This window comes from Natrix helvetica (genome assembly GCF_964273705.1).
Source record: "Natrix helvetica genome assembly, chromosome: 2".
Classification (NCBI taxonomy): Eukaryota; Metazoa; Chordata; class Lepidosauria; order Squamata; family Natricidae; genus Natrix; species Natrix helvetica.
The window spans coordinates 298,145,635-298,284,111 of NC_138552.1; the positions used below are offsets into that span (position 1 = coordinate 298,145,635).

The 138,477-nt window shown below is 53.2% G+C and overlaps 5 protein-coding genes across 6 annotated transcripts in view; 2 read left to right on the top strand and 3 right to left on the bottom strand.

The window, feature by feature from the left end:
* Positions 1-3,953, top strand: part of UNC119 (unc-119 lipid binding chaperone) — a 19,286-nt gene extending 15,333 nt beyond the window's left edge. The window contains exons 3-5 of the mRNA XM_081942832.1: positions 1,781-1,883; positions 2,898-3,070; positions 3,195-3,953. Coding sequence (XP_081798958.1) covers positions 1,781-1,883; positions 2,898-3,070; positions 3,195-3,307 — 389 coding nt within the window. The 3' untranslated portion in view covers positions 3,308-3,953. The remainder of the gene's footprint in view (positions 1-1,780; positions 1,884-2,897; positions 3,071-3,194) is intronic.
* A 7,115-nt stretch (positions 3,954-11,068) lies between these two features.
* FOXN1 (forkhead box N1) lies at positions 11,069-58,456 on the bottom strand. The gene is made up of 10 exons (XM_081944006.1): positions 58,367-58,456; positions 36,737-36,876; positions 34,298-34,714; positions 33,005-33,112; positions 27,174-27,301; positions 26,214-26,310; positions 18,118-18,325; positions 13,841-13,954; positions 13,423-13,593; positions 11,069-12,371 (listed from the first exon to the last, which is right to left on the bottom strand). Exons 2-10 carry the CDS (start codon positions 36,854-36,856, stop codon positions 12,106-12,108), a joined length of 1,629 nt encoding a protein of 542 aa, XP_081800132.1. The 5' UTR covers positions 36,857-36,876; positions 58,367-58,456; the 3' UTR covers positions 11,069-12,105.
* A 13,887-nt stretch (positions 58,457-72,343) lies between these two features.
* On the bottom strand, positions 72,344-99,423 carry SLC13A2 (solute carrier family 13 member 2). 2 transcript variants are annotated; one of them, XM_081944907.1, is made up of 12 exons: positions 99,316-99,423; positions 89,822-89,950; positions 89,209-89,345; positions 88,105-88,313; positions 80,832-81,039; positions 79,397-79,519; positions 78,846-79,067; positions 78,569-78,666; positions 74,475-74,596; positions 74,012-74,173; positions 73,604-73,741; positions 72,344-73,251 (listed from the first exon to the last, which is right to left on the bottom strand). In XM_081944907.1, the coding sequence occupies exons 1-12, from the start codon at positions 99,406-99,408 to the stop codon at positions 73,120-73,122; spliced, it is 1,773 nt and encodes a 590-aa protein (XP_081801033.1). In that variant the 5' UTR covers positions 99,409-99,423; the 3' UTR covers positions 72,344-73,119. The 2 variants fall into 2 exon arrangements, 1 of the variants encoding a protein (XP_081801033.1); XR_014174700.1 differs by having other exon boundaries at positions 73,240-73,251; positions 74,012-74,596.
* A 21,258-nt stretch (positions 99,424-120,681) lies between these two features.
* On the top strand, positions 120,682-128,756 carry SLC46A1 (solute carrier family 46 member 1). Its single transcript, XM_081945523.1, has 5 exons — positions 120,682-121,004; positions 125,347-126,199; positions 127,023-127,106; positions 127,329-127,485; positions 128,093-128,756. Exons 1-5 carry the CDS (start codon positions 120,729-120,731, stop codon positions 128,187-128,189), a joined length of 1,467 nt encoding a protein of 488 aa, XP_081801649.1. The 5' UTR covers positions 120,682-120,728; the 3' UTR covers positions 128,190-128,756.
* A 1,209-nt stretch (positions 128,757-129,965) lies between these two features.
* The window catches only part of SARM1 (sterile alpha and TIR motif containing 1), an 11,489-nt gene continuing 2,977 nt past the window's right edge, over positions 129,966-138,477 (bottom strand). The window contains exons 2-9 of the mRNA XM_081945522.1: positions 138,148-138,477; positions 137,492-137,704; positions 136,571-136,662; positions 136,151-136,386; positions 133,425-133,524; positions 132,216-132,405; positions 131,884-132,005; positions 129,966-131,351 (exon numbers count right to left, since the gene is read on the bottom strand). The exon at positions 138,148-138,477 is cut by the window's right edge and continues 289 nt beyond it. Coding sequence (XP_081801648.1) covers positions 131,222-131,351; positions 131,884-132,005; positions 132,216-132,405; positions 133,425-133,524; positions 136,151-136,386; positions 136,571-136,662; positions 137,492-137,704; positions 138,148-138,477 — 1,413 coding nt within the window. The 3' untranslated portion in view covers positions 129,966-131,221. The remainder of the gene's footprint in view (positions 131,352-131,883; positions 132,006-132,215; positions 132,406-133,424; positions 133,525-136,150; positions 136,387-136,570; positions 136,663-137,491; positions 137,705-138,147) is intronic.

Consider the following 138,477-nt stretch of genomic DNA (forward strand, 5'->3'; position numbering starts at 1 on the left):
TTCTTTCAATTCTTGTATAGGTTTAAGTTCACCCTCAGTATTCAATAATTCAGCATATCTAACTGTTTCTTCCCTTTTATATACTATTGGATATGAAAAAGCTTCAATAGTTGATATCCAGACTGGAATTTTCAAGTAGTGCAACCTCTTAACCTTCTCCCAATTTGATAACAGAGCCTCTCTTATAAAATGATCTCTAAAATAACCATGCTCTTTAGCTCCTTTATACCATAAGTATGCATGCCACCCCAACAGCAGGTCGTGACCCTCTAAATTCAAAAGCCTACCATTTCTTAGCATTATCCATTCCTTAATCCACATCAAACTAGCTGCCTGGTAGTATAACTCCCAATCGGGTAGGCCCCACCCTCCCCTTGATTTGGCATCTTGCAACAGTTTACATTTTATTCTTGCTTTTTTCCCTTGCCATATGAATTTCAACACCGTTTTATTTAATTCTTCAAAATAGTCTTTCAGGGAAGGCTTCTTGAGTAAGGGTCTCACAACCGCCTCTTTCAAGGCGGCCGGTAAGAACCCCTCGCCCAATGAAGCGTTCACTAGCACCAAGAGCCAGTCTCGTGTAAACTCCCAGGATGCCAGTACAAGCCAGGAGGGACACGGGTCCAATGAACATGTGGTGGCTCGTAGTCGCCCGCGTAACCTGTCCAAATCCTCGATGGCCACCGAGTCAAACTCCTCCCAGGATGGTCTCTCAAGACTCGCCTGGGGCATCCCTCCTAGCCCACTGAGTGGGACCCATTCCCTCCGGATTTGATCGATTTTATCCTGCAGATATTTCCCAAATTCCTCTGCCCTGCCCTGTAAAGGGGCTTCCCGCGGTCTCTGTGAAAGAAGAGAGCGGGTCACCCGGAACAGGGCGGCAGGGCGGTTATCTGCGGACGCAATAAGGGCGGCACAATGTCGACGTTTGGCCGCTCTTATTGCCACAAGGTATGTCCTTAAGTGGGTTCGTACCTGTGTTCGGTCAAGTTTGGAACGGGAGGATCTCCATTGGCTCTCTAGGCGTCTCTTGTGGCGTTTCATCACCCTTAGCTCCTCGGTAAACCAAGGGGCCAGGGTGGTTCGTTGCCGCAGGAGAGGCCGCAAAGGCGCCACCCGGTCTAAGGCCCCGGCAGCAAACAAACAAATAAGTACAAATAAGCACAGGCCAATTGCCGAGGGTCTGAATTTTGCTGCAACTGTCATGTGAAAAATGGTCCTGTCGCTTTTTTCAAATGGACACTAAACGAATGGTCGTAAGTCGTGGATTCCTTGCACTGCAGAATGATTTTAGAGGGTCTATTTTGGGTGGGAAAATGAGCTCATTTCCTTTTTGCACCATAAAATAGAGGAGGTGAAATACGACAGACGGACGAAATATCCTTGCACTTGGACCCCCAACCCTTGTAGCTGGAGCGACTCATCCTGGTTACTCCTGTGCCCCCTCGGAGCTCAGGGTTGGCAGGCCTGTGCCACCCTTAGCTGCCCGCAGCCTCTCTTAGGCCAAGGCTCTATAACCTTGGGCACGTTAAGACTGGTGGACTTCAACTCCCAGAATTCCCCAGCCGGCACTGGGAGTTGAAGTGCCCAAGGTTATACAGCGCTGCCTTAGGCCTCCATTTTACCCTGCTGGGCTTCATCTCTGGTGCCACAAACCGTGCCAGTCCTGTCATGCCAGGGCATCCCCTTTGGCAGGAGGGGAGGGGAGGGGAGGGGTGCAGGAACGGCTTTCCAGCAGAGGCCACGGGGGCAACCGGGCACCTCTCTTCTCTCCTCGCAGAACGTGAGCGCAGCGAAAAGAAGGAGGGCGACCCCAACGCCGGACGGTTTGTGCGCTACCAATTCACCCCGGCGTTTCTGCGGTTGCGGCAGGTGGGAGCCACGTAAGTTGCTGCAGGGAAGCACCTTAGGCGTGAAAGGGATGGCCTTGCTTTAGTCCCCCCAGGCCCGTCTTTCACAAGTGCCCACGTGGAAGGACCTCAGAGGTCATCTAGCCCAACCCCCTGCTCAAGCAGGGGACCCTAGACCAGGCCAGGCCAATGGCTGTCCCAACTTGAAAACCTCCAGGGATGGGGCACCCAGAGTGTTTCAGGCCTGGGGCTTCCCAGGGGTACTGGACTACAGTGCCCATCGTTCCCAGACAGGATCTGTGCCCCCTCCCTGTGTTGGCCCTGTTTTCTGCTCAAAAGGATTCTGGGCCAATGTTGTTTGGCTGGCTGGAATTCCCCTGAGTGCCCCTGCCCCCCCCCCCCAGCTCCATTCCTGACGGGGCCCAATTGCAGCTCTGAGTGCGAGTGTCGCGCAGCAATCTCTACCAGGGATTTTGCCCCCCTGCGGGCTGAAGGATCCGGTCTGAGCTCTTAGGGTGGGATGTGCAAAATAAGGCAACCGTGGAAAGGAATCAGACCCTTTTTCTTCTTTTCATTCTCATTCCCTCCCTACCTTCTTTCTCTCTCTTTTTTCTTCCCTCCCCCCCTCCCTCTTTCTTTCTCTCTCTCTCCATTTCACTTTTTTCTTCCCTTCCCCTACTCTCTCTCTCTCTTTCCATCCATCTTGCTCTTTTTCTTCCCTCCCTCCCTTTTTCCTTCCTTCCTTCCTTCTTTCTTTCTCTCTCCCTCCCTCTTTCTTTTCTTCTTTCCTTCTTTCTTTCTTTCCTTCCTTCCTTCCTTCCTTCCTTCCTTCCTTTTTTCTTTCTTTCTTTCTTTCTTTCTTTCTTTCTTTCTTTCTTTCTTTCTTTCCTTCCTTCCTTCCTTCTTTCTTTCTTTCTCTCTCCCTCCCTCTTTCTTTCCTTCTTTCTTCTTTCCTTCTTTCTTTCTTTCTTTCTTTCTTTCTTTCTTTCTTTCCTTCCTTCTTTATTCCTTCTTTCTTTCTTTCTTTCCTTCTCCCTCCCTTCGCAGCGTGGAGTTCACCGTGGGGGAGAAGCCCATCAGCAACTTCCGAATGATCGAGAGACACTATTTCCGGGACCAGCTGCTGAAGAGCTTCGACTTCCAGTTCGGCTTCTGCATCCCGACCAGCAAGAACACCTGCGAGCACATCTACGAGTTTCCCCAGCTCTCCGAGGACCTCAGTAAGAGAGGGGGAGGGGCAGCGGGGGAGGGGGGGCGGGTTGTGGCGCTTCGGGTCTGGGCCGCCTGCGGTCAAGCGGCCATGGCTGACCCCCCCCCTGACCCCCCTCCCGGCTTCTCTCCCAGTCCAGGAAATGATCCTCCACCCCTACGAGACGCAGTCGGACAGCTTCTACTTCGTGGACAACAAGCTCGTCATGCACAACAAGGCCGACTACTCTTACAGTGGGGGCCCCTGATCCCAGACCCCCCCACTCCCCTCCCCTCCCGACGGAGGTCAAGGAGCCTCGACTCACCAGCCGGCTGCAAGAGGGGCCACCGGACTGGACTCTGAGACGGACTAGCTGAAGCTTCCCCTCCCCCCTGGCGCCCACCCACCCACCCACCCACCGGACTTTGGAGGCAGCGCCCCTCCTCCCCTGCCTTGTGGGGGGGAGACCGTGACCCCCCCCCCACCTCCGTAGCTGCCGGGCATTGCGGCTTTCCCAGTAGTCTCCCTATTGTTGGGGAAGGGTCTTCCTCGAAGCCCCTCTCATGCTTGGGGGGGTCATTTTGGTAGGAATTCTGCTCCCCCCCCCCCACCCAAGAATGGGGTGCTGAAGATCAGCAGGAATCGTGGGAGCTCTGGAATGACACAGCCCCCCTCCCCCCCCCGTTCCCAGCTGCGAACGTCCATGGGCAAAGACCCCAGACCCATTTCTTTTGCTTGCCGTGTTTGGCTCAGCCCTTCTCCAAGGGTGACCAAGGGCAGCGTGGGGGCAGCGAAGACTCTGCTGGGAGGCTCTCTCCTGGTGGGCCCCCTTTGTCGTCTTGGGGGGGGGGAAGGGGAAGGGGGTTCTGCTGCTGCTGCAAAAGGGCTCATGAAACCATGTTTGATGTGGTGGTGGGTGAATAGAAGACATGCTTTCTCCAACCCTTCTCCTTGGACTCTTCCTGCCCCCCAAAATAACTGCCTGGCTCTGTGGGTGTCCGTCTTCGGAAAGGAACAGGCTCTGCCTCCTCTCCTTCCTGCGGGGGGGGGGAGCTGGGGGGGGCGTCTTTTTTAAGAGAAAGAGGCCTGGGTCCCCTCCCTGAGCCGCTCTTGTCTTGCATTTGGGGAAGGGTCTTCCAAAATGGGTGGGTGGGGGAGCAGCTCTTCCCTGGGTTCCTGGGAGAGTTGCTTTCCCAGGGAAGGTCTGGGGTTGCTTCAGTTGGGGCCCCGCTGTGGTGTTGTCTTCGGAGTGTGATGGGTCCGGAGTGCGGCCTTTGCCGGGTGTGATTTACAAAGTCCATTTGGTGGGCACCGCAATGCAGTCAAACACAAGAGGCCCAACTTTGATCGTGCCATCCAAGTGTGACTTTCTCCATCCCCTGCAGACACCCCTGATCGACACTTGTGGTTGTGTTACATCCAACACAATCTGCGTGTGTGCATCACCCGTAAAAGCTGACTTTCCTCCCTCAACAGAGACAGCCTGTGAATTGGGTGGGGGGGAGAGGGGGAGGGCTCCTTGGGGCGTGTGGCACAAGCTGAGAAGCTGCCACTTTCTTCGGGGGGGGGCACTTGGGCAAAGGCAGCCCACCCCCCACCTCAGAGATCAGGGCTGGGGGAGCCAGGGAGCCTCTTGCAAGGGGGGGGGCTTCTCAATATTTGGGGGATGCTGAATCTGACTTCTGTGGGTCTCTTGGGGCTGCCCTTTGGGAAGGTCCAGGAAGGTTCGGCCAGGCAGAGGGGACCAAAACCTATGAAGAAGAACAGTTGCAGGACCTGGGCGTGGCCGGTCTAGAGAAAAGAAGGACATGAGAGCATCTTCCAATAATTGAGGGGCTGCAACAAAGGAGAAGGGGGGGGGGTCAACTTGTTCCCCAAAACACCTGAAGGCAGGACAAGAAGCAACGGGTGGAAACTGAGGAAGAAGAGAGGCAACCTGGAACTAATTTACTGACAATTCCAGTTAACCAGTGGAACTACTTGCCACCAGAAGTCGTGGGTAGCTCCAGCACTGGAGCTTTTTAGGAAGAGATTGGACAACCACCTGTCTGAAATGTTCTAGGGCAGGTGTGTCAAACCCGTGTCGTCACGGCGTCATCACATGAAGTATCGTGACTTTCCCCCCCTAAACTCGGCATGGGCGTGGCCAGGGTGTGACGCATCTGGCCTGATGTAGGATGGTCTAGAAGACCTCCAAGGTCCCTTCCAACTCTAGGATTCTGTGAGGAAGGAAGGAAAGAAGGGTGGGCAACGGATGGAAACTAATCAAGGAGAGAAGCAACCTGGAATTAAGAGGAAACTTTCCTAACAGGGAGGACAATTAACCAGTGGAACCACTTGCCACCAGAAATCCTGGGTGCTCCATCACTGGAGGCTTTTAAGAAGAGACTGGACAAGTCACTTGTCTGAAATGGAATAGGTTCTCCTGCTTGAGCAGGGGGCTGGACTAGAGGACCTCCAAGGTCCATTCCAGCTGTATTCTGTTTCTGATTCGGAATCAAAATCACATGAAGATGCCTGAAGGTTGAAGCGTTGCAACTCAACTGATCTTTCAACCTTCAGAGGTCTTTGCCTGGAGGATGGAGAGCCGTCATGGACATTTTGCAATGCACTTGGGGGAAGAAACCCCCGGAGGTTGGTGTGGCTGGAGCTGGCCCACTCTTAACAGTCTCTGGCCACCCACCTTGCTCAGACGGAGGAAGCGGCCTGGATGGGCAGGGAAACGTCTCAAAGGTGCTTTTTTTTCAAGAGGCCATTGGGACTTTCTGGTCTTTCTTGGAAGACGTTTCACTTCTCATCCAAGGAGCTTCTTCAGCTCTGACTGGGGGGGGGGGAAGGAAGGGTTTCTACTCCTTGCAAACAGCTGGTCATTGGCGTCCTTTTTAGAGTCGTTGAGGCCACCTGGAGATTTATCTGTGTCACCTGAGAGGTGCAGGTCTCTGAAACTCAAAATTAGTCCAGTTGCAACGATTCAATCTTCAGACAGCTTCAGATGCATTTGGAGACGTGGTCAGCGCCCCCCCCCCCACGGCAGTCGCCTTGTGCTGCAGGAAGCCCAAATAAAAATGGGGGAGTGGGGAGGACTGTAGTTTGTAGGGAGGAGGAGGAGGAGGAGGAAGAGGAAACAATTGTAGGGTCCTGGGTGCTCTCTCAGCTTGGTGGTTTTCTTGCAGATGTTTCATAACCCAACTGAGTAACGTCATCAATGCTAGAAGAGAAGGAGGAAGGAGATGGGAAGGGTGGGTGGGTTTGGGAGGTTTTATGAAGGGATTGTCACTTGTCTGAAATGGTATGGGGTCTCCTGCTTGAGCAAGGGGTGGGACCAGAAGACTCCAAGCTTCTTTCCAAAGTTATGAGGGAGGGAAGAAGGAAGGAAGGAAGGAAAAGAAAAAAGAAGGCTCCCTCCACTCCTCCCTTTCTGTGCCTGTGCTGCCAATGGTGGCTTGCAACGACCCGGTTTATTTTTGCAAGGCTTGCCCCCTGGGGAGGCGGCTGAGCAGGTAGCCCAATTCTTTATCCCAAGCTGAGTTGGGAGGCACTTCCTTCCCTTCCCTCGGGCAGCTGAGAGGCTCAGGCAGGGAGGGGCTAAAAATAGCCGCCTGGGGCTGCCAGCGGTTGTGGGTCACCCAGGCAGGTGCCCGGCAGAGCCTCGCCAATCCCAGCATGCCAGCCTTCTAGCTGGCCCGAGAGCCTTGCTTGCCAGCGGATGCAAAGTAACCTTCAGGGAGAGAGATGGAAGCGCAAAGCCTTGTTCGGTAGCCAAAGAGGCCTTGGAAACGAACCAAAACGGAGGGGAAGAGAAGAAGGAGTCTCGGTCTGGGTGGCCCTGAAGGCGGGCAAGGGGGCATGGTCTTGGGCTGCCTGAAGACAAAGAGGGAGCCATCCATCTGCTCCAGCCTCTCCTGCCCAGTTGGCCTTTGGACGGGGCTGATGTCCAAGGGGAGGAGAGCCAGGGGGAGCTGTTGGTGGTGGGGGGGGCACCTGCCATCCAGCTGGGTCCCTCCTGGTGCAAGGAGCTCTTCTTTCCCCATTTCAGAGATTAGCTGCCTGGCATTGAGAGGTTGAGGGCATGGGGGGTCCTGGGCATTGCTTAAGGCTGGGAGGGGCTCTTCGGATGAGAAAGCCAATATCCATGGGAGGGGTCTGTTGGGGGTGGTTGCCTTTGAGATCCTCCTTGCTGCTGTTTGAGGATGTTTCCCCCCCCCCCATCTCTCGACCAGATTCTGAGTCAGCAGAAGGTACAGGATAAGAGAGTTGGAGGGGACCCTGGAGGTCTTCTAGTTCAGCCCCCTGCTCAAGCAGGAGACCCTGGACCATTCCAGACAAATGCTTGTTCCGTCTCTTCTTGAAAACCTCCAGGGATAGAATCAATTGTCCTCGGGGTGATTTTGTGTGTGTGTGTGTGTGTGTGTGTGTGTGTGTGTGCATGCGCACACATTTGGTGGGACTTGTGTTGGTTGCAGAGGGTTTCAGACCCTCCAGTGGGATGCTGAGGAGGGGGCCTCGAAGCAGAGGGGCACTGCGATGCCCTGGATTTAGAAAGTGCCCATGGTGTGTGTCCCTCCCCCACAGCCCTGCTGGTCAGGTGTCCACTGCTGGATTCCGCTGGGCAGCCCCATCTTGAGCCCTTCCAAAGCAGATAACCTTCGCCAGCTGGGTGCCCAGATAATCCAGCGAGGGAGGATAATTCAACCAGGATTAAAGTGGATGGGCAGCCACCTTCCTTGCAGGGGGGGGGGGGTGAAGGGTGTGAGAGCCCAAAATACAAGGCCAGGCACGCAAGGCGACCTTGGCTGCCCTCCCACTCCTGAGTAATGGGGAGGGCTTTTCACCCCTCGCCAAATGTGACCTGGACAAGCAAAGCATCGCTTTGGCAAAATAAGAAAACCAGCCCTCCCGTCTGTTTTTAAGCCCCCGCGGTAAACATTTGTCCTATTTGCACGAATAATGTTCCCTAGTTGGGTCATGAAACGTCTGCAAGAGAGCACCAAGCGGCCCCCAATTCAGCCCTGGGCTATAAATATTCTCCTTTATTGCCTGTTTTGTTGTGCTGTCCACCTGCCAGGGAGAAAACTCCCCATTGCCTGGCTGTACCCGCTGGGCCCTTTTGCCACAGCAGCACCACCGGCTGGGCGGGGGGGCTCCCTTATTTGGAAACGGAGTGAGACATCCTGTCTTTCAAGGCCTCCGGGCCTCTCTCCCGGGGGAGGGAAATGGTGGCTGTTCTCCAGAGGTCTCACCGTCCTGCCTGTTCGTAGCCTGAAGATGCACATGGGTGGGTGATTGGGGGGCAACAGCCAAGGGGGCACAGACCCTTGATGCTGGAGAGGCCGTGGAGGAAACAGGCTAAAGAGAGAGAGCAGTTTTCCTCAACCGTGGGAACTTGGAAGATGTGTGGACTGCTGGCTGGGGAATTCTGGGAGTTGCAGTCCACACACCTCCAAGTTCCCACTGTTTAAAAGCATTACTTTAAAGCATGTCACTGCATTTCCAGAACAAGCACCCCCGGAAATCTCCCCTGCGTCTTTTAGCAGATCTCAATTAAACGTTATTTTAAAATGATTTGTTTATTATTTTCTCAAACGAAAACCCTCCTGGGACTTTTGCCTCTTGGTCAGGGGCTCCCTGGCTGAAAGACATTTAAACACTATTGTAAGTTGCCATCTCTATAGGAGTTTGAGCCCCTCCTCAGCCTGAAACGCCCCCCTCCCCGAAAAAACCCTGAAGGTGGTTTAAAGTCTCTCATAGTTATGTAAAAGCACAACCGGGATAATCCACGAACCGGTGTTGACTCCCTCTGCTCTGAGACCTTGTTTGACTAGGGCGGAGACCATTTTCTTACAAAAAAGATTAATATATATTTAAAGCTGTAATAAAAAGAAGCATGTCAACCAGGCAGCCTGTCCTTGGAGTTTGGTTTTGAAAAAGGAAGTGGGCCCCAAAGTGTCACCCCATCAGCTGCTCTCCACCACCTCCCCACCACCTCTTCATTGGCTGTGGCTTATGGGTCTGGAGTGGGGCATGTTTGCTTGGGCCATGAGACCCCCTGGCTGCATCCCATCTTAAGAGCAACTTCATGAATTTCAAGGCAAATAAAAATTTAAGAATGTTGGCTAGAACAATCTTTCCTTCCTTCCTTCCTTCCTTTTTCTTTCTTCTTTCTTTCTTTCTTTCTTTCTTTCTTTCTTTCTTTCTTTCTTTCTTTCTTTCTTCTTTCTTTCTTCTGTCCTTCCTTCCCTTCCCTTCTTCCTCTTCTTATCCTCCTTCCTTTTTCTTTCTCCTCCTCCTTCTCCCCCAACTTCAGATGCCAAGGGAAGTACACATTCTAACAGGTAGTGCTTGGGGGGGGGATAGGATGTAAGATACAACAGAGGTTTTCCTGCCCATCCTTACATCTGCCCCCCAAAATATCTGCCCCCTTCAGTTGGGGTCACCATACTGCCAACACACCCCAACCCTTTTGATAGTGAAGGAGCCCCCAAACCTCTCCATGAACCTATTGCTCAGACCTGCTAGTGGGGGGTGAGGCTGTCCTTCATTTGGGGGTGAACCAGGGTGGGCCTCCCTCACCCCTGAGGCGGTTGTCCTTGCGGTGTGTGTGTGGGGGGCAGTTGCTGCTCCTTAGGGACTGGCTCGCTTATGGGTCAGTGCGCTGAGCTGCTGCCGATGACCTCACGCATTGCATCAATCCAGTTATGGGATTAACGGGGGGGGGGGGGGCGTCTCTAGCCCTGACCTGCTTGTCCCTGTGTGACTTCAGGTCTCTGATGGATGCTTGGAACACACACACACACACACACACACACACAGACAGACAGTTTGCTGAGGCCCCTGAAGAGGACGATGCCAGGGAACTGGGGAGGAGGGGCAGGTAGCCAGTCTTAGAAGAAAGTAGAATAGAGCTGGAAGGGTCTTCTACTCCAGCCCCCTTCTCAAGGAGGAGAACCTAGACCATTTCAGACAAATGACTGTCCGGTCTCTTCTTAAAAGCCTCTGGTGATGAAGCCCCCATGATTTCTGGTGGCATGCAGTTCCACTGGTCCTCACTGTCTAAGCAAGCAGAGGGTTAATTGGGCCCCCTTGAGTCCCACATCTCAGCTCTCTTGGCTCGAGCCAGATGCTCCTTTGTGGGGGGCACTCCTTGCATGCCTTGGGGCAGAGGGGCACCAGCAGATCAAGGCAAACTGGCACCTTGGCCCTGGGCTTTGCTGCCCTCTGCCTCGTCTTGATTCTTTGGGGTAGAGCCTGAAGGGGCCCCCAGGCATCTGCTCAAAGGGGGGACATCAGGACAGGACCCCTGCTCCTTCCAGAGGAAAATCCCCCCTCCCCCCTCTGCTTCGTCCCAAGAAAAGCAAATATGAAAACTAAAACCCAGGCAAGACGGTCGCAGGACTTGGGTATGGCCAGTTGAGAGGGAGAAAGGAGTAGGGGGGACATGAGAATAGGGTTTCAGTACTTGTGGGGCTGCCCCAAAGAAGAGGAGGTCAACTTAGCTTCCAGAGAGCAGGACAAGAAGAAGCAACAGGTGAAAAGTAACCAAGGAGAGAAGCAACCTGGAATTAAGGATACATTTCCTAACAGGGAGAACAATTAGCCAGTGGAACTACCTGCCTTCAGAAGTTGTAGGTGCCCTATCACTGGGGGCTTTTAAGAAGAGGTTGAACATTTGTCTGGAATGGTATAGACTAGAGTCACCTAGTTGCACAGGGGGTTGGACTTCTAATTCTGTTATTCTGTAATCCCAGATCAATTAGCCAGTGGAACTACTTGCCTCCAGAAGTTGTGGGCGCCCCATCACTGGAGGCTTTTAAGAAGAGATTATAAATCACTTACTTGAAATGGTAAAGGTTCTCCTGCTTGAGCAGGGGGCTGGACTAGAAGACTTCCAAAGTCCGCTTGAGCTCTATTCTGTTCTAACTGTCGCGCTTCCCCAAAGAGGCCACTAGATGGCACCAAAGGACATCTACAGTGACATCCGCAGCCTCACCAGCCAGTAGCTCCACTAGGGGGCAGCCTTCCCTTTAAAATGAACGGTGCAAATAAAGAATTTATTGTGCTGAGTTTTGACAACATCTAGAGTGATGGGAAGTGGAAGAAAACAAACCGTGAAACGAGTGAAACCTTTGCAGGGTTTCGTTGAAGGTGAAAACTGAGATTGTTGTACATGAATCAAGCATCACGTGGGTGTGAAGCAGGCGGGGGTGGGGGGTGTCCGTCCAACCTGGGCCCCTTGAAGACTTGTGGACTTCAACTCCCAGAATTCCCTAGCTAGCTAGACCGAGCACGTGCAATGCTGGCAGCTTGAAGGATTGTGGACTTTCAACTCCCAGGTCTTTAAGTGGCCCGGGTTGCCCACACCTTGGAGATGCCAATTGCATAAATAAAATTCATTTGAAGGTCTTCCCAAAGGTTTTGCCCCTTTCTTCACCACTTTCAAACCTACTTTTGTCTTTGTAAGATTCGAACGGCCCGGAGGGCGAATACTTTAGTCCGAAGTTCTTCTACATTCATAATCCGTAAGAACCTTTTATACAGTTGCTAAACTCCTGGGAAGTTTGGCCCCTCTTCGCTGTCTGCCTCTGGAGTGCCAGGTGCTCGGTGGGAGTCAGTTTTCCTTGGCTATGGTGCCTAGTTTCCTCCTGGCGCTACATCTTCCTCCGTGCCAGCCTTACCCGAGTGAGTTGGGTCTTCTTCAGCCATCTGAGTAAGGCAGCCTCTCCTTCCTCCCCTGCCTGGGCTGGGAAAGGGTGGAGGCCTGAACTCCTGAACAACACAGGTGAATTGAATGGGACAGCGGCTGCCTTCAGAAGAAACAAAAGCCGTCCCTGCGGCCGGACAGGGGCAGCCAAAGGGCCAGGTCTGCTCTGCAGTCTCGGCCAAAGGGCTTTCTGTGGTGAGCCTTTTCTTGGTCCCTGGCGTCGGGAGCTGGTGCAGGGGGGCATTTCAAGAGGCACTTAGGTAGGATCGGAGGGTCGGGTGGCCCCGTTGCTGGGAAGCCGGACTTTCGGTTTGCACAACCGGGTGAAGGATTTCAGCCAAACTGCCCCACAGCCCCCCCCTCAGGGTCTAAACCAGAGCAAGGGGTGTGGAGCCCGGAGGGGGGCTGAGGTAGGCGGGGGCCGGTCCCGTCTCCAGCTCCAGGAAGGCAGAGTACAGCGTGGTCAGCTGGATGTCGGGTAAGCTGTGGTGCTGGGGGAGCTTGTCTCCGCCATGGTTAGCATCCGCCGGGCAGGGGGCCAGGAAGTCCGGCTGGGCAGCGGTTGGGGAGGCCGAGATGAGCCCCAGGGGCTCCACCGCCAGGCTGTCGTCCTTCAGCGCCTCCCAAAGGTTCCCTGTTGTTGACCAGAGAGCAGGAGGGGTTCAGGTAAGAGGTGGGGAGATCAGCTTCCTCTCCCCCCCCAAGGAAAGCAGGAAAGGGGTCAGTGGGGGGGGGAAAGGGGCATACAGTGCAGGTAGTCCTTGACTTATAACCATTCATTTAATGACTGTTCAAAGGAGTGGTGGGGTGGCCTGGAGGTGGAGCTCTATCAATCAGGAGGTTTGTGAGTTCGATCCTAGGTAGAGGCAGATATTTCTTTCTCTGGGCACAATGAGAATATAATGTATCTGCTGAACAAAACTCCGCATTGGCGACAGGAAGGGCATCTGGCCAGGAAACACTCAGCTAGCTCCAGTCAGTTGCCCAGACTCCACCCCGCAGGGGATTGGCCATATGGGGTTGTTAAATAAAGATGATGATGATTTAGTGACCGTTAAAATTACCATGGGAGTGAAAAAAGTGACACATATGGCCACTGCAGCATTTCCATGGCCATGTGATCAAATGCTCGGCCACTGACTCGTATTTATGACAGTCGCAGTGTCCTGGGGTCACGTGATCCCCTCTTGCCAACTTCTGACCAGGAAAGTTAATTGGGCAGCCAGATTCACTTAAAAGCCGTGTTACTAACTGAACAGTTGCAGGGATTCACTTAATGACCCACGCCAGGAAAGGTATACAATGGGGCAAAATTCACTTAGCGTCTCGCTTAGTATTTTGGGCCTGAATTGTGGTCGTAAGTTGAGGACTACCTATATGGAGAAAGGGGGGGGATTGGCAGTCCTCGCCAAAGTGCATTTGTGAATGAATGCCCCCCCCCTTGAGCCTCTGTGCCAGCCATAAAAAGAGAGCTTCCATTGTGCCACCGTCTCCCCCCCCCCCCCCCGTGGCTTCCCTGGACAGGGCTGACCGGATGACAGTCAGGCCTGACAAGCAGAGACAGCCTGCCCCCCCCCCCACTTTCTCTCAGCCGCTCCCTGCAAATTGCTTTGGGAAGGGGGTGGGGCCAAGAGGCAGGCTTGTGGGGGGGGGGGTCCTGAGGGCCATCCAGAGGGAAGGGCTACCTTGGAGGTCGAACCCGGTGATGGAGGGGTTCAAGGCATCGACATCCATGCTGAGGTCGCCATCCAGCAGCAGCAGCTCCGGCCGGGAGGGAGCCAGCATCTTCATCCCACATGTCGGGGGGCTCTGGGCCGGCAGAGGGGAGGGAAGAGCCCCCTGCCCATTCTGGGCGTCTAGAGTGGGGGGAGAACACAGTGAGTGTCCAGCAATGGTTGTGGTGCGGGGCCCCTCCCAGGCTCCCTCCTCCCCGCTTCCCTGAAAGGGGGGTGGGCCCACTCCCCTGCTCCCACTCCCCACTGCCTCCAGGATGGATGGGCCCACGCCCTGGCTCCCCACTCCCTTGGAGGAAGGCTGGGGCTGCTCCCCCCCACCCACTCCCTGTGCTGGGGGAGGGCCCGCAGCCAGTGGACGGAGGCTCACAGAGAGGCAGTGGCTGGAGCGGCATCTGGCCGGAGACGGAGGGACCCCCAGTGCCCGACGGACTGCAGGACAGGCGTTTCTCCGGCTTGTCCCCGATCAACACCTCCAGTTCTTCTACAAAATGGAAAGGAAACTCAGCATCAAAGAAGGCTCCCCAGGGTGAGTCTGTTGTCCTCTTCTGACCTGTCAAAGCCTCCTGCTCCTGTGCCCGAGACCCCTCGGAAGCCCCCCCCCAGGAGGCAGAGACTTACCCAAAGCTTCCTTTTTTCAAAAGGCAGTTGGACGTTCTTGGTTTGTTTCCTTGAAGACGTTTCACTTCTCATTCAAGAGCTTCATCGGTTCTGACTGAAGAGTGGAGAATGGAACCGAAGAGGAACTGAAGAAGCTTCTTTGGTGAGAAGTGAAACATCTTAAAGGGGGAAAAAACTAAGAAAGCCTTTTTGGGGGAAAAGCACCTTTCAGCCAACCAGGTGGCCTGGATGCCGGAGAATCTCTGTAGAGAATGTGGGGTTACCTGTTGAGTGAATTCTCTTTCTACCTGCTTGCTTTGACTAATTCCTAAATTGGTCACAGTATCAAATTAGCTCCCTGATTGGCTTTGCCAGTTCAATTCCTTGATTGGTTATTGTTAAATTAGCTCCCTGGTTGGCTAGGCGAGAGGCATTCTCAGAAAACGGGGGGTGACTTTGTGGTTCTCCCTGGCTGCCCCCCTGTTTCCCCCTCGCTTGGGCCTCCTTAGATGACGGGGACTCATTTGCCCTGGGGTTCCTGGCAAATGAAGTCATAAAAAATGGATGGGGAAGGACCTGCTTCTCTTGCCTTCCCAGCTGCCCCCAAAGGGGGACCCTGTTAAGGGACGGGTGATTGAATGGCTGACCAGCTGCTCTAAGGCTGTAAACTGAGATGATGCAATGGGGAGTCAGCAGGGTTACTGTCACTTTAAGAGGCTGCCTATATAAGAGAGGCCCTGCGAGGGCGGTTTCTCCTCTCTGTGTGTGCTTCCGTGTTATACTTGAAGATTGCTTGATTGCCTGGCTTTGCCTAGTACGTGTATGTATATATAGACGCCGTGGTTTACCCCTCGTGGAAATGTGCCCACCGGGTTTCCGGGCATTCCATCAGCCCCGGGCCCTGGGTAAGGGTGGTGGGGTGGCGGTGGTTATTCGGGAATGTTTAGAGCCGAGGGAGTTCACTGTCCCTCAGATACCCGGGTGTGAGTCCCTCGGTGTGAACTGGGGCCCAGGGAGGCAGTGGGGCTTGCTGATTGTATACTTGGCTCCTCGCTATGCATCAGCAGCCCTGCCCGAGCTCCTCGAGCTAATCTCAGCGACGGCAGCTGAGACTCCCAGACTTTTGGTCATGGGGGACTTCAACTTGCCGTCGACGGGAGCGGCTTCCGAGGTGGCTCGGGAGTTCATGGCCTCCATGACGGCCATGGACCTGACCCAATTAGTTCAGGGCCCCACTCACGAAGGGGGCCACACACTGGACCTCATTTTTGTATCTGAACAGTGGACGAGTGATCTGGGAATAGGGGACTTAGTCATCACGCCCCTGTCATGGTCAGATCACTCATCCCTCCGGCTGGACTTCCCTGGCGCTATCCCCCACCCCGAGGAGGCGGAACCAGACTCTACAAGCTGGTACCGCCCCAGGCACCTGATGGAATCGGACAGATTCCAGACGGAGCTTGGGCCAATACCTGTAGCCCTGTCCCGCTCCCGCTCCGAGGACCTAGTGACTGCCTGGAATAGGGCGACGACTGGGGCCTTGGACCGGGTTGCGCCTTTGCGACCTCTCCTGCGGCATCGACCCACCCGGGCTCCTTGGTTTACTGAGGAGCTAAGGGTGATGAAGCGCCACAGGAGACGTCTAGAGAGCAGGTGGAGGTCCTCACGCTCCGAATCTGACCGAACACAGGTAAGAGCCTATTTGCGGACTTACCTTGTGGCAATAAGAGCGGCCAAGAGTAGGCATTGTGCCGCCCTTATTGCGTCCGCGGATAACCGCCCTGCCGCCCTGTTTCGGGTGACCCGCTCCCTTTTATCGCAGGGGACGCGGGAGACACCCTTACAGGGAAGAGCAGAGGAGTTTGGGGAATATCTTCAGGACAAAATTGATCAGATCCGGAGCGGATGGACCTCCGTCAGTGGACCAGACGAGCCGTCAACAGCGAGTCTTGAGAGACCATTCTGGGAGGAGTTTGACTCTGTTGCCCCCGAGGATTTGGACAGGTTGCGTGGACGGCTGCGGCCCACCACATGTTCAATGGACCCGTGTCCCTCCTGGCTGGTACTGGCAGCCTGGGAGGTGACACGAGGCTGGCTTCTGGGCCTGGTGAACGCCTCATTGGGTGAGGGATACTTACCAACCGCCTTGAAAGAGGCGGTGGTGAGACCCTTGCTCAAGAGACCTTCGCTCGACCCAATGGAGCTAGCTAATTACCGTCCAGTCTCCAACCTCCCCTTCTTGGCGAAGGTTGTTGAGAATGTGGTGGCGCAGCAGTTCCCACGACACCTAGACGAATCCGACTATCTAGACCCACGCCAGTCCGGCTTCCGACCCGGGCACTGCACAGAGACAGCCTTGGTCGCGTTGGTCGATGATCTCTGGAGGGCCAGAGATAGGGGTTGTTCCTCTATCCTGGTCCTATTAGACCTCTCGGCGGCTTTTGATACCATCGACCATGGTATCCTATTGCGCCGGTTGGAGGGGATGGGAGTCGGAGGCACCGTTTTGCGGTGTTTCGGCTCCTACCTCTCCGACCGGAAGCAATGTGTGTTGACAGGGGGGCAGAGGTCGTCCCTGAGGCCACTCACTTGTGGGGTGCCTCAGGGGTCGGTCCTCTCGCCTCTCCTGTTCAACGCATATGTGAAGCCGCTGGGTGAGATCATCCGTGGTTTTGGGGTTGAGTACCACCTGTACGCTGATGACACTCAGCTGTACATTTCAACCCCAAACCACCCCAACGAGGCTGTCGAAGTGATGTCCCGGTGTTTGGAAGCCGTCGGGGTCTGGATGGGGGACAACAGACTCAAACTCAACCCCTCCAAGACCGAGTGGCTGTGGATGCCGGCACCTCGGTTCAGCCAGCTGACACCATCGCTGGCCATAGGGGGCAAACAACTGTCCCCTGTGGAACGGGCGCGCAATTTGGGCGTCCTCCTTGATGCCCGGCTGTCAATGGAGGACCATGTGGCAGCCGTGGCAAGGGGGGCGTTCCACCAGGTTCGCCTGGTGTGCCAATTGCGCCCCCTATTGGACCGGAGTGCCCTGCGCACGGTCACTCATGCGCTGGTGACGTCTTGCCTGGACTACTGCAACGCTCTCTACATGGGGTTCCCCTTGGGATGTACCCGAAGACTACAGCTAGTTCAGAACGCAGCCGCGCGGGTTATCATGGGGAGTACAAGATACTCCCACGTAACACCCCTCCTGCGCGAGCTGCACTGGCTACCTGTGGCCTTTCGGGTGCGTTTCAAGGTATTGATTACCATCTTTAAAGCGCTCCATGGCATAGGACCTAGTTATCTGCAGGATCGCATCCTACCACACACGTCCCTACGACCAATCTGTTCACACAGGGAGGGACTCCTCCTGGTGCCGTCCGCTAGGCAATGCCAGCGGGCGACACCAAGGAGTAGGTCCTTCTCTGTGATGGGCCCAACCCTCTGGAATGACCTCCCCCCCCGACATCCGAACTACCACCGACCTCCGCTCCTTCTGTCAAAAATTAAAGACTCACCTGTTTCAATCAGCTGGCCTGGCACTCTCTTAGTTTTGTCTCCCGGGGATATATTTTAATTGGGTTTGGGTATTTTAATTGGGGATGTTTTTTAGGGTTTCTATAGTATATTTATTTCTTGTACAGTCTTATCTCCTCCATCCAAATGTTTAGTATTTAATTGTTTTATATTATTGTATTTTATCTGCATTTTATTTGACTGTACACCGCCCCGAGTCCCTTTTTGGGAGAGGGGGCGGTTTAGAAATCCAAGAAATAAATAAATAAATAAATTGTAGATCAACCACTGTTGGAAAGACAAAACCTCTGCGTACTGCATTTTGCTTCTGGGGTGTCTCAAAAGAGTAGTCACACTGTGCACACTCTGACAGACCGCCCCCCCCAAACCGGGGCTGCTACGGGGGGGGACCCCAAGTCCCTCCCACCCCTCCTGCCTCTGCTTCAGCGCCTGGCACTCGGGGGGGGGCTGCTTCCCAGCGAGGTCCCTCTGGCGCCCGGGGCACGGAGGCCGTCTCTGCCAAGGGGCCCCTACCTGGCTTGGCCATGCTTTTGCGGACGGCCACTGGGTCCTTCCTCCTCCACTTCTGCAGCTCCTCCTGCATCTTGTCGATCTTGGCTGGGTTGAGGGCCCACAGGCAGCCCTTCCTGGAGGAGCTGCCCGTCTTGTTCTCCACTTTCTCAAAGCATTTGTTCAGCGACAGGTTGTGCCTCACGGAGTTTTTCCAACCGTCCGGAGCTGTCTGGGGCAAGAGGGCAGAAACACAACGCTCAAGGCAGCTGCAGGGGGAGGGGAGGTTGGCTCCTAGTGGTCCTGCAGCGAAGGCACCCGGCTAGAAATCAGGTGGCTGTGAGTTCTAGAGCCCAGCCTCAAGTATGAAAGCCCACTGGGTGTCTTTGGGCCGAACACCAGGAGACGGTGAGTTCTAGTCCTGCCTTAGGCATGGGAACCAGCTGGGTGATTTTAAGCCAATCACCGGGTGATGGTAAGTTCTAGTTCCACCTTTGGCACGGAATCCAGCTGGGTTACTCTGGGCCAGTCGCACTCTCGTTCCTTGTTTTCAGTTTCGAGCAAAAGTCCAGAATTCATTTGCAAGCAAAAAGCAAACCCAGATAAAGTATTTTATTTAATTAAAACAATCAACTTCACCATCTCTGCTCACTCCCTTTGCCATCCAATCTTTTTGTTGTGGGAATTTGTGAGTCTTTGTGTCTTTGTGTCTACAGGATTCTCACTCTGTCAATATATAGAATAGCAACGTTCCTATAAAAGCCAAATAAACGTGATAAAAATTGACCTCTTCAAGTGAATTGCAACCCCCCCAACCCCACCCCAGGAGGGGCTCACCTCTTAAAGCCTTGCCCTGACCCCAATTTTATTCTTTGAACTGCCAAACGCTTGCAACAAAAGTCAGCATGGGGGGGGGGGGTGTACCAAGAAAAAAAATGACTATAAAAAATGGAAAATAATGGAAGAAAATAAATTGCCTGAAAGTGAAAACCAAGTTATTATATAAAATCGATTATGTAAAAGAGAGAACTGTTCAACACTTTGTTTCTATCATACGTGTAAAGTTTTATTAAAAAATAAATAAATCAAAAACTTTTTTTAAAAAAATGTCAGCACAGGGGCTTCCCCTGCCTGGAGGCCACGCCCCACACAGGAAGGGTCCGAGGTGTGCAGAGCATACTCTGGCGGGGGGGGGAGTCTCTTAAACATGACCCCTCAGTCGTGAGGGTGGTGGTGGAATGGGGCGGGAGAAAGGGAGATGGGGAGCAGAGAAGGCAGCCTGCCAGAGAGACGGGAGTTGTGCAATTGTCAGAGCTAGAATTGGCTTGTGCTGCTCCGTTTCTACACACCAGCATTCCCAATTCTTCCCCTCTTCTGGGTCCTGCTTGGGGGGCCCCTGGGAGGAAGGGCCACACAAGGTTTTCCTCAGCTGGAGAGGAATTCCAATGGAAGAGAAGGTCTGTGGGGGCTCTCTGAGCTTGGTGGTTTTCTTACAGACCTTTCATGACCCAGCTGGGAAACAACTTCAGTGCTAGAAGGGGGAGGTTTGCAGCCTTGCAGGGGGGAGGGGGAGGGGGAGGGGGAAAGGGACTGTGGAGTCCTTGGGGCTTTCTGAACTTGTTTTCTTGCAGACTTTTCATTACTCAATATTGTGAAGATTTTCCCAGTTGGGTCATGAAATGTTTGCAAAAAAGCTATCAAAGTCTGAGAACATCAAGGACCCCACAGTCTTCCTCCTCCTCCTCCTCCTCCTCCTCCTCCTCCTCCTCCTCCTCCTCCTCCTCCTCCTCCAGACTCCCTTCCAGGATGCCTTTAAAGACAGCAGCTGCACCTTCTGCTACTCCCAAAGATACACCTGTCTGCATCCTTTGGGACAAGGAGATGCTTGCCCAGGTCCCACCAAGGATGGTGAGGTTGTCATTGTTGTTTATACAGATGGTCCCTAATGCTTTTTCCCCCTCTCACAATAACAAGGAATAACTAAGTCATAATTGCAGAATTCTGAGACCAAAAGTCATCAGATGACATGATAGAAGCTGGCATGGGAAAACCTGCTGATGAGTCAAAGGACCTTAAAAGCCACGGATGCTCAAATCCCAGCTTAAGACCAGCTAGCGAACACTCCTGGGTAGACAAGGTGACAACATAGTACTAACAGATGGGTCCAATCTGAGATTGGGGTTGGACTAGATGACCTCTAGGGTCTGCTCCAACTCTATGATTCCCTGGAAAAGCGAAGGATTCACAGCGAGGCCAAGGAAAGAGCAAAGGCTGCATTGAGAAGCTGGGCCAGGGCACCATTCAGATGAGCAGAAACACTTGAACATCCGGGGAAGGGAAGAGACTTCTTTGTCTCCCACAAAGTGGAGTCCCTTGCAGCTTGATCAGAAAGTGCCTGCCCACTCAACACACTGCACCACAGCCAACACAAACTGTGAAATACATCCAAGATATCCCAGAAACAACCAACAGGCCGAGCAGGCAGCAACAAAAGCCCCCCAAAGACCCTAAGTAAATCGAAAGGCTCAGAGGTTCCAGAAGAAGAAGAAAACAAAAATTATGTGTAACATACAGCGTGTAAATACTGCAACAGCCACTAAGTGGGATGAAGGTGAAATGGGTGGAAATTTATCAAAGGGAGAATAATTAACCAGTGGAGTGGCTTGCTGTCTGAAGTTGGGGGAGAGCCCCCCAAAACTGGAGGTGTAAAGAAGAGAGTAGACAGCCACCTGTCTGAAATGGTATAGACTAGAGTCTCCTACTTGAGCAGGGGGTTGGACTAGAGGACCTCCAAGTCCTTTCCCGCTATGTTATTCTGTTATAAACCACATCCACGCACCCCAATTAGGCCTGTGAAGACAGGATAAAACCTCCTTCATTTCACAACACAGGGAAAGATTTAACCATAGTTTCAGCTGGGACCGCCTGAGATCAAGCCAAGTCAACTGGAGAATTCCTGGAAGCCCGGCCCTCAGACCAATCGGCCATCCACAGGCACACCGAGATAAATGACATTTGCATACCATTCCAAAGAAACAGAAAGGAAACACAAGGACCAAAACTCCTCCTCACCCGCGATCGGCACCCAGATAAGCAGAGATGAAAACCAAGATTTACCTTTTAAACCAGCCATCAAGAAGCAAACAAAATCAAGGAACTGCCAACTCAGACAAACAACAGTAAACAACAGCCTACTCAAGGAACCACCAACGGTACTCCCACCAACAGGGCAACTAGCTTGCAGATAAGCAGAGGGCAAACCCCCCTCCCTTCTAGCACTGGTGGTGTTACCTAGTTTGGCAATGAAATGTCTTCAAGAAAACCACTAAGCACCAAAGGCTCCATAGTCCTCCTCCTCCCCCCTTCCTCCTCCTCTCTCTACCCCCCATTCCCTTCTACAACTGATGGTGTTACATAGTCGGGTAACTGGAAGAAATCAACCAAGCTCAGAGAGCACCAAGGACCCAGAATTGTTCTCCCTCCCTCTCCTCTTCCTCCTCCTCCTGCTCCCAAACCTCACCCTCAACTAGCAATGATAAGATTGCCTAGTTTGGTAATGAAATGTCTGCGAGAAACCACCAAACTCAGGGAGCGCCAAGGACCCCACAGTCCTCCCCCTCCTCCTCCTCCCTTCTAGCATTGATGGTGTTGCCTAGTGAGGTAATTAAACATCTGGAAACAAACCACCCAGCTGAGAGAGCACCAACCAGCCCTCATGTCAACCCTGAGCTACCAATCGCCTCCTCTATCAGCGCTGGACCTCCGCCTGCCGCCTGCCAGGGACACCCAAAGGCTGGCAATGATTGCGCAGTAGATGGCATTACCTGGGAAGGAGAGCCTGCCCGCTGCTGGCCCGCAGGGCAAAAACAGGAGGTGGTGTTTTTTGTTTTGTTTTTGCTGGAAAAGGTGCGCTAATTACACCTCCTCCCCTGCACTCCCTCCCGCTGGAAGTGCGCTTTCTTCCTTCCCGGTTAATGGGAGCTGCAAAGGCTGCCCTGCCCTCCCTTCCCCTCCCCTGCCCTCCCCTGGGGGCAGCTGGAGATTAAGCCCAATCCCACAGGCCATTAGTCACAAAGCAGGCAGCCCCGTCTGCAAAAAAGGTGCTAGGAAGACGGAGGAGCCCAGCAGCTGCCGGCAGCCTGGAACGATTAACGCGGGAAGGTCCCGATCCTTAGGATAAGAAACAGGAAAGCCCTCGACTTACACAGCCACAATTGAGCCTGGCGTTTTAAGTGAGTGGCACCTCATTTTAGGGCCTTTTACGCTAAGTGAATCACTGCAGTCGTTAAGTGAGTCATGCAGTCATTAAGTGAAAGCCCGCTGGGAAGATTGCAAATGGGGGTCACGTGATCCCAGGAGACTTTGGCCCCACTGAGGATTCTTCCCCAAATTTGGGTTGTTTTTATTATGTTACATTAATCATATTAATTATATCCTATTACAGTGCATAGCAGCGTATTGTTTTATATTGTATCGTACAGGTAGTCCTCGACTTACGACTACAATTGAGCCCCAAATTTCTGTTGCTAAGCGAGACAGCTGTGAAGTGAGTTTTGCCTCATTTTACGGCCTTTCTTGACGCAGTTGTTAAGTGAATCATTGCAGTTGTTAAATTAATAACATGGTTGTTAAGTGGATCTGGCTTCCCCATTGACTCTGCTTGCCAGAGGTCGCAAAAGGGGATGACATTATTTTGGGACACTGTGACCGTCATAAATAGGAGTCAGTTGTCTGATCACATGTCTGTGGGGTTGCTACAATGGTCGTAAGTGTGAAAACCGGTCATAACTCACTTTTCAGTACCATTATAACTTCTAATGGTCACTAAAGGAACGGTTATAAGTCAAGGACCACCTTTATTGCACCGCATTCTCTTACAGGTACCATAATCCTCGACTTACGACCTTTCGTTTAATATCTACTCACAACAGCACTGAAAAAAGTGACTTATGACCGTTTTTCACACTTATGTCCTCTCTGTCTTTGCATGATCAGAATTCAGGGGCTTGGCGACTGACTCGTGTTTACGACGGTTGTGGCGTCCCAGAGTCACGCGATCCCCACTTGCGACCTTCTGACCAGCACAGACCCCGGGGAAGCCGGATTCACTTAAGACTCAAGTGTGATTCACTTACCAACTGCAGGGATTCACTACACAACGGTGGCAAGAAAAGTCATAAAGCAGGGCGCGACTTACTTAACCATGGCCTCGCTTTGCAACAGAAATGCTCGGTTCAATTGTGGTCCTAAGGCAAGGACTGCTGCGCATGACATGTCAATATTAGATATATATATATATAATTCTCCATGAATTCTGGGAGTTGAAGTCCACAAGTCTTAAAGTTCCCAAGATTGGACATCCCTGCGCTAGAGCCATGATGGCAATGCCAGAAGTGGCACGCAGAGCCCTCTCTTTAGGCACCTGTGCCGTTGCCAACTGCTCTTCTGCTCTCTGTGTGGGCATGCACACCGGCCACCTGATTTCCGCATGGGCCGGAGCACGGGGGAGCCAAAGAGGAGCTGGCCGGTGCAAATGTGCACACCGGCCACCTTCCCGGGGCTCCAGCACTTGCAAAGAGCAGCTGGCCGGCGTGTGTCTGTGCCCAGGCCAACTGGTCTTCAGGTTTCCAGGGCTCTGGCAATGCCCATGCGCTCCAGTTTGGGCACTCACTGTGCTGGAGCCTGTGGACTTTGACTTCCAGAGTTCTGGGAATCCTCCGGGTTGAGGGCCACAGGTCTTAAGGTTGCCAAGGTTGCAGAGCCCTGTGCTGGAGGAAGGGTCCAAACTGCGGGCAGCTCTTTCCTGTGCCAGGGTGACCCGGAGAAGGCAGCCCCTTCCTGCCCCTTCCGATGCCAGCGGAGAGGCTCCTGCCAGGGCAGAGGTGCCTCTCCATTCCGGGGCTGCTGCAAGCAGGATTAATTGGGCGTTTCCTCCCTGGGAAGGGAGGGGCGGCCACGGTGCCCTCCAGAGATTCCCAGGGGATTTTTCTTCCACGCAGGGTGTGGCCGCTGGCACGCCTTCAGGGAGGCAGCCTGCCAGAATGGTCCTCCTTTTGGGCGAGGCCAAAGGGAGGGTAAGAGCTGAGCCTCCAGATGTTCCCAAAGTCCAGCGCAGGGAAGCAGCAGAACGGGTCCCCCAGGCAGGCTCAGCGGGGCCTGAGCTCTTTGTCACAGGATGGGAGACCACCAGGAAGCCCTAGGAGCATAAAACTGGGTTTGGAAGGGGGGGAGATCTCTCTTGCCCTCACGGGGGTCGTCCTCTGCCTCCCTCCAACCCTTTGCCTTCTAGGATCCGAAGCCTCCTGCTCCTGCATGGCTGAGGAAAATCCAGGGAGGGGTCTGCATAATGGGGAGGGGGGGTCAGGGTCTTCTCTCAGCTTAGCGGAGGAGGGGGCTTGAGTTTGCCTGCAGCCCCTCCTGGTTTTTCTGGCTGGAGGGAGAGCAAAACCCTCCTGATTCAGGCTGGGGGATTCATTCCTTCTGCCAGTCCTCTCAAGGGAAAAAGCAGAGGGAGTGGGACTCTCCCCTCCTTCACGCTGCCAAAGGGGGCCAGGGTCAGATGGTCTCCCCCGCCCCCCAGAGAGAAGCCAGAGCAGAAGCCGGAAGAGGGAGGCCAGATTTCCCACCAGGAGCCCCGAGGTCCAGGCTGACCTTGCCAGCAAAAGACCAGGAAGAGCAGCGGGTGGGTGGTAGCCCCCCAAGGGAGGGGGAGCAGAAAGATGCTGGGCCTGAGGGCTGATGCCCGTCCCCAAATTCAGACTGGCCTTTGTGTGCCTTTCTGCCCACCAAGCCCCTTGGGCCTGGCATCAGCTCAGCCGCTGCCTGTCACCCGTGAAGGCCCTCCACACCTCAGCGGTGGAAAGAAAGGGGACAAGAGGAAGAAGGCCGGACCCCTTCCCAGCCAGGGAGGATTTATTTCCCTATTTGAAAAGGGTGGACTCCAACTCCCAGAATCCCCCATCCGGCATGTTGGCTGGGGAATTCTGGGACTTGAAGTCCATGCATGTAAAGGTTGAGAATGGCTGTTCCTGGCTGTCTCTCCCTCCGCCCTCTGAACAGGAAATGTCCTCTCTTGCGCAAGGCCCCCCCGCCCCCCCACCTTCCGAGGAACAGGGCTGGGTGCTTCAAAGAGGCTGCCGGACGGACGTAGGAGTTGAGCTGAGCTGCCTGTTGCATCACTGCCCCCCTTGCAAGGGAGGCCCGGCAGCCGGGAGGAGCTCTCTGTGTCATTGGGGTGTTTCCCCCAGTGGCATCTTTGCTGCTCGTGCCAATTAATTTTGCCTCCACCCCTTGGCGCTGGGAGCCCCTGCCCGCTCTCCTAGGATCTCTGCGATTTTGGAAGGAAAAGAGCAGACCGGCTCGAGGCTCTCCTCTGCGCCCTGCAGACATGCTTTGAACATGCATGAACACTGCAGAAGGAGAGAGAGGGCGGCCGGCAGCCGAAAAGCAGGCTGGGACTCTTTGATCAAAACACCCAATTGCTGTTTTCCCTCACTAGCGACCTCTGTGGTCTTTGGGGAGGGGAGATAGAAGGCATGAGGGGTCCCTTCCCTTTGCTTCCCCTCCCACTGGGTGTCCGCCCCGTCCTCCCCCAGTGCTGGGGCTGGGCTGGGTGAAGGGAGCAGGGTGCAGCGCTGGGCAGGCCGGGCCTCAGCTGCTTGTTGTCTGCCTGGGGTCCCCTAGCCCAGGGGTCCCCAACCTTGCCCACTTTAAGACTTGTGGACTGCGACTCCCAGAATTCCCCAGCCAGCAATCTAAAAGAATTTTTTTTTCTTTACTGGATGTAATATTCCAAGGGTGGCCTTCCCAGGGCCTTCTAAGGTGGTAGGAACATCTAGTCTTGATTCTCTCCCTCTGTTGATGCAGCCTAGGACTGCGTTGGCTTTTTTGGCAGCTGCTGCCCACGGCTGGCTCCTATTTAAGTGGTTGTCCCCCTAGGACTCCAAGGTCCCTGATTCACAGTTGCTGGCCCTGAGCCAGGGCTCTCACCTAATCTGTACCTGGGCATTTGGCATTTCCCTGCCTTCCTTTTCTCACCATGGAACTGCATTTTGTTCCCTGGGACTCTGCTGGGGTCTCTGCTGGTGAGGAGAGGCTCCTCCAGAGACCAGGTGACTCACCTTGAAGTAAGGGAAGTGTTCAGTCATGAAGTTGTAAATCTCGCTGACAGGCAGACTCCCCGTTTTGCTGTTCTTGAGTGCCATAAATATGAGGATGCTGGGGAGGAGGGGGAGGAAACCACGGTTAGCATCCTTGCTTTGCTACCTGGATGGGGGCAGGTGGGGGGGGTGATGGGGGAAAGGACTCCAGCATGGTGGAGAAGACCCGTTGAGCACCTGAGGTCTTGGCAGGGGTGGGTTCCTCCACCAGTTGGCACCAGTTGGTACTGCTTCACTCACACGAGTGCCCAGCGCACATTGCTCGTGCATGCTCGGTTGTCTGAAAAGGGTTCTGCGCATGTGCAGAAACAGGCCAGCAACGGCAGGAGGCACTGGGGAACCGGTTCGGAGGTCCGGCTGGCGTGGATTGCTGCCGGTTCTGTGACCCAGGCCAAATCAGCGCTACTGGTTCAGCCGAAGCGGACCAAACAGGGAGCACCCAAGCTCTGGGTCTTTGGGACTGAGCAGGGCAATGCAGAGCCACCTCTGAGGCCACAGAGGGTCCAGGATGAGGGAAGAATATATATAGTTTATTTACATAACGGCTTTAGAAATGTTGCGTAGGGAATCATAAACTGACTAATCCAGGTCTCCAACAAATGACTGTTTAAGAGCCTCCAACGTTTGTTAAACGCTTATTTCAAATTGTAAACACACACAAGGAAAAACACACAACTCGACTAACACAGGCTAAACCTAGCGATGACCACATTCAAAGGAAGGGACTCCATCTACCCCCCTCGGCCTAATCAGCCCTTTCTCGGGGGGGGGGGGTCAACATCTATGGACACCTTTGCCCCTCAAGTGCCACCCTAGAAGCAGCTCGTACACCAGACTCCCACCAAGGACAAGTCTGGTGCCCCCACCGAATTCCCTGGAGCAGCCGAGAGGAAGCGAGTGCGAATGCTGGGGAGCACTTACCTGTAAGAGTAGATGGGCTTTGGAAAGAGAGGGGGCGGCTGCTGGTGGTGGCCTGGGGGTCCCATCCTCTGGTAGGGGTGGTGGGGAGCCGAGAGGAAGGGGAGCGGAAGGCCACTGCTGCCGTGATACTGAAAGAAGAAGAAGAAGAAGAGGAGAAATGCAGCTGGGCTCGCTTTCTCGGTCAGATTTTTGTGGTCAAACAGTGATCAGCTTTTTAAAGGTAAGGAACGAAAAGATTTACCTGTGGGAGGTTTATCTTGGATTGTCAAACCCTACAAAGAACCCCAGTCCCCCCCCCCACCTCCCCACCCCCGTGGTGTTCGCCTCGCAGCCTCCTGCTCTCCTATGCATGTAGTCCTCAACATACAACCACAATTGGGACTGGGATTTTTGTTACTAAGCGAGATGGTTGCTAAGTGAATTGCTCCTGATTTTGCAACCTTTTTTGACAGCTATTAAGCAAATTGCCCCAGTGTCATGTGGGCATTAAGTGAATCAAGTGAGGATTGGCCATAAATCACTTTTCCAGTGCTTTTGTAACTTCAAATGGTTTGCTAAATGAGGGGTAGAGAGGCTGTGCCCACCGCTGGCCCTGGCAGCTCTCAGGGTCTATTGGTCCTGCGGTTCCCACAGTGCACAGCCGGCGTGGCCTTCCCTCCGGGTCTGGAAAGGGCCGTGCAAGGATGTTCTGGCCACTAGGGGACATAGAAGTGCATAAATAACAGAGTCACGGAGTTGGAAGGGACCTTGGAGGTCTTCCTAGTCCAACCCTCTGCTCAAGCAGACCTTCTACCATTTCACACATTGACTCTTCTTAAAATCCCCCAGTGCTGAAGCACTCACAACTTCTGGTGGCAAGTTGTTCCACTGGTTAACTGTTCCCACTGTCAGGAAATTTCTCTTTAGTTCCAGGTTGCTTCTCTCCTTGGTCAGTTTCCATCCGTTGCTTCTTCTTTTGCCTTCGGGGGCTCTTTAGAGAATAGCCGGAGCCCCTCCTCTTGGGGGCGGCCCCTGAGATATTGGTCCAGTCAATCCCATTTCATATTTTTATAACTGTTGGGGTGAACAGGTGAGTTGGAACGCCTCTCAGACCTGCCAGGGGTCCAAAAGGGGGAGGGACAGGCAGTGCCTTAGAGCTTGGCTATAGAGTTTCCCCCAAAATAAGACAGGGTCATATTTCCTTTTGACCCCCGAAATAAGCACTTGGCCTTATTTTCGCGGAGGTCTTATTATTTTTGCGGTGCAGGAAGCGGTGAGCGTGGTCACTTCTTGGATTCTGCTGCGCTGCAGTATTTTCGGGGAGGGCTTATTTTAGTGCATGCGCTCATGCGCATGGGCTCAGTTGTGGTCGTAAACCGAGGACTACCTGTACAATTAGTCTTTGACTTACAACCGTTCATTTAGTGACAGTCCGAAGCCGAGAAAAGGGACTTTTGACCATTTTTCACACCCACAACCCTAATCCCATGGGCACATGTTCAAAATTCAGCCACCAGGCAACTGACTCATATTTATGACGGGTGCAGTGTCCAGGGGTCACGTGGTCATCTTTTGTGACCTTCTGACCAGCAAGATCAATGCCGGGGGGGGGGCAATTTCCCTTAACAGCTGTGTTACTAACTTAATGACTGCAGTGATAAATGACTGTGGCATGAAGGGTGGTAAAATGGGGAGAAAACTCACTTAACAACCCTCTTACTTAGCAACACAAATTCTGGACTCAATTGTGGACGTAAGTGGGGGACTAGAGCAAAAGGAATCCGTACAAGATGTGGTTGGTAAAATACCCAGGTTTGTACTCGGGCTTTGAGACCCCTCCCAACTCCGTGGAGACCATGATGAAGAGGGGCAGGAGGGCGGGGGTCCTGAAAGCAGGTGAGCCCTATTGGCTGGTGTCTGCCAGCTATGACCTGGGAAGGATGGGTCAGCTAGTCTAGGGAAGAGGGGAGCAGCCTTCCAATACTTGAGGGGCTGCCACAGAGAGGAGGAAGGGGGTCAAGCTATTCTCCAAAGCACCTGAAGGCCAGAGAAGGAAGAATGGATGGAAACTGAGCAAGGAGCGATTCAACCTGGAAACAAGGAGAAATTTTCCTGACAGGGAGAACAATCAACTGATGGAATAGAGGTTTCCTTCGGAAGTTGTGGGAGCTTCATCCATGGAGGCTTTCAAGAAGGGACTGGACTGCCCTCTGTCAGAAATGGTGTAGGGTCTCCTGCTTGGGCAGGGGGCTGGACTAGAAGACCTCCAATGTCCCTTCCAATTCTGTTCATTTGTATTTGTATCTAAAAGGATAGTTTGATAAGCAGCAGATAATCTGATAAGGTGAGCAGCAAATAATGGTGTAGGGTCTGCTTGGGTGAGGGGTTGGACTGGATGACCTACAAGGTCCCTTCCAACTCTGTTTATCTCTATCTGCATCTATGATCCATCAGAACGGGAAGAAGGGATGATGGGCTCCTCAGGCGAAGCGATGGCCCAAGTCTAACCAAACCAGTTCCAAAGCTGATACCAACTTACCCGTGGGCTTTGGGGCAGGCGTCTTCAACCTTGTTGTCCTGCAAAAGCCTCACCTTCGTGGCCCACAATCCCCAGCCTGTCCTGGCCTGCCCTCCCCCTCCCAATCCCCAGAATTGCAGAAGTTGAATCCAAGGGAAATCAGGAGACCCCAACAACACGCAGGGCAAAATAAATATCATCTTTATTGTCATCGTACTTAAATACAACGCAAATGGCCCTTCATCAGAAGGCTTGGACAACTGCAGGAGGAGTGGGAGGGGTGGAGACCCCCCTCCTCGCCCCATGGCTGAGAAGCCCAGGCCAAAGTCCCTGAAGGCAGGAGAAGAAGCAACAGAGGGAAACTAATCAAGGAGAGATCCGGTCTAGAGCTAAGGAGGAATTTCATGAGAACAATTAACCGGTGGAACCTCCTGCCACCAGAAGTTGTAGATGCTCTAACACTGGAGGTTTTGAAGGAGCGACTGGGCAGCGATTTGTCTGGGGTAGAATAGGAGCCTTGGGAACTGTTTAAGACTGTTGGACTTCTGTTGGAGAGGAGGAGCCAACATCGCGATGATACGGACGTGCGGTCTCAAAGCTCCGAGACCACAGCCGATACTCTTGCCGCTGGGTGGTCCAATCGGACCTAAACCATCCCGTAGAGATGGTGAACATACGTCTTGCTGATCTCAGGGACATCGTAAAGTCCCTGATCGATCCGAGAGAAATTCTTCAAGCTGGTGACAAAATGTCCAGCCACCAGGCTGATGAAGTCGGGGCAGCTCCAAAATGGGAGGATACGAAAAGAGAAAGTGTTTCCAGCTGGTGAGGAATTTTTGCCGTTTTAAAAGAGACTGCCTATAAAAAACTTAAAGTTAATTTAAATTTGAGAACAGAAGAAATAAGTGGCGGAATTAAGCTTTGAATGGTTTTGGACAGTGGGTTATCTTACTTTTTAAATGTTACTTTCATGGATGGAATTTATGCAAGCTTTTTAAAATGAATGGATTAAGTTTTCTTCTTCATTTTTCATTATTATTTTTTCCAACCTATGGACTAAAATTCTCCTTCTTCATTACTGCATGTGTTTTTCCCTTTTTCTTCTCTATTTCATTCAAGAATTTGACTTTTTTTAAAACTTGGAATAAAGATAAAGATACAAAAAGCAACAAAGAAAATTGAAACAACAGAGGGAAAGATGACACTGCTACTCGGAGGCTGGAGGTTTGTGTATTGGAAATGAAACACTTTTACTTTCCTCACTGATTATTCTGGCTTGGCACTTCAAGGTCTCACTGTTTTGTCTATAGAGAGTGATAAGAAGAAAAGCATACAGATGTTCTTGAAGTATATCTTTAACCAGAGAAAAGTGAAAATAAGACCTTATTGTGAATTTATGCTTAATCTTGTAAAAGCCTTCCAAGCCAGAGCAGCAGTGTTTGTCAGCTGGAGATAATGGCACAATCTCAACAGCAGAAAGAAACTTTAAGTTTGCAAAAGATATTGTTAGAAATTCAGAAATTATCAAACACATTTGAGAGGACGGAGAAGAAGTTGGGAAATCTAGAGCATCTAATAGTAAAATATGATGAAGAAGTTAGAGATGTTTATCAAGTGGAAAAAGTGGATGTTAGAATCCTAAAAACCGAAGAGAAAAATGATTACAAAGAAATTAAATCCGCTGATATCTATGATGATTGGTTTGTGTCTGGAAATGGAAAGAGTGGAATACGGAAAGAGGAATTAAATGGAGGGGAACTCTACCCCAGATGGCAAGATACAGAAGAAGAAAAAATAAAAGAATTTATGGATTTAAAGAGAGAGATTTTGTTAGCAACACCATTGAAAACACCACTGACAATTAAAGATAAGCTGATTAAGGAAACAGAAAAAGGGCATCGAAATTACATGAGAGATTTTATAAGCAAGGAGTTGCTAAGAGGAGTCCATACAAATTTGATTAAGGAGATGATTAGAGGACCGATACCACAAATGGCAGAAGACATGAAATTGTTTTGCTACTGGAAAGATACAGGTTGATAGATGAAAGGGTATAATCTAAAACTAGTTAAACTTAGTGAAATTTAGTGACAATAGATATAGTTAAATAAATAATTGATAATGATAATAATGTATACATGTGTATTGCTATGATAAGTAATAATTGGATATGAATATTGAATGGTACCTATGAAAGGAAGATTAGAATTTTTTTTGGTTATATATAAAAGTTAATAAAAAAGAACTAAGAAATTTAGCTAAGTTTTGTTTATTAGGGGGGAAAATGTTATAAAGGACACAGTCAAATGAAGGAGGGATAATTATAACAATGTATATATATGCATGGGTACAACATAAGGAAAGTAGATGTAAATTGTAAACAGTGATTTTAAGGCACCCGAGGGTAGAACAAGAAGCAATGGGTGGAAACTAATCAAGGAGAGAAGCAACTTAGAACTGAGGAGAAATTTCCTGACAGTTAGAACAATTAATCAGTGGAACAGAAGTTGCCTCCAGAAGTTGTGAATGCCCCAACACCCCAAGTCTTTAAGAAGATGTTGGATAGCTATTTGTCTGAAACAGTATAGGGTTTCCTGCCTAGGCAGGGGGTTGGACTAGAAGACCTCCAAGGTCCCTTCCAACTCTACTATTGTATTATTGTATTATTGATTTGGAAAGGAGGATTAGAAAACTTTGTTATTAAATATTATGGATGTTTAGCCAGAATAGGCCATAAGGATTCAGTGTTATGGAGGATATTAGAAATAGCAAATGAAATGCCAGTATGTGGTTATGTTTTAAATATTGGTATATTTTATGATGAAGGACGTTTAAACAATTATAGTCAAATGAAAATGGAGGTATGATGATGGTAATATGTATAAATATAACTTAATTAAAATACTTGAGTTAATATGAATTACGTTTCTTGACTGTGGAAGAGATGCACGAAAGTCTTTTGTAACCAACTGATACACTTTCTACAGTATGTAAAGGAGGATTCTTTGTGTCCTGTCTGTTTTGAAATACACACACACACACACACACACTGTTGGACTTCAACTCCAGAATCCCCCAGCCAGTGTTGCTGGCTTGGGAATTCTGGGAGTTGAAGTCTTAGCAGTCTTAGTTCTAAGGTTGGACATTCCTAAAAGAGGAATGAGCAGAGGGTTGGACTAGAAGACCTCCAAGGTCCCTTCCAGCTCCATGATTCTGCCTAATCAGGATTCCTTTCAAGACCATTCCTCTGAGTCGGCTGAGAAGGAACTGGGCACGGGGGTACCCAGCCTTCTCCTGGGCCCCCCAAGAGTGCCATCTTTCCTTCTGCCCTTACCTGGTGAAAGGGGTGGGGGGCGCAGTACTCTGGTGGTCTGTGAGGCTGGCAGCAGAAGGGGCCGGGCTGCTCTTCCAGGGGGGCCGTCTTCAGCCTGGCATCTGCCTCCTGTGGGGAAGAGGAGATGGGGGTGCTTGAGGGCTCCCCAAAGGACCAAGTCCTCTTCTGCCCTGGTCTGGGAGGGGAGGAAGTGGATGCCCAACCCAGAACTCCAAGGGAGCCCTGGAGAAAAACCTATCCTACCTTTTGGACTCCATCCTCCATTATCCACTGCCCTTGACCTCAGTTTTAAGGGTTGTTTGCTACCACTCTTCCATGTGGCTCTGGGGGTCCTTCCACCCAGAAGGGGCACGGAGGGATCGATGCCCACCTGCCCTTTCTTGTAGGAATGCCTGACTCCTTGAGCACAGCATTATAGGAGGTCCTCGACTTACAACCGTTCATTTAGTGTCCGTTCAAAGTTACACCACCACTGAAAAAAGTGGCTTAAGACCGTTTTTCACACTTACGACCACTGCAGCGTCCCCCAGGGCCACGTGATAAAAATTTGGACACTTGGTAACCGGCTCATATTTATGACGGTTGCAGTATCTGGGGGTCAAGTGATTCCCTTTCAAATTTCTATCACTAAATGAGACAGTTGCTAAGTGAGTTCTGCTCCATTTGATGTCCACGGTTTCATCAAACCTTTCTTGCCACGGTTGTTAAGTGAATCACTGCAATTGTTAAGTTAGTAACTTGGTTGTGGAGCGAATCTGACTTCCTGCTTGGCAGAAGGTCGCAAAAGTGGATCACATTTTTATCATGTGACCATGGGGGAGGTTGTTACGGCCGTAAGTGTGAAAAATGGTCATATGTCAATTTTTTTCAGTGCTGTTGTAAATTTGAACGGTCACTAAATGAACTATTGTAAATCGAGGACCTGTATATGAAAATGGGATTAAGAATGAAGCGTTCAGGGAAGACTAAGAAAAGGTAACGTAACACTGCAAGAATGTGAACAAAACTTCGATGGAATAAGGGAGGGTCAGACTAGAAGACCTCTGAGGTCCCTCCGACCTTAGCATTCTTGAATTCATGCAAGGAACTGCCTAGAAAGAATGGGAAACTTCTCCAGGCTCCTGCCTGCCCCCTCTCAGGCTCAGCAGCTGGGGCGGGGGGCGGGGGGGGGGGGGCGTATAGACGGAGCCTGGCTGGGGGACCCGGGAGTTGAACTGCAAGCTGCTGAGGCTACTAGGAACCAAGCCCATCTTCCCCAGCGCTGGCTTTCGGCTGGACATCCAGAGGACTCACCAGGGCCCGCTGGACGTGGGGCTCCTGCCCCAGGCGGCTGTAGTGCACGGCGTTGCTCCAGGCCGGGTCGGGGCCGAGGTGGGGCAGCTGTGGGGGGAACCCCGGCAGCCCCGTCGTCTCCTCGAAGCCCTCCTGGGCAGCGCCGGGGAAGGGCTCCTCCGGCACCTGTCGCTGGTACGGGTGGAAGGGGGTCCGCAGGGCGCCCTTGGGGAAGCGGCCGCAGGGGTCGCCCTCCTCGTAGGCCGAGCGCCGGAATTGCTCGGCCGTCTCCCGGGAAAGGGGCTGCCCCGCTGGAAAGCGGGAGAAGAGCTGCTCGGGGCAGGAGGGAGAAGCGCCGGAGCTGGGCGGGGATCCAGGAGGGTTTCGGTCCATCCGTCCGTGTCCGTCGGGAGGCTGACGGTGGAAGGCTGGATGCTCCTGTGGGGAGGAAGAGCCACGGTGGGGTGTGAGGGACCCCCAGAGAAGAAGAAGGAGAAGGGAAGAGAAGAGAAAATGGCGTAGGAGTAGGACAGAAGAAAGAATAGAATAGAATAGAATAGAATAGAATAGGGAATAGGGAATAGGGAATAGAAAAGAACAGAATTAGAGTAGAGTAGAATAATAAAATTTAGAATGGAATAGAATAGAATATAGAATAGAATAGAATAGAATAGATTAGAATAGGGAATAGGGAATAGGGAATAGAAAAGAACAGAATTAGAGTAGAGTAGAATAGAATAATAAAACTTAGAATGGAATAGAATAGAATATAGAATAGAATTGAATAGAATAGAATAGATTAGGGAATAGGGAATAGGGAATAGGGAATAGAAAAGAACAGAATTAGAGTAGAGTAGAATAGAATAATAAAACTTAGAATGGAATAGAATAGAATATAGAATAGAATTGAATAGAATAGAATAGATTAGGGAATAGGGAATAGGGAATAGAAAAGAACAGAATTAGAGTAGAGTAGAATAATAAAATTTAGAATGGAATAGAATAGAATATAGAATAGAATAGAATAGATTAGAATAGGGAATAGGGAATAGGGAATAGAAAAGAACAGAATTAGAGTAGAGTAGAATAGAATAATAAAACTTAGAATGGAATAGAATAGAATATAGAATAGAATTGAATAGAATAGAATAGATTAGGGAATAGGGAATAGGGAATAGAAAAGAACAGAATTAGAGTAGAGTAGAATAATAAAATTTAGAATGGAATAGAATAGAATATAGAATAGAATAGAATAGATTAGAATAGGGAATAGGGAATAGGGAATAGAAAAGAACAGAATTAGAGTAGAGTAGAATAGAATAATAAAACTTAGAATGGAATAGAATAGAATATAGAATAGAATTGAATAGAATAGAATAGATTAGGGAATAGGGAATAGGGAATAGAAAAGAACAGAATTAGAGTAGAGTAGAATAATAAAACTTAGAATGGAATAGAATAGAATATAGAATAGAATTGAATAGAATAGAATAGATTAGGGAATAGGGAATAGAAAAGAACAGAATTAGAGTAGAGTAGAATAATAAAGCTTAGAATGGAATAGAATAGAATATAGAATCTCGAAGGGACCTTGGAGGTCTTCTAGTCTAGGAGACTTTATGCCATTTCAGACTCTTCAGACCCTGCCAATCTCTTCTTAAAAACATCTTTTTTAAAAGCATGGAGCCCAAAGGGCAAGCCCTCTATTGTTTGGTGGGACCCACCCCCCTCCGGTGGGACCCAGGTCAATATTTGGGACATGCAGGCAGGAAGGGGGCCCTTGGAGACCCTCCCTGACTCAGCAGGAGCCACTTCAATCACTCCCCAGATGGCCAGTTCTCTTGAGAACAGGGGAGGGGGGCTTCTCCCTGTTGACCAAGACCCAGTCCATCTGCTGGCTCCCCCTGCCTGCCAGTCCCCCTTCTGCCATGGGGCTGCAGCAGAGGTTCTGACCAGTTCTGGAGAACCAGTAGCAGAAATGTTGAGTAGTTTGAGTAGTCACCTCTGACTGGCTCTGCCCCCATCTATTCTCTGCCTCTGAGTCCCAGCTGATCTGGAGGGAATGGGGATTTTACAGTTTCCGTCCCCTGCCACGCCCACCAAGCCACGCCCACCAAGCCACGCCCACAGAACTGGCACTAAAAAAATTGAATCCCACTCCTGGTGCAGAACGGGAGGGCCCAAGATCTCTCCCCACCCCCTCCTTGGAGGAAGTTGCCAAATTTCCCAGTTGGTGGGTGGGAAGCTGGGGGAAACCTTGCAGGGTCCCATCTGGGACCACCAACACCCCTGGTTCCCAGAGGAGGGGCAGCCTCTCCAGCCCCCTCCCCAACTTCAGCAGCCCTCCCCTCTCCAGCTCAGGTGAAGAAGGAGAGAGCTCAGCTTGGGATGGGGGCTGCAAGGTTCCCCGTCCCTCCATCTCTGGGCTGTCTGGAAAGGTGGCCAAGCAGTGATGTTCACCTGCTGGGCGGAGGCCCCTGACTCTTCACAGGCCTGCATTCGGTCACTGCATGGGCTGCTCTCCAGGGGATCCAGAGAAGGAAACTTGATCCTAGCTTGATCCTGGAGCAAGGAAACCATTGCCGAACTCGGCTGGGGATCTGTGGCAAGAAAAAACAGACAGATTGGGATGCAGGAAGGAAACCAGATTTTTTTTGGGGGGGGGGAAGAGAGGAAAGGGCTCCTCGGTCGGAGCTCTGCTTCGGAAGGGTTCCAGAGCAAGGCCCTTCCAGGCAAAAGGCCTCTGGCTCAGCTGGCTGGACACCCCCAACTATGAGCCACGGTGGCATAGGGGTTAGAGTGCAGTACTCCAGGCTGTTCCGCTGCCTGCCATTTGGCAGTTCAAATCCCACTCAGCCTTCCATTTATTTATTTTATTGATTCCATCAAGCCTGCATTCTACGTTCCCTCTAAGGTGCACGGCTGCGCTAGCGCGCAGGTGGCAAGAAGACACCGCGCAGCAGTTTTCAACTGCCACGCAGTGATTTCTATTGCCACAGGCTTTGGAAGCTGGGGAGGTCCTTTGCAGGCAGCTAGAACGGGCCGCCTGCAAAGGACTTCCCCAGACTTGCTTTGAGGAGCACGGGGCGACTGAGGCTAGTTGTGAAGCCCCAAAGCCCCCACCGCCACCGGAAGAACTGCTGCCACCTCCTCCTCCTCCTCCTCCTCTAACAGGCAGCACTGCCGGATTTGCCGCCCGGCGCTGCGGCTGAGATGAAGCCGGCAAAGCTCCAGCCGGCATCTCTGCGCATGGCAGCGGCGCCTCCCCTCTGCTCGGAGCACCTGAGCTCAGTCAGCGCTGGGTTACCCCTGCCTGCCCCCTCCTCCTCCTCCGCCGTGCTTTTGAAGAGCCATGAGGCTGCAGGAGACAGTAGGAAGGTGGGGAGGGAGCAGGGGGGGAAAAAGCCTCATGGTTCTTCAAAAGCACGGAGGAGGAGGAGCGGGCACGGGTTACCCAGCGCTGAGCTCAGGAGCAAATCTGGTGGTGCTGTTGGAGGAGGAGGAGGTAGTGTTGGATCTGGGCAACGAGAGACAGACTCCGGACACGTAGTGACTTAACAGCTCTTTATTAGTAGTAGTAATGATCCAGCTTGCTCTGTGGTCGGAGGGTTCCCCTTTTATAGGGATCGGGTACGCCCCTCGACCAATCAGAACGATACCTGTTTCCCGCTGTGGCAGCGGACCAGAGGGGAGACTTACTACGATATATGCTAATATCTAACACCCCTCCCCTCCTAGATGGAACGTTGCGGTAGGTAACATAGTCTTTTAGGTATGTGGGTGTTTGTCTTGCTCGGGAGGAGCGTCGTAGTTCGGGCTGGTTAGAAATGGTTGCAGGATCAGGTGCTTTTCCTGTTTCACGTTCGGGAGGTTTTGTGTCTTCGTTGCTAAGGCGTTCTGGAGTCTGCTCGGTTGCGTTGTCTGGGGTTTGCTCTGCTTCGTGCGTGTTTTCTTGTTCCAAACTTGGTTCGCAGGTGTCGTGGTTTTCTATGATGGGGCTCTCGCGTGGTTGACTTTCTGTAGGCAGGGACATCTCGTCTTCGTTTCGAAGGTCTGAGTGTGCTAGGCGACCCCGAAGTTGATCGATGTGCCTTTTCCAGTTCCGCCCATCTTCTAGTTCCAGCAAATACGATCGTGGACCCGTGATGCCAATGACCCTTGCCGGCATCCACAATGTTCCCCCTGCATAGTTGTGGGCGTATACTGAATCCCCTATGCTGAAAGACCGAATTTTACTTGTGGAGTCTGGGGGAGCTGTGGCAGAGTAATTTGGGTGAAGACGGTCCAGGTGAGACCGTAGACGGCGGCCCATAAGTAGTTCAGCAGGACTCCTACCCGTCGTTGCGCTTGGGGTAATATGCTGAATTAGGAGGTAATGGTCAATGCGTGTTTGCCAATCACCTGGACCCATCCTAGCGAGGGCCTCTTTTGCGAATCGCACCATTCTCTCCGCCTGTCCGTTTGATGCCGGATGGAATGGCGCGACGAGGGCATGCCGAATTCCCTGACCTGCTAAAAACGTTTCGAAATGCATGGCCGTGAATTGGGGCCCGTTATCGGAGACTAGGAGGTCGGGCAGGCCATGAGTGGCGAAAAGTCGCCGTAGAACCTTAATGACTGCCTCTGCCGTGGTTGAAGTCATTAGGACTACATCTAGCCATTTTGAGTATGCATCCACAACTATAAGGAAAGTCTGACCTTGGAATGGCCCTGCGAAGTCGATGTGTATTCGCGACCAGGGTGCTTTAGGTTTCTCCCATTCTGTGGCGGGCGCTTCCGGGGGTGCTGGTCTCGATTCCTGGCATGGGTTGCAAGTGGCCACCCACTCTTCTATTTCTTTGTCCATGTTTGGCCACCAAACGTAACTTCTTGCTAACGCCTTCATTCTAACAATCCCCGGATGACCCACATGTAAAGCCTCTAATACATTCCTACGTAAAACATACGGAATAACAACTCGATCCCCCCACAATAAACAACCTTGTAACACTGAGAGTTTGTCCCGTTTTGACCAAAACATTTTGAATTCCGGGCCCACGTTTCCCTTCGGCCATCCCCTCCAAACCCAAGTTTGAACTTGCTTTATTACATTGTCTTTAGAGGAGAATCTTGCAACGTCGTATGAAGAAACCGGTCCAGAGTCCAAACAGTCAATGAGCAATACCGGTACTTCTGGAGTGGGGTCTGGCAGAATGTCAGGTAATGGGCAACGGCTGAGTGCGTCTGCGTGTCCGAGAGTGGAGCCCGGTCGATGAATCAATTTGTATGAATACGCAGCCAGGAAAACAGTCCACCTGGTCATGCGTGGAGAAAGGGAGATCGGGGTGGGGCGGTTTCCCGCCAAAAGTCCCAACAACGGTTTGTGATCTGTAATTAGTTCAAAATCGCGGCCGTAGAGGTATTCGTGGAAACGCTTTACTCCAGCTACAGCAGCCAGCGCTTCCCTGTCCATTTGGCTGTAATTCCTTTCGGCCGATGAAAGAGTTCTGGAGTAGAAGGCGATGGGTGCTTCTTTTCCGTCGGGCATCCTGTGGCTGAGGACTGCTCCAACTCCGAAAGGTGATGCGTCGCAGGTCAATACCAGCGGTAGGGTCTGGCTGTATTGAACAAGTAGTGAGTCAGTGGTGAGCAGGCCCTTTACCCCGGCGAAAGCTGCAGCTTCGGATTGTCCCCATTTCCATGGTGCGTTCCTCTGGAGTAGACGGTGTAGTGGCTCAGCAACGGTCGCCTTCTGCCTCAGAAAAACGCTGTAGAAGTTAAGTAATCCGAGGAAGGCCTGCAACTCGGTCTGATTTCGTGGTGTGGGGGCGTCCTGGATCGCCTTAATTTTCTTTGAAGTGGGGTGTATTCCCTGACCATCGATTCTATAACCCAGGAATTCTACGCTAGGCACGTTAATTTGGCATTTTTCCTTTTTAAGGCGGAGACCCTTTTCTCTGATTCTGGCCAAAACAGTTCTGACTCTTTTATTTAATTGCTCCTCGTTTGCAGCGGACACCAAGATGTCGTCAAAATAGGGGACGACTCCCGGTATCCCTTGCAAAAGTCGTTCCATGACGCTCTGGAACAATCCTGGGGCAATGCTCACGCCGAATTGTAGCCGGTTGCATTTGAATGCTCCTCTATGCGTCACTATAGTTTGGGCCTCCGCTGTGGCGCTATCAACTGGCAGTTGCTGGTAAGCTTGTGCCATGTCTAACTTAGCAAATACCTTTCCTGGCCCCAACGAGTGCAATAAGTGCTGCACTACAGGCACAGGATATGCGCTCTGTTGTAGCGCGACATTAATTGTGCATTTATAGTCCGCGCAGATGCGGACTGATCCGTCTGGTTTGACTGGGGTCACGATGGGTGTTTCCCAACGCGCGTGATCCACCGGCTCAAGGATTCCTTGCTCCACTAACTTATCTATTTCCTTATCTATTTTTGGGCGGAGTGCAAAAGGCACTCGTCTCGGTTTAAGTCGGATTGGCGCCACTTTGGGGTCTAAATTGAATGATATTGGTTTACCCACATACTTACCAAGACCGGGGCTGAACACGTCCTCGAACTCCTTAAAAATCTGATCAGCGCTGCTGTTTCTCACGGCGTTTATTCCGGTGACTTCTAACCCCAGGGCTTCAAACCAATCAAGCCCCAGAAGGTTCTGTAATGGCGCGCTGGCGATGGTCACGGGCAGCTGGGCTTCGATGTCCTTGAAACGGATGTGGAATGTGCCTTGGCCCACGATGGGGACTTGGTTCCCCTGGTAGTCTCGCAGTAGGACGTCTGGAGCGCGGAGTTGGCTCTTTCTGAGGCTAGGGATAGCCTGTTGCATGGATGCCCATGAAATAATCGTCAGGGTCGATCCTGTGTCAACTTCTAGCTCGCAGGGTGAGCCCTCCAAGAGGACTGTGACTCTCAGCCTTTTTGGTCGCTTAGGGCGGACCTGATGTATTGTGGTGAGATACGTTCGCAACTCCTCTCTCTGGGTCAACTCTATCTCATCGTCTACATCCTGAAAATACTCTCGTTGAGCGTCTTGATAGAACGCTCTTTCAGCTCTTTGTGTGTATTCTCTCTGGGGATACGCTCGCTCAGCTCTTTGGGAATTTTCTCTCTGGGTAAACACTTGTGGATTTCTCTCTGGGCGCCCTTTTTGATTTCGCCAAGCCCCTGGGTTGGGCTTCTGTTGGCGGTACATGGGTGGCTGCCGTGAGGCAGGGACTCCGCTCCGGCACACTCGTGCGATGTGCCCAAGTTTGTTGCAGTGCGAACAAACAACGTTCCTGAACCTACAAGTAGACCTGGGGTGATTCCCTCCGCAACTTGCGCAGGGTGGCAAGCGGGATCCGGGTCTCCCCCCAGGCCTCATGTGACTGCTCCGCATCATGTGACTGTCCTCGAACTCGGGATTCTCGTAGTAGTCGGGGCTTGTGTCCTCGTAGTGTACTCTGGTTTGCCTCGGTGCTGGCTGATTTACGTTGGCCCCTCGTTGTATGGTCACCGATGATTTCTCTGCTGACTCTGACGCTCTTGCTTCGTTCAGCGCTATCTGTAGGGTTAAATTCGGGTTTGCCAACAGCTTCTTTTGTAGAGAAATGTCTCTTAACCCACAGATGAGCTGCGCTAAGATGTGCTCGTCCAGATCCCTGAACTCGCAGTGAGTTGCTGCTTTTCGTAGGGCTGCAACATATTGATTGATGGATTCTCCCGCCTTCTGGTTCCTCGTGTTGAATTCCTTGCGGCAGACATGGTGGGAAGGTTTTGGCGCGTAATGAGTTTGCAGGGCCTGTTGCAACGCCGTCCACGATACTGCCTGTATTGGAGTAGGCGCGGTGAGGTCTCTGGCCGTATTGAAGACTTCCTTTCCGCAGTAGCCGAGGAAGATGTTTTTCTTCCTCGCATCGGTGATCCCCGTGTATTCGTTTGCTTCGAGGAAACACTCGAAACGAATCATGAAGGCTTCCCATTCGTCGTTTGCTGGGTCGAAAGGAGCGGGGGGAGCATGCATCGCCATCTTCTCTGTTTGAATTTGCCGCGCTGCGGTGATCTGAGATGGCTGCCGGAATGTCTGCCGAATTCCTGGGCTGGATCAAATCCGGAGATTCTGGAGGTAGCGTTCTTCGTCCTATCTGCCTCTCGATCCCACCCTCGTCGCCAATGTTGGATCTGGGCAACGAGAGACAGACTCCGGACACGTAGTGACTTAACAGCTCTTTATTAGTAGTAGTAATGATCCAGCTTGCTCTGTGGTCGGAGGGTTCCCCTTTTATAGGGATCGGGTACGCCCCTCGACCAATCAGAACGATACCTGTTTCCCACTGTGGCAGCGGACCAGAGGGGAGACTTACTACGATATATGCTAATATTTAACAGGTAGCAGCAGTTATTCTGCTGGCAACTCGTCGGCAACTTCAGCAGCAGCCCTGCCCACAATGAAGAAAGCAGAGATGGAGCAGATCCACGCAGATGACGTCGCTGCAACATGACTGGAGGAGGAATTCTGGGAGTTGAAGTCCACAAGTGTTAAAGCTGTCAGGTTTGAAGAGCTCTGCATTTTTTTTCTAGGGGTGGAAGGGTCTTGTAACTTGACAGCTTTAAGACTTCCATGCTTCAAATGCCAGAGTTCCTGAGCCAACAGGACTGGAGGAGAAATTCTGGGAGTTGAAGTCCACAAATCTTAAAGCTGTCAGGTTTGAAGACCCCTGGGGGTTTTTTCCCCTAAAGGGTTAGGGGTGCAAGGGTCTTGTAACTTGACAGCTTTAAGAGTTGCGTGCTTCAAATGCCAGAGTTTCTGAGCCAACATTTTGGTTGCTAAGCAGGAGCGTTGTTAAGTGATACTGATATTATATAACACTTTGAATTAAGCGGGTACCTTGAAGAAACATAACTTTGAGTTTCAAATAACACTGATTTCGTTGTTGTCTTAGGTGACATCTGTGAAAAAAATTCGGGTGCTCAGGCATGAAAATGTGCCGCTCAAACACTATACTTTTCTGCTCACATCGGAAAAAAATTAGAGGGAACATTGCCTGCATTATATAACATATACAAGTGTAAATATGAAATGGATACGAATAAAAAGGGACATTGGGAGAGGGACGCTTATGCAGGCCCCCTGCAGACCTCTTAGGAATGGGGTGAGATCAAATGTCTAAGGTTAAAGGTTTGGAGGTTTGGGGAAGAAAGCACTGAGTCGGGCAGAGCATTCCAGGCGTCGGCCACTCTGTGGCTGAAGTCGTATTTTCTGCAAGCGAGTTTGGAGCGGTTTCCCTTGAGTTTGTACAGCTATTGTGTGCTTTTGTGTTGTTGTGGTTGAAGCTGAAGCAGTCGTTGACAGGTAGGACGTTGCAGCAGATAATTTCGTGTGCTATGCTTAGGTCAGACCGAAGACGGCATAGTTCTAGGTTGTCCCAGCCCAAAATTTCACCCAGCCTGGTGGCATAAGGGATTCTGTTACGAGCAGAGGAGCGGAGGACTCGTCTCCTGAAATACCTCTGGAGTCGCTCCGTTAACGTCCGATATGCCGTGAGGCTCCCAGGCGGAAGAGCCGCATTCGGGAATCGGTCTGGCAAAGGTTTTCTATGCTCTGGTTAGCAGAGAAGAAGAAGCTACTCGGGATTAGGTTGAGAGCCCTTTGGGGCAACGCTGTCGCAGGGGGCTCTGGGGCTTAAAGGGGCATTGGAGACGAGGAGGACTCTGAGGTCCTTGACAGGGTGGGGGGGGGTCGTCTACGAGGTCGTGTCCACCCAGCTTGCATTTGGTGACCTTTTTTTTTGCCAGTGTGTAGGACAGAGCATTTGTTGGTTGAGCCTTCCGAGGTGGGTCAAATGGGGAGCCAGGCTGCTGGGCGCCAGAGGCTGACTCTGTAAACCGCCTAGAGAGGGGCTGGTGGAAAGCACCGTGAAGCGGGATATAAGTCCCAGGGGTGCTGCTGTTGCTATCCCTCCATCCTCTCTCTGGCAAAGCGGCAGCCCAGCAGAGCCCCTCCTTGAGGGAGATGATGAGGGACGTCTAGAAACACGAACTATACATAAAGAAAAGAGAAGAGAAGCCCCCTCCCCCAATTCGCCACCCTCGTGGGGAGGGCTGAGTGCCACGGAGGGCAGGGGGGAGGAAAGGGGTCCGGAAATGATAGGCAGCGGCAACCACTGAGAGACTCTGAGTTCTAATCCTGCCCTAGACATGGCGTGCTGGGTGGGGAATTCTGGGAGTTGAAGTTTACGTTTGAGAAACGCTGACTTATACGAGGCAGGGAAAAAACATAAAAGAAATCCCCTATGGAAGCCCCCCACCCCAAGGGGAGCATTCCAACCTTCGGGACTCCCCGCCTCCCCCCTTAACACCTGCAGAAATGGGGGCCCGGGAAGAGAAGCGCAGGGACGGGTGCTTGGAGGGGGGGCGTGTTCCGAGGGGACAGCGTGACCCCCCTAGAAGTGTCCGAGGGGAAACAGTCCTGGCGCTCGCTGCTGCTCCCTTGTTTCCCCGAGGGAAATAGGGGGAAATGCCCCCCCCGCCGCTTTTGTAGTTCAAAAGTGGGGAGAACCGAACCCGCGCGAAGCCCCCGAAAGTGAGTCATGGGGGGGGGGGCATTCCAAGCCGGCGGGGGCTGCGCGCAGCTGCTTGGCGGAGCTGGCGGCGGTGCGCACACGCTTCCACTTGTGGGGTGGGGGGCGGCAGCGGCGAGAGTCTCGCCCCTGGATCTAGCTTCTGCCGACAAGGCTGGCGGGGATGACAGGCGGCTCCCCACCCCCGTTTTCTCAAGGCAGGCAGGTGCAAGGGAGCCGAGCTGGGTGAAATAAAAAAAGGGGGGGTCAATTCAGCCCCAGGAACATAAACCGGGCAAAGGTGTTCGGCGAGGGCTGATTGGGGGACACCTGTCTGCGAAACGGGGGGGGGATCAAAGAGAGCGGGCGCTCAGTTGCTTTCTCAGTGGGATTTCCCCTCTACCTGCCGGGGAAGGAGAGAGCACGCGAGCGCATCTGCAGGAACCGCTTTGCTCTCCCGGAGGAGACCCCGCCGCCAACGGTCTCCTGCTCTGGCCATCGGAGGAACGGGAAGGGGCCGGGGGTACGGGGGAGCCGGAGAGGGCGAGCCCCAAGCCCTAAAAAGAGAGGCAGGGGGGGGGGCGCTCCGTGCCCTCGGCTAAAAGCTGTCGGGAGTCGCTCGACAGTCAGATGCGGCGGCGTAATTATTTCCCCAATAACTTTAAATTAAAACAACTGAGCGGGTCTCGTGCTGAAGTCGCCCCCTTCCATCCCAGGCAGGGATCCCGGCCTCCGGGGACTGAGGGCAGCCGGGATCGGATCTGGGATGGGGGAGGGCAGGAGGACGGAGACCCCCGGCGCTGCTGGGGAGGGGAGGCTGGAGCAGAGTCGCCCCTCGGCTTCCAGGGGCTTCCATGCGGCTCCCTGCGCTGAGCCGGGCCGGGCCTGGCCCCTTCCCAGCCTGGGAGTCTTTCCCCGCTTCCCGGGGACCTAGACGCTCCGTTGCCCCCGCAGCCCCTGGGAGACGGCGCCCGGCTGGGTTAGGTGAGCCTCGGCTGCACCCGACGGTTTAGAGGGGACCCCCCCTTTTCCTTCCCAGCCCTGAGGAGAGCTGGGTTTGCGGGCGTTGGGCTCCCCGGGGGCCCCTTAAGTGCCGGGCCGGTCTGGCGCCTCCCTGCCCCGCAAACGATGCGCGACCATCTCGGTCCCGGCAGGCGAGGCCCGCCGCCCTTCTCCCGGGCTGAGCGTGGCTTGACGGGCGGGGACCGGCCTTGCTGGCGCCGGGCCTCGACCGCAAGAACCCGCCGCCCGGGTTGCTCGCTCGCCCGGCCTTCGGGGCTGCAGGAGCGCTCCGTTCTCGCTGCCGAGCGCCCGGGGCTGCCATCCCTGGCAAGGGCGGCCGGTGCCCTGCAGCCTCCTAAGCCGTCCGGCCTCCCTGCACCGCCGCCCGGAGAACGGCGGGACCCCGCTTGGCGCACGCTTGGTCAAGTTCTTCTCCAGAGCCCCCCGAAGGCCAGAGAAGGAAGAATGGAGGGAAACCGGCTAAGGAGAGATTCAACCTGGAAACGAGGAGAAACTTCCTGAGGGTGAGAAGAACCATCAGCCCAAGGAGCAGAAGTTGCCTTCGGAAGTTGTGGGAGCTTCCTGGCTGGAGACTTTCAAGAAGAGGCTGGAGAAAAATGGTGTAGGGTCCCCTGCTTGGGTGGGGGGTTGGAGTAGATGACCTGCAAGGTCCCTTCCAACTCTGTTATTCTGTGCTTGCTTCCTGTAGGGAAATCCTGAGCCCTGGTCCAGAATAGTCACTTTCACACAAACAAGGAATAAGACTGATAGCAGGTTGTGTGAAGGGGGGGGAGGGGGGGGCTTTTGCTGACCTGGCTCTTCATTGCAGGCTGCGGAGAGCTCGCTTCGGGGAGCCCTGGGGCAAATGAGGGGGGCACTAAAATGGGACCCCCATGTGCCTATTAGTGGCACTCCCATGCTCCCACGCCCTATAAATGTGGAGCAAGCCATTTGCATACAGGGAGTCCTCGACTTACAATAGTTCATTTAGTGACCATTCAAAGTTACAACGGCACCGGAAAAAAGAACGTACAACCATTTTTCACACTTGTGACCGTTGCATCATCCCCAAGGTCAGGTGATCCAAATTCAGACGCTTGGCAACTGACTTGTACTTATGACGGCGATCCCCTTTTGAGACCTTCTGGCAAGCCAAGTCAAGGGAGGAAGCTGGATTCAGGTTGGTAAGTTAAGAACTGCAGTGTTTCACTTGACAAGCGTGGCAAGAAAAGTCGTAAAATGGGAAAAAATTAATGTAACAAATTTCTCACTTAAGCAACATAAATTTTGCATTCAATTGTGGTCGTACGTTGAGGACTACCTATGTATGCAAAAGTGCAGTAACGGTTATCCTGGGGGGTGGGGGGGTGCCTGGTCTAATTTCTCCTGCCCTGGGGTCTGGCCATTCTTTATCCTTCAGGGCCCCCCCCCCCACCTTTTAAGGGTCTTCTGTCCAGGTAAATGTCGGATAAGGGGCCGTCAATGTCATTCTGTCTAGGGAGACCCAAAGGTGCTTTTTCAAAAGACACCTGGACCCTCTTGGTTTTTTCCCTTGAAAACGTTTCGCTTCTAATCAAAATGAATATAAATCCTTCTGTGCCCCACCATTCAGTCAGAACAGAAGAAGCTCCTTGGACAAGAAGGGAAACATTTTCGAGGGAAAAATAAACAAGAAAGTCCAGTTGGAAAACCAAAAGCACTTTTGGGACAAGGCATCACCTGGAGGGTTAAGCATTTCCATAGATGTCCCGGAGAGAAAAAGGCCAGTCTAATTTCTAACTGCCATTCAATTTCAAGAGCCCCTCCTGCACTCACTTCTGGCGGAATATAACAGAATAACAGTTGGAAGGGACCTTAGAGGTCTTCTGGTCCAACCCCCTTGCTCAGACATATACCATTCCAGACAAAAGTTAAAAACTTCCAGGGTGGGAGCATTCACAACTTCTGGAGGCAAACTGGCCATTATTTATCCTTAAGCCCAGCCCCCCTTCCAAGACACGGAAGGGACCCTAGAGGTCTTCTAGTCCAACTCCCTGCTCGAGCAGCAGATCTTATTCCAGGGTGTCCAATCACCTCCACCGGTTGGGGTGGGGAGGATTTCTGTCCAGGCGGCTTTGGCTAAAATGAGCAGGCAGGCAGTGGGTGCCCCCCACCCACCCACCCACCCAAGGGCCTGGTCTTCTGACTCACCCCTGCGACACCCCTGCGTTGCTTCCCTGGAACAGGATCTGGTCTCCCAACTCTTCCTGGGGAGATGCCCCAAGCAAAGGAGGGACTTGAAAGCCAGATTCAGTCCTGCAGGGGTGGGGGTGGCCCCTGGAGGCGGCCCAGCCCACACCGTCTTCTGCAGAAGAGGAGACGGGTTGATAAGGAAGCCGCCAGCTGCTGGGGCTGCCTGCCCAGAGTGGCAGAGCCAAGAGAGAGCCACGCCTGGGCCCTATCTGGGCCCCAGATCTGCACACCTCAGGGAAAACCTCTGCCCAGCTGTTGCACTGCAGCACCCTTTCTGGTTTGAGCCCCACCCCTCTCTCTATCAGAGATGTCCCTCCTTGGACCTTGAAGACAAGAGGACTTCCAACTCCTAGAAGCTGTGCTGGCTGAGGGATTCTGGGATTTGAAGTCCACAAGTCTTAAAGTTCCCAAGGTTACCCTTACTCTGCCCCATTCTGGAGAAATGGCTGCCCGGTTTCTTCTTGAAAACCTCCAGAGCCCCCATAACCTCTGGTGACAAGCCGTCCCACTGATTAATTATGTTTAATTCCGCATTTAAATAGCCCCAAAATACCAGAGAATCAGGACAGAATAAACCCAGCTTTTTAGTCACAACCACTCAGAAGTCCCCTGCCCCCCCATTCCAGCTGCATCTTCTGCCTCCCTGATTCCCCCCCCTGAACCAGAAGCCCCCTGAGATCAGTGGGGCCGAAGGAGGGTCTTTGCAAAGCCACCGTGATGGGGGATCTCCCCAGCCCTGTAACCCCGGGGGTAACCTTAATAAATTCCTAATTGTGGTGGGGGAGCAAGGGAAGGCCTCCGTTGCAGTGGGCCTCTCTGCCCCAGAAGCAGAAGAGAACTTCTCACCCATCCAGGCCCTGCTTGTTCCACAGGGGCTTCTCCAAAAGGCAGCTGGACTCCCAGTTCCCTTCAGGCCCTTCTGTTTCTCACCCAAGGACTGAAGGAGCTTCTTGGATGAGAGGTTTTCCAGTATTTGAGGGGCTACCCAGAGAAGAGGAGGGGTCAGCCTGTTCCCCCCAAGCCCCCGAGGACAGGAGAAGAAGCAACAGAAACAGAAAGTGAGCAAGGAGAGAAGCAACCTGGAATTAAGGAGGAATTTTCTGACAGTGAGAACAATTAACCAGGGGAACAGCTTGCCACCAGAAGTTGTGGAAGATGCTCCATCACTGGAGGCTTTTAAGAAGAGTCATTTTTGTGAAATGGTAGAAGGTCTCCTGCTTGAGCAGAGGGTTGGACTAGAAGACCTCCAAGGTCCCTTCCACCTCTATCCTAATTGATTGATTAAGAAGTGAAATGTTTTCAAAGGGAAAAAACCCCAGAAACTCCAGTTGCCTTTGGGGACAAGAGAAGGGAAGGTGCTTAGGGCAGCCTTGGACAGACCTGGTGGGGGTCTCTCCTTGCCCTATTGGGTTGGGGGTGGTTGGGTCTTGCTTGTGTGTGTGTGGGGGGGCTCCTGAGTGTGGCCGAGGGGGGAGGTGAGTGGGCAGCCCTGGTCTGCAGGGGGCCACTTTCCATGCAAAGCGAGAGGGAAGAACGGGGGGGGGGGGTTGGTTCCTACTCACCACTTCATTTCTAGGCTTGCTGTGAAGCTGACCCCCCTGTACGCCCAGCGCCTTCAGCGTCCCACTAAACAGGGCAAGGGGAGACCCCCGCCAGGCCTGGTCCAGGGCTGCCCTGAGGGGTCTCCAGCCCGGACGCCCCCTGCCCTCCTGCAGCCACCGTGGGTGTCATGCCGGCCCCTGTTTTCCTGCGCTGCCCTGGCTGCTGGGCTGATGCCATGTGCCTCCTTTTATGAGGAAGGCGTGTGGGTGACCCGCCCAGGTGGTTTCTGTTGCTGCCTTGTCCCAGGCTGGGCATGGGGCCCTGGCTGCCTCCTCTGGGAGCCCCACCCGTGGCCACTCCCTCCCGCCCACTGGGATTCGCCCACAAGGAGCTTTGCAATTACCTTCATTTGATCTGTGGGGCGGATTTGGGAACTTCATGGGCAAAGGAGCTGAGTAGGAAGAAAACATGGACGGCTGATTCAGGGAGCAGCAGGCGGGGGGGGGAGAACGGAGGGGGGGGCTGCTAGGAAGGCTGAGCTTTGCAGCCCCAGGTCCAGTTAGGGAAGGCTTGAGTGTAGGAAGGACGGGGGAGCCCCTGGGCATGTGCAAAATGTTCTCTACCTCTCTCTGCTGCAACCCCACGGACCCACCGAGCATGAAACGATGAGTTGGCCCCTCCAGCTGGGTTTGAGTAAAAACGTGACTACCGCAGCTCAGGGGTGACATGAGGGGCCCTTGGTGCTCTCTGAGCTTGGTGGGCTTCTGGCAAACCTTTCATTACCAAACTTGGTAGCTTCACCAATGCTAGAAGGGAGGGGGGTTGTGAAAAGGAGGAGGAGGAGGAGGAGGAAGATTGTTGGGTCCTTGGTGTTCTCTGATTTTGGTGATTTTCTTGCAGATGTTTCATTACCCCACTAGGTAATATCATCAGTGTTAGAAGGAAGGGGGAGTTGCAAAGAGGAAGAGGAGGAGGATTTTGGGGACTTGGTTGTTTTCTGGCAGACGTTTCATGACCCAACTAGGGAACATTATCAGTGCTAGTCCAAGGACAAAGGACCCCACCTTACTACTTAACGGTGCCCTAATCCCCCCATAGGCCCCTGTCTTGGGGGGGAGGGGAGGGGGGCAGAGGCTGAGCCGAAAACCTCTGTTGATTCATTGTCTCACAGGTAAAGACCACGCCCCCTCTTTTGTCTGCTGTTGAATTCAACCCCTCAGAGACCTGGTGTGGGGAAGGGAAGGCTACCCTCCCCCCTCCTCCCCGCATGTCACCAGGCACGGCCGTGGGCAGAAAGGCTGTTGAGCCTGGCAGGAGCATCAGAGGTGGTGGGCTGCTTCAGAGGAAGCCCCTCACTTTTCTCTTGAGGCCACAAAGCCTTTGGTCCTCCATCAGTCTCTCTGACTGGCACCCACCATGGGCACCCCTTCCCTGCAGCTCCAATTCTACTTCCCATCTCTGCCTCACAGAACCAACCCTCCACCCAGGTGCCCCCTGATTCCCAGAGTCCGAGGGTCTGGAGGGCCACAGCAGCATCCTGCTCCAAAGCCTTCCAAGACCCACCTGCTCCCAGGTCCACCTCATATGGGGAGCACCCCCTTCCAGCCCTTGCAGCCGTGACACAGAGGACTTGCACCGTCCCCCTGGAACGGGGGCCAACCATGGCACGTGTCCACACCCACATTTGGGGAAACGAGAGAGGGGGGCAGAGCAGCAGACCAGGAGGGGGGGGTGAAGGAGAGATCTCAGCCAGCCAGAAACAAACGGTCATCCGGTGGGTGCCTGGGAGGAGCTGGGGCAGGGGGGTGAAGACCAGAGGGGGCTACTACTTGGTGCCAGACCTGAGGTGCCAGCCAAGCATTTAGGAAGATGCTTCCAAAGCCAATTCTTGCCCTTCAATTCCAAATTCTCTTGGTGTCCATGCTAAGTTTTCTTCCTCAGTAAAATAGGATGGGTGACATGTTGTGACCCCAGGAGAGACCCCCTTCCTTGGAGGCCATTGGGGCACCCCTCCTACAGGCTGTGGGGAGGGGGTGCTTAGGAAGAAGCTGCTGCATCTCTTGTGGTTGTCTGAACATTGCCACGCTGTGAGGTTTGTTTTGTTATTGACACTTTTCTGCGCACTGTTTTCTTAGCAGCCCCCGGCATACCAACTGGCTCCTTCCACCGGAATTCACGCACCAATGCCCAATTCTAGCCACAACCTTCCCTCTCTCTGGCTGGGATAAAACTGGCCACTTTCTGACTTTGTGTAGTCAAAGGGAGGGTTTTTCCAGGAGGGAAAGATGGCCAAGAGAATTGGCACCGAAGAACGGATGCTTTTGAATTGGGGTGCTGGAGGGTCCCTTGGACCGCAAGGAGATCCAGCCAGTTGATCCTAAAGGAAAGGAACCCTGACCGTCCTTTGGAAGGGCAGATCCTGAAGTGGAATTGCTTTGGCCACCAACTGAGCAGGGGGGAGGGGGCTCCTTGGGGAAGACCCCGAGGTTGGGAAAGAGGGAAGGCAAAATAAGAAGGGGATGGCAGAGGAAGAGAATAGGAATAGGAATAGAATGGAATGGGAATGGAAGAGGAAGAGGAAGAGGAAGAGGAGAGGGTAGGATATGAATAGAATAGAATAAAGCTGGAAGGGACCTTGGAGGTCTTCTAGTCCAACCCCTGCTCAAGCAGGAGAGCCTGTACCATTTCAGACAAATGTTTCTCCAGTCTCTTCTTAAAAGCCTCCAGTGTTGGAGCAGCCCCCATGTCTGGTATCAAGCTGTTCCGCTGGTTAATTGTTCTCCCTGTCGGGGAAGATCTCCTTAGTTCTAGGTTGCTTCTCCCCTTCATCAGCTCCCATCCATGCTCGGATGGTGCCATGCAATCGGGGCTTTGGGCAAACTCCAAGAGGCTGAGGAGCAGCAGGGAGCCTGGCATGCGGGGGTCCACGGGGTCACAAGGAGGTGGGCATGGTCCCCCGGCTGCCCCCGTCTCTGGCTGCCTGCCTCAAGGCTTCCAGGGCGCCCAGAGAGGAGAGCTGGCCTGGGAGGACGGGTCCTTGCATCCCCCAAAGCGTCTGAAACCCTGTCCGGGAGGGGCCCCTCCCTTCTCCTCTTGCACACCTGGTTCCGCAGGTGCAAGGAGACAACGCTTGCAAAGTGTCGCTCCGGCACGCACCATTAGCAAGGAACAAGGCCTGAGCACAGGGAGGGCTGCCCCGGCTGAGGGGTGAAGGAAGCCCCAGGAAGGGCTCCGTCCCAGCAGGGTCCCTGCCAGCGTGTGCTGGCCGTGCAAACACTCCAGTTGCACAAAACAGGCACCGGTGATGAGCTCTTTAGTGGTGCGTGGTGCCCCCTCCCCTCCCCTCCCCTCCCCAGCTCCAGCCTTCCCTCTCCCTCTGGAGCATCTGAAGCCCCTTTGCAGCAGGGAAGGGAGCTCGGCCCACGGAAGCTGAAGCCAGTGCAGGTCTGGTCCCCAGAGGCCGGGGGTCCCTTCTGGTGCAAGGGGCCTTGTGGGGGGGTCTCTTTTGCTCCGGACTGAATGGAGCCTCTCGGGCGGTTTGGAGCAGGGTAGAAAGAGGCGCCGCAGAATCCGAGCCACAGAGTTGGAGGGGACCTTGGGGGGGGTCTTCTTGCCCAATCTTCTGCTTGAGCAGGAGACCCTCCGCCAGGGGTATCCAACCTTGGAACCTGAAGACTTGTGGATGCCAATTCCCAGAATTCCCCAGCCAACGGGGGATTCTGGGAGGTTAAAAATCCACAAGACTTAAAAGTTCTCGAACTTGGGCCTGCTTCCCTTTCCCATTCCAGACAGGCGGCTCTCCAGTCTCTTCTTAAAGACCCCCAGTGATGGAGCACCCACCACGTCTGGTGGTCAGTTGTGGTTGATTGTCCTCCCTGTCAGGAAGCTCCTCCTTAATTCCAGGTAGCTTCTCTCTTCAATCGGTTTCCATCCGTTGCTTCTTGTCCTGCCTTCAGGGCCTTTGGGGAATAGGTTGGCCCCCTCTTCTGTGGGGCAGCCCCCCAGATATTGGAAATCTGTCTGTCATGATCCTCCTCATTGACCTTCTCGGAGCCAGTTCTGGTTTCCCTGGGTCCTGCTTGAACTGGACACTCTTGTCCAGGAGAGGCTGGAGTGGAATTGCCCTGGAGACGTTGCTGGGGAGGGACCCTCCTGTTATGCCTGCAAGGAAGCCTTCCCTGCTCCTTCCCTCCTCCTTTCTGGCCCCCCTTTCTCCTGGGGAGGAATGGAAGGAGAGAAGGGCCCCAATGCAGGGATGGGCAGAGCCTGGGAGCCTGGCTGGACAGGTGAGGAAGCCGAGGCAGGCTGGAGGGAAAGGGGGGCTTCAAAGCCCACAGTTTTATTTTCTTCTCTTTTTAAGGGTGGAAACACCTCCGCTGCTGATGCCGCCGTCATAACCCTGGGCCATCAACTGGGGACTGGTACAGGGACCACCACCCTCCCTGTGGGCATTCCAGGGCTGCAGGTGAGTTGACCCACAGAGTCGTGCCAAGGTTTGGCAAAAGGGATGAAGTCCCTTTTGGAAGGCTGGTTGGAAGCACCAGAAACGATGAAGGGTCTCTTCCATCCTTGCCAGTCAGCCTTTGGGGCAGAACTGTGCAGATGGGACCTTCCTTGTAGCGGGGGCGGGGGGCAGAGGGTGAGGGTGGGGCTCTTCTCTGTGTGCAGCATCCTGAGCTCCGGCCCTGGCATCTTCTGGGGCAGCCGAGCTCTGCCAGCCTAAGTGAACTTCCCTGATTCTCCCAGGCGGCCAACGGAGCCTTGTGCCCTGGAAGGAAAGGCTGGCACTTTTCCTGGGAGAACAGGTTCTTCCTTTCAACTCCTGCCTGCCCCTCATGCAGGGCATGAGAGTGCTGCCAGGGCTTGCCTCAGCAGGCCTGAGGAACTGGCACTGATTGGCACCAGGAGGGCAGGAAGCCGAACTGCCACAGAGCAAAGTCAACAGGGGGTGGTGGTGGTGGTGATTCCCAAAGCCCCCTTCTTGGGTTCCCTGAGTCTTTCTCTACGAGGGGCATCGGGTTTTCTCTCGGCACCCCCTCCCAGGCCTTGGCACTGGTTGCTCTGCAGATCCTACGACCAAGCAGGCTGGTGAGGAAAGAGCCCAGCAAGAGAACCGGGCAGGGCAGGGCAGAGGGCACGGCCGTCCTCCAGCCCCCTCTTTGCACTGGCAGAGCCAAGCCTGCCTTAGAGCCCAGTGGGGAGGGGGGAGTCCAAGGGAGGCCCCAGAGACTGACTCTGTGAAAGGGCTTAGGGAGGGCTGGGAAGCTGGGCCTGAGGGGCTACTACGGCCACAGCTGTTATGCAGGAGGGGACAGTTCCCACCTCTTCAGCCCTTCATCCCCAACCAAGATCCCTTTGGGGAAGTTGAGGCATGGGGGCAAAAGGGCTGCCACCCTCAGAAAGGCCAAGGAAGGCTGGGGGGAAGCTGGGGAAATCGGGCTCTCTTTTTGGGGCATTGCAAGGTGGGATTTCCCAAAGGGAGGCTGGGAAAGACAAGAATAGCAAGGGCACCAAGCTGGTTTTCATCTGGGCCCCCGATTGTGTGGGCACAGGAGCCCCACGGCACTTTCTTCCCCAAGGAAGGAATGGCCAGCCTCAGCAGGGACTCCTCCTTGCCACAGACTCCCCTCCTCTCTAACACTGATGACGTTACCTAGTTGGGTCATGAAATATCTGCCATAAAATAGCCAAGCTGAGAGCACCAAAGATGCCACAGTCCTTGTTGTTGTCTTCCTCCTCCTCCTCCTCCTCCTCCTCCTCCTCCTCCTCCTGCATCCTCTTTCTTCTCTCTTCCCCTCTCCCTCTCCCTCCTTCTCCTCTTCCTCCTCCATCTTCTTCCTTCTCTCCCACCTCCTCCCACTCTCCCCCTCCTCTTCCTCCTCCTCTTCTTCCTCCATCTCCTTCCTTCTCCCCCTCCCCCTCTCCCCCTCCTCCTGGGGTGAGAAAGCAGTAGGAACTGTGGAGCTCTCCAGAGGCCTATCGCATCTCCTGCCCATTGACTTATGCGTGTCTGGAGGAGGAGCTGAATTTGCACCAGGGCCCCCAAGTGCTGCATGGACCGAGCCCCGAGCCCCTCCCCCTGGCAGGCCCTGCACCCAGGCAAGGCAAGCTCTCCCCCAATGCACAGCAGGCATCAGCCTTGAGGGGAGGGCAGAGGCCAGGCCACAGAGACACACCTGTGCTCCGCCTGCCCCACCTGTGAAGGGCCAAAGAAAAGCTCTCCCATGGGGGGCCCTGACCTGGGCCCCCACCTCCACTCCACAGAGCCTTCCGGAGAACAGGACCGGACCCCTTCCTCTCTCTGCCTGGACGGGTCACCAGAGCTAGGAAACATCTCTGCACCCCCTTCAGAAGCCTGGACCTGGGGGGGAGGTGCCTATCCCCCCCTTCCAGGGAAATCCAGTTTGCCTAAAGATAGGGCTTCCCACCCCATTCGATTCCACATCTTTTCATGCCCTGTCACCCTCCAGATGTAGGGGGGACCTCCGCACCCATCTTCCCCAGCCCACCAAGCACTTTGAGAGGGCAGCGGCTGGTCAGAGGAAGCTGTAACATTACAGTTAGTCCTCGACTTACAACCACTCATTTAATGACCATTCAAAATCCCAACAATACTGAAAAAGTGACCGAGGACCACTTTTGACATTTCACGACCATTAAAACAACCCCAAATATTTCCACAAATGTTGAAAACGATCAACATTCACACACACTGGGCAACTGACTCATATTTATGACCGTCGCAGCGTCCCGTGGGTCCCCAAAGGTCGTAAAACGGGGCAAAGCTCACTGGACAACCGCCTCACTCAGTAACAGGACTACCTGGAAGAAGCCAGGGGGAAAATCCAAGGCCATTAAGGAAGGTGTGGAGCCGCAGTTCCTTCCCCATCAGCTTCTCCCCTTTGAGAGTCTTTGGCACTTATTTTGGGCCGGGCGTTTTGCCAGCGACGGGATTCTTTTACATCTCCGGCTGTCTTAATTTCACAAATTGTGACCCGCTTTCAACTTTTCCCCTCGGAGTAGCCTCTGGTCTGACGTTGACTCAGCCCAATTCCAAAGAATAGAATAACAGATCTGGAAGGGACCTCGGAAGGTCCTCTAGTCCAACCCCCAGCTGGAGCAGGAGACCCTGGACCACCAATGTCCAAGCTTTAAGGGAACTTTAAGCCTTGTGGACTTCAACTCCCGGAATTCCGCAGCCATAAGTCTTAAACTTCCAAAGGTTGGGTACTCTTGCCCTATATCAGGGGTCCCCGAACCCCAGTCCACGGCATGCCAGCAAGCAACTGGACCAGGCAAAGGAGTGAAGCCCCATCTGTGGGATGCAGGCAGCATGCAAAACCACGACCCCCCCACCCCCATCCTCGTCCGTGGAAAAAACTTTCTCCCTGGAACCAGTCCCTGGCCCCCAAAAAGTTGGGGAGGGGGCACTGCCCTCTACCATTCCAGAGACAAAAGGCTGTCCACTCTCTGCAGCCACAACATCTGGAAGCACAACAAGACAATAAATCAACTGCCCTCCTTCATTGGCTGATCAGAGTGGACCTGGGAGAGGAAGCGGGCGGGGGGGGGGGGCATTTTCCTTTTGGGGGACGAGGCTTTTTCTCCAGGTACACCCGATCCAAGCACACATGCAGCCCTCCCTTCCAGCCCCCCCCCCCAGGAATCCTGCATGGGTGGGCTTCCCCACTTGGGTCTTTTCTCTGGTGCCTGGCCCCATGGCTGCTTCCCCTCCCCCCTCCGAAGGAGGATCAAAGAGGTGTGGCCCCGCTTGGGGAGGGAGGGCTTGCAGGCCTGACCAGATTTAACAGAGTTGGGAGGGTCCTTGTAGGTCATCTAGTCCAACCCTCCGCCCAAGCAGGAGACCCTACACCACTTCTGACAGGCAGCAACCCTGTCTGTCAGCTTCACGAATCCTTTAGCTTTTGCTTCCTTCTCTATCAAAGTTTCTGCCCAAGTTTCTGCCCAGTTCCTCTGCTTGGCGTTCGGTTCCGAGCAGGGCAGGGCCCAGAGTAGGGAGGTCTGCCCCCTCCCCACTCTGAGCAAAGCAGCCCAGCAAGGGGGGATGCTGCACACACACACACACACACACAAACACACGTGCGCGCAAGCGGCGCAGGGCAGCGGGGAAACAGACAAATCGCGGCGCTCAGTCCAATGCGGGCGCGCTCCTTGAGCTGCTGGGGTCATTTCAGCCACGAGCGCGACAGAAGCCGGCTCAAAGAAGCGGTCTCCGGCCGTGCCCTGTCCGGAAGGAGCGGGCTGGGGACGAAGCCGAGTGCCGGGGCTGGAGGGGGCACCTGGCGCGCTGCAACAGAAGAGATGCCCCCGCATCTTGGCGCTCGCTTGTGCCAGTCGGGCGGAGCTGAGACGGTCTTCTCTGGGGGGCCAAAGGCGAGGGAGGGAGGGAATGAAGGAGGGGGCTTCAGCGGCCCTCGGGCACCGCTCCTGGCGCTCCCGGCAGAGCCCCCGCCTTCGCCCGCTGCCTGCAGGACCTTTGCCCGCCCTGCCGGCGGAAGCAGGGACTCCTCGCTGCGCTTCCCGGTTCCAGCCCGCCGCCCTCTGCCTGCCTGCCGGCTGCGGGCTCCCGACCGGCTGCGCAGAGCCCTCGGGACGGTCCCTCCCGGGAGAGCGGCGTTGCAGCTACTGCTGCTGCTAGTCTGCGCTGCTCAGGGCTGGCCGCTCCCACCGGTCCGAGTCCAGGTCGGCGTTGCCCCCTCCCGCCCGGTGCCCCCCAGGGCCGCCTCCTCCTGCCCTGCGTGCCGCGGCGCCCTTTCTCTCCTACCTGCCGTTGCCGCGGGAGGGCGGGGGTCCCGGTGCGGCGAGTCAGGCGCGGAGGGCCCGCGCGAGGCCGGGCAGCGGACGGAGGCTGGGCGCACAGTGCGGGCGCTGGCCGGACGCTGCCTGCGCTTCCCATTCCGGGAGGCGGGAAGGCACCTGGCGGGGCAGGGCAGCCCTAATTAGTAGCTCCGCCGCTACGCCGCGCCTCGGGCCATCCCGCGCCTAGGCGGGCCGCGAGAGGGAAGGCAGCGCGCAGCGGCAGCTGTGACTAAGCGGCCGGGCGGGGGTCGCCGGCAACCCCCGAGCCTTGGGGGCAGCGGAGCTCCGAAGGGCGCCCAGATGACGCGGAGGATTTGGTGAGAATTTGGAACTGGTCAGAGCCAAAAACGGCCAAGCTAGTCAGGCCTTTGATGGAGCCACTGGTTTCTTTTAGCAGTTTGGACAGGTAGTCCTCAACTTATGGCCACAACCGGGACCCGAATTTCTGTTGCTATTCAAGACAGTTCTGCCTGACAGTTCTGTAAGTCATTTCTGCCCCATTTTATAATCTTTCTTGCCACTGTCGTTAAGCGAATCACTGCAAGTTGATAAGTTAGTAGCCCCCTTATGATGTGAGTCTGCCTTCCCCACTGACTCGGCTTGTTAAAAGGGGGCAAAAGGGGATCACGTGACCCCGGGACCCTGCAACCATCATGGGTGGGAGTCAGTTGCCAAGCCTTTGAATTGATATCACAGGTCATATGTGTGAAAAGCGGCCCTGAGCCATTTCTTTCAGTGCTGTTGCAACTTTGAAAGAACTGTTATAAGTCAAGGACTCTCTGCATGCTCCTCACTTGCCAGATTTCCCGGGGGGGGGGGCTTAGAACAGCATTCCAAGCACCCAGAGAGGTCCTTTGCTGTCCCCTCCCCTGCCCCAGTCTAAGGCCCCCTGCTCCAAAGTTCTACAAAGCAGAGCCATTGCCACCAATTCCCAGAAGAGGAAGGGGAGGCGATCCCCCTATTTCAGAGGAGGGGGAACTGCCTGTCATTGAGCTGTCATCGCTGAAGGGCAGACCTCCTGTGAGCTGGGATTCCCCCCCCTGCCACATCTTTTCCCAGGCAGATTCTCCATGGGGAGGGAGGGGGCCTAGTGGAATAAGGTTTTAGGGGTCTTCCCCAACTCCTCATAGGGGTCCTTGAAGCCCACCAGCAGTCTGGGCAGCTTCACAGAGCAGGCAGTCTTTCATTCAACCAAGGGTCTCCAACCTTGGCCACTTGAAGACTTGTGGACTTCAACTCCCAGAGTTCCTCAGACAGCAAAGGAACTCTGGGAGTTGAAGTCCACAAGCCTTCAAGTGGCAAAGGTTGGAGACCCCTGAGCTAAGACCAGTGGACCAGCAGGCTGCAGCTTCCAAAGAGTCTCCAAGGGTAGCCCCACGAAATTAGTGTCGTCCAAGAGAGGACCAAGATGTAAGTTCCCACCTTCGGTGCCTCCTGGCCAGGAAAGGGGGCAGTTGGTGTCCCTTGCCAAGGTGGCCCCCCAGGTCTCCCAGCCGAGGCTCCCACCTCTCTGCATCCACTTTCACCTCACCTCTAAAGCCTCTTTGAGTCTGAAAAGGACCTCCAGAGAACCCCCAGAGTTCTAAGGGAAATGGGGGAGATGAAACGCACCCTGGGAAGAAGGGAAGCACCCGGAGGTGATTTGTGTTGCCCAAAAGCGCTGAGCGGATCTCTTTTTCTGCCTGTGAGTTCATAATTGCTAGTTCAGGAGAGCAGCCAGGATAACCCTCCAGGATCCCAGCCTTCTCTCACTGCCGATGCTTCCAGGGCCTGAAATTTAACCTTTTAGACAAGCGTGGTTCTAGTCCTCAGGGTTCATCACAACCGATAATTTAAGGCATTAAGAGAGACATTTTGCAATTAGAAGGCCCTCGCGGGGGCTGCCGTCTGAGCAGAAAGGTGACTCAAAAAATCATTTGAAAATGAAGGTCCCCTGGACAGGAGGAGAGGGAGGAAATCATGTCAAACCAGGGCTTTCTCCAATTTCTTCGGCCGGTGGGACCGGAAGCAACTCCAGGTTTTAGCCTGGAGCAAACCCAGCTTGGACCAGGCGGGTATGTGAGGGTCCTCCCCGGCCAGCCGCCCTAGCTGCACCTTTGCATTAGAAATGAATTTCCCCCCCTTATCCTTGTAGGGAATAAGGAAAACATTGGAATGTTCAGAAATGAACAGATGAACATGAGCAATGAAGGAGAAAAAAGAGCAAACTGAATATTATAGGATTTGGGAAGCATTTTACCAATGGTTGGAGAGAAAAAAGAAGTTGGGAAATGAAGAAAGCTAAAAAATAAGTAGATAATACACTTAGATAAAGATATAAAACAGTGCATGCCTGTGTATGTCAAGAATAATGATGTTTAGTGTTGATATATTATTACTAGAATATATTAAGAAGGAAAATGGAGAGTTCTGTCATGTTTAAATGCTCAATATATTATCATACTAAACTTAGTGAAATAATGTTATTATGAATGGGAAAGATGTGGCAAAAGAGGAACGATGTGGCACCCGGAGGTTTGTACCCAGACGACACACTGCAGAAGGAAAGAGGGAATGTCTATTCTTGTAACTAAAAAATAATAAAACTCTTTCAATAATGTTCTTTTTAAGAAGTTTCATTTTTGTTGTGCCCTATGAACTTGTGAAGTCCCTTGATTCCAGCTGCCTGTTGGGGCACAACGGGTGCAAATATTTTAAAAAAATGGATTGAGGGGAGGGCTTGGAGGTGGTCTTACCTGGATATGGCCGGTGCCTGGGCAGGAGTGGGTGGGTGGGCTGACCATTGAGGTTTCAGGCCTCCTTGGGCAGGAAATGTGGAATGAGGGCTTGAGTAGGCTGATTAGTTGGGGGGGTCAGTTGGGGGCTTGGTGAGCTGCGCTGATTGCCAGTTTGCTTCCAGACGTGATGGGGGGAGAGGGCTACAGACCCTGCATGGAGCAAGGCCCGGTCATCTGAGGGACCACCTGGGGTCTGGCATTGTATCCCATTGCAAACCACCCTCTCTCCTGCATTGGGGCAGGGGGTGAAGAGAATGGATCAGATAATAGAAATCCCCACCCACTGCACAGCAGACAGGGACCCTCCCTTTATCAGACCCTCCCCAACCCCAAATGGGTCGACCCAGCTGAGAAAGAAATTGGGTAGAGGGGAGTATTTTGCCAGTATTAATTACGGGAAAATCCTCAGGGACGATTTCTTTGCCCTCCTACCATGGGGAAGGAGTTGGAGAAGCAGAGGCAGGCGCTCAAAGAGGCTGAAGGGCAGTTTCCATCCGTGGGCTGTCAGGCTCCTGAGTGAGAAGTAACCTCCTAACTACGTAGCACAATGGACTTGCAGGGCCGGCCCAACGTGTAACACACTCACACTGGTGCAATGGGACTGATTTATTGGGTCAGGGATTTTCTGTCTCCACTGTGAGTTGTATTGTGTTGGAGGAAGGTGCACGGAGGGAGCTCAACCAATCTCATTGTACAGATGTGCACTGACAAATAAAGAATTATGATTTTTCAAAGAAAGCTGCAACTTGCAAAGTTTTGGCCCGTTTTCCAGCTGAGACACCAGGATGGGCGGTGATTCCCCCCCCAAGCCCCTTCCCCATTGCTCTAGAGTATTCAAGGGGGTCAAAATGGGAGGTGGCCCTTCCTTCTCTCCCCCTCACCGCCCAATAACCCCCCCCCGAGGGCAGGAGCACCAGTCAGGACCCGGAGGACGCTTGATCCGCCCCCAGCCAGCCTCATCCACCGAGCCCCCTGGGGCCAATGCCAGGTGAACGCCCTTCCTTCCTCGTGGCCCCAAGAACCCACCCTGACCAACCCCCAGAACAGGGTCTGCCCTGCCCTCCACTTATGGCACTTTGGCAGAGTGGGTTGCTCCCGGTTTGGCCCAGTTTGGCTGAACCGGGAGTGGTATTTTGGCCTGGGTCGCAGAACCGACAGCAACACAGGCTGGCCACGCCCCTGAACCAGCTACCCAGTTGCCGCTGCTGTTAGCAGCATGTTGTTTAGTAGTGTGTGCGCAGTTCACTGTAAATTGTTCTGTGCAAGCACGAAGTGAACCGGTAGTAAAACCGGGAGCAACCCACCTCTGGACTGCGGAGTGGGACAGCTGAAACAGGGACTCCGAAGGGAACCAAGTCCGTTTTCTGAATGTCTCTGTCTGTCTGTCTGTGTCGCTTTAAAGTTAATATTTCCTGCTTGAGCAAGGGTTGGTCTAGAAGACCTCCATGGTCCCTTCCAACTCTGTCATTCTGTTAATCCAGACTGGGCCTCATCTGGCCCTTTGGCTGCCTCTCTCCGGACAGTGAATTTGCTCGTATGGATAGACAGCTTACAACCATTTGTTTAATAACCACTCAAAGTTACAACAGCACTGAAAAATGTGACTTATGACCGTTTTTCACAGCTTTCATGTGATCAGAATTCAGATGCTTGACAACTGAGTTGTGTTTGGTGACGGTCACAGTGTCCTGGTGTCACAAGATCCCCTTTTGCGACGTTCTGACAAACGAAGTCAAGGGGGAATCCAGTTTCACAACAACCAGGTGACTAACTTAAGCCCTTAAGCACTGATTCACTTAATCAGATTCACCACAACTGTGGCAAGAAAACACTCACTTAACAAATATCCCACAATAGTAGAAATGTTGGGCTCAATTACGGCCACTATTTTGAAGGCAACTGCCGTTTTGGGTTTCTTCTTTAGTTATGTGCCGGTGTTTGTGCCTACACACCTTCACAGCCCCCACTGGGCACTGAAAAATGTTGGCAGTCAATGCTTATTTTTCCCCCTTTCCCCTCTTCCTACCCCTCCCTTCCCCCCCCCTTCTTCTCCTTTTTAGTTGCATTTACATTTTATATTATGACAATTTTAGAAAAAAAATCTTCATAAAAGAAAGAAAGGAAGGCAGCTCTTTAAAGGAGACCCCCCCACTGAAGATTCTGGGGAGGAATTGTGGGCAAAAGGGATCCTAGGCGCCCCCTTCTTTCCCTGCCCCCCAAAGCCCCCTCCCCCCCGGAGGGCAGGAGGTTCCATCCCAAAGAGACCCCTCCCCTGGTATCCTTTTGCTTTTCTGCTCAACAGAGAAGGTGGAGCCCCCCCCCCCCCCCCTGGGCAGGGAGGGGATGTCAGCCTTGCCCATAACAAAGGGGTGAAATTCCCATTGAAGTCAGGACTGTCTAAGCAGTTCTCCTGGCCCATCCCTGCCCCCACCCCCTTCCGCCCTGAATATTACCCTCCAAGGCTCTTAAGAGAAATAACCAGATCCAGCCTAACTTAGAAAGCTTGCATTTTTTTATTTTTCTGCCAACGTGTGTCTTTCTTCCCGGCACTTAATTCCACCACAACTGCTTTTGTGTCTGTGCCAACAAGCCGGTATTCTCGGTTTTCTTCCTATTAATCTCTACCAGGCCTCCTTCTGGGTACCTGGCCCTCTGATGTGGAGACGGGACAGATAAATCAAGGAACAGGAGGAAGAGGCAGACAACCAGAGGCCGAGGGCAGCTCTGGGGCTCCGGGTGCCAATTCTACCAGCAAGGTGCCAATGTTCCCATGGCACTTGGCCTCTCAGGGGGGCACAGCTCAGAGTGACAGAAGGGGGCCTTGGAGGTCTTCTAGTCCAACCCCCTGCTCAGGCGGGAGATGCTATCCCAGTGATGGCAAATCTTTTCGGCACTGAGTGCCCAAACAGGAGCGTGTGCCTGCCTGGTCTTTTGGTTTCTGGCATGCGTACCGGCCAGCTGGTCTTCGGATTCCCAGCACAGCTGGCAACGGCACACGTGCCTACATACGGGGCTCTATGTGCCACCTCTGGTACGCCCACTGTGCCATAGGTTCCCATTCCAGCCCAAGGTCTCTCCAGCCTCTTCTGAAAAGCCCCTGGTGATGGGGCAGCCACAATTTCTGGTGGAAAGATCTCCCAATGGTTAACTGTCAGGAAATTCCTCCTTAGTTCCAGGTAGCTTCTCTCCTGGATCAGTTTCCACCCGTTGCTTCTTGTCCTGCCTTCAGGTGCTTTGGAGAACAGCTTGAGTCCCTCTTCTTTGGGGCAGCCCCTGAGATATTGGAAGGCTGCTATCTTGTTTCCCCCCCCCCCCCCCGGTCCTTCTTTTTAATAAATTAGACATTCCTGCAACCGTTCCTTATATGTTTTAGCCTCCAGTCCCCTAAATTCATCTTTGTTGCTCTTCTCTGCACTCAACATCTTTTTTACAACATGGCAGCCAAAGCTGGATGCAGAATATTCCAGGCGTGGCCTTCCCAAGGCCTTGTAAAGTGGTACTAACACTTCACCTGATCTAGATTCTATCCCTGTCTGTTGATGCAGCCCAGGATTCCGTTGGCCCTTTGGGCAGCTGGCTCTCTTTAAGGGATTGTCCGCTAGGAATTCTCAACCCGGACTTCAGCTCCTGCTGTACCCACAAATTCCCAGCCCCGGAGGGGGGAGGACAGTCCTTGCCCAGGTGGGAATTCTGTCCTGACATTTGGGGAGGGTTGATTGAGGTAGGGGGAATTGAGATCAAAGGCTTCCAAGGTGTGTCCCCCCCCCCGGAAGGTGTCTAGATGGGCAGGAGGACCCTCCTGGCCCCCTACCTTGTGCAGCGGGGGGGGGGGGACTGGTGTGAACTCTCCTTTGCGAGTTCATTTCATTGGTGCAGAGATCTTGGGGGTGGGTGGGTGGAGTTTCTCTGTGCCATCCGGTCCCTGCCATCTCTGAGTGACCAACAGGCAGGTTTTCTGCCTTTTGCTAGAGGCTGCCAAACTGGCATCGGCCCATAAGAGGGCTGGACTAGATGCTCTCTTAGGCCACTTCCAACTCTAGAACTCTATGAACTGTAAAGGCAGCAGCACCACTCAGTCTTGTGGCAGTGAGTTCCACTTTCTGCAGCCCAATGGCTCCATTTCAGGAAGGGCATTGTGGAGCCGGAAAAAGTTGCCTGATGATGAGGCAGGAGACCAGAGGTGAGTTGCTACTGGAATTACTGCAGGTTCAGCACACAAGATTTTTTGGCATGCTGGCTTGTAGGCCAGACCAGGATGCTCGCCTGCTCTGAAGTGGGGTGAGCCGTGGCCCCTCGCCAGATCCCACAAAGAGCCTAACTCTGGATGCTGCATTCCCACAAGTTGGGAGCCAATGCCCGTGTTTGCTTATGAGTTTTTTCTAAAAGGTGAGTGGGAGGTGTGGAACCTCCAGCTGCCAAGGAAGTCTACCTCCCCTGCGTGATGAACATATGGGGACCTGCAGAGAGGGGCTTTTCTTCCACGGGGATGCTGGATGAGGCCATCTCCTCCTCCTCCTCCTCCTTCTCTTCCATGCCTGGGCCTTTGGGCTCCGGAGGCCCCTACACAACCTTCCTGCGAGGGTGTTTTCCGTGGGAGGCTCTGCCAGAGGAATCAGCTGAACTGCCAGACCCGAAGAAAGCCGAGGCGACTGACCCCACCCCCTCCGTCCTGAGAAACTCTGCTCTTCTTAATGAATCCAAATTAATCCTTCAGATGCTTTGCCTGCGGGAAGGGAGAGGGAGGGAGAAGGCACCCAGGGAGACGATGAGGACCGGAAGCATGAAGGGCAAGGCACTCCGGAATCACCAGGGTCCTTTCAGCCTCACCCTGTGCAGGGCCCAGAGGGGATTCCTTCCTTCCTTCCCCTCTTTGTCCTGTTCTCTCCCTCCCTCCCTTCTCTTTCTTCCTTTCTCTTCCTTCCTTCCTTCCATCCACCCATCTCCTCTTTGTCCCTTTCCCTTCCTTTTCATCCCTCCCTCCCCTTTCCTTTCCTTCCCCCCACCATTCTTCCTTCCTTTCCTTTCTCCTTCCTTCTTTCCATCCACTATTCTTCCTTCTTCCCCCTTCCTTCTCATTCCTCCTCCCTCTTTCCTTCCTTCCACCATTCTTCCATTCTTTCTTTCCTTTCTCCTTCCTCCCTCCCTCTATTCTTCCTTCCTCCCTCCTTCCCTTCCTTCCTTCCATCCATCCATTTCCTATTTATCCCGTTTCCTTCCTTCCTTCTCATCCCTCCCTTCTTCCTCCCACCATTCTTCCATCTTCCTCTATTCTTCCTCCCTCCCTCTATTCTTCCTTCCCTCCTTTCCTTCCTTCTATTCTTCTTTCCTTCCTTCCTTCCTTCCTTCCTTCCTTCCTTCCTTCCATCTCTTCTTGCTTCCTTCCTCTATCCTTGCTTCCTCTAATTCTTCCTTCTTTCCTCTATTCTTTCTCCCTCCTTCCTTCTATTCATTCTTCCTTCCTTCCTCTATTCTTGCTTCCTTCCTTTATTCTTCCTGCCATCCTTCCTCTATCTTCCCTTCCTTCCTTCCCTCCTTCCTTCCTTCCTTCCTTCCTTCCTCTAACCTTCTCTCCTTCCTTCCTCTATCCATCCATCCTTCCTCCCTCCCTCCCTTCCTTGGGAGGGGGCTTCTGGCTACATGGGAGTTGCAAGCAGCCCCCCCCCCCCAGGCTCCCCTCTACAGAGCCGAGCCATCCTAGAGCAAAGCCCTCAAAGGACCCCATGGGGTCGAGGGGGGGGGTGCAGCTGCCTGGCTGGCAATTTGTTATTTTCTCAGTAAACACGTCCTTGTCTTTGTAATTATTGTGATTAAATGCCTGCCGGGAGGAGCCCCGCCCCGCTGCCCGGCCCTGCCAAGCCCAGCCCTGCCCTGCCCTTTCCCGGCTGCTTTTCTGGTGCAACAGGTGAATCTCTCCACCGCAAAGAGCCGCTCCGCCTCCCCCTGCCCCTCCCGCAGCCCAACGGGGCTCTGCGTGGCCTGGGAGCGCCCGTTGGCCTCCCTGCCCCGCTGCTGCTCCCCCGGCTCCACCCGCAGCCGCTGCCCCCCACCCTCTGCCACCCCCCCCCCGAGGGAGGGTCTCAACCCCCCCCGGGCCGTGGCTGCCCCAAAGGGGCTTTTCCTCCAAAGGGCGACGGGACTTCCTTGGTTTTTCCTTGAAGACGCTTCGCTTCTCGCCCAGGAAGCTTCTTCGGTTCTCCAGAAAGCGAAACGTTTTCAAGGAAGAAACCAAGCCCAGGGGGAAAAGGCACCGTTGGGGGGTGCAGAGCGGAGGGACCCCAGCCCTCGCCCAGCTTCCTCCCCAGCCGTGCTGGCCTTTCTCGCGTGCTGCTGGGGAGCCCTGGATTTCCACGCTGCCGAGGGGAGGGGGTTGCAGAATGGGGGGGGGGGCGTCCGACCGCGAGGAGGAACTCAAGAGCCCTTCTCTTCTTTAGCCAAGAGGGGGTGGGGTAACGCCACGAGTGGGACGACCCCTCTGACAGACAGACAGCATTTTTCCACAAGAAAACCTACCATGAGATCTAGCTTGGTCTCGTCGTTAAGATATAGGCTAGAAACTAGGAGACTGGGAGTTCTAGTCCTTCCTTAGGGATGAAAGACTTCTAGATGATCTGGCACCGGTCACCAGGAGATGGGGAATTCTAGTTCCATCTTAATCATGAAAGCCGACTGGGTGACTTTGGGCCACTCATTAGGTCTAGGAGATGGTGAATTCTAGTTCCACCTTAGCCACGAAAGCCAGCTAGGTGTCTTTGAGCCAGTCCCCCCCCCTCTCGCTCTCTCAGCCCAACTCACAGGGTTGCCATGGGGAAAATAAGAGGGGGGGGAGGAGTATTAGGTAAGTTCAGCACCCTGATTTATTTGTAAAGCTAAGAAAGGGAGGGATATAAATATCAAGGAGAGGAGAAGTCAGTTGGGGACTTTTATGTCCTCAAAGGTTTAGCAGCTTGACTGTCTGTTGGGGAGGGAAGAGAATAAAGTTTTCTAATTGCAAAATTTTGCATCCTCTTCGCTGGCAGCTGTGCCCAGTTGTGGATGCCAGTGGGGTTCTTGCCTGGAGGTGTCAAACTGCTCATAATTTGATAAAGAAAGAAACTTGTTGCTTTGTAATTTCAAGAGATGGAGGGAAAATGTTTCTGGGATCCTGAATAAAACCGCAGTAGAAGAACTGGGATAGTTGATTATGGCAGCAAAAAGCCAAGAGGAATCAGGCCTTTTAAAGCTCACTCAGACATTGATGCAGTGGAGTAAAGGTAAGACAGGGGAGCTCACTTCATTCAATGAAATGGGGGGGGGGGGTGTTTTCCAACCTTGCCAGCTTTAAAACTTGTGGACATCAACTCCCAAAATTCCCCAACCAGCAGAGGCGGGAGTGGAAATCCACAGGTCTTAAAGTTTCCAAGTTTGGAGACCCCTGGAATAAAGGATTGAGATCAATTGGTGGGGAGGGGGCTCGGTTTACTTCCTCCTAAAGCACAGACATTGTATTTGAGGGGTCTTTGTTAGGGCGGATCCTTGGTGATCATTACTGGGCTTTTTAAAAAAAATCTCACTTTCTCTCTCCTAGTCTATCCATCCATCATCTGTCATCTTTCTCTTTCTCTCTATCTATATATAATCTATAACTATCTATTTAGCATCTATCAGCTCTTTCTGTATATCTATTTCTAATCTATCTGTCCATCCATCCATCCATCCATCCATCCATATATCATCTACTATCTATTTAATTTATAATGCACCCAACTTGTTATCCAAAGCAACTCTACCACTCTTGGCTAATATTAAGTAATAGTTTAATTGCTCTAATGTGTTGTTACCATCTGGTGCCACCTTTGCAATAGAGACCAATTTAATAACTTAATTAGAGCAGAGGACCATGAATAAAGGAAGTGGAAGAGCTCCAGGTGTGAGAAGTGGGGCCAGTCAATGGGGGGGGGAGCTGCTCCCCGGGAGAGGAATGATTGATGGGGGCCTGTCTTCTGCAGGGGGGGGGGGGAGGCCTCAGCCTCAGAAGTTGAGACACAAGTCAAGTGTGCTCTGGGGGACGCATGGCAACTGGTGCTGCAGCCGACGGAAACCTTCTGGAATCCTCTGCAAGTCTCATCAGGAAGGGCCCTGCAGCCCAGGGCTGTTGGGGGGGCTGGGGGGGCTGGGGGTGAGGGGAGAGGCCCCTGCAACTCCTCCGCCGTCCTTGGCCTGGCAGAGGCTGCTTCAAAGGGGCTCCTCCCCCTCCATCTCCCCTCAGCAGGAGGAACCTCCCCTTCCCTGAAGTGGGACAGATAGTCCTCGACTTATGACCACAAGGGACCCCAAAATTTCCACTGCTAAGCAAGACCGTTGTTAGAGTTGAGTTGTACCCCGACTGACAATTCTGCTTAGGACTTCCCTCGCTTCTTTTACGACCTTCCCGGGGGCTGTCTATTTACCGCCGATTTGGAGAGCTTCCCTTGGGTCAAACAGGGACTTTGCGATATCCCTGTGACCACCAAGGATTTGCCTCCCTTTCACCGTCTCTTCGGGACGGCTTAGGTCCATACGGACCGTTACAGCGGCAAAAGAATCAACGGCGGTCTCGGACTATTGAGACCGCACATTGTGTCGTCGCGACGCCTGGCTCACGAATCCGACTTTGCTTGTCTGAGGGTCGCAAAAAGGTATTCTGCAACCTCCGGACGCTGCAGCCGTCATAAGGACAGGCTGGTTGTCAAAAGGGTCTGAATTTTGATCACGTGGCTACGAGGATTCTGCGGTGGTGATAAGTGTGAAAACCGGACAAAAGTGACTTTCTTCAGCGTCGCCGTAACTTCGGCCACTAAATGAATGATTGTAAGTCAAGGACGGCTTTTACAGCCTGCAGAGGAGGGAAGCCACATCCGTGCCCGGCGCCATCTGGGGGGGGGGGTGCACAGGCCTGGTCTGCATTCTTGTGAAATGGGAGGCATTCTGACCTAGTCTGCACTCCACCCCCCTGCAGACCCCTGACCCCTTTTTCCGAAGCTCCAGCAAAGTCCTGGGAAACCGTCTTTCCAGGGTGAATTTACAACCACAGACCTTATCAGGCTTGGAGAGCTGCCAGGCCAAGATCTTCCAAACGCTGTACAGGAAAATGCTTGGCAAAGAGTCTCTGAGAGTCAGGAACAAATCTTCACACTAAGTGAACTAAGTGTCTCCTGCAAACTCCTCCCCCCTTTCCTTCCTCTTCATTCCCTATGGGAGGGGCCATTCACCGTCCACCTGTGCCTTTACTCCCAAGTCAGCCCTTGTTCCTTAACTCTTCCCTTCTCCTGGCAGCTCTGTGCATGCGCACATCAGGAACAGGCTCCAGCTGTTCTTCTGCCCCACTGATCTCTGACTCTGAAGGCAGCTGAGAACTGTCGGATGGCCCTGGCCCCCCCTCTGCCTCTGACGCAGAGCCCTCGTCCGAGCCTTCCCCAGACTCCAGGACTGGCCCAGGTTCCTCCCCAACCTCCTCACTGTCCAAATCTGTTGCCAGCTCCGCTGGCCACTGGCGAGCCACAACAGGGAGAAACTGATGCGGCATTCCCAGGGTGAAGGGAGAAATCCCCCCTGCAGCCTTCAGGGGTCCCCCAATGACTGCCACTAAGCGTGTCAGCCTCTTCTTCCCCAAAGAGAGCCGTTTCCTGGAGAGCCAACTTGTGCCCCAAACTCTCATAGCCCTTAGACTTCCATACCGCTGCACAGGCCTTCCCAGCCCTCTCTAAGCGGTTTACAGAACCAGGACGTTGACCCCAACCGCCTGGGTCCTCATTTCGGGGTGGACGTGCAATGGTGAGAAGGGCCTTGGGGTCCTAGTGGACGATCCCTTAAATATGAGCCAGCCGTGTGTGGCACTTCTGGCAGGCGGGCCATAGGTTCACCATCACGGGTATAGGGTATCCTGCCTGAGCAGGGGGCTGGACTAGAGGACCTTCAAAGCACCTTCAGCTCTGTTGTTCTCCATCCCAGCATCAAATCACCGGAGGCTTCAAAAATAGCCTGGAACACCATTTAACAGGGATGGTTTGAGGATTTCTGCCTTGAGCAGGGGGTTGGACTGGATGACCTCCAGGGTCCCTAGGATTCTGTTCTTGGAAGAGATTGGAGGTCTTGGGAGGAACTAGACGCTGGGGCTCATCCTGCACCCCAAACCTTTTGCAACTTCTGGGTGAGGCAGCTGATCTTCTCATGGGCAGCGGGACTTATGAAGGTGCCCGGGGTCAGCGGCCCCTGCTGCTTCCCTTGGGGGGGGGGACCCGCTCCCCGTACCGAATAGGGACTCACTCAACCTGCCCAGGAGGGTTATTAGAGGGGGGAGGGTGCAGGGAGAGGGAGGGAGGGGAAGGGAGGTGTGGCTTGGCACAGGGATGTTTATGCCAAGGTGCCCAATGCAGGCGGAGGTTATGGAGAGAAGGGATCCATGTTTTCTGCCTGTGTGGCTGTTCGATTGGGTTTATGTTATTCTGGGCTACAAATCGGCGAAATCAGCCGTGTGCAACCTGGAGCCCCTTTAAGGCTTGTGGACCTCAATTCCCAGAATTCCTTAGCCAGAGGAACGCTGGGAGTCGAAGTCCACAAGTCTTAAAGAGCCCCCCCCTCTGGGCTGAGTGATTCACATGGAGTTGTGTTACTTGTGCAGACTTTGCACTCGTTGAGCCTTGCCAGCAAAGTGAGAAGGACCGCAGGCCCAGCAGAGTTGGGGTGCAGAGTCAGGGCTGGAGGGTCCCTCTAGTAATAGTTTGGGCCCAGGGGGTCCTCTAGTCCAGGAGTCACCAACCTTGGCAACTTTAAGCCTGGTGGACTTTAACTCCCAGAATTCCCGTCAGCTTTGTGACCCCCTGCTCTAGTCTGCCTCCCCCACCCCTCAAAGCAAAGCCAGCAAGACTCCCTTCGCCTCCCCCGCCCCTGTTGGGGAGGGGAGCAGCAGGGATTTGGGGGTGCAAAATAGCAATTCTCTTCTGACTAGGGAGCCATCTCCCCCCCCCCTCCCCAGCACCTCTCCTTGGCCCTCTCTCTTTCCCCAAACTCTGTCCCGGGGGGCCTCCCTCCTGCTGGGCCTTTTGTGACCCCCTGGGCTACAGAAGTCCTTGACTTACGACTGTTCGTTTAGCGACCATTCAAAGTTACAACCGAAAAAAGAGACTTTCAAAGCACTGAAAAAAGTGACTTATTACCATTATTCACACTTTTGGTCACATGGTCACATGATCAAACGTCAGACGCATGGCAACTGACTCATATTTATGACGGTTGCAGTGTCCCAGGGTCACGTGATCCCCTTTTGCGACCTTCCGACAACCAAAGTCAATGGGGAAGCCGGATTCACTTAACAACCGTGTGCCTAACAATTGCAGTGATTCACTTAACAACAGTGGTAAGAAAGGTTGTGAAATGGGGCAGAATTCACTTAGCAATGATCTTGCTTTGCAATGGACATTGTGGTCGTTAAGTCGAGGACTGCCTGTATTTTCAACACCCGGAAATTCCCATGAAGTGGCATCTGCCCAGGAAGGAGTGGCTGGGAACCGGTATATTTGACCGAGTGCCGGTCTCCTTGTGCCCTGGCCTGAGACTCTGCAGCCCAGCCGAGAGGGGAAACGCCAGGCCGGGGTCTGGGCATGCAGCTGCATCCAGATGTTGGGGGCCTGGCCTGGAGGGGGGAACTTTGAAAATGACTGCGGCTGGCACAGGGATGCCCTGCAGAAGCCGCTCCACAAGCGGGCACATTGGCAGCCCCCCAAGCCTTGCACCAGGCCGCCTCTAGGTTGCTGACCGTGAGCTGTTTAGGCAGGAAATCCTTCATCCTTCAGGGCAAGGGAGGCTGGTGCCCAAAGGTGCTGAGAGACCCCTGGGCCCATCGTGCTCCCAGAGGCAACGGGATGCCCAAGAAACCAGCTCAGGGCCGGGCAAGCTGCTCTGAGTTCAGGTGACCCTCTTCCTCCCGTCAGCATTGGGTGGCGTTGGCGTGTGCCCAGGCTGGAAACTGGTGCAGGTTGAACATGGAAATCCCCCAGGTGTTGATGGCCAGCATGATGGTCAAGACCCCCAGGATGTTCAGCATGAACCCGGCTTTGACCTGGGAGGGGGGGGCAAGAAAGAGCACTTCAGAATCGAGCAGGGAAAAGGGCGTGGAGCCTCCGTATCCAAGGACAGTCTACCCCCGGCTGTTTTGGGAAGGAAAGGAGGCAGCTGCTCCAGCCCACAAGCTGGGCAGGAAAATTCCTCTCCCCTGTGGAAGCTTTGGCATGGGGGGTTCAGAGAGAAGCTGCCGGTCGCTGGAGGCTCCGTGGAGAAGGAAGCGACTGGGCAGCTTTCTGGCTTTCCTGCCCTGCTGAGGGTGGAGGGTTGGCTCTGCTTCTGCAGGACCAGGAAAGGACCCCCGTTTCACCCCCCCCCTCCCTCCCTCCCACCCAAGGGACGGGGCTCACCATGTCGATGACACGGAGGTTGCCGTAGGAGAAGACGATGGCGTTGGGCGGGGTGGCCACCGGCAGCATGAAGGCCAGGGAGGCCGCGAGGGTGCAGGGCAGCATCACGTAGAGGGGGTTCAGCTCAATGGCCTGGGCCTGCAGGGAAGAAGGGGGGGGCAGACGGGGTCTCCGTGGGTTCCTGCTTCTCTTCCCTTTTCCTCTTCTCTCCTCCCTCCTTTCTCCAATATTCCCTCCTTCTTCCTACATTCTCCAAGTCTCCCTCCCCCCCCTTCCCTTTTCCTCTCCCCTCCCTCCCTGGGGAATCCTTTAGGGCAGCCGGGGAGGCTCTGGCCGAGCGGAGACGGAGGGGGAGTGTGTGTGTGTGTGTGTGTGTGCCCGTGGGTGGGTGCGCGCCCCCTCCCTCACCATGGAGGCCAGGATGGGCAGGAAGAGGGTGGTGGTGGCGACGTTGCTGGTGCACTCGGTGAAGACGGCCACGAGCAGGCAGAGGATGAAGGCGATGGCCGGGTGGGGGATGCTCTGCAGCGGCGTCAGCTTGTTCCCCAGCCAGGCGGAGAGGCCCGCGACCTGGAAGGCCCCCGGAGGGGAGGGAGGGAGGGAGTGAAGGGGGCGGAGGGGGCCCCGGGCCAGCCCCCCTCCCTTCGGGCCGCCCGGACTTTCCCACGCGCCCAGAGCCCGACTCCAGGCCACGGCGTGGGTATGGCAGGCCTCGGGCGCCCCCTGGTGGCGGGAAAGGGCTTTTCTCCCTTTCCTCGCTTGCGGGTTCCTGCGGGTGCCCAACAGGCGGCTCGCGGGCGCCCGCTTCTGCCTCCGGGGACGATCGGGAGGAAAGAAACGCCCCCCGCCCGCTGCGTTTCCCAGCCCTGACCTCGCTGCCTTTGGCCAAGGCGAAGCCCCCTCCCAGGAGGATGACGATATTCCAGGGCATGTGCCGGTTGACGGTGGTCCAGTCCAGGAGGGCGGGGGGAGCGCGGATCTGCCCCGGGCTGCCTGCAAGAGAAGCGGGGAGGGGAGGAAGCAACTCCGCTCCGGGAAGGCCGGGGAGAAAAGGCCAATCCGTCCTTGGCGGAGGCCATTCACTCCCCCCACCCACAAACCACTTTCCCCTTGATCTTCCCTCCTGGTGATGCTGCGTTAACTGGGGGGGGGGGGGGTGTCTTCCTCTCAAGACCGAACCAGTCGCCCCACTTCGCCTCTCCTCCCAAAGTCCTCAGGGGCAAAACTGGGCTGGTGTGGGCAGAAGTGGCCCAATGCCTTCCTGCGTTTTTTGGGTGGGAATATGGGGGGGCGGGGTCTCCAAAGCTGGCCACTTTGCAACTGGTGGGCTTCAATTTCCAGAATTTCTTGGGCAGCTGGCTGGGGAATTCTGGGAGTTGAAGTCCACAAGTGTTAAAGTGGTCAAGGTTGGGGACCCCCAGAATAAATCAGAGTGTCTCCTTCTTGGGATCCTCCTTTTATTTATTTATTTATTTATTATTCATATTTATAGACCGCCCCCTCTCCCGAAAGGGACTCGGGGCGGTGTACAGTCACTAAAATACGTTATAAAATACATACAAAACAGTTAAATAATTAAATACGTAGGTGGAGGAGGTTGCAAGACTGTACATAGAATAATAAATATTAAATATAGTATATAGTGTATTAAAAACTTTTTAAAACCCCAAACCCAATTAAAATGAATAAATCCCCGGGAGGTAGAACTAAGAAAGTGCCAGGCCAGCTGATTGAAATAGGTGAGTCTTTAACTTTTGCCGGAAGGAACGGAGGTCGGTGGTAGTTCGAATGTCAGGGGGGAGGTCATTCCAGAGGGTTGGGCCCATCACAGAGAAGGATCTACTCCTAGGTGTCGCCCGCTGGCATTGACTAGCAGACGGCACCAGGAGGAGCCCCTCTCTGTGTGAGCGGATAGGTCGCAGGGACGTGTGTGGTAGGATGCGATCCTGCAGGTAACTAGGTCCACTGCCATGGAGCGCTTTAAAGATGGTGATCAATACCTTGAAACGCACCCGAAAGGCCACAGGTAGCCAGTGCAGCTCGCGCAGGAGAGGTGTTACGTGGGAGTAACGTGTACTTCCCATAATAACCCGCGCGGCTGCGTTCTGAACTAGCTGCAGTCTCCGGACGCGTCCCAAGGGAAGCCCCATGTAGAGAGCATTGCAGTAGTCCAGGCGAGACGTCACCAGCGCATGAGTGACCGTGCGCAGGGCACTCCGGTCCAGTAGGGGGCGCAATTGGCGCACCAGGCGAACCTGGTGGAACGCCCCCCTTGCCACGGCTGCCACATGGTCCTCCATTGACAGCCGGGCATCAAGGAGGACGCCCAAATTGCGCGCCCGCTCCACAGGGGACAATTGTTCGCCCCCTATGGCCAGCGATGGAGTCAGCTGGCTGAACCGAGGCGCCGGTAACCACAGCCACTCGGTCTTGGAGGGTTGAGTTTAAGTCTGTTGTCCCCCATCCAGACCCCGACGGCTTCCAAACACCGGGACATCACTTCGACAGCCTCGTTGGGGTGGTTTGGGGTTGAAATATACAGCTGAGTATCATCAGCGTAAAGATGGTACTCAACCCCAAAACCACGGATGATCTCACCCAGCGGCTTCACATATGCGTTGAACAGGAGAGGCGAGAGGACCGACCCCTGTGGCACCCCACAAGTGAGTGGCCTCAAGGACGATCTCTGCCCCCCTGTCAACACACATTGCTTCCGGTCGGAGAGGTAGGAGCCGAACCACCGCAAAACGGTGCCTCCGACTCCCATCCCCTCCAACCGGCGCAATAGGATACCATGGTCGATGGTATCAAAAGCCGCCGAGAGGTCTAATAGGACCAGGATAGAGGAGCAACCCCTATCTCTGGCCCTCCAGAGATCATCGACCAACGCGACCAAGGCTGTCTCAGTGCTGTGCCCGGGTCGGAAGCCGGACTGGCGTGGGTCTAGATAGTCGGATTCGTCCAGGTGTCGCGGGAGCTGCTGCGCCACCACATTCTCGACAACCTTCGCCAGAAAGGGGAGGTTGGAGACTGGACGATAGTTAGCTAGCTCCATTGGGTCGAGCGCAGGCCTCTTGAGCAAGGGTCTCACCACCGCCTCTTTCAAGGCGGTTGGTAAGTATCCCTCACTCAGTGAGGCGCTCACCAGGCCCAGGAGCCAGCCTTGTGTCACCTCCCAGGCTGCCAGTACCAGCCAGGAGGGGCACGGGTCCGTTAAACAAGTGGTGGGTCGCAGCCGTCCACGCAGCCTGTCCAAATCCTCGGGGGCAACAGAGTCAAACTCCTCCCAGAATGGTCCCTCAAGACTCGCTGTTGGCGGCTCGTCTGGTCCACTGACGGAGGTCCACCCGCTCCGGATCTGATCGATTTTGTCCTGAAGATATTCCCCAAACTCCTCTGCTCTACCCTGTAAGGGTGTCTCCCGCGCCCCCTGCGATAAGAGGGAGCGAGTCACCCTAAACAGGGCGGCAGGGCGGTTATCCGCGGACGCAATAAGAGCAGCACAATGCCTACTCTTGGCCGCTCTTATTGCCACAAGGTAAGTCCGCAAATAGGCTCTTACCTGTGTTCGGTCAGATTCGGAGCGTGAGGACCTCCACCTGCTCTCTAGACGTCTCCTGTGGCGCTTCATCACCCTAAGCTCCTCAGTGAACCAAGGAGCCCGGGTGGGTCGATGCCGCAGGAGAGGTCGCAACGGCGCAACCCGGTCCAAGGCCCCAGTCGTCGCCCTATTCCAGGCAGTCACTAGGTCCTCGGAACGGGAGCGGGACAAGGCTACAGGTATTGGCCCAAGCTCCGTCAGGAATCTATCAGATTCCATCAGGTGCCTGGGGCGGTACCAGTTTATAGAGTCTGGTTCCGCCTCCTCGCGGTGGGGGATAGCGCCAGGGAAGTCCAGCCGGAGGGATGAGTGGTCTGACCATGACAGGGGCGTGATAGCTAAATCCCCTATTCCCAGATCACTCGTCCACTGTTCAGATACAAAAATGAGGTCCAGTGTGTGGCCCCCTTCGTGAGTGGGGCCCTGCACTAATTGGGTCAGGTCCATGGCCGTCATGGAAGCCATGAACTCCCGAGCCACCTCAGAAGCCGCTCCCGTTGACGGCAAGTTGAAGTCCCCCATGACCAAAAGTCTGGGAGTCTCAACTGCCGTCGCTGCGATTAGCTCGAGGAGCTCGGGCAGGGCTGCTGATGCATAGCGAGGAGCCAAGTATACAATCAGCAAGCCCCACTGCCTCCCTGGGCCCCAGTTCACACCAAGGGACTCACACCCGGGTATCTGAGGAACAGTGAACTCCCTCGGCTCTAAACATTCCCGCATAACCACCGCCACCCCACCACCCTTACCCAGGGCCCGAGGCTGATGGAATGCTTGAAAACCCGGTGGGCACATTTCCACGAGGGGTAAACCACCTTCGTGGCCCAACCAGGTCTCCGTTATCCCTGCAAGGTCTAGCTCCCCCTCTGAGATCAACTCATTAATGAGGGGGGCCTTGTTGATGACAGACCTTGCGTTGCAAAGCATCAGCCGCAGGCCCTGGCTCTGTAGCACCTGTCCACCTAGGCTGCAGGGGTTGGTACAAGCGACCGGGCGTAACCAGCAGCCTGAATCTAAACTTCAAATTCTGTCCTTGAAGTTTTCTCCGCTCTCTGCCCCCCCCCCCATTTAGTTTTGGTTAGTACAAGTTTTAGATGGGCAGCTGGGAGAGGGGGGGAGACCAACAATTCCCCCTCCTTGCCTCAAAGACCAGGGAATCTGGACCAAATGTTACCCGACTGCCAGAAAGGAATCACAAATGTTGAAGGAGGCAGAAGTTGCTCCCCCAGGTCCCTTCTGATCTCGGGGGTCCTAAGTGAGGGGCCAGCCCAGTGTAGGAGCTCCAGGCCGCTTGAGCCTTTCCCGGGGGCCTGCCAGGGTGTCTCCCCCAGGCGGCTCCCTCTGCCAGCCTGGCACGCTCTGCTTACCCTCCTGCTGGGCCCTGCAAGGACATCTGGGCAATTCGGAGGGGATCACAAACATCAGCAGCGAGATGAAGATGACCACAGTGGCGTCCGTGATGTGGCTGTAAGATGGAGTCCAGTGTCACTCACCCCCATGGCTGAGACGGGTTGGAGGGAGAGGCCTGAGGGACTGGGGGGGAGGGCGGGGGTCTTCGGCTGCCTCAAACGCAGCCCTGGGGAGTGGGGGGGAGGAGGGGCAAGGGGCTCCGAGACCTCCACCCGAGCTGGGCCCCCTCCTCACCTCTTCCCCCTCTGGCTGAAGAGGGCGTTGGCCCAGCCTGGCATGAAGCCGGGCTCCCGGGTGAACCAAAGGACCACCAGGGCGATGAAGAGGGTGAGGACAGCCCCCTCGGAGAACTTCATGCGGCCCAACGCCCGGTATTCGCTCCGGATGATGCTGTAGGCCTGCTCCAACTTCCGCTTCTCCGCCTCACTGGTGCCACAGCCGAAGTTCTTTTTGAAGCTGGGAGGTTGAGGGGGGGGGGGGAAGGATGTGAGGCAGCCAGCAGAGGGGATTCTCCCCCCCCTCCTCCCGTGCCTTGTCCTGGAAGGGTCACTTGGCCGGAGGTCTCTGTGGACAGGCTGCCCCTCCCTCCCTCCCTCCCTCCCTCCCTCCGCTCAGGGCCTCTGGTGGCCGACCGAGTCCCTCTGCCTACTGGCACCCCTATCCTGGAGACCAAGTACAGCCCCCAACCCAATTAAGGGGGCAGGAGGGAACCCAGTGGCCTCTTCCATGAGCCCCCTCCCCACCGGTTCCCCCCCCCCAGGGCCAAAGGAGCACCAGAGACTCACTCCAAGCCCAGGAACATCACCAGCAGCCACAGCCAGGAGAGGACCAACAGCACCAGCATGGCGGGGAAGGCGAAGGTGAACCAGGAGGCAAAATTCACCACGTTGTCATTGCGGCAGAAGAGCCTGGCAAGGAGAGACCCTCCCTGTCATTGTGTGCCCTCGGGAAGCCCCCCCTCCCAGCCCCTGCCTCCAGAAACTGCCCATGACGGTGTTTCCCTGCCTCAGGTGGGCAGCTGGGGACAGGAGGTCTGGCCACTGAAACACCCCCCACCCCCCGTCTGGAAGTGACCAAGGCTAAGGAGGGTTCTGGTCTGCAGGTGGCACAATGGCAGCGCCAGGAAATGTGCATCCACAGTCGACCATCTTCCTTGGGGGGGGGGGACTTAAGAGAAGCAACCTGGAACTAGGGAGGGATTTCCTGACAATGAGAAGAATTAACGGGTGGAATGGCTTCCCTCCAGAAGTGACAAAGTCTCCAACACGGGAAGCTTTTAAGGAGAGCCATTGGTCCAGAAAGGTCCAGGGTCTCCTGCCTGAGCAGGGGGTTGGACTAGAAGACCTCCAAGGTCCCTTCCAACCCCAGGATTCTAGGATTCAGGAAGGAAAGGAAGGAGATGGGAAGGAGAAGGAGGGAGGCTAGGAAGGAAGGAAGGAAGAATGGTGGAAGGAAGGAGGGAGGGAGGGAGGGATGAGAAGAAAGAAAGGGGAGGGGACAAAGAGGAGATGGATGGATTGAAGGAAGGAAAGATTGAGCGAGGGGGGATGAGAAGAAGAAAGCAAGGAAGGAGGGAAGAAGGAAGAATGGTGGAAGAAAGAGGGAGGGAGGGAGGATGAGAAGAAAGGAAGGAAAAGCAATGGATGGAAACTGATCAAGATGAGATGCAACTTCGAATGAAGGAATTTCCTGACAGAAAAATGAACCCCTGGGGAAGTTCATTGCAGCTGATCCAGCACTTGTTAAAAATAGACTGGACAGCCATTTGACCGGTATGGCATAAGGTAAGGTCTCCTGCTTGAGCAGGGGGTTGGACTAGAAGATCTCTGGGGTCCCTTCCAGCCCTAGGATTCTATTTCTATTTCAGCAGCTGGTGCAAGGCAAGGAAAGCTTCAGAATGCAGAATAAGAGAGCTGGAAGGGGACCCTGGAGGTCTTCTAGTCCAACCCCCTGCTGAAGCATTCAAGAAGAAAAACCCCCACCCCCACGCAGTCACCCCTTTGGGGAGGAGGGGTCTCTTCTACAGAAGCAAAGGATCCCCCATCCCTTAGTGAGGGGCTTCTGCTGGCAGGCAGAGACTGGCCGTCTGGAACCTGGGAAGGAGCGATGGGGAAAGGAGCAGAGAGACCCCCAAGGACTCTGGGGGAAAAAGCCGGCAATGGGGCCATGCCAGGAGAAGCTTGGCAACATAGGAACCCCCCTCTTCTAGGGGAGACTCACTCGTCCATCTGCCCCTTCATCACCAGGTTGGGGGTGGTGCCCGTCAGGGTGGCGATGCCGCCGATGCTGGCGGAGTAGCAGACGGCCAGGCTCATCCCCTTGCAGAAGGTCTGGTGTTTCTGCTGCAGCTGCTGCCGGTCTTCCTCCAGCTTCTGCTCGGCCTCCTCCGGCAGCTTCTCCTTCACCACCACCTGCAGGTGGGCGTTGCCTGGGGGTCCATGAGAGGGGGAAGGGTCCATCAGCAAGCTGGGTGGGAGGGCGGCGGGCGAGAGACCACCCCCTACCTGGCTCCTGGACTCTGCTGCTTTGCCCAGGGTCCCCGTTGCACAGGACAAGGGGCAGACCCCTCCCCAGCTGAGGCTGACCCAGAGCCACACCAGAGGAGGGGACTGGCAGTGCCCTGTGGTGGAGACGCTTAGTGGGCACCTGGCCCAGCTCTGAAAAAAGGCCTCTGGGAGCCTCCTGGGGGCCTGGCAGCTTCAGATGAGGAGTCGTTGATACCAAGGGAGTCTGGGCAGTTCAGGGTGGAACTGCGGGGTCCTTTGCGCTCTCTGAGCTTGGCGGTTTTCTTGCAGACGTTTCATGACCCAACTAGGGAACATCAACAGGGCCAGTTTGATAATTAAGTGGCTGAAAACAAAGCACCAGGCTCTGAGAACACCAAGGACCCCATAGCCTTCCTCCTCTTCCTCCTCCCAGCAACCTGCCTCTCTTCTAGCACTGACGCTGTTACCTAGTTGGGTCATGAAATGTCTGCAAGAAGAAGAGGTTACAATGATACAATATAGAGCGATGGAATTTGAGAATAAGAGGCCTGAAAGAAAATAACCAAGAAAACCTGAGAGAGATTTTTGCAGAAGCTTTTGCTCTATTAATTGGCAAACCAAAAGCAGAATGTGATTGACAGATGGACAAAATTTACGGTGTTAATTCATGGATTGCCAGACAGAGACAACTACCAAGAGATATTGTAATCTATTTTGTCACCAGGAAAACAAGGAATGGAATATTACATGCGACTTATAAAAACAAGTTACAAGTGGCAGGTCAGGAGGTGGCAGTATTGAAGGAAATTCCCCCAAAAATGTTGAGATCCAGAAGGGACTGTGCATTCCTAGTGGATGAACTTAGAAATCGCCAGATGCAGTACAGATGGGAGGCTCCGGCCGGACTGGTGGTGAATTATTTAGGTGAAAGATATCGTCTTAATTCAGTTGGGAAGGCAAGAGATTTTTACAGTAATGTACTAAAGGCTGGATACCCACCATCTCCAGGACTCAGAAGAAGAAAAGAAGCAGGGGAGGCCAGACAGGAAGATACCCAGGTACAAGCAGGTGCTGCTCAAGCCTTGGAATTACTCGAGGAGACAGAAGGAGTTTTGTGGAACAAAGACAAAGCCGAACGGCAACCAAACGTAAAGAACAAGAATTAAAGATGCAACAAGCTCAGATAATAATCCAAGAAGCTATAAATATAAATACAGAAGCTGTGGGGGGAGCCAGACCCAAGAAGAAATTCCAGAAGGATTTCCAGGTGGCTCTTAAAAAGCTTCAGGGGGCTGAAGATGACATTTAAATTCCTAACCTGGAATGTTAATGGTTTAAACTCACCACAAAAAAGGAAAAAATAGTTCACCATCTGAAACAATTTGAAAATGATGTAATTTGTTTGTAAGAAACACATATTAGAACAAATGACCAGAAATATCTGAATGCAAGATTGGGAATGCACTTTATGGCATCTGCACCGGAGAAGAAAAATGGCATAGTTATATACTTAAGGAAAGACTTAAAGGCTGAATTAATTGAAGCGGATCCTCAAGGAAAATATATCGCAATTGAATTATTAATAGAAGGAAAGAAAATACTTTTAACGGGAGTATATGCTCCCAATCAACAACAAGAAAATTTTTACAAGTTGCTCCATACTAAATTAATAAAATGGGATTATAGATCGTGTATATTACTGGGTGACTGGAATGGAGTATTGGATACGATGAAAGACAAGAAGGGACTTTCGCAAAATATTCAAACACAAGCAAGATTGCCTAAATCCTTCTTCGACATGATGGAGGATATGGCTCTGAGGGTTATTTGGCGAGAACGGAATGTTAAAGAACAAGACTTTACATTTTTTTCTGATAGGCACCAATCCTTTTCTAGAATTGACTTTATATTAATTACGAATGATCTTCCTTCCAGGGTGAAGAAGACAAAGATATGTCCGAGAACCCTAACAGATCATAACCCGGTGTGGATGGAACTGGAATATGGAGAGGGATCTAGGAGGTTAAATGAAAATTTATTTAGATATGAGGGAAATGTCACAGAATGTAAAAAACTACTGAAAGAATATTTTGTTTTTAACATGCATAAGGGAATATCCATGGAAATGGTTTGGGATTCATATATGAGAGGTGTTTTAATAAACTTGAATAATCTATATAGACGTAAACAGGGGAAAAAACAAAGGGAACTAGAAGAAGAGATAAAAAAGAAAGAGCAGTCGCTAATATCTAACCCAGATAAGAAGACAAAAGAAGCAATTACTTTACTGCGAGGGCAATTCAATATGTTGATGTCAGATGAAGTAGCAACTAATTTGTTATACGCTAAACACAATACTTTTTGCAATGCAAATAAGCCAGGTAGATGGTTATCATATATGTTAAGGAAAAAACAAAAGTCTCATACCATAGAGAAAATAAGTACAAAGGTAAATAAGTTTACAACTGGGAGGAGGGGTACCACCATCTTGGAGAACAGCCTTTATTTCCCTGATTCCGAAAGAAGATCAAGATCACAGTCAGCCAAAAAACTATAGGCCTATATCACTACTCAATACAGATTATAAAATTTTTGCTAAAATACTAGCAAATAGGTTGATGTCAGTTATACAACAAATGATTCACAATGATCAATCTGGTTTTATACATGGGAGACAAATGAAAAGTAATGTAAGACAAATTGTTAATATATTGGAGTATTTGGGGAAGAATAACCAGTGCTTATATTTTTGGATGCGGAGAAAGCATTTGATCGAGTGGATTGGCAGTTTTTAATGAAAATAATATTTAAGATGCAGTTTGGAGAGTATTTTACACAATCTATTAATGCAATATACCAGAAACAAACAGTACAGATTATAGTTAATGGTAGTCTAACAGAACCTTTTAAAATCGAAAAAGGGAACAAGACAGGGATGTCCCCTGTCTCCATTATTGTTTATTTTAACTTTGGAATTATTGCTGAATAGAATACGTGACTCAGATGATGTACAGGGAATTAAGATTAGGCACCATGAATACAGAGTACGAGCATTAGCGGATGACTTGGTTGTAACTCTAACTCAATCGGGGAAATCAGCTATAGGTTTAATGAACATAATTAATCAATATGGTCAAGTATCTGGATTTAAAATAAATTTAGGGAAAACAAAGATGATAGTTAAAAATATGACTATAAATCAAAAAGAAGAATTGGAAAGAGTAACAGGATGTGAGATAGTTAAAAAGGTTAAATATCTAGGAGTTTATATCACAACCTCAAATGGGAAATTATATAAGTATAATTATGAACCATTATGGTATAAAATACAGACAGAGATGAATAAATGGAAAAAATTACAATTGTCTTTATTAAAAATTTTAAATAAGTTTTACAATTATTTTCCCCCTTTCCCTCCCTCCTCCCCCAACCCTACCCCTCTTCCCTCCCTCCCTCCTCCCGACCTCCCAGAGCAAAATACAGGGTATAAACATTTAACAACCATACGCTAACATAGGCTAGCTAATTTTAACATGTTACTATTCTTGTGCTTTAACTCCCCCTTTATTAAACTAGCTTTGAATAAATTGTAGCATTCCTTATGCCTTCATTCATAAGCTAACTGAATTTTTTTAGTCCGGTATTTGTTTTGAATATAGTCAATCCATCTTCTCCATTCCAACTTATATTTCTCATCTGAATGGTCCAAATATGCTGTGATTTTGGCCATCTCTGCTAGATTTACTACTTTTAGCGTCCATTCTTCTTTTTTTTATTCTTAAAATTTTAAATAAGTTTTACAATTATTCCCCCCCTTACCCTTCCCTCTTCCCCCATCCCTACCCCTCTTCCCTCCCTCCCTCCCCCCGACCTCCCAGAGCAAAATACAGGGTATAAACATTTAACAACCATACGCTAACATAAACTAACTAATTTTAACATGTTACTATTCTTGTGCTTTAACGCCCCCTTTGTTAAACTAGCTTTGAATAAATTGTAGCATTCCTTATGCCTTCATTCATAAGCTAACTGAAATTTTTTAGTCCGGTATTTGTTTTGAATATAGTCAATCCATCTTCTCCAGTCCAGCTTGTACTTCTCATCTGAGTGGTCCTTCAGATACGCTGAAATTTTGGCCATCTCTGCTAAGTTTACTACTTTTAACGTCCATTCTTGGATAGTGGGCAACTCTTCCTTCTTCCAATACTGCGCCACCAACAATCTTGCTGCCGTCGTTAGGTTCAAAATCAAATTAGTCTCTATAACAGTACAATCTGAAACTATACCTAACAAAAACAACTGGGGTGTAAACTTTATCCTCTTTTTCAAAATTTTCAAAAATAGATGGCATTTAGATCCCAAAAAGTTAGCTTGTATGTATCCGAATTTACAATCTAAATGTTGGAGATGTGATTGTGTTGACGCTACGTATTATCATGTATGGTGGACTTGTAAAAGCCTTTTGGATAAAAATATTGTGGATTATTCAAAATATTCTTAAAAGAAGATAAAGTTCACTCCCCACCTGTTCTTGTTAGATATAATTACAGATTGTACAGTTATAGAGACTAATTTGATTTTGAACTTAACAACGGCAGCAAGATTGCTGGTGGCGCAGTATTGGAAGAAGGAAGAATTGCCTACTATTCAAGAATGGACGCTAAAAGTAGTAAACTTAGCAGAGATGGCCAAAATCTCAGCATATTTGAAGGACCATTCGGATGAGAAATACAAGCTGGAATGGAAAAGATGGATTGACTACATTCAAAATAAATATCGGACTAAGAAATTCCAGTTAGCTTATGAATGAACAAGGAATGCTACAACTTATCCAAAGTTAGTTTAATAAAGGGGGAGCTAAAGCACAAGAGGAGGTGGGATGCTATCGTTAGTTAGCCTATGTTAGTGTAGGATTGTTAAATGTTTATACCCTGCATTTTGCCCTGGGAGGTTGGGGAGGGAGGGTTGGAGGAGGGGGGAGGGTTGGACAAATAGCTATCCAAGAAGATGTTGGCTAGCTATTTGTCTGAAACGGTATAGGGTTTCCTGCCTTGGACTAGAAGACCTCCAAGGTCCCTTCCAACTCTACTATTGTATTATTGTATTATTGTATTGGGGTGGAGGGAGGGGAGGGGGAGGGGAAACATTTGTAAAAATTATTAAATTCTTTAATTTAAAAAAAAGAAGAAGAAATGTCTGCAAGAAAACCACCAGGCTCAGAGAGGGCACCCAGGGCCCCACAGGGTCATGGAGGCCCTCGGCCTTCCTGAAGGCCAGCAAAGGCCGAGGCAGCCACAGTCTTATGGAAACCATGCCCTGCCTGCCCTCACAGCCAGGGAGATATGCCAAGGGTTGGCACCGGGCACGTCACCCAGTGGGCCTGCCCCACCATCGTTTGAGGTGCCACACCAGCAGGGGGCGATCTGGAGACAGCTTTCCCTGCAGAGCAGAGAGGACCCAAGGCTGCCCTTGGTTGGTGCCCGCTTAATTCAGTGCTATTAACCTAGAAACCAGCATTCCTCTGCCTCATCCAAGACTTCAACTCCCAGAATCCCCCAGCCAGCAATAAAAGGTAAAGGTTTCCCTCGCATATGTGTGCTAGTCGTTCCTGACTCTAGGGGGCGCTGCTCATCTCTGTTCCAAAGCCAAACAGCCAGCGCTGTCCGAAGACGTCTCCGTGGTCATGTGGCTGGCATGATTCAATGCCGAAGGCGCACGGAAGGCTGGGACCTTCCCACCAAAGGTGGTCCCTATTTTTCTACTTGCGCTTTTTATGTGCTTTCGAACTGCTAGGTTGGCAGAAGCTCTGGGACAAGTCACGGGAGCTCACTCCGTTACGTGGTGCTAGGGATGCAAACCGCCGAATTGGTGGCTTGGTGGCTAAGACACTGAGCTTGTCGATCAGAAAGAATACAGTGTAATATTCTTTATTGGCCAAGGGGGATTGAACACACAAAGGTTTGGTGCCACAGCTGCGAAGGGCATCCAAAGCAGAAGTGAGATTTCGGGGGCATCTGAGCATTGCCCCCTCCCACTTACGATTTTCACAGCTCTCAAGAGGGGGGGGCTGATTCACGTGTTCTTGCATTGGCTTCAGACAGAACAGATTGTTCTAATCCCCTGGGCTCCATGTCCCATTTTAGTTAAGCTGTTTGACAGGATTCCCCCCCCCCCCAAGTCATAGCAGGGAAATCTCCCCCCCCCCCACTTCTCTCATTTCTTTCTCTCCCGCACAGTCTGGGTGGGATGCCTGCTCAGAGCAAATGGGAGGGGAGGTGCTATTTCTCCTGATTAGAGAGTCCTCAACTTACGACTATTTGAAGTTACAACAGACCCTCCAACAGCTACTTACCACCCAGTGTTGAAGCTTCAGTGTTGACCCCCCCCCGCACACGGTCACGTGACCACATTGGGCGCTCAGCAACTGACTTGCATTTACAGCTGTTTGCAGCACCCCTGGGTCACATGACTGCAATGTGGGACATTTCCCCCACAAACCGATATTTACATTGGGTTCGCTTAACGACCTCCAGTTATGTGATGAGCCACTTTGCCACTGTAATCGCCAAGCTCAATGATGGTCATAATTTAAGGTCTATCTGTAGCCATTCGTTTAGTGAGCATTGAAAGTTCCAGTGATGCTGAAAACAGTCACCTATGATCAGTCCTCACACTTATGACCATATTTGAATCTCGACCGCCACAATTAAAATTCAGGCCCTTGGCACCCGGCATGTATCTGGGACTCATATGACCGGCATTTGCAACCTTCCCAGCAAGCAAAGTCAAGGGAGGATGCCAAATTCACTTAATGACCACATGATTCACTTAACGACCACCTTGCTTTGCAGTGGAAATTCTGCTCCCAATTGCGGGTCGTAAATCAAGGACTGACTGGAGGCGGAAGCCCCAGCCAAACCGAGATCATCCCGCCTTGGCCCAGCCTTCTGCTGGGAGCCCCTGCAAGCCGGCCGGGAGCTTTGGGAGCGAGCGGGAGGGAGGCCTACCTTGCTGGGGGGGGCCCTCCTGCATCTCGAAGGCCCGGTTGAGGGTCCCGTTCTGGGTGAGCCCCTGCTCCGCAGTGCTCTGCTCCAGCTCCGACTTCTGCAGCTGCTGCAGGACGGCCTGGGCGATGGGAACCATCATGGCCGTGGTGGCCGTATTGCTGATCCACATGGAGAGGAAGGCCGTCACGCCCATGAAGCCCATCAGCAGCCTGGAGGGGGGGGAGGGGGAGGGGTGAGCCAGGGGCTGGGCTGCTTGGGGTCGAGCGCCCAGGGCCCCAGGGGTGCTTCCTAGCCCCAGGCCCAGTGCCAGGCGGGAGAAGAAGATCTACGCTTGCAGGAAATGGGTCTGTCGAGACTAGTGAGGAGAAGAAGAACCAGGGGAGACAAGATAATAGTCTAATATTTGAGGGGCTTCCCCAAAGAAGAACGGGCGGGGGGGGGGTTCAAGCTATTCTCCAAGGCTCCTGAAGGCAGGACCAGAAGCTGTGGGTGGAAATCCCGGAGCGGCTTTTCCAAGGGGCAAATGGACTTTGGGGCAACCAAGCCCTGGATGCCTGAGAATCTGCCTGGAGATCGCATGGATGGAAACTGGCCAAGGAGAGGAGCGACCTGGAACTGCGGAGAAACTTCCTGACGGCAAAGACAGTCAACCAGCGGAAGGGACTGTGAGGGGGGGGGGCATCACTGGAGGCTTTTCAGAAGAGACTGCACAGCCCTTTCTCCAGAACAGGTGAACACTTGGAACCTTAAGACTTTGGACTTCAGCCCTCAGAATTCTGGGAGTTAAAGTCCACCAGTTTTAATGTTCTCCTGTTGCACCCCCCCAGTAGAGGATCTCCAGCTTGAGCAGGGGGCTGGACTAGAAGACCTCCAAGGTCCCTTCCAGCTGTGTTCTGTCCCAGTGGCAGACGACCCCAAGGACACGTCATGGCTGCACAGGCCTTCTCTAGGACGACTCTGAGGCCCACCAGGCAGGAGGGACGGATGCCCTGCCAGTCTGTTGACAAGAGCCCTCCCCCCAAGCACCTTCCTCTGAGGGCTTAATCAAGGGGCAGAAGGGGAGGGGGAGGTCGCAGGGCTGGGCCCCTGTCCTGAAGTACTCACAAGGCAGGCCGGACCCCGACGATGAGAAGGACCTGCAGGGCGATGCGCCTGTGGAGGTTCCAGTGCTCAACGGCGATGGCCACCAGGAGCCCCCCGATGAAGAGCATGTTGGTGTCCTTCAGGTACTCCATGCACACCTGCAGGGAAGCAAAATAACAGGATGGCTGAGTTGGAAAGGACCTTGGAGGTCTTCTAGTCCAACCCTCTGCTCAAGCAGGAAATCTTTTATCAACCTGGGAACCTTTAAGACAATTCCTCAGAATTCTGGGAAGTCCACAAATCTTAAAATTCCCAAGGTTAGACCCCCTTTTCCTATCCTAGCCCTGAGAAACGGCTGTCCAGTCTATTCTTCAAAACACCCCCAACCCCTGGTGGCCAGTCCTTCCAAGGGTTAATTGTTCTCACTGTCAGGGAATTTCTCTCCTGGATTAGTTTCCATCCATTGTTCCTCGTCCTGCCTTCAGGTGGAGCCCCAGTTCTTTGGGGCAGCCCTTCCAATATTGGAACTCTGCTGTCATGCCAAGGGAGGCCAGCAACAGCTGTGGTGGTGGCTCCTTCCCCCTTCCCTGCCCTCCTCGGCCCTCCCAATCCCCAACTCCCCTGCCTGGCATACCGTGGTGGAGTCCATGATGCCCATGAGGGGGAAGAAGAGGACGGGGAAGAGAGCGGTCACCGCCAGGGGCAGGGCTTCCGTGCACCAGAAGATCGCCATCACGATGATGGTGTAGCCACATTGGGCTTCCTGGGGGAAGAAGAGAATCTGGTCAAGGAGAGGATTCGGGCACTGAGGGCGCCAGATGGGCAGGGCTGCCCTCCAGAGCTCCCTAGGAGGGCACCCGCTCTCCAGCGGCACTTCTCTTTCCATAAAACCTGCCAGAGGGAAAAGGCACTGCCAGGGCTTATCAAACCCCCAAAGAGGCATCAAGTGGACAAGCAGTAATAAGAAAATCGGATTGAAGTGCCGTAGGAGTCTGACCGCTGCAGGGCGCCTGAGGAGGGGATGCCCACCAAGGCTTCCTCTGAATGGGAGAAGGTGCCACTGTCTGGACTCCTTCTCTACCTAGATCTTCCAGGGCCAGAGTTCCCCAGGGAGCAGGTTGAAGGCCACCCATTTTAAAACACACAGGCCGGGGGATTCTGGGGGTGGAAGTCCTCCCTGTGTCAAGGCTGAGAAACACCGACTGAAGAGGCACTCAGCCCCAAACGGAAGTTCTTCAGATGTTTGGCGGGTCCAACTCCCAGGCTTCCAGGCACGCCCGGAGCTGAGAAACCAGGAAGGGCATCTGCCTGCTGCGGGGTTGCATAACCTGGGCACCCCCAGATGAGGGCGTCAACCCCAGGAGCCTCCCAGAGAGCGAGACCATTGCGAGAACCTGGAGAGTTAGTTGAAATGGGAACACCTGTGGATTCCCAGGCTTGTGAAACTCTGCTCTGGATCTTCACCTGGGGACCGTTGCCAGAAGACCAACCTGGGCGGCAGCAGCAGCAGCAGCTTCCGTCGTCTCAGGAAGCTAAGCAGGATTGAACAGGGGCCAGGTCACGGGTGGGAGGGCGCCAGGAAAGCCCACATTTTGCAAGGAAGTTAAATCACCCGAGAGACATTTACGGAAGGAGGAGGTGCCCACCAGGAAGCCAAGGTCATCCCCCAGGAGAGCCCCTTGCCCTCCCTAGGCCCATTGACCAGCCTTGTGTGCCCCTCTGGGCAATGCTGAGTGCTCAGGAAAGCCCCCCTTGGACCAGGCATTGGGTCCAGTTTGGGCCACCACAATACAAAAAAGATGCGGAGACTCTAGAAAGAGTGCAGAGAAGAGCAACAAAGAGGATGAATGGACTGGAGACTAAAACATATGAAAAACGGTTGCAGGAACTGGGTATGTTTAGCTTAAGAGAAAGAAGGACTAGGGGAGACATGGTAGCATTGTTCCAATATCTCAGGGGCTGCCACAAAGAAGAGGGAGTCAAACTATTCTCCAAGGCACCTGAGGGCAGAACAAGAAGCAATGGGTGGAAACTAATCAAGGAGCAACTTGGAACTGAGGAGAAATTTCCTGACCATAAGAATGATTAACTGCTTGCCTCCAGGGGTGGAAGTAGCTCCATAACTGGAGGTTTTTAAAAAGAGATTGGACAGGTTTTTTTGTCTGAAATGGTCTTGGGTCTCCTGCTGGAGCAGGGGGCTGGACTAGAAGACCTCCAAAGTCCCTTCCCACTCTGTTCTGAGTTTCACGGGTGAGGAACACCAGAGCTGATGGCCACAATAGCAGAAGCAGCCCCCAGGGTTGTCCACAGGGGATGGTTGAAGAGATCAAGAGGCTGCCTGAAGGTGTCCCCAAGCAGCCCCCAGGATGGGTGACGTCTCTCTTTGGAGAGAGAAAAGCGCTCAAGACCAATGGGGCAACCCTGGTCTCCCTGTCGGATTCTCTCTGTGGGAGTCCACTCCTCCTCCTCCTCCTCCTGACTCTAAGGCCGCCCCTCTGGGTGCCTGTGTTTGCGCTGGGGCCTCCGTGCGACTGCTCGATTTCCAAAGCGCCTGCTTCTTCGGCTGCAAGGAACCCATGCCCAGATCTTGGGTGTGTTTGCTCTGGCGCAGCACCTGGGCAGCTTCCACCTTGGCAACTTGGGCAACCCAGGCCTGTAATTAGGCAGGTAACCACAGCTCTGCCCCCGTGACTGCCTCAGAAGGGCCTGTCCCAGCGGAAGGGAGGGGAGACGAAGCCGCCTCGTTCCTGCCCAGGCTTCCTCCTTCCTCATCCTGAAAGGAGCCTTGAAGGAGTTGGGGAAAGGCATCCCACAATTCAGGTGTTTGTGTTGCAGCTGCAGTTCCGGGCTGCTTTGCATTTCCCCACATCATCCATGGGGACAGGGTCTGGGACAGGCTGTTCGAAGGACCGCCTCCCCCCTGAAAGCCTCTCAGGCCACCAGGAGAGGGTGGGGAGGGCGAGTCCTCCTGCCCCCCCCCCCCCGATTACGGTCTGTCACCTGGGAGACCCCCAAAAAGGGTCTCTTCAATGGCGGGCCCTTCTCTATGCTTGGGAAGGGGGTTGGATTAGAACAGGGACCTCCAACGTTGAAGGCTTGTGGACTTCAACTCCCAGAGTTCAGAGCTTTGCTAGCCAAGGTTGGAGACCCCTGGACTAGAAGACCTTCAAGATCCCTTCCAACCCAGTTATTCTGTTCTGTTATTGGAACATCTTCCGTTCCCCTTGAGGTGGGTTGTGCCCCTCTCCCCCCTCCTGCTTTTCCGAAGGCCCCAAAACCTGGTTTTCCCCATGGGCCTTCGGACCCCGGATGGAGGTGGAGCCAATTAACGGGCCGGTTTGATTGCGTCATTGCTGCCCCAGGGCTGGTGTGCGTGCGTGTGTGTGTGTGCGTGCGTGTGTGTGTGTGTGTGTGTGTGTGTGATGGGTTTTTATTCTATGATGGATTTTTAAATTTTTGGCTAAGCTGCCTGGAGTCTCCAGTGTAGAAGCATGGTTTGTGCTCCCCGGATGCTTTTAGGGTATTTAGGGTAAATATCTGCAGGGGTCAGTAGGAGCTGTTTATAAAAGGCCTTCCAGTCCCAGGATGAAACTTCCTGTCCAGCCAAATTTAGCATCAGACAAGAGGCCCCGCAGTCTGTTAGGTCAGGGCCACATTACGATAGTCTGTGGACTTCAAGGTCCCAGGATTCCTGAGACAGAGAGGAGGAGGAGGAGAGAAAAGGAAGGAAGGAAGGAAGGAAGGAAAAAGGAGGGAGAGAAAGAAAGAGGGAGAGAGACAGAAAGAAAAAGAAAGAAAGAGAGAAAGAAAGAAAGAGAAAGAAAGAAGGATCCTGAACTTTGCCCCTCCTGGCTCTCCTCCCCCTCCCCCTCCTGCTGCCTGGGGTTCCTCCTGGAGCTGACAGGGCAAACCCCCTCCCCCCAGCTTAAAGATTGACAGCTGCCCAGCAGGGCTGGAGGCAGCCTAATCTCCCCCCAGGACTTTGCTTCCTGGGAGGCCTGCCGGTCGTTGTCCCCCCCCCCCCGTCCCCCCCGCCATGATCCGGGACTGGAAGTCCTGGTTTCCATTCTGAGGCCAGAACCGGCTTCTCCCGCCTTGGGATGGGGGGGGGGGGGAAGAGGAGTCTGGAGAAGCTGGGTGGAACTGGGCAAAGGGGTGTGTGTGTGTTAAATGGGTCATGAGCTTGGAGTCATTGCGTGGCCCCAGGAGTCCCAATTCCAGCCCCCTTTGGATTCTGTCATTTGGCTTTCATCATTACAGGTAATCCTCAACTTACAACCATTCACTTAGTGACTGCCCAAAGTTACAAGCACCCTGAAAAAAGTGACTTATTATGACTGTTTTTCACGCTTAGGTCTGTGGCAGCTCCTCCTGATCACGTGATCAAAATCCAGAGGGCTTGGCGACTGGCGTGGACTTATGACGGCTGCAGTGGCCGCCAGGGTCACCCGATCCCCTTTTACGACCTTCTGACAAGCAAAGTCAACGGGGAAGCCCGATTCACTTAGCAACTATCTGACTGACTTAACCCCTGAGAGGATTCGCTTAACAACAGTGGCAAGAAGGGGCAAAACTCACTTAGCAACTGCCTCGCTTAGCAACAGAAACGTTGAGCTCAATTGTGTCCAAACGTCAAGGACTGCCTGTAGCTAAAACGAGAGTCTTGTGTGCAGCTTGCAGGAATAAAGGCTTCCATGCTTTGACCTCCACAAGCACACCTGGCTCTTTGCAACGGACACTCGGTGGCGGCTTCAGCTGTGCCGGCCGATCCACAGGCTCTTCATGGACGTCCCGGTTTATGTAAGAGGCATGTTTACACGGAAGTTTCTTGGCTCCTGATCTGCAGTTAATTATTTCTGGACTGAGGAGGAGTGAGGCAACCTGTGGAAAATGCAGGAGGCGACTGAATAACAGAATAGAGAACGACAGAGTTGGAAGGAAGGGTCCTTGGAGGACTTCTAGTCCAGCCCCCGGCTCAGGCAGAAGGCCCTTTTCTCCTCCTCCTCCTCCTCCTCCTCCTCCTCCTCCTCCTCCTCCTCCTCCTCCTCCTCCTCCTCCCCTCCTCCTCCTCCTCCTCCTCCTCCTCCTCCTCCTCCTCCTCCTCCTCCTCCTCCTCCTCCTCTCCTCCTCCTCCTCAGAATAACAAAACAAGAGAGCTGGAAGGGCCCTTGGAGGATTTGCCTGAAATGCTGGACTAGAAGACCTCCAAGTTCTAAAGTCTTCTACTCCAACCCCTTGCTTAGATATGAGACCCTAGACCATTTCAGACAAAACGGTCGTGCAATCTCTTCTTAAGAGTCTCCAGGGATGGAGCACCCACAACATCTGGTGGCAAGCTGTTCCACTGGTTAATTGTCCTCACTGTCAGAAGATTCCTCTTTTTTCTGGCTGTCCCAGGGCAGAGAGTGTGAACCGATTCTCCAGTGGAACCGTAAGACAACAACCGATGGAGGGAAAAGAAGAAGAACCCAGCTTGAAGGAAGGTGGAATCTCCTGACGGTGGAGATAATGAAGCTGTTTCCCTCCTGAAGTCCTGGGATGGTCTAGATGGTCTGAAGATGCCTGCCCTGGTCAGAGGGCTGGACTAGAGGACCTCCAAGGTCTTTTCCAACCAATCATTGCGTAACTCTGGTTCATCCTGGCCATCTGCCTTCCTTGACTTCCTTCTCTTGCCTAGAATGGCCCAGTGGTTTCCTGGTGGTGTCTCATCCCAGAGGTAAACAACCCTGTCAGGTAAAAACCGCACAGGGGTCATGGAGGGAAGCTCCTCTCATCTTCTGGAAAGGAAATCTCTTCCCCTTGAGGCGAAAGTCCTCAATTCAGCGGCAGAAGAGGCTCCGTGGGGGTCTTCAGCCACCTTAAAAATCAAGGGAATCAGGATTCTTCAGAAAACAAATCCCTGAATGTATTTCAGATTTGATTGGCTTGAATCCTTGGAAACTCCTTCACATTTACGACAGTCCCGGTAATCATCTGATCCCCTTTTGCGACCTTCCGGCAAGCAAAGTCAGTGGGGAAGCCAGATTCACTTAACAACCTTGTGACTCACTTAAGAACTGCAGCAGTTCACATCACTTTTGCAAGAAAGGTTCAGAGGTGGGATTCTGAGCAGCCCTGCAGAACCGGGAGCAGAAATGTTGAGTAGTTTGGAGAACCGGCAAATGCCACCTCTGGCTGGCCCCTCCCCCAACTGCTCTCTGCCTCCCGAGCCCCAGCTGATCGGGAAGGAATGGGGGATCTTACAGTATCCTTCCCCTGCCACGCCCGCCACGCCCACCACGCCCGCCACGCCACACCCACAGAACCAGTAATAAAAACATTTGAATCCCACCACTGGAAAGGTTATAAAATGGGACAAAACAACAGAATACCAGAATAAGGGAGTAAAGCAATAACAGAATAATAGAATAAATACAGAATACAGAATAAGACAAATAACGGCGTAACACAGGACAACAGAATAACGCAGAATAGCACAGAAGTTAGAAGGGACCTTGGAGCTCTGCTAGTCCAGATGAAGGGGGACTAGAAGACAGAGGCCCAATTGTCCCAGAAGATCAGACACGAAGCTCTGGGGATAAATGACAAGGAAATGGACTTTGCCTGGACACCAAGAAGAGTTTCCTAACGGGAAGGGCTGACCTCCAGTGGAAGTGGGGGCCAGAGTAGTGGTGGACCTTCCTTGGCTGGAGATGTTTAAGCAGAAGTTTAAGAAGTTTAAGATGTTTAAGAAGAAGCGAGCTGCACTGGCTTCCTGTGGTCTATCGGGTGCGTTTCAAGGTTTTGATTACGATCTTTAAAGCGCTCCATGGCTCAGGACCTAGTTACCTGCGGGATCGTATTCTGCCCCATACATCCCTACGACCCATCCGCTCGCACAGAGAGGGACTTCTCCAGGTGCCGTCCACCAGACAGTGCCGAGGGGCGGCGCCTAGGAGCAGAGCCTTCTCTGTGGCGGGCCCAGCCCTGTGGAATGACCTCCCTCCGGATATTAGGACCACCACTGACCTCCGCTCCTTCCGTATAAAGCTCAAGACCCACCTATTCCAAATAGCTGGCCTGGCTCAACCATAACTTCATAACGCTCCTGACGGGTTTTTTAATTGGTAATTTTATTTAATGGGATTTTAAACTGTGTTTTTTAATTGTCTTTCACTTATAAGTCTACCTCCTCCATGCACATGTACATGTCTTTGTTTCTTATGTATGTATGTTGTCGTTATCTGTATTTTATTTGCTTTGATTGTACGCCGCCCCGAGTCCTTCGGGAGAGGGTTGCGGCTAATCAAATAAAATTATTATTATTATTATTATTATTATTATTATTATTATTATTATTATTATTATTATTATTATTATTAAGTTGGAGGGCCACCAGCCAAGGATGCTGTTCCTCCACTGAGCAGGTGGTTGAACGTGATCAATACTTTTCATTCTTGGCAACTTGGATGGACAGCCAATGTGGAATTGAAGTCTGCCCATATTACTAGATGTTGTGTATAGTCCATTCCCTTCCAAGATTTCCCTTCTAGATTTCTGATATTTTATCATGACTCCTGAGGTTGACCTGGGATCTATTTGATATTGCCTGGGCTCTCTTAGCTCTTCCTCCTTCACAGGTTACCCCGGGGGTGGGGGTGGGGGTGGCGGCAGGACGATGACATGAGAAAGAATCATGAGATGTTGAATAAAAGTTGGCGAAAGCAAGTTTGTTGGAAATAAATCTCCAACACTGGATGTTTTTAAGAAGAGATTAGACAACCATTTGTCTGAAATGCTGTAGGGTTTCCTGCCTAGGCAGGGGGTTAGACTAGAAGACCTCCAAGGTCCCTTCCAACTGTCTTCCTCTTTTATTCCTTATTCTCTTCTATTCCTTATTTTATTCTATTATTCTATTCTATTCCTGGTTCTGTTCTATTCTGTTCTATTCTATGTTAAGAGTTAGCGGTCATAGGACACCAGGACTCCGGGTCAAAAGAAAAAACAACCTTCCAAGATAACATATCTCCATTTCAATAAATATATAAATATCATTTCTAAACAGGAAGAAGGGGAGAGAGATGAAGAGGAAGAGAAAAACATCAGATTTCACTGAAAACCAGAAAAGCACCAAGTAACAGTGCTAATATATTTTCATATCTATGAATTAAAACCCACTTAGTGGGCCTTCCCCCCCCCCCCAGCCTTGATCCTCAATTAATAATTGTAGTTCCCAAACTTGCTGGCTGTGGATTATGGGAGCTGAATTCCCACCTGGTGGGAATGCTCCACACTCTCCTCCTTGGTTTGCAAATCAATGGAAAGCCACACCAGGTGAATCGGCCCCTCAGCCCCATTTCAAGACAGAAGACCCCTTGGCCTCCCCAACCCTGGAAGCTGCTTTTAAACACTATTTACACCAAGGAGAAACACAGAGAGAAACGGGGCTTGCAAAGTCAGAAAGGAGCCTGCGTGTGGAGTAGGAGTCACCAAGGACAAACAATGAGTACCTGGGCAGCTTTAAAGACAGGTCAGCTCCTTACTCCACCCACCCCCCCCCCAATGTCAAAGGAAAGTGTGTGTCATTCTCCTCCAGCAGTCACAAAGTGAGGCTTAAAAGTGGAGCTTTAGGGAGATATGCAGAGTCTGGGTCACAGCTGTTCTCCTGCAGATGCCCTTCCCTCTTGTCTGACTTGGGGGGGTGGGGGAGAAAGATTGAAACAAAGGGGGTGGGCTCCTGGCTACTCTCTGAGCTCGGCTATTTTCTTGCAGATGTTCCATTACCCAGCTAGGGAACATTATCGGTGCTAGAAGGTTGCCTTCAATTTACTATTCCTTACTAGCACTGATAATGTTACCTTGTTGGGTAATGAAATGTCTGCAAGAAAACAATCAAGCTCAGAGAGCACCAAGGACCCCTCAGCCCTCCTCCTCGCACTGATGATGTTCCCTAGTTGGGCCATGAAACGTCTGCAAGAAAACAGCTAAGCTCAGAGAGCACCAAGGACGGGCCTCCCCCCCCTCCTCTCCACAAGCCCCCCTTCCTTCTAGCACTGATGATGTTCCCTAGTTGGGCCATGAAACGTCTGCAAGAAAACAGCTAAGCTCAGAGAGCACCAAGGACGGGCCTCCCCCCCCTCCTCTCCACAAGCCCCCCTTCCTTCTAGCACTGATGATGTTCCCTAGTTGGGCCATGAAACGTCTGCAAGAAAGCCACCAAGCCCAGAGAACAGCTGCTGCCAACTGAAGGATCCTCCCTGCCCCCATTGCTTTGCCAGTCGGGACCCCAGGAAGCCCACCTGGAGCCAGTGAGCGCAGAGTCTTTTGGGCAGCGGCCCCAACCCTGCCGCCTGGCTCTGCTTCTCTCGCAGCATCACGGATTGTCTTTTTTTAAAAAAAAATTCCCTTCGATTTAGTCTTCTCGTTTTGCCTCTCTGGTTGTAGATGGTTCCCACGACCTGCGCGGTTTGTACCTGCGAAGCTGTTTATTGATCCCAAGGATAATTCTTTCTGCCTGCACGTTGGGAGTGGGGCGGGCACATGCCGACTAGCTAAACCGGTGAATTGAAACGTCAACATTGGCATTCGGGGCTGTGGCAGCTTGGACGCCTGTTTGCTCTCCGTGGTTGACAAACGTCGCTGCGTGGATGGGTTGTTTGTTCTGGCGGGCACCGCGTTCTCTCTCTCGCGGGCACCGGCACCAGATGTTCAGACAGTTCCCGCCTGGACCGTGCTTTAAAGAATAGCAAACCGTGGCCTGAAAACCCGCCTTCGTCCCTCCTGCTGAAGAGAGAAACCACTTTCCAACAGCCAGATGTAAAAGCAGCTGGCGAATCGCGCTCTCCGAGGCCGAAGAGGCTGCTTTACATTTGGGTATTGGGCGGATATATAAACGAATAACTAAACAAACAAACAAACATAAAACTAGAAACCTGAAGAAACTGCTGCTCATTTATCTGCCTGCCTTTTCACTTCTCTTCTGCTGCACGCGGGAGATCCCCTACCCATAAAATAAACCTCCAAAGACATTTTGCACTTTTCTGTTCCAAGAAAGCATCGAGGCGCCGCCGGAATGCCAGAAACAGGGAAGATGGTGGTTGTTTTTCAAAAAGAAAGTTTTAACTCTGGGGCAGGGAGAAAGCCGCCTACCTTGTAAGGGAGGACCAGAGGCAGAGGGAGGAAGACCAGGGGCGTCAGGAGGGCGATGAGATAGTTCCTGTAGGCCAGAACCGCCCGCCACATGATGGAGAGCGTGCCCAGGCAGTCGAGGTGTCAAAGGAAAGGCAGGCGCTCGCCCGGGTTATATAAAGGCTCCGGTGCGCGCGGGGCTGACCTTGGCCCCTTGGCTGCTGCCGCTGCTGCTTCGCCTTCCATGACTAGGTGAGGCAGCAGGAGCCAAGGCGGGGAGGGGTTAAAGGAGAAGTTGATTTGGAATCTCCGCTGTCTGGCAGCTGCTGGGTTAATCCCGGTGCCTCCCGCCTTGCGCCTCCCTCCTGCCTGGCATTCAGGTGACTCAGTCAGAAGACAACACCTCTTGCTCCCCACGTGGCGCTCACCGGCACCCCCTTCTTGCAGCGAACTCGGGTGGACCCCCCACCCCACCCCCCAGGTCCGTCCCGCCATCCCCGGGATAAAGCTCCGTTCTTTAAACGCGCCCCGACACGGGAGCCGGGTCTATTGTCTTTACGCCCCGCTGGCCTCGCCTGCAGCCGTGGAGATGCAATCTGGAGAAATTGTAACTCCGCTGATGTTCCGTCCGGAGTCCTGACGGAGGTTTCTCCCGCGGAAAAGCGTCAAGGCGGCGTTGATTGGGTTTTTTGTATTTATTTGTGTGATCGATTAAAGATTAAAGCATTGCCCGTGGCCAACTAACCAAGGCCAAGTCCCTGTAGGGTAGGTTGCCCCGGGACAAAAGTTACCGAATTTCAAAGGAATGGGGAAATGGAATCATGAGAAAAAAGATGCAAAAGGAGGGGGAAAAGGAAAGGTGAAGGACAAAAATTAATGTTTAAAGTTATTTTAGAAAGGAAAGTGTCGAACTGCCTGCAGTGAATTGCTGGGTGGTGAGCTGGCCAAGGCAAGTTCTCCCATTCTGTTCCCACAGAGAAGAGGGGGGGGGTGTCCACCTATTCTCCAAAGCACCAGGGGGCAGGAGAAGAAACAATGGATGGAAACCAAGGAGGAATCCAATCTAATTAAGCAGAAATTCCCTGACAGGGAGACCAATTAACCAGTGGAACGACTTGCCTCTGGAAATTGTGGCTGCTCCATCACTGGAGGCTTTTAAGAAGAGACTGGACAGCCATTTGTCTGAAATGGTAGAGGGCTTCCTGCTTGAGCAGGGGGCTGGACTAGAAGACCTCCAAGGTCCCGTCCAACTCTGTTATTCTGTTACTCTGTTAAATGCAGTGAGTTCTGCTCATCCCTGTTTACACCAATGGGCAGCACTCAACAGATTCATGTGCCTGGAAAGGGACACCCAAGAGGGCAGAGAAAGAGGGAGATGGCACCACTGGCACTTCTGGATGCCAGCAGAAGAAAGGCAGGGTGGCATCCAATGCCCAGGAGAACAGCCGAGAAAGGAAGAGCAAACTGTCCTTGCCAGAAATGATAAAACTCTGAGTTCCTGTTCCTCCTTGTTCCTGGAAGTCAGAGTAAGGATCAGCTGCAACACACACACACACACACACACACACACACACACACACACACGGAAGTTCCTGGGCCTTTAATAGCAGCCTTGCTCTTGAAAGAGGTGGGAAGATGTGCCTTCTCTCCTCCTTTGTGCCTCTGTGCCAGGGAGAGGTTGAGCCACCCGTATCGCCTGCACCAGGCCCTGCTGGCAGGAGAAGACAGCTGTGACGGGGTGGGGGATGGGGGGAGTGGAAATGGAGACCCCACCCAGGGGAACCTTGCATCTTGGTCGGGCATCACTGCTATTAGCTGCTTCTGCTGCTGCTCATTAGGAGAACGTGCAAAGCTCACACTTTCCTTAAGACCCTAAAGGCCTAAACAATATTTAACCCCCTCCCTCTCCTCTCCTTGGCAGGAATTCAGGTGGAAAAAGGCTTCAAAAGGCCGGGAAGGACGGAGGCACCGCAGCAAACCCTGACGTGGCCGGAATTGGCAGGTGGGCTTCCAGGGGAGCCCCTGCTCCCCCTCCTGCCTAGTCCAACAAAGAGAAGGACCATGGGGGGGGGGTGATAGCAGCCTTCAAGTATTTGAGGGGCTGCCCCAGAGGGTGGACGAGGGGGCCAACCTCTTTTCCAAAGCACCCGAAGGCAGAAGAAGCAATGGATGGAAACTGATCAAGGAGCAGCCTGGAATTCAGGAGAAACTTCCTGACAATTTGCCTCCTGACCTTTGCTCCAGCATTTGAAACTGCTGAGAAGAGATTGGACAACCCTCTGACTGGGATGGAATAAACTCTCCTACTGGATCGGGGAGGGGAGGGTTGGACTAGAAGACCTCCCAGGTCCCTTCCAGCCCTAGGATTCCCTCTTCTCTGTTCTCCCCTCGCCTGGATGCCAGATGAGAGGCTGGTTTTTCTTCTGAAGCAAGGAGGGGAGGGGTCCTAGGACCCTCTGGGCCCAACCAGCTGTGGCTGAGCTCCCTGAGAATTGGGGTGGGGAGCTGGAGAAGGCCTGGAGATGCTCTCGGTCAGCCCTTGTGGCCAGCAGTCGTCTTCTCTGGTGAGGCCTCCAAAGGAAGGAGAGATGCCATAGACTCCCCCCATAGGCACATAATGAAAGCGTTGTTTGGATTAAGGAACAGAATGGCAGAATTCACCCAGGAAGCTTCCATTGGTTCAAAGGGCACGGCCCTCATGGTTTTGTCCAAGTCTGGATTTGCACACAGGTCCCCTCTCTGGTGGGGGCTGCTGATTTGCTTCCAGATCCAATTCAAGGTGCCCTACGTGGCTTGGGGTCATCTGAAGGAGGCCCTTTTCCCAGTTGCATCCAGCTGACCCACCAGAGCAGGCAGGCAGGGCGTGTTATGGGTCCACTCTCTTGTGGAGGCCCATCTGGTGGGGCTGAGAAGAAGGGCCTTCTCTGTGCTGGCTCCCTCCCTCTGGAACAGAGGTCCCCAAACTTGGCAACTGAAAGACTTGTGGACCAACCCCCAGAATTCTCCAGCCAGCTGTGGAATATCCTCCCTGCGGAGATAAGACTGGTCACCCCCTTGGCACTCTCCCAAAAAGCCCTGGAGGTGAGCTTCTGCCAGGGGGCCTGGGGACCCCAGGGAGATGTGGAGCCCACCCAGTGGCTGGCTTGATTGCTGTTGCCAGAGGGGGTAAGATGGGATTCATTGGGGTTTAAAGTAGGTTTTATTTCTATAAGCTGTTCAGAGTCCAAGTGAGCCAGTGGGGTGGCCCCATAGATTTTCCTAGCTAAATAAATCCATACAAGGCCGCAGCCCCTTGCTCAAAACAGCTGGCCTGAAAGAACCAGATGGTTGATGGATCCAGATGTTCAGGTTTTCTTTTCTTTTTCGGGGAAGGAGCATCAAAATAGTGACCTCAATATTATATATAATATTATATAACCTATATAACTACTGTGTTGTTTCTTATGATTTTTGATGAATATATTTTTTCTTAATGTACACTGAGAGCAGATGCACCAAAGACAAATTCCTTGTGTGTCCAATAAAGAATTGGCCAATAAAGAATTCAATCAATCAATCAATCTCCCTCTGTCTGTTCTCTCTCTCTCTCTCTCTCTCTCTCCCCTATCTATCTATGTCTGTCTGTCTGTCTGTCTGTCTGTCTGTCTGTCTGTCAGTTTATCTATCTATCTATCTATCTATCTATCTATCTATCTATCTATCTATCTATCTATCATCTATCTTCTCTCTCTCTCTTCTATCTATCTATCTATCTATCTATCTATCTATCTATCTATCTATCTATCTATCTATCTATCTATGAAAAGAATGGAAGGCAGCAGAAGAGAAAAAAGAAAGAAAATGATTCCAGCTTCCCAGTCTCTTTATGTTCTGGACTGCTTCACCACTTTCTGTCCTCACAAACCCATCCGTGTTTCCACCATATGAAACAAGGCAACACACTGGGGCTTGCGTATCTGAAGTTCTTGTCTCATTCTGGCAGAGTTGTGGAGGTGGAGATGCCACCAGAGGTCATCTAGTCCTGTCCTTTCTTTCTTGGGCCCCCTCCTCTTCCACCCTTCAAAGGATGCAAACCTCACCACCCTCAATTTACTTTTATGTTTCCCCCCTCCCCAACACTGACTTGCAGAGTTAAGGGCCCTGCTGATGTAGAACTGAATTGAATGACAGAGTTGGAAGGGACCCTGGAGGTCTTCTAGTCCAACCCCTGCTCAAGCAGGAGACCCTGTACTATTTCAGATGAATGGCTGTCTAAACTCTTCTTAAACGCCTCCAGCAGCCACAATTTCAGGAGGGAAGCAGTTCCACTGGTTGATTGTTCTCACTGCCGGTGAGTTTCTCTTTAATCCCAGGTTGCTTCTCTCCTTGATTAGTTTCCATCCGTTGCTTCTTGTCCTGCCTTCAGGGGCTTCGGAGGACAGGTTGAGCCCCCTCTTCTTTGGGGCAGCCCCTCAAATATCGGAACTCTGCTATCATGTCTCCCCTAGTCCTTCTTTGCGCATAGTTTGCCCTCTTGGGACGTCCGGATGTTTCGCTCGTGGGACATTTTGGAACTAGGAAGTCTTTGTGGGTTGTGTGAGTGCTGAAATCTGAGGAGCACCTGGGAAAACGCCAAGAAAGGTTTCACGGGAGTGGTTTGCAAGGACCGCAAAAGGAGCCAGCTAATTGCTAGAAACCAGCATCGCTTGGCTAAAAACTGGTTGTGTCAGAGGACATTTTCTGCTACTTTTTTCTCTGACCTGGTGACTAGATTAAAGGGGCAGGGAGGGAGATGCTGCGGAGGCTGCAGGGAGGAGTCGCTCGGATGGAAGAATGTGTGGCAGCTGTGCAGGCGACCCCCAGGGTGAGCGTGGAAGGCGTGTCCGGGGTGGGGGGTGGGGGTTTTGTCCTGGGTTCAAAGCTCTCCAGAGATGAAGGACGCCCACTTGGAAGTCACTGAAAGCCTGAGCCTTGTCCAAATACAGATAGTCCTTGATTTATGGCCACTCGCTTAGTGACTATTCAAACTGAAAGCAGCAATGAGGAAAAAGGACACGGCCATTTTTCACACCTACAACAGCATCCCCATGAGATCAGGTGATCAACATTGAGACCCTGGGCAACTGACAGTTGCACATGATCCCCTTTGTGACCTTCTGACAAGCAGGGTCAATGGGGAAGCCAGGTTAACTTAACGACCATGTGATTCACTTAACAACCATGGCAAAAAAGTCATAAAATGGGGCAAAGCCTATTTAAAAGCCGCATTGCTTAGCAATGGAGATTTTGAGCTCAATTCCGGTCACTACTCAAGGACTGATGCTCCGGAGGGTCAGCGGTCAAGAGAAGGGCTAGAGGGGCAAAGGTGGAGGGGGCCTGACAGTTCCTGCAACCCAGTGACCTTGGAATGAATCCCAGGCCCGGATCCGGTGAAGCTGCAGCCTCCCTTCTGCTCAGACCTTGAGATTTATTTGTGTTGGCCAAACAGTCCTCGACTTACGACCACAATTAGGCCAGCATTTCAGTTGCTGAGCAAGGTGGTTGTTGAGCTCCACCTGATTTTAAGTCCTTTTGTTTTGCCAGGATTGTTAAGGAAATCTCTGCAGCTGTTAAGCTACTTGTGACTGTCCAGTCTCTTATTGAACCCAACCTCGGCAGGAGGTTCGGCAGGAGGAGGGAGGAGGGAGTTGTGTCCACCCACTCCTCGCTGACTATTCACCAACTATCTGCCCTGGTTTACCACCTGGTGGTGTCCATCCGCTCCCAGCTGACTGTCTGTGCCCAGGGAGACAGTTGGGCTTGCTGATTGTATACTTGGCTCCTCGCTATGCATCAGCGGCCCTGCCCGAGCTCCTCGAGCTCATCGCAGAGATAGCGGTTGAGACCCCCAAACTTTTGGTTATGGGGGATTTCAACCTGCCGTCGATGGGTGAAGCATCCGAGGTGGCTTGGGAGTTCATGGCTTCCATGACAGCCATGGACCTGACTCAAATAATTCAGGGCCCCACACACGAGGGAGGCCACACGCTGGACCTTGTTTTTGTCTCTGGCCAGTGGACGAGTGATCTGGGAATAGGGGATTTAGTTATTACGCCCCTGTCATGGTCAGATCGCTCATCTCTCCGGCTCGACTTCCCTGGCGCTACCCCCTCACCGCGGGGAGGCAGAACCAGAATGTCCGAGATGGTTCCGCCCCAGGCGCCTGATGGAACCAGATAGGTTCCAGATGGAGCTTGGGCCACTTCCTGTAGCCCTGACCCGCTCCCGGATGGAGGACCTGGTGGCCGCATGGAATAGTGCGGCTGCCGGGGCCTTAGACCGGGTTGCGCCTTTGCGGCCTCTCCTGTGGCAACGAACCACCCTGGCCCCTTGGTTTACCGAGGAGCTAAGGGTGATGAAACGCCACAAGAGACGCCTAGAGAACAGATGGAGATCTTCGCGCTCCGAATCTGACTGAACACAGGTAAGAGCCTATTTACGGACCTACCTTGTGGCATTAAGAGTGGCCAAGCGTCGACACTGTGCCGCTCTTATTGCGTCCACAGACAACCGCCCTGCCGCCCTGTTTCGGGTGACCCGCTCCCTCCTGTCACAGAGGCCGCAAGAAGCCCCCTTGCAGGGCAGAGCAGAGGAATTTGGGGAATATCTGCAGGACAAAATCGCTCAAATCCGGAGTGAATGGGTCTCCCTCAGTGGGCTAGGGGGGACGTCAGAGGCGAGTCTTGAGGGACCACCCTGGGAGGAGTTTGACTCTGTTGCCGCCGATGATATGGACAGGTTGCGTGGACGACTGCGAGCCACTACATGTTTACTGGACCCATGTCCCTCCTGGCTTATACTGGCATCCTGGGAGGTCACACGTGGCTGGCTCCTGGGACTAGTGAACGCCTCATTGAGTGAGGGGTCCTTGCCGGCCACCTGAAAGAGGCGGTGGTGAGGCCCTTACTCAAGAAGCCTTCTCTGGACCCAGCTGAGTTAGCCAATTACCGTCCTGTCTCCAACCTTCCCCTTTTAGCGAAGGTTGTAGAGAGTGTGGTGGCGCAACAGTTCCCATGTCACCTGGAGGAAATTGACTATCTAGACCCGTGCCAGTCCGGTTTCCGGCCCGGTCACAGCATGGAGATGGCCTTGGTCGCATTGGTGGATGATCTCTGGAGGGCCAGGGATGGGGGTTGTTCCTCCATCCTGGTCCTATTAGACCTCTCAGCGGTTTTTGATACCATCGACCATGGTATCCTATTGCGCCGTCTGGAGGGGCTGGGGGTGAGGGGCACCGTTTTGCGGTGGTTCTGCTCCTACCTCTCTGACCGGATGCAATGCGTGTTAGCAGGGGAGCAGAGGTCGACCCTGAGGCCGCTCACTTGTGGGGTGCCTCAGGGATCGGTCCTCTAGCCTCTCCTGTTCAACACATATATGAAGCCGCTGGGTGAGATCATTCGTGGTTTTGGGGTCGAATACCATCTGTACGCTGATGATACTCAGCTGTACATTTCCACCCCGAACCACCCCAACGAGGCCGTCGAAGTGATGTCCCGGTGCTTGGAAGCCGTATGGGTCTGAATGGGTAGCAACAGACTCAAACTCAACCCCTCCAAGACAGAGTGGCTGTGGCTACCGGCGCCCCGGTTCAACCAGTGGGTTCCATCGCTGGCCATTGGGGGCAAGCAACTGGCCCCCGTGGAACGGGCGCGCAATTTGGGCGTCCTCCTAGATGCCTGGCTGTCGATGGATGAGCATGTGGCAGCCGTGGCAAGGGGGGCGTTCCACCAGGTTCGCCTGGTGCGCCAATTGCGTCCCCTATTGGACCGGGACGCCCTTCGCACAGTCACTCATGCGCTGGTGACATCCCGTCTGGACTACTGCAACGCTCTCTACATGGGGCTCCCCTTGAGATGCACCCGAAGACTGCAGCTGGTCCAGAATGCGGCCGCGCGGGCCATCACAGGGAGTACTAGGTACTCCCATGTAACACCTCTCCTGCGCTGCTGGCTGCACTGGCTACCTGTGGTTTTTCGGGTGCGTTTCAAGGTGTTGATTACCATCTTCAAAGCGCTCCATGGCACAGGACCTAGTTACCTGCGGGATCGCATCCTACCCCATACATCCCTGCGACCAATTCGCTCTCACAGAGAGGGACTCCTCCGGGTGCCGTCCACGAAGCAATGCCAGCGGGCAGCGCCCAGGAGTAGGGCCTTCTCTGTGATGGGCCCAACCCTCTGGAATGACCTCCCCCCCCCGACATTAGAACCACCATTGATCTCCGCTCCTTCCGCAAGAAACTCAAGACCCACCTGTTCCAATTAGCCGGCCTGGCCTAATTATAATTCTATTCTTCAATCCTCCTGGCAGTCATTTTAAATTCTGGGGTAGATTTTAACGTTGTTTTAATTGCTTTATTATTGTACAGTTTTTATGTAATTCGTTTTTTATGGGTTTTGTTGCCTCCTCTATGTCTATGTCTATGTCTATGTATATGGTGTTTTAACTTTGACTGTACACCGCCCCGAGTCCCTTCGGGGAGAGGGAGCGGTTTATAAATTGAATAAATCTAATCTAATCTAATCTAACTTCTTCCACTGGCGGATGGTCCTCCCTGTCAGGAAATCCCTCCTAAATCCCAGGTTGAATCTCTCCTTGGTGAGTTTCCATCCGTTGCTCGGGGGCTTCTTTGGAGAATAGGTGAGCACCCTCCCCTCCCCCCCACTCCCTCTTCTTCATGGCAACCCCTTAAGTAGTTCCATTAAGCGAATCCGTCTTTCTCCATGGACTTTGCTGGTCAAAAGCTGGCCAGGAAAGTTGCAGGTGGCCATTGTGTGACCCCACCCAAGACACGGCAACTGTGGCCAATACACGCCAGCTGCCAAATGCCCAAATTTTGATCACCGTCACTGTGGGGACGCTGTGAAGGTCATAAGTGAGAGGACTGGTTGTAAGTCACCTTTTTCAATGCTATTGTACTGCCTAACGGTCACTAAAGAAATGGTTGCAAATCAAGGACTGTCTCCGCATGATGCCAGAAGGCTGTTGAAGAACCGGAGAGGGGGCTGAGAGGGGCAGCCAAGAGAGCTCCCGGGTTGCCTTGCTTCTCTGGGTCATAGAATAGTTGTGGGCACCTGCATAATTTTGTGTTTATTCTGTCACGTCCGTGTCGTGTGTCTTGGAGGTGGAGAGCCTTTGAGAGCTGCATGCAAAATCTCATTTTAATGGATGCTGATTCATGTACAGTCAAAGCGGCAATAAAGTTATTCTGTTCTAGTCTATTCTGTTGCGGTTGCATTACACTTACGCACTTGCCAAGTGTGTCTTTGGTCCTGACAGGGAGAGGGTGCGGCTAAGAAATAAATAAATATATTATTATTATTATTATTATTATTATTATTATTATTATTATTATTATTATTATTTGTATAAACTATGCACTCCTGGAGTAGGGAGCCAATTATAATTCTGCCTGACGTTTTGCCCTAGCCAGATGCAGAATTCAACATTTATGTCTGTGAGATTCTCTCCTGTTCATTTAAGTCCTTTCATCAACCGGGTTCTCTCTAAACCTTGGGGGGGGGGGGGGTCCAACGTTGGCCACTTTAAGGCCTGTGGACTTCAGCTCCCAGAGTTCCCCAGCTGGCTCCACAGGCCTTAAAGGTTGGCCACTCCTGCTCTAAACTATTCTTTATTAGGGAATTTCCCCCCCCCCCTGCAGCCCCCAGGTGCTCCAGGTGGGACCCCCTCCATTTCTGGGCATATTGGGTCATCCAAGCCCACGTTGAGCCCATTTAGCAATCGTCTGATTACCCAACCCTGATTTTGCCTTGTAATTAACCCTCGTGAGAAGCTGTCATTTTATTGTCCATAAATACACGAAGGTGATTTATTGGGCTGACATGTTTCCCACCACACCTTGGCAATACCTGGCCAGGGGCCAAGCGCAACTAAGCAAACCGAAATGTGTGCTTGTGCCGCACAGAGAACACATAAAGGCATAAAAAGAGAAATTGAAATGGGCACTAAAAGAGACAATAAAAGGAATTAAAAATGAGCAATGCTCCGAAGGTGGGGCCAGAGGGAGGGCACACAGGGCAGGAGCAAAGAGGGAGGATCCTTGGGGGTGGGGTGGGGGGAAGAAGGAGGGGGAGGGGGGCACCTCCCTGCAGATTTCCCGGGATGCAAATCCCACCTTTCCGGAGCTGCATTCAACTATCAGCTCGTTCTCATGGATGAAGTGACCTAATTTGCAAGGAAAGCACCAAGCGCAAAGATAAATAAGGACTCCACAGTTCTTCTCCTCTTCCCCCTCCTTCCCTGTTCAAGCACTGGATGATGTTACTTAGTTGGGCCATGAAACGTCTGCAAAAAACCACAAAACTCAGAGAGCAACAAGGACCTCATACAGTCCTCCTCCTCCTCCTCCTCCTGGAATTCCCCCCCCCCTGTTCTAGCACTGATGAAGTTAACTAGTTAGGTCATGAAACGTTTGCAAGAAAGCAACCAAGCTGAGAGAGCCCCAACGACCACACAGTCCTCCTCTTCCTCCTCCTCTCTCCTCCCTTGTAGCACTGATGAAGTTACCTAGTGGGGTCATGAAACATCTGCAAGAAAACCACCAAGCTGAGAGACCACCAAGGAAGATGCCCTCCACTCAGCTGGGTGGGTCACCTGCTCCCCCTCCCACTAGAGAAATTTGCTTTCTCTGACTGGCAGTAAATCTCCGGGAGGCCCAAAGATGCCCCCTCCCCAGCCCCTTCCCCCTGATCCACTTCCACCAAGGTGTCCAGATAGACCCCAGGTGTCCTCTGGGCCTCCCTCCCTCCCTTCCCCCGCGAGGGTGGCCAGGCAGGGCTGTGTCTTCCCTCTCTGCTAGACCTGGGCGGGTCTTATGCCCATGGGCCACTGCGGGGAGCGTCTTCTGCCGTACGGTAACGAGGGTCCGGTGGTGTCCTCAAGGGCGAAGAGCTTTCAGGCAGGAAGTGCCTCTTGGGAAAGTCAGACCTTGCTCGGGGCCTCTTATCTCCTGCAGCTGAAGAGGATGCGGGAAGAAGGAAAGACGGACTTTGCCAGAGTGGATCGAAAGTCCAGTTGGCAGGAGAAGCCGGGAAGGAGACGCTTCTGCCTCTGCGCTCCCACTCTCGGGGGGCTATGGAAACCTCTGGCATCCTCTTCTGGGGGCCCAGGGCCGACTCCAGGCTGCCCTGGGGCGGGCAAGGAAGACTGCCCTTCACCCAGCCTTCCCAAAGGCTTCTAGGGACAGGCACCCCCATGGTGGGCCGCTTTAATTGGGGTGGCTACATGAAGGTTAAGCGGCTCGCTGTGTCTTTAAATGCCCTTTTCTTCCTTGCTTGTATAAACAGAGGCTTGGAATCAAAATGACGTGAAGTGTTAGCACAGCTTTATAAGAACTTAGTAAGGCCCCACCTGGAATCCTGCACCCAGTTTTGGTCACCAAAAAGTTGTGGAGACTCTGGAAAAAGAGGAGAGAAGAGCAACAAAGAGGACTAAAGGCCTGGAGACTAAAACATAACGAAGAACGGCCGCTGGTATTGAGTACATCAAGCCTAAAGAAAAAAAGGACCGAGGGGGACTTGAGAGCAGCATTCCAATATTTGAGGGGCTGCCTCAAAGAAGAGGGGGGTCAACCTACTCTCCCAAGCAGCAGAAGTCAGGAGAAGAAACCACGGATGGAAACTCATCAAGGAGAGAAGCAATCTAGAACCAAGGAGAAATTTCCTGACTTTGAAGACAATTAACCAGTGGAACAGTTTGCCACCAGAGGTTGTGAGTGCTTCATCACTGGAGGTTTTTAAGAAGAGACTAGACAACCATTGAAGTGAGGCTGGACTAGAAGACCTCCAAGGTCCCTTCCAACTCTGGCATTCTGTCTCCAGGGTCCCTTCTGATTCCTGATTGTTCTGTAATTTCACACCACCAGGAAGCTGCATCCATCTCCTGTGGCATCAGCACCTGGCATCAGAGTCCGAGGACGGGCAATGCGCCAACCGTCTCAAGGAAACCAGCCTTTGCCCAATCTTTCCCCTTCTTCAGAACTGATAACAGCAACCAAAGTCAATTTATTTTTACAAGCCGCAATTACTGCTGTAAACAGGACCAGTTGGGTTCATTGGCCAAGCGAGGGGAGGGCGAGGGCGAGTCCAGCCTCAACTCAGGCCCAGTGCTCCTTTGGGAGGAAGTGCTGCCAACTGGCCTGGGAGCTGGAAGGCCCAGCTGGCAAGTCAGCTTCCTGGGGGTTTCCTCACGTTGCAGAAATGAGGAATTATTTCCTGTGGATTATTAGAAGTCAAAACCAGGATTGTCCCTGGAGACCTTTAGGCCGCCCATGAAGGACTTGGGCGTTTTATGTTCATGAAGCTGCTTTTTGCATTAATTATGGCAGTCTTCAAGGGCAGCTCCACGCAGGACACCGTGCAGCAGTCTAGTCCAGGGTAAAGGCGAGGGCATGACTAAGGCTGCCATCATCCCTCTGCCCCAGTTAAGGCCGCAATTGGCACACGAGCCCTTCCGTTTCCCCCTTGAGCAACAGGACCGAGCCCGGGAGGGTATTGAACCTGCGATGTTGCTTTCTCAAGAGGCCACCCTCGCAGTGGGACAGCAGTCGCTCCGCTTTGCCCTGGTTCAGCTCCAACGTCCAAGCCAGGTCTTGAGGCCTCCAGGTTGTCAGGAAAGGCCCTCGTAGCCTCGGGCAGGGGGCTCCAACTCCATGGAAAATATGCATGCTGGCTGAGGAATCCTAGGAGTTGAAGTCCACAAGTCATGAAGTGGCCAAGGTTGGAGGCCCCTGCCCTAGGCTATGAGGGCCTTTACAGGCAGTCCTCAACTTACAATCATTCAGTTAGTGACCAATCAAAGGTACAAAAGCACTGAAAAATACGACTTAAAACAGGTTCTCATCGTTACGACGGTTGCAGCACCCCCACAATCAGCTGATCAGAATTGGGGGGCTTGGCAACTGGCAGTTGTTTATGAGGGTTGTAGCACCCTGGCATCAAGTGACTGGCATTTGCGACCTTCCCAGCTGGCTTCCGACAAGCAAAGTCAATGGGAGAAGCTGGGTTCACTTAATGACCATCTAACTCACTTAACAACTGCAGTCAATCACTTAACAACAGTGGCAAAAAAATAAAATCTCCTTATTTAACAATGAAAATTCTGGGCCCACTTGTGGTCATAAGTAGAGGACCAACTCAGCAAAACCCAATGGGGAAGCCGGATTCATTTAACAACCTTGCAACTAACTTTAACAACTGCAGTGATTCACTTAACAACTGTGTGGAGAAAGGTCGTAAAATGGGGCAAAGCTCACAACTTAACCACCGCCCTGTTGATCAAGAGAAATGTTGTGGCTGTCGGTTGAGGACTATCTATCTACAGTCCTGGTGTGAATGGCTCTTCTTGAAAGCCTCCAATGATGGGGGTGCAGAGTGCCTGAAGGGAAGCCCTTCCATCCCATCAGGGGTGCATCCGCAGGCAGGACTCGGGGGCCAGCAATGTTGGGCAGGGAACAAGCCGTAGTGCCAGTCCACCCCTTGGCAGGCCATGGCAAGAGGAGACCCTCTCGGGCTGGTGGCTGTTTCAAGAAACCCCGGTGCTCCCTTGATAAGAGGAGTCTGGGAGCAGAAGGTGACGGCTGGGCACATGCCTTGGACGCACCCTGGTGTCCGCGTGGGGCAATGCCAGCCCCCTTGGCAAAGCAGAGGCCTTGTGGCAACCCGTGCTCCCTCTCTCTCCAGTGGGGGGTGCAGAGGGAGAAGTCCCTCCCTGCAGATTCTCTTACCGAAGGAGATTCCTCCCGTCTATTCTCCAAAGCCCTCCAAGGGCAGGACAAGGAGCGGCAGGCGGAAACTGACCAAACAAAAAGGATTTTTGGCATCAGAGAAAGATGTGGTTGGAAGAGATGTTAGATCAAAAGACAGGTTTAAAACCGGGACTATTCCTGTTAGGAATGATAAAAGAAAAATATAGTAAAGGAGTGACATATTTAATGCTGCATGTCATAACCACAGCAAGATTGGTATATGCGCAAAATTGGAAAAACAGAGATTTCACCCCCCCCCCTGAAGAAGAGGCCATAAATAAAAAGTTGATATGTGCAAAAAGGGACAGACTGACACTAGAAATCAAAAATAGCGACGAGACAGAATATTGTTACATTTGGAAGAAAATGTATCAATGGTTGGAAATGAGGAAAAGGAGTCGGAAGAGAACATTTTGAGGATTGTAAAATTGGAACGGGATAACACATAGATAAATATATAAAGGAGGATATGGGATGTGTTAATAAAATCAACGTAGCTAGGTACAATAAGTAGAAACTGTGTTTTTTGTTTTTTTTAAACACAAACAAATAAATATCTAATAAATATCTGTATAGTTTTTAAATTACCTTTTCATCAGTACCTGTCAGGATTTTACCTAAATCTGTCAATTTGTCATAAAAGCCTTCTATCTTAAGATCTTTATCATATCTAGAATGTATTTGCACATATGAAAGCCAACTCATCCTTATACCTTGTCTTCCAATTCTTGCATAGATTTAAGTTCACCCTTTGCATTCAATATTTCACCATATCTAACTGTTTGTTCCTGTGTGTATGTTATTGGATATGAAAATGTTTCAATAGTTGATAACCATACGGGAATTTTTAAATAATGATGCCTTTTAATCTTCTCCCAGTTTAATAACAAAGCCTCACGTATGTAATGTCTTCTGAAATACACCTGCGTTTTAGTTCCCTTGTACCATAAGAAAGCGTGCCATCCCAACAACAAATCATGTCCTTCAAATATCAATAATCTATAATTTCTTAGCGTTATCCATTCCTTAACCCACATCAAGCTTGTTGCCTTGTAGTATAACTCCTGGTTAGGCAGACCTAGTCCTCCTCTTATTCTAGCATCTTGCAACAGTTTTAATTTTATTCTCGCTTTCTTTCCCTGCCAAATATACTTCAATACTATTTTATTTAGATCTTCAAAATAATCTTTCCCTAATCTAATTGGAATTGTCTGGAACAAATATAAAATCCTAGGTAGTATATTCATCTTAATTGTTGATATTCTCCCTATTAGTGATAGTTGTAAATTTTCCCATTTTGCCAGGTCTGCCACTATCTGTTGTTTGAGTTTATGATAATTGTTCTCTTTGAGTGAACTGCATCTTGCTGTCAAATATATCCCCAAAGTTAGAACAATTAATCAGTGGAACAGAAGTTGCCTCCAGAAGTTGTGAATGCCCCAACACTGGAAGTCTTTAAGAAGATGCTGGATAGCCATCTCTCTGAAACAGTATAGGGTTTCCTGCCTAGGCAGGGGGTTGGACTAGAAGACCTCCAAGGTCCCTTCCAACTCTACTATTGTATTGTAAATACTTAACCTTATTCGTGACCTGTATCTTCAAAGCTTCCGCCAATTCTTCCTTTTGTCTTAGTAACCTATTCTTTGTCAAAATCTTTGTTTTATCTTTATTTATTTTCAGGCCTGCTACTATTCCATATTCCTCTATCTTTTGTATCAATTTAAGTGCTGTTTCTAATGGATCCTCTAAAATGAAAACCAGATCATCAGCAAATGCTTGCAGTTTGTATTCTTCCTTTTTAATTTTCATTCCGTTTATATCTTTTTCTTCTCTAATATTTCCATTTAAGACTTCTAATGTTAACACAAACAACAGGGGTGACAGTGGGCAACTTTGTCTTGTCCCTTTCCTTATATCAATAGAATCTGTCAATTCTCCATTTATCATTATCTTTGATGTTTTTTTTTATGATATATAGCTTCTATGACTTGAATAAATTTCTTGCCAAAGCCCATCTGCTCCAACTGTAATAACATAAATCGCCAATTCACATTGTCGAAGGCTTTCTGTGCATCTAAAAATATCAAGGCCATTTGTTTTTCATGGTGTGCCTCATAGTATTCCAAAGTGTCCAGAATGATTCTCATGTTACCTTTGTCTCTTTGGCAGAAACCCATTTTGATCAGGGTGAATAAAATTATTTAAGTATCTTTTAAATCTTCCTGCCAATATTGAAGTGAAGATTTTATAGTCTGAGTTTAGCAGGGAAATAGGTCTATAGTTCTTAATTTGTTGTGGGTCAGCATCCTTCTTTGGCACCAGTGTAATATATGATTCTGACTACGATTTGGGTATCTTCCTCTTTAACATGACTTCATTCATAACTTCTAGCAGTGGAAGATTCAACGATTCCTGTAATGTCTTATAAAATTCCACTGGCAGTCCATCCTGTGCTACTTGCGCAACGATGAAACCACAGCCGGGGAAGCCCCCTGGACTACTACAACAAGTGGCCAGCCCTAACCGACCATGGGAAGAGGTCGCAATGGACTTCATCGTGGAACTCCCAGACAGCAGTGGGAACAGAGTAATCTGGATAGTTATTGATGTGGTTTCCAAGCAGGCGCACTTCATCACTTGCTCAGGGTTGCCGTCTGCAAAGAAATTAGCGAAAATGTTTATGAAACACATTTATCGCCTGCACGGAGAACCCAAGAGGATCATTTCAGACCGCGGAGTCCAGTTCACAGCCAAGTTCTGGAGAGAGGTCCTGAGATCCATTGGGTCCACACAAGAACTGAGCTCAGAGGTTCATCCCAGCATGAACTGTGCAACAGAGAGAGCCAATGCGGTGGTGGAACAATACATCCGGTGTTTTGTGGACTATCAGCAAGACAACTGGTCGGACTTACTACCCTTCGCTGAAGTGGCGTACAACGATGCGGTCCACAGCAGCACTGAATTAACTCCTTTCCAGATTACCAGTGGCATGGAATTTGTTGCCATGCCTGAGCTGCCTAGAGAACCTCCCTCCTCCATGTCTCTGAATGAATGGATGGACACACTAAAGAAAGGATGGGAAAATACGAAGAAGGCTCTAGCAGATGCGGCAGAAGCCTACAAGAAGGAAGCTGATAAATACCGCTCCCTCCAAACCCCCTTCTGTGTGGGGGACAAAGTTTTTGTATCTACCAAATACATGAGATTAAGAATGCCTAGCAATGGGGGGCAGGGAGGTGGTTAATTGAGTTATGTTAACTTTTATGTTATTCTCTTTTCAGGAAATGTTTTTCTTCTGAGGAGGGGCCGCCTGTCAGGCCTGCAGTTATATTCCTTTTAGGATTTTTGGCCTGCCACACTCTCTATTATTTTCCTATCCTGTTTCATTAGTGTAGTAATTGGGAGGGGGAATAGAAAGGATGCCTGGCAAGGTGGAGCATTTTTAGGAATCCAAAGTGGCCTCCTAGTTCCGCCTCATGGCTTCGCTGTAGAACTTCCAGACTCAGCCCTGCGGGGAGGTAGAGTTTCGACCCCTTCCAGGCTAATCCATCTTCCATCGTTAGGATTTCCTGGTTATTGTTGAGCCCACTGGTCTGTTAGGAGCGACAATTTCATAGCTGTCATCAGCTTATCCTGGCTTCGGTTAGTGACTTGGGCTGTCTTTTGGTGGGAGGAAGAAATGATGGGGTGAACAACTTCTCCCTTCTTACTGTGGTACTGTGATTTTCTCGACAAAACATCCCCCAATAAGGTTTTTGGTACTTGTTTTTGTCCCTGGGGTTTTTGTCTCTGCTGCAGGTTCTGGGCTCTCGGGTTCAATCGTCCCTGGGTGGCCCTTTTCCTCCACCGGTGGTAGCGGCCCAAACGCAATCATCAATTTCCTACTGCCGTCTTCCCACTTTATCGTAGGCTTCCACTTGTCAAGCCATGCAAGCCCCAAGATAATATTTTCTGGCATCTCTGGAGTCGCAATGAATCTGAGAAGCTCATAGTGGCGGCCCACTTGTAACTTCACCAGTTCAGTTATTAGCGTGGCTGGGGCCCCTCCAATTAGCGTTCCTTCTACCTGCTCAACCCGAATGGGACAGGCTAGAGGTCTCGTGCGTATGCCCAGTTGCTTTACAATCGACATGCTGATTCAGCATCGAGTGCAGCTAGTCCACGACTGCTTCAACTTCCCCTTCCACCCCTGTTGCGGGTACTTGGAGGTTGACTTGGAAGGCGAAGGGGCGGATGGGTGCACTAACTATTGGGTCGTCTTCAGCATGTTCCTCTTCCAAGGCCTCCCCATTGGTAGGACTTTTTATCACCTTAGGTCCCCTCTGCTGGCTTGGAGGATTTTCCCATGTTGCCCAGTGGCATCTCTGCCATCCATGACCTGGGAAGAAAGCCCAATTTGGTGGTGCGTGATTAGTGAGAGATGCTGGCCAAATCCCTTCTTGCAGAGATTGTTGGCCCAGGTGACTCTTATGTGATAGCTTCTGGGGCCTTCTCTTTATCGCTCTGGCAGTTGGTGCACATGTTTGTGATATTGGGGCTGGAACCAAGCACTCTGATGCTCTGTGGCTGAATTGACAGCAACGCTGGCATTTTATTGCCCCCCACCAAGGGACGTAATCCAGTTGCATCTCTAAACTTAGGAACCGCCTCATCACATTGTTCTGCTATCCACCCCGCAGCCTTCCCCTCATTCATCCTTCCTTCCATGGTCGAGAACTCTTCTCTGAAAGAAGGTGGGGTAAGAACCTGTTGGGGCATCGCAGATGAGAATGGAACTGGTTTGGGGAGGTCAATCCCTGGTTTGGCCACTGCCCAGTTAACTGCCATGGTGCCATCTGCTGAGGGAGAGCAGGCACCCATTGGCATCTCTCCTATCCATGACCTGGGATTGCTTGATTCATAGGTTGCAGTTCAACCATCAGTGGCTGGGGGGGGGGGGTTATGGGCCAAGGTCCCCTCTGCTGGCTTGGAGGATTTTCCCATGTTGGCCAGTGGCACCTCTGCTATCCATGACCTGGGAAGAAAGCCCAATTTGGTGGTGCTTGATTAGTGAGAGATGCTGGCCAAACCTCTTCTTGCTGGCTCATCTCATTTATCGCTGTATGGAAGGAGTAATTATCTCCACTCCAGTCCTCCATTACAGGTTTTTTTTCCCAAGCCTTGGCTGGGGAAGGAGGGGGGTATGCACTCACGTTTAGCTGCAAAAGTTGGTCTGGGATTCCAAACATCTTCTCACTTCCAGCCATGTGTAGAATCTTCCCCCCACTGCATTCCTCCAGATGCTATAAATCTTCAAACAGAAACTCCTTCACACTCCGAGGCTTTGCAAAGAAGCTTCAAACAGAAATTCCTTTGCATTCTGAAGTTTTGCAGAGAAGCGTCTTGTCCAACTCATTTTATTTGCTGATATTTTATGCTGACCGGGTCAGTCAGCGTTGGGAAATCAGCACCCTTCGCCAGTCCCTGTCTCTCAAATAATAATGAATGAAAATTATCTCACCAGATCGACACACTGTTCTCTCCAGCTTTTCTTCCATTCTGGAGCTGTCCCAACTTCAATGGCTTTAATGGCTGCCTCTCTGCCGCCGATAAAAAGGGCTTCCCCTGGATCTACCAGGGACTTTGCGGTGCCCCTGAGATCAGCAGGATGTGCCCGTCTCTATCACCATCTCTACGGAATGGTTTAGGTCCAGAAGGACCGCCCAGTGGCAGAAATATTGACTGTGATCTTGGAGCTTCCAAGATTATGCGTCAAACTGTTGCGCCGCCAGCCCCGCCCTCCTGAAACTGGGTTTGTTCTTATGTTAAAATATGTATGGAAATGACTGAGCCAGAAAAGTTGCTCTGTGCCCAATGTTTTTAATATCTATTCAATATTTTTTTTAAAAAAAGAAACTAGCCAAGGAGAGAAGCAACCTGGAATTAAGGAGAAATTTCCTGACAGGGAGGAGAATTAATCAGTGGAACTCCTTGCCTCCAGGCGTTGTGGTTGCTCCATCCCTGGGGGTTACGAAGAAGAGACTGGACCACCGTTTGTATAGGGTCTCCTGCTTGAGCAGGGGGTTGGACTAGAAGACCTCCAAGGTCCCTTCCAACGCTGTCATTACAGATTGTGCTGCCAAGGCAGCCTTTTAATCCTGAGCTCTGGGATCCTCATCAAACATGCAGGCTTCATTGTCTCCCTTTCCAGCCTCTTAACAATGGGGATTCTTAGCACTTTCCTTTCCATCAAAAAGGCTGGTTTCCGTGTGCTGATGGGCCTCCCTTCCCTTGCTCAAAAGGCCTCCATGAATTCGGCTCCTCCAGATTTCTCACCACTGAACCCCAGAGGTGTAAAGACCTGGGACCTTCTCCTGTTGTCCAGGGCCCCTCTTGGTCCCGCAGAGGCCCCCAGAGATAACTGAGTCAAGATTGGTGATTCCTCCTTAGCATTGTGGCTCTTTCTTTATCCAACCTTTCCTCCAGGTGCTCCAGGGGTTCCCCACAAGCACCCTGTGAGGTAGGTTGGGCAGATTAAGGGCGAGGGCCCAAGATCAGCCAAGGGGGCATCCGTGTCTGCAGGGGGCCGTCAATGCCCTCAGGCCACAGTGGGGCCTTTGCTGGTCTTGTGGTGGAGGAACTAGGCTTAAAAGGGAGAGACTGGGAGTTCTAGTTCCGCCTTAGGCGTGAAAGCAACTGGGGCCAATCATTATCTCTCAGCCCAACCTACCTCACAGGGTTGTGGTGAAAATAGGAGGGGGGAACATTATGATTCTCCCCTGGCTTGAGCTTTTTTCTTTTTATACTAAAGATGAGAAATCAACCAATCAGACAAAGAACAAAGACATCCACGCAGGCAAATGCCATTTGGATAAAGGGGCCCCTGTCTTTCCTCCTCCCTGAACTTTTGGGGTACGCCTGGATTGAGCTTTGATGACAAAAGAAACAGGGAAAGTTTACACTTTCCATTTGCAAGGATCTTTGCCATTCTTTGCTTCCCCCCCCCACCACCACCAACCTAACCCCCCCCCCCCCCCAAAAGAGAAAAGATCAGAATTTACATTTGGGAACTTTGTTCTTCCTTTACCAGCGGAACAAAGGGGCAGACGCTGTGGGGAAAGGAAAGGAGACCACCCAGAGTTCCTCCAGCTGAGAAACAGCAAAGGGAGGGGGGCTGCAGGAAGGAAGAGCCGACAGAAGCCCGGGACCTGTCCGTGGTCCTGACCTCGCTCTTCCTTTGCCCTGCTTGGGCGGCCTGGTCTGCAGGAGATCCCTGGACGCCCTCGGACACTCCCCTCCCCCTGCTGGCCCCAGGGCCCCTACTGTCCGCTCCCCCACCCAGAGGGAGGCCGGGGGGAGCAATGGGGGCCACTGGCGCTTTCCGAGCCTTTCCCTAGAGTCCCAGACCCACCGGGAGCCCTGGGCAGCAACCGCGCCGACGGCAGCACCAGGGAGGAGCCCCCCGCGGAGCCCCCTCCCTCCCCCATCCGGGACCCCGCCGCTCCGCCCAGAGCCCCCCTCAGCCTCGGCCGCCGGCCACCCACTCGCCACCCGGGCGGAGTCCGCCAGGCGCGCCTGCTCGGGGGCGGCACTTCTCTCCGCCTGGCCCTGCCCGCCCACCGCCGCGCCCCCGGGGCGGGGCGAGGGTGGTGGGCTCCGCCCGGTGGTGGCCATGGCGGAGGTGGCGGCGGGCGGCGTCCCGGGCGAGCGCTCCCGCGGGGCTGCGGAGACCCCCGCGGGCCCCCCGTGCCCAGCCCGCCCCCGCTCGCCCTGCCGCCGCCTGGGCGCCGTGGAGCCGGTGCTGCTGCTGGCCACGCTGGCCCTGGCCCTGCAGGCGCCGCTCTGCACGCAGCTGCTCTGGGACCGGCTGGCCCCGCGCAACGGCTCCGGCCACGACCCCGCGGAAGAGCCCGGCGGCTGCCCCAACCTCACCGGCTCCGGGCCCCAGGTGCGTCCGCGCGCGGCTCCCTCCGCTCCCCTTGCCCGGGATGGTCCCCGATAGACTGCTCCTGCACCGGAGCTCCCCCGTGGGCGGCCTCTTCACTCCTCTGGATGTCCAGTCTGCTTTCTCTGAAAGGACCTGGGGTTTCCTGCCTGAGCAGGGGTTGGACTAGAAGACCTCCAAGGTCCCTTCCAGCTCTTGTTAGTCAGTTATTCTGCTGCTTGAGATAAAAGGCCGGCTCTGGTGTGGAGTCCCCCCTCCCTCCGAGGCCTTTTCCTGCTGTTTGAAAGCCTTTGGGAGTCATTAGCTCCCATAAGAATGGAGCTTCCACGCTCAGAGACAAGATACCTCTCTGCTGGGGTCCATTCAGCATATTTAACTGGCTCCGGTGAAGCTGCTTTCAGGTGGGTTTGAGGAGCCTTTTAGGCCCTGCTGGGCAAACTCTGCAGAGACCACACAAAAAGGTTTCTTTTGCCTTCAGGCTCCTTTCCAAGCCCCCCTTGAGCCCCCCCCCAGGTGAGTTTAGATGGAGTGACTTCTCCTCCCTCCAACTCTCCTTACAAACAACAATGCTAGTTTATCTCAGCCTGATCTGTGGCTTGTTTCAGCGTCAGCCATCCCTGCCTGGCCAACGGTCAAGATGTGCTGATTGTCCATCCGGTTGTTCTTCTCTTTTCCGGGCTATTTGGAATCTGCAGCTTTTGTCACCAAAAGATGTTCAGGGATTTTCTTTCTTTGCAAAAGTGGCCGAGAACATCTTGCACATCGATATTATTATCTTGCCCGGACATACTTTCCATACCTGTCTTCTCAGAGGAACTTTGCTTAACCCTTTATTGCCATTAACTTTTCTGGTAATACGTTCCTCTTCCTACTTTTGAATTATTGTATATATATATATATATAAAAAGATACAGCCAACCTAACCTAAGTCATTCCCTCATCATATTCCTTTCCAGGGTTGCAGGTGGTAACCCATAATAATAACAATAACTGAGGTGGTGAAATAAAATGTCAAAATTTGAAAAGATAAAAAGTATTTAAGAATAGCAGAGTTGGAAGGGACGCTGGAGGTCTTCTAGTCCAACCCCCTGCCCATGAAGGAGGCCCTACTCCATTCTGGGCCGATGGCTGTCCGGTTTCTTCTTGAAAACTTCCAGGGAGTGTTGGGAGCAAACACAACTTCTGAAAACAACCAGGTGCACAGATTCATGGCTCTTACTCAACACACGACAATTGGGGATTCACTTAACATCCGTGTTACTAACTTAATCACTACAGTGATTCACTTAACAACAGTGGCAAGAAAGGTTGTAAAGTAGCTTAACTACCGACTTGCTTAACAAAGGAAATTTTGCCCTCAACTGTGGTCGTAAGTCGAGGACTGTATGTACTGCATTTTGAATATGGTTGTTATGTATTTATGCTTTTAACTGTACATGCTGAGAGGGAGACGGTTTGTACAGATAGTCCTCGACCTACGCCACAATTGAGCCCCAAATTTACGTTGCTAAGTAAACGTTGGTTAAGTGAGTTTTTACGACCTTTCTTGCCATGGTTGTTAAGTGAATCACTGCAGTTGAATTGCTAACAAGGTTGTTAAGTGAATCTGGCTTCCCCATTGACTTGGCTCGTCAGGCAAAAGGGGATCCTGTGCCCCCCCCCCCGCCCGGGACATTCCGACCGTCGTAGAAATGAACCGGTTGCCAAGCGTCTGAATGTAAAGCCTGTGACAATGGGGACGCTGCAGTGGTCGTAAGTGTGAGGAAGGGCCGTGGGTGGCTGTTCTCAGGGCCCTTGAAATGCTGAAAGGTCACTAAACAAACTTTCGCAAGTGGGAGAGTTTCTGTATTGAAACGTGGGCTGCCCACCCTCATCCCTGGGACCCCCACCTGCCCCTCCCTGCCCTTCCTGGCTGCCCTGCTGAGGGGGAAGCAGGTGGGGGGGGGGTTCCAGAGAGAGGAGGGGGGAGGGAGGGGCCATGGGGGTGGGGAGGGGAACGTGGAACTTGGACCCTGGGGCCTGAGGACTGCTGTGCTGGTTAGGGAGGGTGCGGTTGTTGGCTGAGGTTGCCTTCCTTTGCCTCCTTCGGTGGCTCTGGGATCACGGCCTCCTCCTTTCCAAGGACAGGGAGTCCTCCACTTACAGCCACAACGCAGCCCCGCATTTCTTTTCTTAAGTGAGTCATTTGTTTAGTGAGCTTTGCCCCATTTTACATCCTTTCTTGCCACGGTTGTTAAGTGAATCAAATTGTTCAGTAAATCCATTGACTTGGCTTGCCAGAAGGTCACAAAAGTGGATGGTGGGACCCCGGGACATTGCGACCATCATAGATCTGAAGCAGTGGTCAAGCATCCAAATGTAAATCCCGTGAGAATGGGCAGGATGCAATGGTCAGAAGCATGAAAAATGATCCTGTCACTTTTTTCAGCGTTGTCATAACTTTCCTGGTCCTATTAGATCTCTCAGCGGCTTTTGATACCATCGACCATGGTATCCTATTGCGCCGGTTGGAGGGGATGGGAGTCGGAGGCACCGTTTTACGGTGGTTCGGCTCCTACCTCTCCGACCAGTCGCAATGTGTGTTGACGGGGGGGGCAGAGGTCGACCCTGAGGTCACTCACTTGTGGGGTGCCACAGGGGTCGGTCCTCTCGCCTCTCCTGTTCAACACATATGTGAAGCCGCTGGGTGAGATCATCCATGGTTTTGGGGTTGAGTACCACCTGTACGCTGATGATACTCAGCTGTATATTTCAACTCCAAACCACCCCAGTGAGGCTGTTGAAGTGATGTCCCGGTGTTTGGAAGCCGTCGGGGTCTGGATGGGGGACAACAGACTCAAACTCAACCCCTCCAAGACTGAGTGGCTGTGGATACCAGCACCTCGGTTCAGTCAGCTAATTCCAACGCTGGCCATAGGGGGCGAGCAGCTGCCCCCTGTGGAACGGGCGCGCAATTTGGGCGTCCCCCTAGATGCCCGGCTGTCAATGGAGGACCATGTGGCAGCCGTGGCAAGGGGGGCGTTCCACCAGGTTCGCCTGGTGCGCCAATTGCGCCCCCTCCTGGACCGGGATGCCCTACGCACGGTCACTCATGCACTGGTGACATCTCGCCTGGACTACTGTAACGCTCTCTACATGGGGCTTCCCTTGGGACGCGCCCGAAGACTGCAGCTAGTCCAGAACGCAGCCGCGCGGGCGGTCATGGGGAGTACCAGGTACTCCCATGTGACACCGCTCCTGCGTGAGCTGCACTGGCTGCCTGTGGTCTTTCGGGTGCGTTTCAAGGTTTTGACCACCATCTTTAAAGCGCTCCATGGCATAGGGCCCAGTTACCTGCGGGATCGCGTCCTCCCACATACATCCCTGTGGCCAATTCGCTCTCACAGAGAGGGGCTTCTCCTGGTGCCGTCCGCTAGGCAATGCCAGCGGGCGACGCCAAGGAGTAGGGCCTTCTCTGTGATGGGCCCAACCCTCTGGAATGACCTCCTCCCCGACATTAGAACCACCACCGACTTCCGCTCCTTCTGGCAGAAACTAAAGACTCACCTGTTTCGACTGGCTGGCCTGGCATAATTTCAACGCCTATCTCCTGGCATTTATATTTTACTGGTTTTTAAGGGTATTATTCTATAGTCTTAATTTTATTGGGTATTGGGATCTTAATGTCTGTTTATTTTAATTATTTATTAGCAATACAGTCCTGCACATCTTTTATCCTCCTCTTATCCATCCATCCATTTTATATTTGTATATATATATTCCCCATGTAGTAATTTTAATTGTTTTAATTTTGTTCTTTGACATGGACTGTACACCGCCCCGAGTCCCTTTCGGGAGAGGGGGCAGTCTATAAGCGCTAGTAAATTGAATTGAATTGAATTTCAACCTGTAGGTCAAGGACTACCTGGAGCTGGTAATATCCTGACGAAGATGAGAAGGAAAACTCTCTGCCTTGGAAGGGATACTTTGAAAGTCTCGGAACATGAGAAACACCGGATGAGGCCAGGCCTCTCCAACCTTGGCCCCTTTAAGACGTGGGGACTTCAACTCCCAGAATTCCATAGTCAACTGGATCTGCTGGCTGAGGAATTCTGGGAGTTGAAGTCCCTGCGCCTTAAAGGGGCCAAGGTTGGAGAGGCCTGAATTAAGCCAATGTGTTCTCAGCTACATCCTCCCTCTGGGCCTGTGGCAGCTTTGGGTCTCTTCCTGCACCCCTCTTTCTCTTTCCATCCAGAAGGATAACCCGGTCCAATGTCTTTGGGGCAGCCACCTTCCCACTGCTCTCTCAGGGGGTCAGGCTAGAAGACCTCCAAGGCCCCTTCCGACTCTTATTCTGTCTTTCCAGGAGCTGGAGACTCTGGTGGCCCACTGGAACCTCTACCTCAACCTGGCCGGCTTCTTTGTGGGGCTCTTCTCAGTGACCCTCTTTGGCCCCTGGAGCGACAGCGTGGGACGCCGGCCGGTGCTCATCCTGCCAGCACTGGGCATGGCCCTGCAGGCAGCCATCTACCTGGTGGTTATGTATGCCGAGCTGCCCGTGGGGTACCTGATGGTGGGCCGGGTGCTGAGTGGCCTCTCCGGAGACTACAACCTGATCCTCGCCGGCTGCTTCGCCTACGTGGCCGACATCAGTGACCGGACGGCCCGCACTTTCCGGGTGGCCATCCTGGAGGCCTGCCTGGGCCTGGCGGGCATGGTGGCGAGCGTGCTGGGTGGTCAGTGGCGCAAGGCACAGGGCTACGTGGCGCCCTTCTGGCTGGTCTTCGCGGCCAGCCTCGCCGCGGCCCTCTACGCGGCCTTTGTCCTGCAGGAGTCGGTGCTGCAGAGGCAGCCGCGGCGGCTTCTCACGCTCCGCCATTACAAGGCAGTGTACCAGCTGTACGCCAGCCCTGCCCGTGGCCAGCCCTGGCGCCAGCTGCTCCTCTACTCGCTGGCCTTCTTCGTGGTGGTGACGGTGCACTTTGGGGCCCGGGAGATCCTGGTGCTGTACGAACTCGGCCCTCCGCTCTGCTGGCGGTCGGAGCTGATCGGCTACGGCTCGGCTGCCCACTACCTGACCTACCTGAGCAGCCTGGCAGGGCTGCGGCTGTTGCAGAGGTGCCTGCAGGACGCTTGGGTGGCCGAGCTGGGCCTGCTCTCTAATGCCCTGGGGATGGTCACCATGGCGCTGGCAGGGACCACGGCCCTGATGTTCACAGGTGAAACTGGCGGAGGGCGGGTGGGTCTGTCCCCCAAAGGACCCTCAGGAGACCTCCCTAGTGTTGGCTTTCCTTCCTTCCTGCCTGCCTGCCTGTCTATCTATCTCATCTATCAATCTCTCTCTCTCTCTCTCTCTCTCTCTCTCTCTCTCTCTCTCTCTCTCTCTCGTCTGTCTGTCTATCTATCTATCTATCTATCTATCTATCATCTATCTATCATCTATCTATCTATCTATCTATCTATCTATTATCTATCTATCTATCTATCTATCTATCATCTATCTATCAATGAAATTTATTTGCCACCCATCTGGGCGGCTTACTGCATAAAAACATTAGAACATAAAAAAAGCATTAAACTCAATAATCATAGAAACACAGAGGAGGATAAAAATCATTAACTAGTAAAGTACTTGAAAACTAATTAATAATTCAACGGTAATTAAATAATAATTATTAAATTAGTGTTAAATCACATAATTAACCCCAGGTGGGAAAGGAAGGAGCGGGAGGCACAGGGGGGATGGGGATTTAGCCAGGCCGGGGGGGGGGGTTCCAGGGGCCACAGAGGACCCAGACTGGGTGCCAAGGAGCCTGTGGGCAGGGCGGCCTCACCCTGCCCGCACCCAGTCTGCCAAGGGCACTTGGCACGCTCCCAGTGCCAGGTTCTGCTGATGTGGCAGGGGGGGGGCTGTGTGTGTCGGGGGGGGGCTCCCCTCCCCGCCTGAGGCTGGCCCACGGAGAAACTGGGCTTCCCAGGCCTTGTGCTGCTGCCCCCCCTCCCCTCCCCCCAGCCTCCCTCAGCGACCGTCTTTCCTCACAGGCTACGGGCTCCTCTTCCTCTCCATGACGGTGACTCCCGTGATCCGCTCCAAGCTCTCCAGATTGGTTGGCGAGACCGAGCAAGGTAGGGCGGGTAGCCCCCCCACCCCCACCCCCACCCCCCCCTGCTCCAAGGGCTGGGGGCCCCTTCTGTGTCTTCTCTCCCCTCCTGGTGGAAGGATAACTGGAGCCTTTGGGGATTCGGAATTCCCTGGGAAGGGGTGGGGGGCCCGCAAGGGGGCCTGTTGGCTGGGAGGCCCCTCTTTTTCCGGGCTGCTTGACACCCCTCCCTTCCTCCTCCGTCCAGGGGCGCTCTTTGCCGCCGTGGCCTGCGTGGAAGGGCTGTGCTCCCTAGTGGCCACGGGGGTCTTCAGCTCCCTGTTCCCGGCCTGCCTGTCCTTCATGAGGGGCTTCCCCTTCCTCTTCGGAGCCCTCCTCCTCCTCGTGCCGGCTGCCATCATCGGGTGAGTCTGCCTGGGGGCCAGATGTGGCCAATCCAGATGTGGTGGGTTGGGGTTCCCAGCTTGATTGACTGGGGAGGATGGAGTTTGGATTCCCCCCCCCGTGAGGGAGTGGCTGATCCAGAGCCATCCTAGACTCAGTTTCTCCTCCGTGGTGCCTTAATTCCCTTTTAAAGCTGGTCACTGTTTTCTGTTCCAGTGGTGGGGAGTTCCAGGGGTTAATGATGCATCTTGGCTGCACAAACTGCAGCCCATGGCCATTTGGTAACCCAAGCCACCTTTCCCAAAGGTGATCGTGGGAATGCTGCGATGGTGTGAAAAATGGTTATGTCACTTTTTCACAGATAGTCAAGGACCGCCTGCACAAGGGCTTTGCTGAGGACTGGCACACCTGGGTTTTGGCAAGACTGCCCATAGTGAACCACTGGTTCACTTAACAATAGTGGAGTTCACTTAACAACCGTGTTACTAATGGTTGTGGCCAAACAGTTTTTCAAGCCTTAGACTAGCAAAGGGGAGGCTCGCCCGTATGTCGAGGACCATCCAGAGGCCTTGGGGTGGGACCCTTCCCCACTGATCCCTCACAGAGCGGGCGCGTCTCTCCCTCCAGGGCGATAGAGATCCAGGATGGCCCCACCAGATACCAGCATTTTGGCGAGGGTCCTGAGCCGCCACAGGAAGCTGAGCCGTCCCCCCAACGCGACTGAAGCCCTGGAGCCTCCTGGCACAGAGGACGCGCCTTCTCCAGGCAGGGATCGATCGATCGCGGTCGTCTGGAACCACGCGGGATCAGGGTCCAGGCCCTGGGACTGTGTGAATGCCCAAAGGGCTTGTCTCCTGTCTAAAGCGGGGGCTCCAGACTGGGCCTCTTTAAGACCCGTGGACTTCAACTCCCAGAGTTCCCCAGGCAATTGGGTAGTGCTGGGAATTGAAGTCCAGGAGTCTCAGAGTGGGCAGGTGTGGAGACCCCGGTCTAAACCCAGAGGGACTCCGGGGATCTGACTCCAGGCAGCCTGGTGAGGGGATGCCCGGTGCTCTTTCGGCTGGCAGAGAGACCCCAATGCCTCCCGACATTTGAGGATGCTTTGGGGGTCTTTAGATTTGGCCCTGCCAAGACTCTTCCTGATGAGAGGCTGCCAGGACCGAAAGGAGGGGCTGAGAGTGGGGGAATGACCGCTGGGGACCGGGATTGCTGAGACCTGCAGTCCCCCATGCCAGCCCCCACCCGGATCTCCCTGGGGGCCGAGGGGCAATAAAAGGGAAGCGGAAGGGTCTTTCTGGGGTCTCTTTGTGCTCCTTGAGGACGGGCAGAGGGGCCGCACCCTGGCCAGGGCAGCTCAGCCTGTGTGTTAGGAAGGGATGCCAGGTGGGGAGGCCTAGCACCCCTGGCCCAGATTTTGCTCCGCTCCACACCTGGGCTGCCCACTTTTGCCAAAGGGCTTGCATGGGGGCCTTTGAGGTTTGGTGAATGGGGGAGCAGCTGCTCCAATTTCTTGGCAAGGCTTTGCTTTTCCTAGAGCTGAGAGGACGGCTGGTTCAAACGTGGCTTTGGGTCTGAGGCACGACTCGAACTCAGGTCTTCTGGTTTCCAATGGAGGAGGATCTTCCTAGCCCGGGGTTGAAATGGGGGGTTCTGGGTACTCCCTGAGGTTGGTGGGTTTCCTGCAGACGTTTCATGACCCAACTAGGGAATGTCATTAAAGCTACTGGCAGTGGGTGGCGGGGTGTGTGTGAGAGAGCAAATACTTCCCCCTAATAGCACTGATGGGGTTGCCTAGTTTGGCAATGAAACGTCTACAAGAAAAACCCCCAACTAGCCTGGGAGCAGCAGGGGGTCCTTGTGGCGCTTTCTAGCCTGGCGACTGAAGTGCCAGAATCTCCGTCTCAGCTGTCAAAGCAAGAAGAAGGCGACTTCCGGCGGCCCTGTCCTCCCCCCACCCACCCCCCGCTGGGCATGGAAGAGGAACCTTCGGGGAGCAGCTTCCCATCTGGGGCTGGGAAGCCCATTTCCTGGTTTGTATCCTGAATACATTGAATTTGGGGGGCTCCTGTTCCCCCAATGGGGGCACCGGGATCAGCGGTGCAGATACTGGGGAGTAGCCCAGTATCCTTTGCCCCAGAGGGTGGAAAGAGGAAGAGAGCCCAGTCGCTCTGGAGCTGCCCCCCAGCCCACGCCCCCCAGGCCCAGAAGGCTGAGGCTGGGAAATGAGCAGACCGACCATTGGCAAGAGTTCCCTTTTGCAAGTTTTATGGAAGCTTTTTTTCTCCACTGTATAAGGAAGAGATCAGAGCAGCCCACTCCCCCCTGCACCCAGCCATCCTGGGCAAGCCCCACCCTGCTCGAAGACTAGTCTCTGTGCCAGCCTTCCCTGGCACTTCCAGAGGCTGTGAGGCCCATTTCCAGGGGGGTCTCTGCCTCCCTGGGGGGATCGGAGAAGGCAGACGGGCAGACGCAGAAGGCAAGGCAGCGATGTCATTGGGTGGGGGGCATCAGGGGCTCTGAGGGTTCAGCTTTCCCCTCCCTGGTGACCCCTCGAGCCTTTCCTTGAGCCAAAGCAGCAGGAATTGGGTGGGGGGCTTTTCACTCCGTGGTACAGAGACCACCCCAGGGCACCTTCACCAAAGGAACAGGGGGCTGTCTCAGTCCTCTCTGGGGGCTACCAACCCTGCTCTCAGTTGGGGGGATCACAGGGGGCTGCTGGGGGAGGGAGGGGGGAGGCATAGCGGGGAGGGGTGAGGCCGTCCTTCCTCCTTCCATCTGCAGGCCCACCAACTGCCCACCAGCCACAGAGGTGTCTCACGGAAGCCTCGGCCTCCACTTCAGGGGCCCCACGTGCCCCCCCTCCAGGGTCTGGTTAGGCCAAGAGGGGCAGCACCAGCCATCCCCCTGGCTGGGCCCCATTGGGCTGCTTCCAGAGGAAGGGACCCCTCCCCAGAACAGGACTCAACCCGTGGGGGGCTTCAGGAGGGGATGTCTGACCTCTTGGGGGGCTGGGGGGTCCTGAGCAGTGGGGAGCCCTTGCAAAGGGAGGCAAGGCAGCACTGGGGGGGGGACAATCTGGCAGGGGGGGGCTGGGGTAGGACCTCCTGCAGGAGGGGGCTGATTCCAAAGATGCTTTTTCCAAAAGGTAATTGGACTTCCTGGCGTTTTTTTCCTTTAAAAACTCTAAGAGGCTGAGGGGAAGAGTGAAAAAAGGAGGGAGGAAGAAAGAAAGGAAGAGAGGAGGTAGGGAGGGAGATGGATATGTGAAGGAGGGAGGAACTGTGAAGAACTGAAGAAGCTTCTTGGATGAGAAGCGAAACATTTTCAAGGCAAAAACCAAGAAAGTGCAGTTCCCTTTGGGGGGTGGGTGGGGGGAAGCGCCTTTGGGACAAGCGTGACCTGGAGGAGGGAGAATCCCACAGAGGAAGGGGCCCAAAAGCTTCACAAGGCCCCCAATGTTGGGACGATTGCCGCTGTCCCCCAGCCCCAGAGCCCCCTGGGGAGGTCCAGTGTTGAGGGCCCCGGAGGGCCCCGGAGGAAGCAGAATTGCCTTCTGGGCCCAAAAGGATCGCTTGGAAGCCCAGTCGGGGGGGGAGGGGCTGGGGGGTCTTTTGGGGGTCCCCTCGCTCACTTCAGCCTCTGCTCTGGAGGCCTCTTGGAGGGAGCGATGCAAGAGCTGATCCCAAGGCAGCTTGGGGGGGGGGGGGCAGAGGAAGGCAGGCCAGACAGCCCCCCCCATCCGTCCGTCCGTCCGTCCTAGCTCTGCTCCAGGGCCCCCCCGCAATCCAGGCTGTTGTTGGAGCCGCCGGAGGAGTCCTGGGAGGAGGGTCTCTGCAGAAAGCGGATCAGCTTCTCAATGGTGGCCTCCTGGTACTCGTGGGACCACCTGCAAGGGGGGGGGGGAGACTCAGCTGAGCCCTCGACTTCCAACGGTTCGTTCAGTGACTGTTCAAAGTCACAACGGCTTTGGAAAACGTGAGTTATGACCATTTTTCACACTTACGACCGTTGCAGCCTCCCCATGGTCTCCAAATCAAAATCCGGCCACTTGGTAATTGACTCACTTGTATGACGGTTGCAGCGTCCCAGGGTTGCCTGATCCCTTTTTGCGACCTTCTGGCAGGCAAACTCAATGGGGAAGCCGGATTCACTTAACAACCGTGTGACTAACTTAAAACTGGCGGTGATTCCCTTAACAACCGTGGCAAAAAGCTGTCGGGCGAAACTCCCGTAACGACCCTCTCACGTAGCCACAGAAACCTTGGCCTCAATTGTGGTCATAAGTCGAGGACTGCCTGGGCAGGGGGGCCTGCTGAGGCTCCTTTCAGGGGGGGGCTGCCCTGCCCTCCATCGCTCCAGTGCCAGCTCAGCCCAGGGCCCCCTGCCCCCCTCTGGCCCCCCTTCGGCCCCCTCCTCACTTGATGCCGTTGAATTTCAGGATGGCCCTCATGTCCCCCGGGAGCTCCTCCGGGTCCGGCCAGTCGAAGTGGTCGGTGACTGGGATGACGTTTTTCCTGCAGGTCAGGGCGGTGGCTATTTCCTGCAAGGGCAGCCTCCTCAAGCACCTCCTGGACACACACCCCGAGCCCCCTCCGCCCCCCCTTCCAGACCCCCGAGCCCCCTCTTGCCCCCCCTCTTGCCCCCCTTGAAGGGCGTTGGGATGGGCCCCAGTAACCCCCCCCCCTCAAAATGACCTGCATCCGGACAGCGGTCTTTGGGGCCGCTTGCCCCCTCCCTCCCCCCCCCTCACCTTGTGCACCCAGTCTTTGCAGCCGTTGTCCCCCATGCAGCGGTCCAGGGCCTGGGCGGAGAGGACCAGCACGAAATTCCGGGCACTCATCACACTCTGGGTCAGCTTGTCCTCAAATTTCCCAGCCTCCAATTTCTCCACGTCTAGGAAGACGGTGAACCCGTGCAGCTGGAGGTGGACCTTCAGGAGGCTGCCGGGGGGAGAGGGGGGAACAGCCAGGGGGAGGGGTTTTAGGGAGACCCTCTGCTCTGCTTTTCCCTGGGCAGAGGCCACTCCTGGTGTTCTCTCAGCTGGGTGGTTTTCTTGCAGACGTCTCACAGAATCACAGAGTTGGAAGGGACTTTGGAGGTCCTCTAGTCCAACCTCCTGCTCAAGCAGGAGACTCTAAACCATTCCAGACAGGTGTCGGCCAAGCTTTTCTTAAAGGCGCCCGCAACGTCTAGAGGGCAGCTGTTCCCCTGGCTAATTGGCCTCCCTGTCAGGAAATTCCTCCTTAGTTCCAGGTTGCTTCTCTCCTTGATTGGCTTCCATCCATTGATTCTTATCCTGCCTTCAGGGGCTTTGGGGAACAGGCTGACCCCTCCCCTCTTGTGACAGACCCTCAAATATTGGAAGGCTGCTGTCATGTCCCCCCTAGTCCTCCTTTTCCCTATAGATATGCAATTCCCACCACCGTTCTTCATATAGTTTATCCTCTTGGTTGCTCTTCTCTGAACTCTTTCCAGAATGGTGACCAAAACTGGATGCAGGATTCCAAATGTAGTCCTGAGAAGGTCACCTAGTTTGGTAACGAAACGTCTTTAAGAAAGGCACCAAGCTCAGAGACCCCCAAGGAGCCCTCATTTCAACCCTGGGCTCCAAAGGTTCTCCTTCATGAGATCCAGCCCCACCTTCTAGAGGGGTTTCCACAAAGACAGTGGCTTGAAAACAAACCCACAGAGGGCCAGAGGCCTGCAAGGAATTGTGCCTTCCCCTCGGGGTGGGGGTGGGTGCTCTGTGTTTCTTTTGAGGAGGGGGGAGCCTTCCAGGAAGGAAGAAGGGAGCCAGGTTCCCACCTGAACACCTGGGGCAACCATGCCTGTTGCTTGGAATCTCCAGCTCCTCTCTGGGGCGCCCTCACCCCGCCCCCAGACCATTCAGGCTGGGGCTGACCTCCCTTTCAGAACGATCCAGGGCCCCGCCCCAGGCAGCCCCCTCCCCGCCCAATACCTGGCCAGCTGAGATCCGGTACGCCGCCGGTAGCTGATGAAGACATCCGTTCCCTCCAAGGCAGACCGGCTGTTGCAGGGCAGAGGGGAGTGAAGCATCTCTGGATGGAAGAAGGAAAGCAGCAGGAACAGCTGGATTGGGCCCTTCCGCCCCCACCCCCGAAAGGCACGTTGGGTTAGCCCAGTGCTTCTCAATTATTTTCTGTCATGCCCCCCCTAGGAAGAAGAAAACATTTCGCGCCCCCCCCCCCGCGCGACTGTAAATAGTCTAATTTGTCTATAAAATTGTTATAAGTACACCTCTGCATAAGATAGCACACCAGTCTTTCCTCGACTCCCACCGTAGTCACATGCTTTCTTTCCTCTTTCCCTCTTACTTGTCTATCCTTCCTTCCACCCTCCCTTCCTCCTTCCCTTCCTTCCTGCCTCCCTTCCAGTTCCCTCCTTCCTCTTTCCCCCTGCCTGCCTGCCTTCTTTCCTCTTTCCCTATCCTCCTATCCTTCCTTTCTCCCTGACTCCTTCCCTGCCTCCCTTCCAGTTCCATTCTTCCCTCCTTCCTTCTGCCTCCTTCCTGCCTGCTTGCCTTCTTTCCTCTTTCTCTCTTGCTTGTCTATCCTTCCTTCCACCCTCCCTTCCTCCTTCCCTTCCTTCCTGCCTCCCTTCCAGTTCCCTCCTTCCTCTTTCCCCCTGCCTGCCTGCCTTCTTTCCTCTTTCCCTATCCTCCTATCCTTCCTTTCTCCCTCCCTCCTTCCCTGCCTCCCTTCCAGTTCCATTCTTCCCTCCTTCCTTCTGCCTCCTTCCTGCCTGCTTGCCTTCTTTCCTCTTTCCCTCTTGCTTGTCTATCCTTACTCCCTCCTCCCTTTCTTCCCTCCCTCCCTGCCAGCAGCTCCTCCAGCATCCCAGCTGGAAGCAGCAGCACAACAGTCGCCGTTACCAGGGGCGAAGGGGTGGGGGTGGCAAGATCGGGCGACCGCCGCCCCTTTGTCCCTTCCCCAACAGCGGCTGTTGCGCTTCCGCTTCCAGACGGAATGCTGGCGGTGGAGCTGCTGGGGGGGAGGCGAGCTACCTGCATAAAGACGCCGCCGAGGGCATGGCAGAATATATCCTGGCTTGAAGTGGCAGCGCTGGGGACTGCTCAGAGACTCATCAGAGCCGCGGGCTGGAGCTGTGCAAAAAGTCTGCTTGGGCTGGGGGAGGGAGGGAGGGAAGCCTGGGACAGCCATGCTTCCCTCCCTCCCACCCCCGCCCGAGCAGGCTTCTTGCACAGATCCAGCCCGCGGCTCTGATGAGTCTCTGAGCAGTCCCCAGCGCTGCCACTTCAAGCCGGGATATATTATGCCTCGCCCACGCCGCCGCCATTGCACCCAGATGGAAAGGGAGCCTTCGCGCCCCCCTTTACGGAGCCTCGCGCCCCCCCAGGGGGGCGCGCCCCACTATTTGAGAACCGCTGGGTTAGCCAGACACACACACACACACACACACAGACACCCAGCTTCATCTCCCCCAAAGACCCACGAGGGAGATCTATGGGGATTCTCCACCACCCCGATCCCGGTTGTCCCAGAGGTGCTTTTCCAACAGGCAACTGGACTTCGTTGTTGTTGTTTTTTCCCCCTTTGAAGACGTTTCCCTTCTCAGGGTTCCATGCAACAGATCCACCACAAGGAAGACTCCGAGGCAGGTCGATTCCTCCAAGGACACATTTATTGGATTATATCATATGGTGAAAACCGACTCTTAAGGTCCCCGTGGTTTTCACCTAATTAAAAGTAAAAGTTTGTCACTTTCTCAAAACAATTGGGGTCACGTGGTCCGATCCCAGCACTGCCTGGTTGCCTGGTGACATCGCTCCACTTCCTCTGACCAGGTGTGAGAACGTCCTTGCTTCCCAAGGGACAGTATGTTGTTTTGGCTACAAAATGCCAGCTATCTAAATTCCCCCCCCCCCATCCCTGTCCCTCAGAGCCAGTGTGGCAACACGGAAGCGTCCAAGAAGACCCCGGCCAGCTCAGCTTCAGGGTTGACAGACGCTTCTTCAGCTCCGTTGAAGAGGGAAGTCGCACCCTCTTTAGGACACCAGGGTCTCATCCGGGCCCAGTTTTAGTTTCCAAACTTTGCTGGCTGAGAAATTCCCAGCATGGGAATTCTGGGAGTTGAAGTCCACAAATGCCTGGCTGGTTCCCAAGTTTGGACAGCCCTGCTTTAGAAGCTTCTGGGAGGAGAAGCAAAGGGTCTTCAAAGAGAAACCAGAAAGTCCAGTTGCCTCTTGGGGGAAAAAGCCCCTTTGGGGCAAGAAATCTTCAGCTGGACCTTGAGCTGGAGAGACCAGCTGCCCCCTGGGAACAGAGTCCGGCCTCGAATAAGAACGGAGGCAGGGGAGGGGGGGCTCATTAGGAGTCCTCCTGCAGGGAACAGGCTGGATTCAAAGACTCCGCCCCAGGCTCCTCCCTCCCTCCCTCCCTCCCTCCCCCTGCAGGTGAGGCTCAGGGAAGTGGTCGGTGGGCTTCAGAGCCAGCCAGGCCTGCAAATCCAGGGAGCCTGGTGGTCCCGGCTGCTGCTTGGCTTGCCCCCCCACCCCACTCGCCCTTTGGAGTCATGCATGTCTTGGGAGAGCCCCCCCTCCCTCCCCCCACACAGAGAGGAGCTGGGCCAGTGGCGTGTGGCTTCACTGCTATTCCAGGCCCTGGATAACCGGAGCTGTGAGGGTCTCTCTCCCTCCCCGCTTACCCCGGGCAGCAGAGAGGATTCGGACGCGGTGGAAACTCAGGCCGATGCGGCAGTCGTCCTGCAGCTGCTGCTCCGTGACGCGGTGGAGGAAGTTCCGGTCGATGCCGCAGGTGACCAGGTTGTAGGTGTACTGGCGGAATTTGGGGTCAACACCAGCCAGCCAGTCAGCTAGATTGCTGCGGTCGCAGGTGGAGTAATTGGCATAGGTCTTGAGCTCCGTCAGCTCCCGAAAGAACCTGGGGGACAAGGGGAACAAGGGGAGTGGGCTCGGCTGGTAGGAAGGGGCAGCTTGGCCTGGTCCAGGCACCAGACTAGAAACCAGGAGACCGGGAGTTCTAGTCCCGCCTTAGGCATGAAAGGTGGCTGGGTGACTTTGAGCCAATCAGCAGGAGACAGAGAGCGCTAGTCCCGCCTTCCTACCGCTTGCGGGTGATGCTGGAGCTCATGGCCAGGTCGGTCAGCAGGTCTTCCTCGGACAGCCTCAGGAGCAGGTCTCCGTCCACCTGGTGCTCCTGCAGAGGCAGAAGGTTCCAGGGGAATCTCGGCCTTTGGACTGGACTGTCCAGTGCAAAGTCTTTCTCTCCCTCCCTTTCTTTTTCCCCTCCCTCCCTCCCTCCCTCCCTCCCTCCCTCCCTCCCTCCTCCTAAAGGTGCTTTTCCAGGAAGCAACTGGACTTCCTTCTTTGAAGTTGTTTTGCTTCTCATCCCAGAAGCTTCTTCAGCTCTGACTGGATGGGGGGGGAATGGAAAGCAGGAAGTCCAGTGGCCTCCTGAAAAAGCCCCTTTGGGACACGCATGACTAGAATGACTGAGAATCTTTATAGACTCCTTCCTTCTATTTTCCTTCTTTCCTCCCTTCCATTATTTCTTGATTCAATTTCTATGTCACCCCTCTCCATCCCTCCTTCTATCACCTCCCTCCTTCTGTTCTTCCTCTCCCACCCTCCCTCTTTTCTTTCTTCATTACTTCTCTATTCAGTTCCTATTTCCTTCCTTTCTCTCTCTTCCTCCCCCCTCCCTTCCATGCTGCTTCTGTTTATATGGCAACCCCTGTAATTAGCCCAGGTGGCAAACAAACAAAGGTACGTCCAGAAAGCCACCAACCTCAGGGAGCAACCCCAGATAAGGACCCCCATAAACCCTCTCATGTCTCCCTCATCATCACCCCACGGATCAGCCTCCTTCGCCCCCCTCCCCACATTCCACTTGCTACATGGCCACGGCATGAGCCAGAGCTGGGAGCCCCCTCTTGAGTGGCTGGCCAACAGACCTTTGCCCATGGGTAGGGCTCCCCCTCCACACCCTACCGGCTCCGTGGGTCTGCCCCCTCCGGAACTTATACCAGGAAGCGTGGGCAGTACTTGACAAAGCCAATCTGCTGCAGCCACTTCTGCACCTCGGGGGTCTTCCAGTTGGGCACCGTGGGCAGGAGACGCCGGGGCACTTCCTCACCCATGGTGCACAGCGCCCGCTTGGCCAGCATGGAGGTGGTGCCATTGGCCGAGTAGCAGACGATCCTTTTCAGGCTCTGGATGGCCCCGATCTCTGCAAAGATCTGGCAACAGAAGGGCACCGTCAGCTCTCACAAGGCAGCCTGTGCCAGGGGCCCCAACCGGCACCCACCCTGGTGGGCTGGATCTCCCTCCTGGGGGCCGTTCCATCACAAGGAGGTTGGGTACTAGGGCAGTGGAAGGGCGCTACGTTGGGGCTGAGTCAGACTGGGGCTCCCACAGCTGGGCTCATCCCAGGATCTCCAAGGCGGAAACTCTGGGGCAACCTCCTCAAAGGCATCGGAAGGATTGGCCCTCCCCTGGCCCCCACGTTCTAGAGCTGGCCCGGCAAGGGCTCCTGTGCCCCAGAGGTCTGGGTGTCTCTTGCAGAACTGGGTCTTTCAACCCAATCCCGGCACTGGGTGTGGGGAGGGGGGCAGTGGCTTCTCCTGCCCCGAGCCCTGGAGGGAAGCATAAGGCCCACCAGCCCCCCCTCCCCCCGGCTGACCTCGGTCTTCTTCTGCTGTCCTTTAATGGCAGCCTCCACGCAGAGGTAGAAGGCGGCGATGCACTGGGCCTCCAGGCGGGAGCTGTCCAGCAGGGGCACCAGGCACTGCAGGTCGTCCGCTGTCCGGCCCTGGCTGTTGTCGCTGCTACCCAGCCAGCTGTGGGTGAAGCGGCCCGGGTCGAGGGTGGCGATGAAGGGCTCCACCAGGGCCAGCGTGCCCGAGTTCTCCACCTCCTTCTCGATCTCCTTGTTGGTGGCCAGCACGGCAATGGCCAGGCAGGCCTGGAACTGGACCAGATCGTCCTCCTTGGAGAAGGCCAGCGGGAAGAG

Coding starts and splice junctions, on each gene's coding strand:
- FOXN1 (XM_081944006.1), bottom strand. CDS start 36,856: ATGGTTTCCTTGCTCCAGGATCAAGCTAGGATCAAGTTTCCTTCTCTG. Junction 18,326..26,213: donor AACACTTCCCTTACTTCAAG/GTGAGTCACCTG, acceptor CTCTTGCCCCAG/ACAGCTCCGGACGGTTGGAA. Junction 13,594..13,840: donor GCTCCAGCCACTGCCTCTCT/GTGAGCCTCCGT, acceptor CCCCCACTCTAG/ACGCCCAGAATGGGCAGGGG.
- SLC13A2 (XM_081944907.1), bottom strand. CDS start 99,408: ATGTGGCGGGCGGTTCTGGCCTACAGGAACTATCTCATCGCCCTCCTG. Junction 79,520..80,831: donor ATGAAGGGGCAGATGGACGA/GTGAGTCTCCCC, acceptor TCTCCTTGCCAG/GCTCTTCTGCCGCAATGACA. Junction 74,174..74,474: donor CCTTGGCCAAAGGCAGCGAG/GTCAGGGCTGGG, acceptor GGGGCCTTCCAG/GTCGCGGGCCTCTCCGCCTG.
- SLC46A1 (XM_081945523.1), top strand. CDS start 120,729: ATGGCGGAGGTGGCGGCGGGCGGCGTCCCGGGCGAGCGCTCCCGCGGG. Junction 121,005..125,346: donor TCACCGGCTCCGGGCCCCAG/GTGCGTCCGCGC, acceptor CTGTCTTTCCAG/GAGCTGGAGACTCTGGTGGC. Junction 127,107..127,328: donor GGTTGGCGAGACCGAGCAAG/GTAGGGCGGGTA, acceptor TCCTCCGTCCAG/GGGCGCTCTTTGCCGCCGTG.